This window comes from Rhinoderma darwinii, chromosome 2, assembly GCF_050947455.1.
Source record: "Rhinoderma darwinii isolate aRhiDar2 chromosome 2, aRhiDar2.hap1, whole genome shotgun sequence".
Classification (NCBI taxonomy): Eukaryota; Metazoa; Chordata; class Amphibia; order Anura; family Rhinodermatidae; genus Rhinoderma; species Rhinoderma darwinii.
This window is the reverse complement of record NC_134688.1, coordinates 356,151,361-356,295,539: the sequence shown is the minus strand read 5'-3', so window position 1 is coordinate 356,295,539 and position 144,179 is coordinate 356,151,361. Positions and strand designations below refer to the sequence as shown.

The following is a 144,179-nucleotide window of genomic DNA, read 5'->3' as shown; positions in this document are numbered from 1 at the left end:
AAATTTGGCGAGGGGAATGAAAGAGATCCAATCAAATTGACAGTCAGAGACAAAACACCTTAAGTATTGTTCTAGAGATTGATTAGTCCTCTCCGTTTGGCCATTGGTTTCAGGATGGAAGGCAGAGGAGAAGGACAGATCAATCCCCAACTTCATACAGAAGGCTCTCCAAAACAATGAAACAAATTGTACCCCTCTGTCCGAAACAATATTGACCGGGACCCCATGGAGACGCAGGATGTGTTTGACAAACAAGGTAGCCAATGTTTTGGCGTTGGGTAGTTTCTTGAGGGGCACAAAGTGGCACATCTTACTGAAGCGGTCCACCACCACCCACACCACCGACTTGCCTTGGGATGGAGGCAAATCGGTGATAACGTCCATGGAGATATGTGTCCAAGGTCTCTGGGGAATGGGCAACGAATGCAGTAAGCCCGCTGGTCGGGACCTGGGAGTCATGGACCTAGCACAAACCTCACAAGCGGCGACGTAGGCCTTAACGTCTTTAGGCAACCCAGGCCACCAATAATTTCTGGTAATGAGGTGTTTGGTACCCAGGATGCCTGGATGACCAGATAGTGCGGAGTCATGATTTTCCCTAAGTACCCTTAGCCGGAATTGCAGGGGAACAAACAGCTTGTTCTCAGGAAGGTTCCCGGGAGCTGCACCTTGATCAGCAGCAATATCAGAGACTAAATCAGAATCGATCGAGGAAATGATTATACCTGGAGGCAAAATACAAGCAGGATCTTCCTCCGAAGGAGGGCTGGCCATGAAGCTACGTGACCGTGCATCAGCCTTAATATTTTTAGACCCAGCCCTATAGGTAACCAAAAAATTGAATCTGGTAAAAAATAACGCCCAACGAGCTTGTCTCGGGTTTAGCCTCCGGGCAGATTCTAGGAAAACCAGATTCTTGTGGTCGGTAAGGACCGTTACCTGGTGCCTAGCCCCCTCCAGGAAGTGGCGCCACTCTTCAAATGCCCATTTAATGGCTAAGAGTTCGCGGTTGCCAATATCATAGTTACTTTCAGTTGGCGAAAACTTCCTGGAGAAGTAGGCACAGGGGCGGAGATGGGTGAGGGACCTGGTACCCTGGGACAAGACAGCCCCCACTCCCACCTCAGATGCGTCAACTTCCACGATAAATGGCTCCATTTGGTTGGGCTGAACCAGCACCGGGGCCGAGACAATGCACTTCTTAAGGACCTCAAAAGCCTGGACAGCCTCAGGAGGCCAGTGGAGGAGATCAGCACCTTTGCGAGTGAGGTCCGTAAGGGGCTTAGCGATGACCGAGAAGTTAGCAATAAATCTCCTGTAATAATTAGCGAACCCCAAAAAACACTGTAACGCCTTCAGGGAGGCAGGTTGGACCCATTCCGCCACAGCCTGAACCTTGGCGGGGTCCATGCGGAATTCATGAGGAGTGAGGATTTGACCCAAAACTGGAATCTCCTGTACCCCAAAACACATTTTTCGGTTTTGGCAAACAGTTTATTTTCCCGAAGGACCTGGAGCACCTTCCTGACATGCTCAATGTGGGAGGACCAGTCCTTGGAAAACACCAGTATGTCATCAAGGTACACTACCAGAAAAATCCCCAGGTAATTTCTCAAAATCTCATTTATGAAATTCTGGAAGACCGCAGGGGCATTACACAACCCAAAGGGCATGACGAGGTATTCGAAATGGCCTTCGGGCGTGTTAAACGCAGTCTTCCACTCATCCCCCTCTTTGATGCGAATAAGGTTATACGCCCCCCGTAGATCCAATTTAGAAAACCATTGGGCCCCTGAACCTGATTAAAGAGATCAGGAATCAAAGGAAGGGGATACTGGTTCCTTACCGTGACCTTATTCAGGCTACGGTAGTCAATGCATGGCCTAAGACCACCATCCTTCTTCCCCACGAAGAAGAAGCCAGCACCTACCGGAGAAGAAGAGGGACGAATGTAACCCTTGGCCAGGGATTTCTGGATATACACTCTTATAGCTTCACGTTCGGGACAAGAAAGATTAAATATCCTACCCTTAGGAAGCTTAGCTCCTGGTACCAATTCGATAGCGCAATCGTATTCTCTATGAGGAGGTAACACTTCGGAGGCCTCCCTAGAGAAAACATCAGCGAAGTCCTGAACAAACTCGGGTAGCGTATTCGCCTCCTTAGGGGGAGAAATAGAATTAACAGAAAAACATGACGTACAACATTCATTACCCCATTTGGTTAGCTCCCCAGTATTCCAGTCAAACGTAGGATTATGCAACTGCAACCAGGGAAGACCTAGAACCAAATCGTACGATAATCGCTGCATCAACAGTACAGAGCATTGCTCCAAATGCATGGAGCCAACAAGGAGTTCAAAAACAGGAGTATGCTGTGTAAAATAACCATTAGCAAGAGGAGTCGATACCCACTACCGGGACAGGTTTAGGCAAATCAATCAGAGGCATAGCAAGGGACATAGCAAATTCCACAGACATGATATTAGTAGAGGACCCTGAATCCACGAAGGCACTGCCTGTAGCAGACCTACCACCAAAAGAGACCTGAAAGGGAAGCAAGATCTTAGTACGTTTCATATTTACGGGAAATACCTGTGCGCCCAAGTGACCTCCCCGATGATCACTTAGACGCGGAAGTTCTCTGGCTGCAATCTTACGCTTAGGACAGTTGTTCACTTGATGCTTGTCGTCCCCACAGTAGAAGCAGAGACCATTCTTCCTGCGGAATTCTCTACGTTTTTGGGGGGACACGGAGGCCCCGAGTTGCATAGGTATCTCTGAATCTTTCGGGGAGGAACGAAGCAACGGAGCTTCGGGAGGCATCATGGGGGAGTCGGAGGAGAAAACACATAAACGTTCACGTTGTCGTTCCCTGAGACGTCGGTCAAGTCGTACCGCTAAAGCCATAACCTGGTCTAGGGAGTCAGAAGAGGGATAGCTAACTAGCAGGTCCTTCAGAGCATTCGACAGACCCAACCTAAACTGGCACCTTAAGGCAGGGTCATTCCACCGAGAAGCTACGCACCACTTCCGAAAGTCAGAGCAATACTCCTCAACAGGTCTCTTACCCTGACTTAAGGTCACCAGCTGACTCTCGGCAAAGGCAGTCCTGTCAGTCTCGTCATAAATAAGTCCGAGAGCAGAAAAGAAACAATCAACGGAGGAAAGTTCAGGGGCGTCAGGAGCCAAGGAGAAGGCCCACTCTTGGGGCCCTTCCTGGAGTCGGGACATAATTTTACCCACCCGCTGGCTCTCAGAACCTGAGGAATGAGGCTTTAAACGAAAGTAAAGCCTACAACTCTCCCGAAAGGAGAGAAAAGCCCTCCGGTCCCCTGAGAACCGGTCGGGCAACTTGAGGTGGGGTTCAAGAGGTGCGGTGAGGGGAACTACCGGGGTAGCATCAGGCTGGTTGACCCTCTGAGCCAGGGCCTGGACCTGTAGGGAGAGACCCTGCATTTGCTGAGCCAGGGTCTCACGGGGATCCATAGTGGTGTCAGGGACCAGGGGTAGACTAGGTATGGGCTTGTGATTATGTAATGGCAGGGGGTAGGGAGACGGACAAGTGAGCCCTAATCTACCCGCCACTCTGTCCCTGCCTACTTGCAACGACCCGCCCTAGGCGACGGGGTACAACTGGGCGGCGGTCCCTGCGCTCAGTAAGTGCACGACAAACACGACAAACATACAAAGGAACACAAGCAAGGAAAAGGGGCCGTTGCCCACGGAAACACCGTGAGCAACCAGAGTGGTGAACGAGCCGAGTCAAGCCAGGAGTGTGCGAGGTACAAAACGAAAAGCAGAAGAGTAGTCGGTAAGCCAGGGTCTGTATGGAGCAGGATCAAAAATAGCAGGAGCTGTAGCTGGGCCAGGAAACCACAAGGAAAGAATCACAAGCACCGAGGGACAGGAAGTGCAGGCTTAAATAGACCGAGGGCGGGAGCTAGCTGAGTCTGGCCAGGTTACGATAGGCTCTCCCACTCCTAAGCCTGCCAGCCTGAATGGTGGAAGCAGGAGTCAGTCTCAGGGGTGTATTCTCAGGTGCTGACTGATTAATTCTGGGAGTTAACCCCGAATCTGTGCCTGGCAGATCCTTTACACCAATATAGTATTTAGGTCCCCTATATAGTATTAATGCCTTCATATAGAAGTTAGACCCCATATAGTAGTTAGGCCCCCAATACATTAGTTAGGTGCCCTCATACAGTAGTTAGGCCCCTATACCATAGTTAGGTGCCACCATATAGTAGTTAGGTGCCACCATATAGTAGTTAGGTGCCCCCATATAGTAGTTAGGTGCTCCCATATAGTAGTGAAGTGACCCATATAGTAGTTAGGTGCCCCTTATAGCAGTTAGGAGCCCCCATTTGGTAGTTAGGTCCCAATATAGTATTTAGGCCCCCAGATAGTAGCTAGGCCCCCATATAGTAGTTAAGTTCCCATGGAGTAGTTGAGCCGCACAGATAGTTGTTAGCCCTTCATATAGTAGTTAGGTCCCCTATATAGTATTAAGGCCTTCATATAGAAGTTAGATCCCCATATAGTAGTTAGGCCCCCCCATACATTAGTTAGGTGCCCCATACAGTATTTAGGCCCCTATACCAAAGTTAGGTGCCCCATATAGTAGTTAGGTTCCCATATAGTAGTTAGGTGGCATAATATGGTAGTTAGGCCCACATTTAGTAGTTAGGCTCCCAGATAGAAATTAGGATCTCATATAGAAGTTAGGCCTCCAAAATAGTAGGTTTCCATATAGTAGTTAGGCCCCCATATATTAGTTAGGTGCCACTATATAGTAGTTAGACCCATATAGTAGTTAGGCCCCCTCTATAGTAGGTAAGTGCCGCTATATAGTAGTAGTTTGGCCTCCCAGAGTGTAGTTGGGTTCCCATATAGAAGTTAGGTCCTATACAGTAGTTAGGTTTCCATATAGTAGTTACGCCCCCATATAGTAGTTAGGGCCCCCATATAGTAGTTAAGTTCTCATATAGAAGTTGGGCTCCCATACAGTAGCATGGTCCCCGTACAATGGTAAGGTCCCCCATATAGTAGTTATGTCCCCTATACAGTAGTTAGGTCCCCCATACAGTAGTTAGGTCCCCCATTTCGTTTTTAGCACCCCACCTACTTTGCAGCAATAAAATAAATAATGAAACTCTCTTAACCCCGCTCCTACGATGGGATGCTGGGTCTTCTGCGGGGTTGAGATATAACACTTACTAGAAGCAGCAGCAACATTTCTGTGTCTCTCTGCCTCTCTTTAACTCTGCTTTACCTCTCGTCCTCCCCTCTCCAGTGAGTGAGTGAACCTTTAGGAAGGAGGGGGTGGAGCCTGATAAGTGAAGAAAGAGACATTTTTCTCTAATAAGATATATCACAGAGTTTCTTCTATTCACTATAAAGTTAGAGGCCATTTAAATAATAATCCTGTCAGTGTATAATTGCCTAGAGAGTTGTCAGAAAGATATTAGTTGGTGGCAAACCATTGTTTGTCATCTCAAGTAGAGTACATTGGTTTTAATCATTTCAATTACTGGAGCTTAGTTTAAGAAGGAGACGTACTATTTGTGCAGTCCAACATACACCCAAAATGAAGTGCAAATGAATCCGCTTAACAATTTATGAGTGTTTGTTATATTTTATTCTATTTTATTTCAGGGAATATGTGGAAATGTGAGTGGTTTGAAGTCACTATATCATCTGTCTCACTCAACCCTTGATCACCACACCATAAATCCAAAAAAGGTATTTATTACTTTATATAATAAATTGAAATATTGCTTTTACAATTAAGTCAAATATTCTTGTACAATTTAGTTTGATCACATTTGCTTTTATATTTAATCTGTTGAGAAAGGAGATTCCCGCAGTATAATAATAAAGTTGCCCATAGAATTGAGATGTCAGGAAAACCAATAATTTCTACAAATCTTTGGACATTAAAGGGGTGGATGATCCCTTTAATTGTCCATGTTATTTCATACAGACAACAGATTAAGGCATCATGCACACACACGTATTTTTTCCCTCCCGTAAATACTGGCGTAAATACGGGTCCTTGGTCACACGTATTCGACCCGTATTCCACCAGTATTTACGGACCCGTGCCCGTAAATACGGGTCCGGTGTCACCAGTATTCCACACGTATTTACATGCACGTTTTCGCTGCAAAATTGCACTGCACTAATCGGCAGCCCCTTCTCTCTATCAGTGCAGGATAAAGAGAAGGGGCAGCCCTTTCCGTAGTAAAAGTAAAAGAAATTCATACTTACCCGGCCGTTGTCTTGGTGACGCGTCCCCCTTTCGACATCCAGCCCGACCTCCCTGGATGACGCGGCAGTCCATGTGACCGCTGCAGCCTGTGACTGGCCTGTGATTGGCTGCAGCGGTCACATGGGCTGAAACGTCATCCCGGGAGGCCGGACTGGAGGAAGAAGCAGGGAGTTCTGGGTAAGTATGAACTTATATTTTTTTTACACGTTGATCTATATTGTGATCGGAAGTCACTGTCCAGGGTGCTGAAAGAGTTACTGCCGATCGTTTAACTCTTTCCTTTCAGCACCCTGGACAGTGACTTTCCCCTGACGTCGCCTAGCAACGCTCCCGTAATTACGAGTGCACACACGTAGTCACCCGTAATTACGGGAGCCCCATAGACTTCTACGGGCCTGCCCGTGCCGTAATTACTGCCTGAAATAGGACATGTTCTATATTTTTCAACGGCACGGGCACCTTCCCGTAAGCATACGGGGAGGTACCCGTGGCCAATAGAAGTCTATGGGCCCGTAATTACGGGCCGTAATTACGGCCCGTGATTACGGGCGTTTTTACGTTCGTGTGCATGGGGCCTAACAACAGATTATCTGTCAAAATTGTAATCTGTTGCATTGGATTTTTTTTTTTCATCAATGGTTGTCTATGTAGGTCATTGTGTGAACAGGAGATCTATGGATAATCAGTCATTATATAAAGTTCTTTGGGGTTTTTTATGCATCCAACAGAAGTCCTGGCAGATGACCGATTGGTCGGTCATCTATTGACCACTTAAAATCTCATGTTAATGTTCATCTTAACTGGCGCCTCAGAATTTAATTCAAACAACAAGATGTTGCTAAGAGTAGAAAGCTAGATCCAGGGGGCTGTGTGGTGGGCTGATAGCACCCCTCTCTAAATGTAACTCTCAAAGTGCCCATACACATTAGATGACAGTCGCCGCACCTGCTGATCATCTAATGTGTATGGGGGTGTCCAGATGGGGGAGAGAAGGATTAGGCATAATGGATTTTAACATGCCCAATCATTAGTTTCCACGGCTGAGCCAAGCGTACATGTGTATGGGGGGTTGGGAGGAATAGCTATTGACCAATGAGCATCTAAAATGTATGGCCACCAGTTGAACAATGTCCATTGTTTAAAGTGCACCTGTCTGCTGTGCCTTTACAACCACAATTTGTAGATTACGGAGTTTGGGTAAGTGACAGGGAGCAGATACTTTAATCTGGGACAGCACTTAGTCACTTTGTTCTGATATTGTTATATTATTGGGCTTTGTCCAAGTACATACTGTAGACACCATTTTGTATTTAGTGTTCAACCCTTAGCAACAAAAACATCTTCTTGCAAGTATAGTTCTGTGCACCACCCACTCACATGATCCTGCAAACCATTTAATGCAAGACAAAATCTGGCTAACTTTACATATATGGTTTCATGCACATAATATATGCTTAACCTGCTGTGTTACTATGTTACTAGATTCTTATGGAAGCATCTTTGAAGTCCCCTGTTCCTGCCCTCAAAACTACAACTATAAAAAAGATGCGGGATGCTGGCTGGGCTGCCATTTCCAAAGTAGACAGAAGAAGGAAAATGAAAGCTGCTGAAAAAATATTTAGTTAAATAGTAAATATAGTTTGCATTGGTTTTTGTTACTTGTTTCCTTATATGTTTTTGAAGGTATTGATGAGTTATATCTTACATTTGTATCTTAAAGGCCATGAACACCTTTGAGGGCATTTTTTTTAATAAATAGATCAGTCAGTGTACTGTTGGAGATACAGCTGTTTGTATCCCCTATACAAAGCAGCTGTATCACTAGTTTTACATTGAATCAGTCAGTCCCGCGGATCTGACGGTTTCAGTGTCAGCGGGTCCTGCGTTTCTCTGACACGTAGGATCCACCTGTACTTGATAGTTTACAGGTGGATCCTGCATATCACCGACACGCAGGACCCACCGACACTAAACCTGTCAGGTCCGCGGGACTGACGGATTCAGTGTAAGGCAAGATTCACACGTTTGAGTCTATGGAGGGATCTGTGAAAAGGGAACAAAATAGAACATGTTCTATTTTTCATCGAACCCTTCACACGGTCCATTGAAATAAAGGCCGTGTGAATGGCCCCATTGAAATACATGCTTCCATGTGATAGCCGTTGTTTTAACGGCCGTCACACGGACGTACTCTACGTTCGTCTGAATTCGGCCTAAAGCGAACGATACAACTGTTTTGAATACAGAACAGCTCTATCTCCAAAAGTAAAATTATTTTTTATTACAAAGTTACACTAAACACATTGACTAATATATTTATTAAAAAAATAAAAAAGGTCAAAGATGTACATAGCCACAACTCTCGTTTCAGCAAACTTTTGACATGACAGAAGTTTTGATCGGTGGGTATCTTGAGTGCGGAGACCAACACTGATCGCTAAAATGAGCAGGCTGCGATTGGCAAACCTAGTATGCCTGAAGACCGGTTCACATAGAAAGTCTATTTGAGCCCATCTTCAAGCATACTAGAATTGACGTTCGCAGGCGAGGCGGAAAATCACTCGGTAGAGCGCTTCTGCCTGTTCGTTTTAGCAATTGGTGGGAGTCTCTGTACCCGGACCTCACCGATCAAAACTTTTGACGTGTCACTGTGACATGTCAAATGTTTGCTGTGGCAGTTACTCTTTAAGAAGTTGTATTATAGTATATAGTATAGGATGTTTTGATATTGTCTCTAAGTAACCTCCATTAGAGTGCACTTTCATAAGTTCTTTCTTTAAAGGGTAACTAAACTTTTAAAAAACTTTTGACATGTCATAGTCACATGTCAGAAGTTTTGATCGGTGGTGGTCTGAGTACTGAGACCCTCTGATCGCTAAAACAAAGTGGCAGAAGCGCTCAGGTGAGCGCTGTCCTGTTATGTTTCTGATCGGATTAGGAACTCTTAGGCTGGATTCACACGAGCATGTTACATCCGCAATGGACAGAACGTATTTCAGCCGCAAGTCCCGGACCGAACACACTGCAGGGAGCCGGGCTACTAGCATCATAGTTATGTACGATGCTAGGAGTCCCTGCCTCGCTGCAGGACAACTGTCCCGTACTGTAATCATGTGAACTGTGCTCGTGTGAATCCAGCCTTAGACTTTCTATTGATTCATTTTAGCAATCGATTGGGGTCTCAGTGCTCAGACCCCCACCAATCAAAATTTCTAACATGTCACTATGTCATGTCAAAAGTTTTTCAAAAGTTTAGTTATCCTTTAAAGAGGTTATTTAGGATTAGAAAAATAGTGTATGTTTTTTCCAGAAACAGTGCTAATCTTGTCCATAAGCTGTCTGGTGCGGCCGCTCATCCCTATTAAAGCGAATGAGGCTAAGCTGCAATACCAAACACGGACCATGGACAAGAGTGGCACTGTTTCTGGAAATAAGCATACCCTAGTTTATATTCTTGGATTCTCCTTATTTAAGTATGGATTCCCTATATATTTAATCCGCAATACAATGATTGTATTGAAGGCAAATAATGTAATAGATACTGTATTACAAATAACTTTACAGTATATAAGGCAATCCAAATATACTTAGTCTTGAAATGCCAGGTAAGGATGTTATTTCCTTAGTGCCAGTGATTGACTGCGGTGGTCAAGTGATGTGTTGTCACAACACATGGCATTTTGAGCACAGAATTTATGGTAGGAGAAGCAGTGGGTTGTGGAGGTGGAAGTGTTTTTTAAGACTGCAAGTATATTTGAAAGATTGTTATTTTCTTACAGCAGACACAGTAAAGAGGTTTTATGAATTTAACCTAAATATCAAACACAAACTTTTAATTATTTTTTTGGTTTCAGAAAAAAAGATAAAATTGTCCAACCCAAGCAAACAATGATCCTTATGGCCAACTCACCTTGTTAATTAGTTGTCATAACTGTCTTAGTTTGATTTCTAACATTACATCTAGGTTGCATTCTGTCATTTGTAACCTTTTATTATGATGCTGTTTTAATGATAGACAGACTTGTGCTTGTTGTTTTTGAGCATGAGAAACCGTTTTAGACATGCTAAGTGTATTTAATAGCAGTAAATTGATTTCTGTGTCGTTCAAATGGTTTGATATTTATTGCAAGAGAAGCCCAATATATAACAATTCTGTATGGCATAGAAACATACTCTTAAGGTTGCACATTAAAATAATTAGGCCTCAAATATATGTCAAAACTGGCTTAGAGCAAAACTGGCCTTGATGCCCATAGCAACAATTAAGGTAAGGTCTCCGTCATAATTTCTTAAACTGCTCTGGGAAAATTAAAGCTGCACTGTGATTGGTTGCTATGGGAAACAAGTCAGTCTTACTCTAAGGCCCCTTGCACACGTCAGTATTTTTCATCCGTAATTACGGTCTGTAATTACGGATCGTAATTACGGACTCATTAATTTTTATGGGCTACGGACACCTTTCCGTATTTTTACGAATGGATGTCCGTGCTGTAGAAATTATAGGACATATCCTTTTTTTGTCGGTAATTACGGCACGGACTCAACCAAAGAAGTCTATTGTCGCTTCCGTAATTACGGACGGTTACGGATATGTAGCCGTCCGTAATTACGGAAGCATTTCTATGCGACACCAGGGGATTACCCTACATTTCTCCTTGTTTTTTTGTGGATCCGTAAATACAGATGCACTATGGACCGTATTTACGGACACCCTTCCGTATAAGTGGATGATTTATGGACGACTACGGATCTGTATTTACGGACAGTATTTACGGATGGATGACAAATACGGTCGTGTGCAAGGGGCCTTAGACAGTTTTAATAACCTGTTAGGGCCTGTTCACATCAGCGTGGGGTTTTACGTTGAGGGGTTCCGTCTGAGCTTTTCGTCGGGGGAACCCCTCAACGTAAAGGCAAATGGAAACCATAGCTTCTGTTTGAAACACCATTGATCTCAATGCTGACAGACACTTTGCTAATGGTTTCCGTTTGTCACCGTTGTGAAAGGTTTCCGTTTTTTTGACGGAATCAATAGCACAGTCGACTGGTGTTTCAATGCTATTTTAAACGGAAGCTGTGGTTTCCATTTGCCTTTCCGTTGAGGGGTTCCCCCGACGGAAAGCTCAGACGGAACCCCTCAACGGAAACCAACGCTGATGGGAACACAGCCTAAATTATACCTAATTAATCTATGTGTGATAAATACATTCAGTTGAGAATATATGTTGTTTGTTAGTATTTCACAAGCAGAGCTTACTTTTCAGTATAAAATTATTAAGTTTAATAACCTTTTGCAAAATAAGTGTAGGATGAGCCCTTAGTGTAACAAGGGGTATTATACCCCACTGGGGTAAGAATAAGACATAATTGGCAATATGGGCAGCTCCCAAATTCTGCTTGCAGGCTAAACTATAAATACTGTATACAGCATTTAATTAATCAACCGAAAACATACGGTTTCAAACCATTTAATAAAACATCACTTCTTTATTGCTTACATTTAAAATGGATAAACAACATACAATTTACACATGAGGAATCATCCACAGTGGCACTGACCCCATACAACCACCACTGTGCAACCAATAGAACCCAGGGCCCATTGTATAACATCCAAACAGCTGTTAAGCACTCTATTGAACAGGTCCTAAAGGGAATACCAATCTATCTAGCAAACAACATGTAGGCTACATTCACACGACAGTGAAAAAATATGGCCATTAAAAACTGATCAACTGTCAGTTTTGCATGGCCGTTTTGGATCAGCGTGTCTCCATATATTCATCCATTTCCAGTCCGTATTTCCGCTTTTAATGGCTGTTTGTCATCCTTTTGCCATCTGTTTTTCACGGCCGTTAAAAAAAAAAAAAAAAGGATGAAAGGATTTTTTTTTTCTGTCCCAACCCCATGAAATCACCACAGTGCCCATGTAGATAGTGCTTGCTGCAATGTCCCTGTAGAGAGTGCCATGGTGCTCACTGTAGATAATGCCCACATAGGGCCAGTGCCCACATAGTGCCACGCCCACTGTATATAGTGCCACAGTGCCCATATAAAGTGCCAGTGCCCACATAGTACCACAGTGCCCACTATAGATAGTGCCACAGTGCCCACATAGTACCACATTGCCCACATATAAAGTGACATAGTGCCCACATATAGAGTGCCAGTACCCACATAGTGCCACAGTGCCTATTGTAGCTAGTGCCACAGTGACCATTTAGATAGCGCCACAGTGTCCCCTGTAGATAGTGCCACACCCCCATATAGAACACCCCCTGTAAATAGCACCCCCTGTAGACTGCACACCCCCCTGTAGATAGCACCCCCCCCTCCCCTGTAGATAGCTCCACTCTAGCTTACTGTATCAGCTGAATCACTCTGGCCGGGGATTCCTCATAGACGGAGCCCCTGACGTCTCTGTCCATATATGGACAGTGACGTCAGGAGAGCGGAATCCCCTGCCAGAGCGGGCTGGAGATTCTGCTCTAGGAGTAACACCTTGACGTCACTGTCCATATATTGATAGTGACCGCGGGGGCTTCTCCAGGAGCGAATTCCCTGCCAGAGCGGGGTCTGGCCGTCGGGGATTCCACTCCTACAGGGAGCTACAGTGGCGCTCTATCTACGGGGGATGGGCGTGGGGCTTGCTATCTTCAGGCAGAGATCTTACGATGCTCTGGCCGGGGATTAAATTGTTGAATGCCTGACATCACTGTCCTTCTATGGACAGTAATATCAAGGGCTTCCCCAGGTTCAGCGCTCAAAGTAGCGCTGTGTGCGGGGACTCCTCGGCCAGGGTCAGTTTTTACCGGCCGTTACAAGGATTGTTTCCTAAAAAACGTCCGGTAATAACTTATCCATTGACTTCTGTGGGAGCCGTCTGGCCGTAAAAATTGCCAAAAATAGGACATGTCCTATTTTGTTACGGCCAATATTCACGGGCCGTTAAAAAACGGCCATGTTAATACACCCATAGAACGTCATTGTTCAGAAAACGGGCGTATGAATGTAGCCTTAGCCTGTGTTCACGCGGCTTATTTTCAGGTTTATTTCGGAGCGTAAATCGCTTGTATTATGCTCCAAAATACACTTGAAATATGCCTGCAGTTTAATATTGACTTCAAAAGTAAATACAATGTGTATTTCATATGAGGCATATTTTTACGCTGCTGAATTAAAAAAACGCATCGTAAAAATATACTTCGTAAAAATAAGTGGTATGTCACTTCTTGAGGCTTTCTTGGAGCTGATTTTCTATTGACGCTACATAAAACGCCTAAAAATATACGCTTCAAAATACGCTTGCAAACGCTTTTAAAATCAGCTGCAAAAATGCCTACATTCAGAGGCTCATTTCTCTTGAAATCAGCCTCGTATTTTTCAGCCTCAAAACATATGCCATGTGAACATATCCCAACACAAGCAGTAAATGCACTACAGGTCTTTCTCAATTAATTAGGCTATCATCAAAAAGTTAATTTATTTCAGTAGTTAAATTCAAAAAGTGAAACTTATATTATATAGTTTCATTACACACAGAGTGATCTATTTCCAGCATTTTTTTTCTTTTAATGTTGAAGATTATGGCTAACAGTTAATGAAAACCCCAAATTTAGTCTCTCAGAAAATTATAATATTATATAAGCCCAATTTCAAAAATTATTTTTAACCCCTTCAGGACGCAGCCTGTTTTGGCCTTGTGGCACAGCCGATTTTTTCAAATATGTCATCATTTTATGTAGTAATAACTTGGGAAAGCTTTTACCTATCCAAGCGATTCTGAGGTTTTCTCGTGATATATTGTACTTTATTAGTGGAAAAAATTGGTCGATAAATGCAATATTTATTCGTGAAAAACACCAAAATGTAGAGAAAATTTGCAAAACTTTGCATTTTTCTAAATGTAAATGGATCTGCTTGTAAAACAGATAGTAATACCACACAAAATAGTCACTAGTTAACATTTCCCATATGTCTATTTTATGTTTGCATCTTTTTTGAACTTCCTTTTATTTTACTAGGGCGTTACAGGGTTTAGAACAGGGGTCTCAAACTCGGCCGGGTAAGTGGGCCGCATATAGAAAAAATGGGAAGTTGACGGGCCGCATTACTTTCAAATTTGATACAATACAAAATTATTGTTAATCAATTAGTTATTTGAACTACTATAATACTACATTACTATATTAATAGCGCTAGGTTTAAAATTTGAGATATTTCTCCTCGTGCTTATTTCAACAATCCAGCTTTCCAGTTTAAGTGTCGCTAAATGCAGTCCGGCGGCTCAGTTAGCACACGTCAAGATTGGCAGTGCCCTCTGTGGATAATGCAACACACCCCTAGATAAGGCCACAGTGCCCTCTGTAGATAAGGCCACAGTGCCCTCTGTAGATAAGGCCACAGTGCCCTCTGTAGATAAGGCCACAGTGCCATCTGTAGAGAAGGCCACAGTGCCCTCTGTAGAGAAGGCCACAGTGCCCTCTGTAGAGAAGGCCACAGTGCCCTCTGTAGAGAAGGCCACAGTGCCCTCTGTAGAGAAGGCCACAGTGCCCTCTGTAGAGAAGGCCACAGTGCCCTCTGTAGAGAAGGCCACAGTGCCCTCTGTAGAGAAGGCCACAGTGCCCTCTGTAGAGGCTGCCCCAGTGCCCTCTGTAGAGGCTGCCCCAGTGCCCTCTGTAGAGGCTGCCCCAGTGCCCTCTGTAGAGGCTGCCCCAGTGCCCTCTGTAGGGGCTGCCCCAGTGCCCTCTGTAGAGGCTGCCCCAGTGCCCTCTGTAGAGGCTGCCCCAGTTCCCTCTGTAGAGGCTGCCCCAGTGCCCTCTGTAGAGGCTGCCCCAGTGATGTCAGGGGCTTGCTCAGAGCTGGAGTCCCAGAGCAGAGAGCTAGTAGGCTCTTCCTGGGACTCCAGCTGTGCTCCTGACATCACTGGGACTCCTGCTCTGGGGAAGCCCCTGACATCGCTGTTCATATGTGGACAGCGATGTCAGGGAATTCCACAGAGTCCCGGAGCAGAGCCGACACCAGCGCTCTGCTCCACTCTGGGCAGGAACCTGACACACTGTCCATATATGGGCAGCGATGTCAGGGAATTCCACAGAGTCCCGGAGCAGAGCCGACACCAGCGCTCTGCTCGGGACTCCGGCTCTGGGGAAGCCCCAGACATCGCTGTTCATACGTGGACAGCGATGTCAGGGAATTCCACAGAGTCCCGAAGCAGAGCCGACACCAGCGCTCTGCTCGGGACTCCGGCTCTAGGGAAGCCCCAGACATCGCTGTTCATATGTGGACAGCGATGTCAGGGAATTCCACAGAGTCCAGGAGCAGAGCCGACACCAGCGCTCTGCTCCGCTCTGGGCAGGACCCTGACACACTGTCCATATATGGGCAGCGATGTCAGGGAATTCCACGTAGTCCCGGAGCAGAGCCGACACCAGCGCTCTGCTCGGGACTCCGGCTCTGGGGAAGCCCCAGACATCGCTGTTCATATGTGGACAGCGATGTCAGGGAATTCCACAGAGTCCCGGAGCAGAGCCGACACCAGCGCTCTGCTCCACTCTGGGCAGGAACCTGACACACTGTCCATATATGGGTAGCGATGTCAGGGAATTCCACAGAGTCCCAGAGCAGAGCCGACACCAGCGCTCTGCTCCGCTCTGGGCAGGACCCTGACACACTGTCCATATATGGGCAGCGATGTCAGGGAATTCCACAGAGTCCCGGAGCAGAGCCGACACCAGCGCTCTGCTCGGGACTCCGGCTCTGGGGAAGCCCCAGACATCGCTGTTCATATGTGGACAGCGATGTCAGGGAATTCCACAGAGTCCCGAAGCAGAGCCGACACCAGCGCTCTGCTCGGGACTCCGGCTCTAGGGAAGCCCCAGACATCGCTGTTCATATGTGGACAGCGATGTCAGGGAATTCCACAGAGTCCAGGAGCAGAGCCGACACCAGCGCTCTGCTCCGCTCTGGGCAGGACCCTGACACACTGTCCATATATGGGCAGCGATGTCAGGGAATTCCACGTAGTCCCGGAGCAGAGCCGACACCAGCGCTCTGCTCGGGACTCCGGCTCTGGGGAAGCCTCAGACATCGCTGTTCATATGTGGACAGCGATGTCAGGGAATTCCACAGAGTCCCGGAGCAGAGCCGACACCAGCGCTCTGCTCGGGACTCCGGCTCTGGGGAAGCCCCAGACATCGCTGTTCATATGTGGACAGCGATGTCAGGGAATTCCACAGAGTCCCGGAGCAGAGCCGACACCAGCGCTCTGCTCCACTCTGGGCAGGAACCTGACACACTGTCCATATATGGGTAGCGATGTCAGGGAATTCCACAGAGTCCCGGAGCAGAGCCGACACCAGCGCTCTGCTCCGCTCTGGGCAGGACCCTGACACACTGTCCATATATGGGCAGCGATGTCAGGGAATTCCACAGAGTCCCGGAGCAGAGCCGACACCAGCGCTCTGCTCGGGACTCCGGCTCTGGGGAAGCCCCAGACATCGCTGTTCATATGTGGACAGCGATGTCAGGGAATTCCACAGAGTCCCGAAGCAGAGCCGACACCAGCGCTCTGCTCGGGACTCCGGCTCTAGGGAAGCCCCAGACATCGCTGTTCATATGTGGACAGCGATGTCAGGGAATTCCACAAAGTCCAGGAGCAGAGCCGACACCAGCGCTCTGCTCCGCTCTGGGCAGGACCCTGACACACTGTCCATATATGGGCAGCGATGTCAGGGAATTCCACGTAGTCCCGGAGCAGAGCCGACACCAGCGCTCTGCTCGGGACTCCGGCTCTGGGGAAGCCCCAGACATCGCTGTTCATATGTGGACAGCGATGTCAGGGAATTCCACAGAGTCCCGGAGCAGAGCCGACACCAGCGCTCTGCTCCGCTCTGGGCAGGAACCTGACACACTGTCCATATATGGGTAGCGATGTCAGGGAATTCCACAGAGTCCCGGAGCAGAGCCGACACCAGCGCTCTGCTCCGCTCTGGGCAGGACCCTGACACACTGTCCATATATGGGCAGCGATGTCAGGGAATTCCACAGAGTCCCGAAGCAGAGCCGACACCAGCGCTCTGCTCGGGACTCCGGCTCTGGGGAAGCCCCAGACATCGCTGTTCATATGTGGACAGCGATGACAGGGAATTCCACAGAGTCCAGGAGCAAAGCCGACACCAGCGCTCTGCTCCGCTCTGGGCAAGACCCTGACACACTGTCCATATATTGGCAGCGATGTCAGGGAATTCCAGAGTCTCGGAGCAGAGCCGATACTAGCGGCTCTGTGTCCCGCGGGCCGCAGATGACAGCCCCAGGGGCCGCATGCAGCCCGCGGGCCGCGTGCTTGAGACCCCTGGTTTAGAACTTTAGTAGCAATTTCTCACGTTTTCAAGAAAATTTCAAAAGGCTATTTTCACAGGTATCAGTTTTAGTTCTGAAGTGGTTTTGAGGGCCTTATATATTAGAATCCCCAATAAATCACCCCATTTTAACTTCACCCCTCAAAGTATTCAAAACAGCATTCAGAAAGTTTCTTAAACCTTTAGGCGTTTCACAGGAAATGAAGCAAAGTAGAGGGGAAATTTGCCAATTTCATTTTTTTTGCCGAAATTCATTTGTAATACATTTTTTTTCTGTAACACAGAAGGATTTACCAGAGAAACGCAAATCAATATTTATTTCCCAGATTCTGCAGTTTTTAGAAATATCCCACATGTGGCCCTAGTGTCCTAATGGACTGAAACACTGGCCTCAGAAGCAAAGGTGCACCTAGAGGATTTTGGGGCCTCCTTTTTTTTTAGATTATATTTTAGGCACCATGTCAGGTTTGAAGAGGTCTTGTAGTGCCAAAACAGTGGAAACCCCCCAAAAGTGACCCCATTTTAGAAACGACACCCATCTAGGAATTTATCTAGGGGTATAGTTAGCATTTTGACCCCACAGGTATTTTGCTATATTTATTAGAGTTAGTCTGTGAAAATGAAAAATCTCCTTTTTTCTGAAAAAACATAGAAATTTGTAATATTTACAAGGAATACAGAAGAAAATGCACCCTAACATTTGTAAAGCATCTTCTCTCGGAAATATCCCATATGTGGTAATAAACTGCTGTTTGGACCCACGGCAGCGCTCAGAAGGGAAGGAGTGCCATTTGGATTTTGGAGCGCAGATTTTGCTGGATTGGTTTTCAGTGTCATGTCGCATTTGGAATGCACAGAAGGGACCAAAACAGTGGAAACACCCCAAAAGTACCCCATTTGGGGAACTACACCCCTCAAGGAATTTTTCTAGAGGTATAGTTAGCATTTTGTCCACTAAAATGTTGCATTTTTTAAATTTTTACTACTTTTACAAAGAAAAAACTATCTGTTCCAAAAAAATTTTTTGTATCAACACATTCTGAGAGCCATAACTTTTTTTTTTTTTGGTCGATGGAGCGGTCAGAGGGCTTATTTGTGGCGGTACGAGCTGTAGTTGGGGGTAATGGGTCCACACCCCGCGCCGTGACAGTACGCTCAGGCCATCGACCCCGCTGGTCAATTTAAAGGCCTGTCATCCTCCCATGCCATGCAGGCGGACCTGCAGGATCTGCGAGCACGACAACTTCTTGTGGCAGTAGACTCCATGGCGCAACAGCTAGGGGAGTTAGCTGCTTCCTTCCCTGCTTCAGTTCAAGCTCCTCCGATTGATCCTCCTGCTACACCTCCTGACAGCTCCGGTACTGATCCGCGTTTCTCTTTGCCATTGCCACCTCGTTTTCATGGAGACGCAAGTACGTACAGGGGATTTCTTAACCAGTGTAATATCCACTTTACCCTGCCCTACCCTTCATTATCTCCCTACTTGCCGGCAAGGCTCTGGCATGGGCCAACCCAATCTGGGAACGACAGGGACCCGAGACTTCCAGGAGTTCTTGCGGATATTCCGTACCGTGTTCGAGGAGCCTGTACGAGTCTCGTCTGCAGCCACTGCTATGTTGAACCTTCGCCAGGAGGACGCCCCCGTGTGCGTATACACCATCCATTTCCGGACCCTGGCAGGAGAACTGTCCTGGAACAATGAGGCACTGGCAGCTTCCTTCTGGCATGGTCTATAATCCGTGATCAAGGACGAACTTGCTGCTCTGGATCTACCGTCTTCCTTGGACGACTTGATTCTACTTGCCACTCGAGTGGACATAAGGCTCAGAGAGAGGTCCCAAGAAGTGCGACAAGAGAGACGACTTCCTAGACTGGCGCCTAACTTCCAGCAACCCCTCTTGCCTTCTTCTTCTGCTTCACACGAGGTCCCGATCCAGGTGGATCGGCTCAAGCTGACAGTACAGGAGAAACCGTGCAGGCGCACCTCTGGACTCTGTCTATATTGCGGCCTCCCTGGCCATGTCATGCATCTGTATCCCCAGAAGCCAAAAAACCCCAACTCCTAGGATTGGTTGGAGAGACAACCCTGAGCGATACAGCATTTAATAGAGAACTCTCCTCCAAACTGTTCATTCCTGTGACCATTGTCGCTGGTGAGAGGCCCCAACCGGTCTCTGCCTATCTGGACTCTGGCTCTGCAGCCAATTTCATCTGCCAAGACCTGGTGGACCTTCTTCATCTGCCCACTGTTCTGCTGGATAGGCCGTTGATCATTGCCTCGGTAGATTGACTGCCACGGCCTGACCCAATTTTGTCGTTGACCAAGCCGTTGAGGCTTCAAGTGGGAGCTCTTCACTCTGAGCTCATCTCCCTATTTGTCCTGCCCAAGGCCGTCAACCCCATGCTGCTGGGTTTGTCTTGGCAGGGCCAGCTCCAGGTTTAGGGGGGCCCTTGGGCGACAGAGCCTTAGTGGGCCTCTTTGCGGTGCAACTCGAGTGGCCGCGGTATAATGGCACAAACTAGACAGTGAATATGAAAACATTTGATATCATATACTTAGCTACAGGGCCCCAGCAGTAAGTATTCTTGTACTAACATACGTTCACCCCCCTAAAAAATGTGTGTGTGTGCGTGTGTGTGTGTGTGTGTGTGTGTGTGTGTGTGTGTGTATGCATGTAATTGCTTTGCTTTGTTATGTGTTACAAATTTTTTTGTGTGTTTGTTTTTTTTACAGGTTCGGATGTTGGACTACTTCGGATTCGAGGACTACTTCGATGACGGCTTTTTTTATTCTCAATAAAATGGTTAAGGAGGGATGTTTTTTTTTTTTTATTTCAATAAAATATTTTTTCTATGTCCTTGCATTTTTTCAAACTTTATTACTACCACCTTAGTAATGGCCGCTGGCTGATTGACAACATCCATTACTAAGGTGTGGCTTAGTGTTAGACGGTGCAAAGGCTATCGCTAACCTCCATTATTACACCGGTACCCACCACCACCAAGGGTGCCGGGAAGAGCAAAGTACGATCCAGCACCCGACCATCTGTAGTGATGGTTGGGCACTGGGGCAGCTGCAGGCTGGCATAATTAGGCTGGGAAAGGCAAGAAACAGTGGCCCTTCCCACCCTGGTAATGCTGCCTGCTGTTGCTGTGTTGTATCTGGCTGGTTATGAAAAATGGGGTGTCCTTTTCCATTTAAAGAAAAATAAATGACTTGGGGTCCCCCCCCATTTTTCATAACAAGCTAAACACAGCCGGAGCAGCCTAGCATTACCAGGGTGGGAAGGTCACTATTTCTGGCCTTTCCCAGAGTAATAATACCAGACTGCGGCCGCCCCAGTGCCCGACCTTCGCTACAGATGGTCGTCTACTGGATTGTCCCCGGCTCTTGCCGGCACCCCTGGTGGTGGGGGATACCGGGGTAATAATGGGGGTTAGTGTTAGCCTCTGCACCGGCTAACACTAAGCCCTGCCTCAGTAATGGACGCTGTCAATCAGCCAGTGGCCATTACTGAAGCGGTAATAATAAAAGGTTAAAAGAAAATACAAGGACAGAGAAAAAATATTTTATTGAAATTAAAAAAAAAACACCCAGCCTTCATTAACCATTTTATTGAAAATAAAAAAAGCCATCATCGAAGTAGTCCTCGAATCCAACGTAGTTCAACGACCAAACCTGTAAAAATCACTAAAAAAAACTGAGTAACACATGTGGTAGGCTTAGATACAGGGCCAATGTGTGATACTGTCTGTTAGACCATGTATCTAAGCCTACCATAAGGTAGGCTTAGATACAGGGCCCCAGCAGACAGTAATCTTATACTGTATAAGATTACTGTTTGCTGGGGCCCTGCATCTAAACCTTCTATGTGGTAGGCTTAGATACAGGGCCCATCAGACAGTATCATACATGGACGGACATACATACATACATACATACATACCCCCATATACATACATACCCCCATATATACATACCCCCATATAGAAGTTAGTCCGTTGTTGTTCTGCCATGTAATAGTCAAGTGAGACCCCAGTTTCTGCCCCCATGTGAAAGTTTTAGATCACAGGTTTGTGTCCCCGGCCAGTTTGGTACCTTTGCTCCAATAAAAATAATTAAAACAAACTCACCTAACATGGTCCCGACGCCCGTCACTGTCTTCTCACTGGCACTTGACTTCGCGCCGCTCGCATCCACAATAACAGCGATGCGGCGCAGTCACACAGATGACGTAATTGTGTCAGCGTGACATGAATACGTCTTCTGCGCCGCAACACTAGGTTGTTTTGGATGCGAGAGACAGGGCCTCCGCTCTGCTCCTCTGCAATCTTCCGCCACACACCACGGACAGCTACAGTTAGTTTAAGCAGGTGGGCGGCGTAAAGCACCCGGCGACTGAGTGGGCCCCTACTAGAGCAGTGGACCCCGGCACTTGCCCGGGTTCGCCGGGTGCTGACGCCGGCCCTGTGCCTTGGCTCCGTCTACACGCCCCAATCCTGGATTTGAACTCTGGAGAGGTTCTCCAGTGGGGTCCCAAGTGTCTCAACCGCTGCTTGGGGCATATCGATCCGTCTCAGTCTCATCCGTCTCAGTCATTGGCAGGATTGCCTCCTCCTTACTCTATGTTCTTGGATGTCTTCAATAAGGAGGAAGCAGAAACTCTGCCACCACATCAGGCTTAAGATTGTCCTATCGACTTAATTCCTGACTCGTCTCCTCCCCGTGGTAGAGTATACCCTCTCTCCTTACCAGAGACTCATTCTATGTCGACCTACATTAAGGAGAATCTTGAGAGGGGCTTCATATGGAAATCCTCAACCCTGGCATGAGCCGGGTTTTTCTTTGTCAAGAAAAAAGATGGATCCCTCCGACCCTGTATTGACTACCAGGGTCTCAACCAGATCACGGTAAAGAACAGATACCCATTGCCGTTAATCTCTGAACTCTTTGATCGCATTCGGGGGGCAATTTTTTTTTCTAAACTAGACCTGCGGGGGGCCTACACTTTAATCCGGATTCGTCAGGATGACGAGTGGAAGACTGTGTTTAATACACGTGATGGGCACTACGAATACCTGGTTATGCCCTTCGGTCTGTGTAACGCCCCCGCGGTGTTTCAAGAATTTGTCAATTACATTTTTCGTGATCTCCTCTATGTCTATGTCTGTGTTGTGGTGTGTTTCTATGACATTTAGATTTTTTCCCCAGATCCAGTAACTCATCAGAGTCATGTCCGCCAGGCTCTGCTGCGATTAAGGGAGAATCATCTTTATGCCAAGCTGGAGAAGTGCGTATTTGGAAGAAAGTCTCTACCCTTCCTGGGCTATATCATCTCTGATCAAGGCCTCAGAATGGATCCTGAGAAGGTAAAGGCTGTCCTGGAATGGCCAGGCCCCCAAGGCTTAAGGGCCATACAACACTTCCTAGGATTCACCAACTTCTACCTGCTGTTCATTCCCATCTTCTCTTCATTGACTGCTCTCATCTCTACTCTTACCAAAAAGGGCATGAATGCCAAGGTGTGGACTCCGGAGGCAGAAGCCGCGTACAACCTTAAAAAAGGCCTTCACGTCAGCCTCTATTCTTCATCATCCAGATGTATCCCTACAGTTTTCGTTGGAGGTGGACGCCTCCTCTGTTGGTGCTGACGCACTCTTGTTCCAGAGAGGTTCGAAAGTCAAGACTGTGGTATGTGGCTACTATGCCAAGCTGTTTTCTCCCACAGTGCGCAACTACTCCATTGGGGATCAGGAGTTACTCGCCATCAAGCTTGCCCTGCAGGAGTGGAGACACCTATCCTGATCTTCACAAGAACCTAGACAAATGACAGAAAAAACAGCAAAGCGCACAATAGTGCATGAAACGGTGTATATATGGGTGTGTACTTGGTTCAAGTTATGCTAACCTTGTGCGGTTATGCTGGGAGCATAACATCCAATGGAGCAGAATCCAGGATACCTCAAGGGTATAGTGATGATTTGATTCAGTTGCAGCCTGAGACCCGGTTTGAGAGCTTGGAAGGAAGCCTCAATGCTGAAATGGAGAAGATAGGAAAAAGGACGGGTATTTCTCTGGCGCTGCCGGTCGGATTATCATCCGTGATGAGAGCGATCTATTCGTCTCATAGATGAAGACACGGTGAGTGATTAAAAGGTTTATTTGTAAAAGTACACGGAACAACAGCAGACTGTTTCGAAACCGGACCGAAAAGAATCCCGAGAGAGACTCATCAAACAACTGACTGCAAGTAACCCCTCTATCCGTCTACAAACGGAATCTGACACTGTGGAATTTAATGATGAAGATTCTCAAAAAATGACTGATCTCTTTAATGACCTAGAAGATACTTCTAGAATAGAAATGCAACATCATATTGATGTAATGTTTTTATCTATTTATTTAAAAGAAAAAATTACATCAAGAGGGCTTAGAATGCCTTTCTCATCTACATTTAAAGATGATATTATATTCACAACAGACTGGGAAGAATATATGGAAGAATGCACTAAGGGGATGATCACGAGATTGTTATCCAAAAGGAAAATTTTATGTGTTAAACTTACCAGTAAAATTGAAACAATTATAGAGCAACTGAAATTCTACTCCAAACACCAAGATTCTCACCATATAAATCACAATATTAACAATAGAATTTTTAAATCGAACAGGAACTAATTGAAAAGAAGGCTAACAAACTCACCAGAGATAGAATAGATTACCAAACCAACCAGATTAGATCTTGGAATAAACACCCTTCCCAATATACCCGCCCTTAACGAATACACACAATGACCAAGACCCCCCAATCTATTAGCACTCTCCCTCAAATAGACCCCAAAAAAATAGAACAAGAACAAAGATTTGAAGTTATCAGATCACAAAGAATTTTCCTCAACAGCAAATTTGGCAAAACAAACCAGGGAAATACACTAACAAAAAATCCAAAATGATTAGAACAGAACACCAAAAATGCAAATTTAGTTAACTCAAGCTCCTATAATCCTGAATCTGAGATATCTCCAAATTTATCCTTAGAAAAATCATCATTAGATGATGTTTCATAACTCATCAGACATTTCTCCAACTAGAACCCAACCCAATCCATCCCCTGTCCACCCGCCCAATACACCTATACCCAATCCTTCATCGCATTTTACTAATACTAATATTTGTTCCTTCTCCCCTGGAACCAACATTATCGACAACACTAAAGTTGGCTCGAATATGTCTGTTCCTTTCCTTGCTTCTGCATTTCCCACCCACCTGGAAGAGCCCATACCTTCCAGCTCTCAACCATCACTTTTTTTAGAGCTAACTCCCCCGTCCAACCCCCAAACATTAACAATCACCCATTTCTTTCACCCGAAAAAAAGAAAAAACTTTATAGAGGAACCAGTGGAGGCAAAAAGAAAAAAAGAATAAAAACGACCTCCCCCATACAACAAACATCTATTTTCAATCTTTCAAATCATATCCTAAACGATTCGGAAAAGTCACTCCTGAACAAGGGTTTGTCTTTTTGTCCAACTGCCAGCACCAATGGCTTTGAACTATTCCTAGATCTACATAGATTTACTAGGAAACTAACATTCCATAGACACTTTCAAATCATAGCTACGAAAAATAACTCTTTAAACAGAGACAATTTTAATAAGGAAAATGTAACCCCGAATACAGATACACCCGACCTATTTAGACACACAGATCTTAAACCCACATCCAAGTTTTATCCTGTGGGTAACCAAGGATACTTTATTAACACTTTCCATCACCTAGTTCTCAAAGATCTAGAGAACTTGGACCTATAAAGGAACCTATAAATAAAAACCAGCTTTAAAAACAGACAAGGGAGGGGGAACAGTAGTACAAAATATTATGGATTATCATGCGGACGCAATAAATTTTTTATCAGATACTAATTATTATACTAACCTCACCCATAGCCCACTATCGACCATCATGGATAACCTCAAAATCATGGTCAATCAAGCCTTTTCCAACCATATCCTCAATAAAAATGAAAAAAATTATTTGATTCCGTTAAACACGAATATGCCGTTTTTCTATCACTTACCAAAAATACATAAGAACCCAATTAATCCCCCAGGTAGACCCATTATATCAGGTATGCAATCCCCCACCTGCCATCTCTCCCATTATCTGGATCTAATCTTACAAAGGTATGTGATGGAGTTCCCAAGCTTCCTAGAAAATATGAAAACTAGAGAGAGATACTGAACTACAATCTGCACAAACCGACTTTTTATGCAAAAGTATGGAATACATCCTAAAAAATAACATCTTTACATTTGATCAAAAATTATACCATCAAGTAAAAGGTACAGCTATGGGGACGCGAGTAGCACCCAGTTATGCAAATATTTTCATGGGAATGTTTGAGGAAGAACACATCTGGCAACACCCGTGGGCAACCACTAATATTTTACTATTTAGGAGATTTATAGATCACCTGTTCCTCATCTGGGCAGGTGATATAGCAACAGCTACAAATTTTTGCCAGACACTAAATAACAATACTTGGGGGATAAATTTTACTTTTAATATACAGCCGACTGAAATCGACTTTTTAGATCTCACCATAGCTAAAACAACAAACAAAATCATTACCCGTACACATTTCAAAAAGGTTCACAGCAACAGCTATCTAGATTACTAGAGCAGTCATTATCTAAAAAATATACCATATAGCCAGTATAAGAGGATCCGGAAAAATTGTACTTTAAATTCAGATTTTAACAACCAAAGCCGTATATTGCACAAACGTTTCAAAGAAAAAACTACCCACATACACTCCTTTCAGATGCCTATAAAAAGACAGTAGTTTTAAGCCAACAAGATTGCCTACCTACTAACGATACAGCATCAAATAGAATCAAAGAGAATAGTGCAATTAGTACAAAAGAGGCAAAGGAAAAACATAAGAACTCTTTTTCCTTTAATTTTGTTACAAAATATAACTCGGCACACAAAAATATAAAAGATATTATGAACAGACACTGGCACATTTTACGTGTTGAAACCTTTTTAAAAAACAGTCTACCAACGAAACCGATAATAACAGATAAATAAAGAGCAAAAACTGTTAAAAATATCTTGGCACCCAGCCGGATAAATTTCTCTGGGAAACAAAAACCATTTCAACAAATTACCGCTAATACATATTTACATACAAAAGGGAGCTCAAAATGCAGAAAAAAAGAGATGCTTATGTTGCTCTACCATTATTCACACAGACATTTTTCGATCTAATCAGACGAAAAATGAATATCAAATTGAGACACATCTAAATTGCCAATCAAACGATGTCATATATCTTATTAACTGTATCTGTGGTCTCCAATATGTGGGAAGAACAGTACAACCGCTACACTGCCGCCTAAATAAACATCGATCCAATTGCAGAAACAAATTCCTCTTACATAGTATTTCTAAACACTGCACTTTGTTTCATAATGATGATTTTAAATGTTTTAGTATCATACCCATTGAACAAATAAACGAAAGTCGAGTGGAGAGGTTCGACTCGCTCTGTAAGAGAGAAATATTCTGGATTTATAAGCTTAAGACCCTAAAACCAGAAGGTCTTAATGAAATCACAGAGACAATAATTTAATACAACGAATTTACTTTAGATGGGTCTGATTGGATATAGAGAATTGAAAAATTCGTTATATAAAAATATCCACTAATAACTCACAGAGACCGGGCGAACAAAGAAAGAATTCACCTTTTTATAATAAAAGACACAAACTATGACTATTTCATTTAAATACGCTAAGGGCAAAGCCACACGTGGCGGAATTGCTCTTGAATTCCGCTGCGGACACTCCGCAGCGTTAATCCGCAGCGGAGCTGTTTCTCCATTGACTTCCACTTCTATTTAGTAGGGTTCGTTTAGACGAGGCTGAAAATTCCGCTGCGGAGCATAGGCTGCGGTGCGGAATTTGGTGTCCGCAGCATGCAATGGATGTTGCAGAGTTGTGGCGGACTGGTTGCGGACTCATGGCGGAATTTCTCCATTGACTTCAATGGAGATTCTAAATTCCGCAATGAAGTCCGCAGCTGTCATGAAAATGTTATGTGTGCTGCGGATGCGTCTTGCTTTTTTGACATGACATTTCTTCATTCTGGCTGGACCTATGTATTTCTAGGTCTACAGCCAGACTGAGGAAGTCAATGGGGCTCCCGTAATTACGGGAGCGTTGCTAGGAGTCAGTAAATAGTCACGGTCCAGGGTGCTGAAAGAGTTAAGCGATCGGCAGTAACTGTTTCTGCACCCTGGACAGTGACTACCAATCCCAATATACAGCAACCTGTCAAAAAAATAGAAGTTCATACTTACCGAGAACTCCTTGCTTCTGTCTCCAGTCCGGCTTCCCAGGATGACGTTTCAGTCTAAGTGACGGCTGCAGCCAATCACAGGCTGCAGCGGTCACATGGACTGCCGCGTCATCCAGGGAGGTCGGGCTGGATGCCGAAAGAGGGACGTGTCACCAAGACAACGGCCGGTAAGTATGAAATTTGTTTACTTTCACTAGGGAAAGTGCTGTCCCTTCTCTCTATCCTGCACTGATAGAGAGAAGGGAAGCACTTTTCCCGCAGTCCGCAGCCGCTAGTCCGCATCAATTTACTGCACATTTTGGGCAGATCCGCCACAGAATCTGCAACGCAGATTCTGTGCGGCATTGATGCGGACAGTTGCGGAGGAAATCCGCCACGTGTGGGCATGCCCTAAGACATTCTTGAAGATAAGACTGAGGTTTATTCAGATAAAATCAGCACATTTAATTTGTCAATATTACCTGTTTTGAAATATATATATAAAAAGCATATATTTAATGAAAGCTCACATAGAAACCCCAAAAATCTTTTAACTAGTCTTCTTAGCTTAATATTAACTAATATATGCAGAAAATATAATGACAAAACAAGAGACTCAAGTTAATAAGTTAACTAGAATTCAGTCATAACTCTAACAATAATTGAAAAACAAGAAGATACTATATTTCTATGCAGAGAGTTTTCACTATGGCAAAGTGAGACTTCAAATCACAGCTATTTTTTCCTTTTTAAACTGCTAATATAACATGTTTTTTATTATAGAAGTTTTAATTAATATCTTAGTCAACATACATTTTTTAGGAAAGCATCTTTTATCCAAAATAATAAAATCTTTTTATTAATCATTATTTATTACATCATAATCGCCAACAGAATTTTTAAATAACAATACAACATAACTTAGTTAATTTTTTGTATCTGTATGTATATGCATGTTTGTCATACCTGACCTGTATACCTGACCCAGTAGCTTTTAACCTCAAACCGACCTTTAACTCTGTTATTTAACCCACACCCCACCCACCTATTCACTTGTACGCTACCTGAGGAAGAAACCGGTCCGGTTTCGAAACAGTCTGCTGTTGTTCCGTGTACTTTTACAAATAAACCATTTAATCACTCAACTTGTCTTCATCTATGAGACGAATGGGTCACTCTCATCACGGATGATAATCCGACCGGCAGCGCCAGAGAAATACCCGTCCTTTTTCCTATCTTCTCCACTTCACAAGAACCTGATCTGTCTTCAGATGGCCCAACGGCTGAATCCTCGTCAAGCCAGGTGGTCGCTGTTCTTTGCTCGGTTCCAGTTCGAGCTCCACTACCGACTTTCCGACAAGAATGTGAGGGCCGATGCCTTGTCTAGGTTGTTTTGAAACAGAGAACACTGTAGAGTCTCCACAGAATATTATCGACCCTTCCTGCATCTATTCTGTTAATCCTCTGCAAGTTAGCGTCATTTCTCCGGGAAGGACTTTTGTACGTCTGGCAGACAGAGGAAGAATCCTTCGCTGGGGTCATAGTTATAAGCTGGCAGGCCACGCGGGTGCCCATAAGACCCGAGACCTAATTGCCCGTCAGTTCTGGTGGCCTACGCTTCCCAAAGATGTCACAGACTTTGTCTCCTCCTGTACGGTATGCACAGCAAATAAAGTTGCCCACTCCAGACCAGCTGGTCTGCTCCAACCACTGCCTGTGCCTGATGCCCCATGGTGACATATTGCAATGTACTTTGTTACTGATCTGCCTCTCTCTGCTCGATGCAGTGTGATCTGGGTGGTGGTGGATGGATTTTCTAAAATGGCTCATTTCGTTCCACTGACTGGCCTGCCTTCTGCTGCTTGACTGGCTGATCTCTTCATTCAACACATCTTTCGGCTGCATGGCTTGCCTCTGCATATTGTCTCGGATCGAGGGGTCCAGTTCACCTCTAAGTTCTGGAGAGCACTCTGCGGCCTCCTCAGTGTAAAGTTGGACTTCTCCTCGGCTTATCAGCTCTCATTAAGTCTAAAGGATTAACCAGATTATGGAGAACTATCTGCGGCACATTGTCTCCAGACGGCATGATGACTGGGTGCAGCTGCTCCCGTGGGCTGAGTACTCCTATAATAACCATACTAGTGAGTCCACCACCTCCAGTACGTTCTTCATCGTCTACGGCCAACATCCTCGTATACCTCTTCCTGTCGCTACTATGTCCCAGGTGCCTGCAGCTGACTCTGCCTTCATGGACTTTCTGCAGTTATGGCAACAGACATGATCTTCTATTCTGCTGGCGGTGGACCAAGAACCTTCCCAGTTTCTTCCAGGTATGAATGTCTGGCTGTCTTCCAGGAATATCCGGCTGAGGGTGCCGTCTTGCAAGTTTGCTCCGGAGTTGCTCGGACCCTTCGAGATTCAGCTACAAATCAATCCTGTGTCTTACAAGCTTTGGCTGCCTCCTACCCGCAAGATCCCCAACTCCTTTCATGTCTCCTTGCTGAAGCCCGTGGTCCTGAACCGCTACTCTAGGACTCCTAGTTCCACAGTGGCTCCTGGCGGCTTGTCAGGGACTTTCGAAGTGAGGGAGATCCTGGCCACCAAGAATGTGGGAGGAAGGACGTTTTATTTGGTGGATTGGAGGGGATTTGGTACAGAAGAGAGGTCTTGGGAGCCAGAGGAGAACATCGATGCCCCTGTCCTCGTGAAGAGATTTCTCTCCCGCCCTGGCCCCAAGAAGAGTGGGCGTAAGAGGGGGGGATACTGTAACGTCTATGGCCGCGGACCGTCGTTCAGACTTAACCTCTGACGGCCGCGGCCATGGACATCTGTGTTCTGGGTGGCATCTCCCTCCAGGTAGACTCCGGCACTCACTTTCGGGTTCTGAGACTGTTTCCCGCAGGGCGCGCGCACGGCCTTAAAGGGCCAGTACGCATCCAGTTGTTAAAAATCAGTAATTAGCCCAGAATGCTGCTGGACTATAAAAAGGACTCTGCCCACTTGATCTTTGCCTGAGCGTTGTTGTATACCTAAAGTTTGTCTTGCAAATGGTCTCCTAGTATTTTCCAGTTCCCAGTGTTACCCGTTCCTGTTGCCTGTACCCTGTATCCCGTGCATCTGTGCTATCTACAGTGAAAGTCAAGTCGTGTCTTCCGCTGCATCTACTGTGCCATCTACAGTAAAAGTCAAGTTGTGTCACCGCTACTGTCTACATTGCCTCAGGTACCCTTTCTGGACTATAGACATTGTATTGTACCTAGTTGGCCAGCTGCTATCCCGCTATGCGGTACAGCCCAGTGGGTCCACACCCCATGCCGTGACAAAGCCCATGTCCTGGATACGTCTGTGAGGGGTGGCTCTTGAAGCACTGAATCCAGCCGCAGTCCATTCCTTGTGAATCTCCCCCACATTCTTGAATGGCCTTTTCTTGACAATCCTTTCAAGGCTGCGGTTATCCTTGTTGCTTGTGCACCTTTTTGTACCACACTTTTTCCTTCCTCTCTACTTTCCATTAATATGCTTGGATACAACACTCTGTCAACAGCCAGCTTCTTTAGCAATGTCCTTTTGTGACTTACCCTCCTTGTGGAGAGTCTCAATGACTGTCTTCTGGACAACTGTCAAGTCAGCAGTCTTCCCCATGATTGTGTAGCCTACTGAAGCAGACTATTGGACAATTTAAAGGCTTTGCAGGTGTTTTGTGTTGATTAGCTGATTAGAGTGTGACACCATGAGTTTACAATCTTCAACTTTTACCCAATATTCTAATTTTTTAGAGACTAAATTATGGGTTCTCATTAACTGTTGGCCATAATCTTCAACATTCAAAGAAAAAATGCTGAAAATATATCACTCTGTGTGTAATGAATCTATATAATATATGAGTTTAACTTTTTGAATTTAATTACTGAAATAAATTAACTTGGACTCACCTCTTAATTATTAAATTGATGTGTTTCATTCAGTCCCATTGCCACAGGCGTATAATATCAGGCACCTAGCCATGCAGTCTGCCGTTACAAACATTTGTGAAAGAATGGGTCGTTCTAAAGAGCTCACTAAATTTGAGCGTGGTACTGTAATAGGATGCCACCGTTACAAGTCAGTTCCTGAAATTTCTTCCCTCCCAGATATTCCATCATCAACTGTGAGTGGTATTATTGCAAAGTGGAAGCATTTAGGAACTACAGCAACTCAGCCACAAAGTGGCAGACCACGTAAAGTTACAGAGCGAAGGTCGCCGGGTGCTAATGCGCATAGTGCATAAGAGTTGCCAAAGCTATGCTGAATCAACTGCAGAGTTCTGAACTTCCTCTGGTATTTACATCACTTCAACATGTATCGGGAGTTTCATAGCATGGTTTTCCAAGGCCAAGCATCTGCATGCAAGTCTTACATTACCAAACACAATGCCAAGTGTCGGATGAAGTGGGGTAAAGCACTGGACTCTGGAGCAGTGCAAACGTGTTCTGTGAAGTCACAAATCACGCTTCTCTATCTGACAGTCTGATGGACGAGTCTGTGTTTGGCGAATGCTAGGAGATTGTTACCTACTTGACTGCATTGTGCGAACTGTAAAGTTTGGTGGAGGAGGGATAATGCTATAGAGTTGTTTTTGAGAGGTTGCCCCAGGCCTCTTAGTTCCAGTGAAGGTAAATCTAAATGCTTCAGCATACCAAAACATTTTGGACAATTGTGTGCTTCCAAACTTTGTGGGAACAGTTTGGTAAATGCCCTTTTCTATTTGACTGTGCCCCATTGCACAAAGCAAGGTCCATAAAGGCATGGTTGGGTGAGTTTTGAGTGGAAGGAGCAGTGAAAATCCAGACCCCTTTTAAAATCTTTCAACAAATGAATCATCACTACATCCTGTGGAAGAGAGTTCCATACTCTCACTGCTCTTACAGTTAAGAAATCATTTCTTTGATACCAGTGAAACAGTTTTTTCCTGTAGATGTAGTGTATTCCCTCTTGTTATAGTTACAGTCCTGGGTATAAACAAAATCATAGATTTAGGTCTCTCTTACATACTGCAGCAAACTTTTCCCTGCAATTCCCCTGTATTTTGCTGCATTAATTCTGCTCTCTGCTTTCATGAGCCTTATAGGGCCTGCTACTGAGAAGCATTCTCACTGCAGCAGGCAAAACTGTAAAGAATTGATTAAGGGACAGAAAACAGAGTTACACACTCAAAATGGAATAAAGTCAGAGGTGGGTACCACAAGGATCTGTGTTAGGCCCAATTCTTTTTAGTCCCTTTATTAATGACCTTGTGGTTAGGATTGAAAGTAAAGTGTCAGTTTCCACTGATGATACAAAACTTTGTATGTTATTTAAAACTCAGCTTGATTAGAAAATATAAGGCCCTGTTCACACTGAGTTTTTTGCAGGCAGAAAATTCTGCCTCAAAATTCAGTTTGGAATTTTGAGGCAGATTTTGATCTCCCTGCACGCCGTTTGCCACGCTTTTTGCCGCGTTTTTCTCTCGCGCCCATTGAGCGCCACGAGTAAAAACAATGCGAAATACGCTTTCTCTGCCTCCCATTGATCTCAACGCCTGAACATAGGGCATGTCGCTTCTTTTTCCCACGAGTGTTTTTTTCCGCTTTTGGGAAGAAAAACGCCTCCGCCTTCAATTCAAATCAATGGGAGGCATTTTTGAATGTTTTTTGGCGCGTTTTCCAATGTGGTTTCCACGTCAAAAAACGTGTAAAAAAACTCAGTGTGAACAGGGCCTTACAGAAAGACCTAGATAAACTGAAAAACGTGGCAGATTAAATTCAATATTGATAAATGTAAAGTAATGCACCTAGGCTGCAGTAATTGTATTAATGAATATACATTGAATAGAATAGAACTGGCAATACCAGAACAAGAGACGGTCCTGGGTATTTTGGTTACAAGTAAGCTAAGCAGCCGTACTCAATGCCGTACAGCATCTGCAAAAAAGAATACGATTTTAGGGTGTATTAAAAGGGAGATAAAAACCTGTGCAGGCAATGTAATATTACACCTCTATAAATCTCTTTTAAGACCTAATCTCGAATATGGTCTCCAAATTCTAAAAAAAGGATACAAGAGATGGAGAGGGTTCAAAGGCGGACAAATAGATTATTAAATGCAGTCTTAAGATGAGGCTAGAAAATAATTGGGTGTGTACAGCTTTAAAAAAAGATGTCTGTGGGGTGATCCAGTTAAAGGAGCACTCCACTTTATTTTTTAATTGCAGCCTCTATTTGTACATTTGTTCATTTTGTTTGTGCAAAAATACTTACCGATCCCCGCATCTTGTATTTTTCGGATTCAGCGCTGCTCACGTCATCTTCCCTTCTGACTTGTCCGGAGTCAAGGTGCTTTTGAATAAACCGGAACTCAGGATCTCAATTTATTCCTATGGGGGCCAGAACGAGGCTCCATGGGAATGCATTGAGAGGCTTACGTCCGGTTTTATGAACAGTAGCAATTCCAGACCAGGTCAGAATGAAGATCACGTGAGCGGCGCTGGACCCGAAAAATTACAAAATGCGGGGATCGGTAAGTATTTCTACACACAGCACCCCACTAAAACACCAATGAACAAATGGAGGCTGCAATAAAACAATAAAGTGGATTGCTTCTTTAAGATGTATAAGTATATGTGTGGGCAATACCAAGAACTGACGCATGATTTATTCATTTCAAGTACTGTACAAAGGAGACATTCTTTACGTCTGGAGGATAGTCGATTCAGACATCAATATGGGAAAGGGTTCTTTACAGTTAGAGTAGTCAAACTATGGAATGCCTTACCCCAAGAGGTAGTAATGGCCGATATTCCAAAAAAGGCTAGAAGCTTATCTAATGACAAATTTCATTGAGGGTTATAAATAATTTAGCAATGAATGCTGTATAATTGATCTAAGAAAGGTTGAATTTGGTAGACATTTCGTTTTTCAACAATGTAACAGGGTTTTCAGTTTTGGACAATCCCTTGTTGTTAAATAGGTTCCCCAACAATATACTGATCGTGTGGTGTTTCTGCTGGGATGCCCAGTGATAAGATATAATCTGCAGCACCAGGCAGCATGTGTTTAATTGCCTCTTCAGTGCCACCAGTAGAAGTGAAGCATGATTCAGGTCACATTGAAATCAAGGGGCTGCCCTTGTTTGGATGTGTTATGACCTGCAAAGTGAAAAGGCACTTTGGAGCAGATCTCCACTCTGGCTAAAAGATGAGGATTGTGAACAGGGGACTCCCCTGTATTTACTCAGAATTTACTACTAGGGTGTTTGAAGATTGGGTTACTAAACAAGATAACCACTTTAACCCCTTAATGACCGGGCCATTTTGCACGTTAATAACCAAGGATTATTTTTTGTTTTTTCATGGTCGCATTCCAAGAGTCGTAACTGTTTTTGTATTCCGTCTATATAGCCGTATAAGGGCTTGTTTTTTGCGGGACGAGTTGTATTTTGTAATTGTACCATTTTTAGATGCTTATAATATATCGATTAACTTTTATTAACTTTATTTTAGGAGAGAATTGAAAATAAGCAGCTATTCCAGCATTGATTTTCACGTTACAAATTTACGCCGTTTACTATGCAGCGTAAATAACATGTTCACTTTATTCTATGGGTCGGCACGATTACGGGGATACCAAATATGTAAGGGTTTTATATGTTTTCCTACGTTTGCACAATAAAAAGCCTCTTAGAAAAAAATTACTTGTTTTTGCATCGCCGCATTCCAAGAGCCGTAAGGTTTTTATTTTTCCGTCGATGTGGCCGTACGTGGGCTTGATTTTTGCGGGCCAATGTGTAGTTTTCATTAGTACTATTTTGGGGTACATAGGACTTATAGATTAATTTTTATTTAATTTTTTATGGGGGGAATGGGAGAAAAGAGAGAATTTTGACGTTGTTTTTTGCTGTTTTTTTGGACGCCGTTCATCCGGCGGTTTAATTAATGTGTTAATTTTATTGTTCAAGTCGTTACAATCGTGGGGATACCATATATGTGTATGTGTGATTTGTTTTGACACTTTTACTAAATAAAACCACTTTTTGGGCAAAAAAAGTTGTTTTATTTGATTTTCATTGTAATTATTATTTTATTTTTTTTCACCAACTTTATTTAACTGATTGACATTTTTTTTTTAGTCCCACCAGGGGACTTCACTATGCGATGTGCCGATCGCATATATAATGCTTTGGTATACTTAGTATACCAAAGCATTATTGCCTGTCAGTGTAAAACTGACAGACAATCTATTAGGTCATGCCTCCGGCATCGCCTAACAGGCAGATGCTGAAGGCAGACCTGGGGGTCTTTGTTAGACCCCCGCTGCCATGGAAACCCGACGGCGACCCGCGATTTCTTTGCGGGGGCGCCTATGGGGTGACAGAGGGAGCTCCCTCCCTCTGTCAAACACATTAGATGCCGCTGTCACTATTGACAGCGGCATTTAATGGGTTAAACTGCCGGAATCGGAGCGCGCTTCTATTCCGGCAGTTGCAGCAGGAGCCAGGCTGTGTATAACAGCCGTACTCCTGCCGCTGATCGCGTGGGTACAGTGGCAGTACCCGCGCTATCACAGGACGGATATATCCGTCTTCCTGCGCGAACTAGCAGCTGCAGAGGACGGATATATCCGTCCTTCGGCGTTAAGAGATTAAGATTCTTTCATGCAAAACAACTGAGAGATTACATTTAAAGGAACAGTGTCACGAAAAAAAAAATTTTTACATCAGTTTGATTTTAGTGCTTTATTAAAAACTTTTATATTTATTTGTGTGTTTGTGTTTTACTTATTTTTACACTTTTTCTTCCCTATGGGGGCTGCCATTTTTTTTCCATTTCTGTATGTGTCGATTAACGACAAATACAGACATGGAATACGGCAGCTACAGTCCCATAGTGAATGCGAACGGGGCCCGTTCCATCCACTATGCTGTACGCCGTCTGTGTGGGAACGGCGCATGCGCCACTCCCACACAGTCCAAGTTGAACTGTGCGCCGTCCGGCGCCATTTTCCTGTAGACCGGAAGTCGCGGCCGGACAGTAAGATTACTACTTCCGGTCACGGCTTCCGGACTTGTGCACTTGGAGCGGCGGTAGCAGACGGAGCGGACGGACCGGAGGGAGCGGCGGCAACTGGAGCAGGTAAGTTTTTTCTGTGTATGTAAGTGTTTTACTGTGTGTTTACTAGTGTATGTAAACCTACTACACTGTGTGTTAGCTCAAAAAATGGGCGACACACAGTGTAGGAGGTTTGACCGTTCAATCCCCTCGTTTCTCCCGGGACTAGCCAGGATAAAGGAGGGGGGGATTCTGAGAGCTCACTAGAGCGAGTGAGTTTTCTCAAAATTTGGAGCATAAAGCAATGTGGCTGCTTTACCACATGCAATGCTGCAATTTTGGGAATTGCTCCATCTAGTGACCAGCGCTGGGAAATATTATAAATTAGAATCTAATTTATAATATTTCCTGACTCGTGAAAAAAATTACAAAAAATTAGAACAATGTCAATTACCTATACACTAATTGTTTAACTAAAAAAAAAATACATTTTTTTCTAGCGTCACATTCCCTTTAAATCTGTTGGGGAAAAAAATCTTGAAGACTGAAATGAGTAATAGGCAAAACTGTAAATATAATGTACAGAATTACAATGAATAATGAATCAAAATGTAAATTTATAAACAGAAAAATTGTGAAATTTGGTTTGTTCTCAATGATTGAAAAATGTACAAAACAATTTACAAAAATGGTTAAAGTGGTTTATTTAAAAAAAAATTGTGTTGGCTTTAATCTTGCAGAAAGATTGTTCAAGAGAAAAAAAAGAACATAATTTATCGATTGTTCTATGTTTCCTTAATCTTTATCTTTAAGAAGATAAGAAATTCACTAAAGAATAGAACAACATTTATATTCTAAAGTGCTCAATAAATATTTTTCCTATATGTTTTTTGTGCTAATAAAGGCTATGTTCACACGGGGTATTTTGCCGAGTTTTTTGACGCGGAAACCGCGTCGCAAAACTCGGCAAAAACGGCCCGAGAACGCCTCCCATTGATTTCAATGGGAGGCGTCGGCGTCTTTTTCCCGCGAGCAGTAAAACTGCCTCGCGGGAAAAAGAAGCGACATGCCCTATCTTCGGGCGCTTCCGCCTCTGACCTCCCATTGACTTCAATGGGAGGCAGGAGAAAGCGTATTTCTCGCTGTTTTATGCCTGCGGCGCTCAATGGCCGCGGGCAAAAAACGGCGCGATAATCGCCGCGAAAATCGGCGTGCAGGGAGAGGAATATCTGCCTCAAAGTTCCAAACTGAATTTTGAGGCAGATATTCCTCCCCCAAAATACTCCGTGTGAACATAGCCAAAGAGTGTTGTCTTCAAGGAAGAGTTTTCTGATCGAACAACAATCCCAGGAATGGTATTTCTTTACTGTTGAAATGGTTTGACTTTTTAATTCAAGATAATTTTTGGTCCACAAGGATGTATTATGATATGTCAGTAACACATTTTATAAAACACTGATCGGTATGGTCCGGCCATGCCAGTTATTCCACGAATGAGCCAGGCTAATCATGTGTGGTTGCGCTCTTTTGAAATTAATAACATTATGGAAAGGGGAGCATGTCCTTAATTAAAATGGGTTATCTGGTTAAGACAAGCTCAATGCATATTTTGCTTTAGGGCAAATAGATAACCAAAGAGCATCTCTCCCTCGGGAGGACCAAACCCATCTGTGCATTGCTTTCAATGTGAAGAGTGTAATGGTTTAATTGAGGACTTACGACTACTTTCCCCAAAGTAAATCTGTAACTTTTTGAGAATCTAAATGAAAAGGCAAAACGTGACAACCAATTTGGCTGTCGCAACTCATTGGAATGTCAATATCGTTGTACGTAAAGGGAACATGATTACCAAACTTTGGCTTCTGCTCTAACTGCCGATTTTCTAATATTGTATATGGCTAAATTTTATGTTTTGGCTAGAAGTCCTCTTTAATAACTCTTTTAACAGTAGGGCCAGGCTCACACGTGTCAGTGTTCTGGCCTTTACTGTAAACTATGCTACTAAACGGTGATTGTGGAATGAATCCCGGGAAGAAAACCTGAAGCAATATCATGTGTGTTAACAAGCTGTTTTGCTGCAGTTTTTCAAACATGAAAGTGGTGTCATTCTGTGCATACCACTGCCCAGTCTAAGGATGCAGTGCAGACACTGAATAGATGGTGTGATGAGGGCAGAGTGGCTCATAGATTTAATACATTTGTAAAATTACTTTTTATGTACACAGGTCGCACGGCCAAAGTTCGCTGTGTTGCCCAGCCTGCATCGCCGGTATTGAAAGTAAATGTGTGTGCATTGCGACCTGCAGGTTGCCTCTACCACAAAACGACAGTCCCAAAAAATCCAGCAGGTTCAGATTTCATACGATTGCCATGTTGTGGGCGCTGCAACCTTCGGGTTGTAACGCGGCCACATTGATAATCAAAGTCGCTAAAGTCTAAGGGTATGTTCACACGTAGTCAACAAAAACGTCTGAAAATCCAGAGCTGTTTTCAAGGGAAAACAGACCCTGCTTTTCAGACGTTTTTTTACCAACTCGCATTTTTCGCGGCGTTTTCACGCCGTTTTCGCTGCGTTTTTTACGTCCGTTTTTGGAGCTGTTTTCATTGGAGTCTATGAGAAAACAGCTCCAAAAACGTCCAAAGAAGTGTCCTGCACTTCTTTTTACGAGGCGTAATTTTACGCGTCGTAATTGCCGTACGACGCGTAAAATTACTCGTCGTGTGGACAATACAGCGTTCTACCCATAGAAAGTAATGGGCAGATGTTTGACGACGTATTTGAGACGTATTTCCAGACGTAAAACGAGGCAAAATACGCCTCGTATACGTCTGAAATTTGGCCATGTGAACATACCCTAAAGGTTTAGATGCTAAACAATGATTGCGGAAAATAGATTTAAAGGCATTGTAAAAACAACCAAGTTTATTGTAGAAACAATAAACAGTATAATTGAGTTATCTAACATATTGAATGGTAATTAGGCACTTCAGAGCTTACATTAAAGCACAGATCATTTTGAACACATTATATACAGATGTAGCAATCTTTAACTTGAGTTTTAACGCATTAAATACACAGTGGCAAAAAACTTTAAGTTTACTTTTTTAATGGCTTTTCAATGGCTAAAGTGATAAGTGATCACGCTGCAGCAAGTTATCAGAGTCAAGATAAGGATTGCTACATCTGATGAACACATTATTTTGAGTTTACAATAAACTTTCTTCTAAATGTAATGTTTAGAGAAAGAGAAAAAATATGGTTATAATTAATAAGGCACTTGAAAAGAGAATAGTGAAACGATGCTAGACAGAGCACAGCTGCCTTAACATTAGACAGAAAGAAAACCTGGCAATAGACAAACAGACATACAGTAGTGTTCAAAAAAATAGCAGTCCAACATCATTAACATGATAAATTAATATTTTTGGTAGAAGTGATATTTCTACATAGCAAATAATTTACTTGCAAGTTTAGTAGAATAGTAGAAAAAAAACAGAGCCAACAATTAGGACATGCATGCTGCTCATATTGAGTAATTGAATCATTAATTGACAGGGGCTTGTTCAAAATAATAGCAGTGAGGAGTTAAATTTGTGGTCATTCATTCTGTGGAATAACTGTAACTTTGGCCCTTATTTAAGGTAGGAGGGTGGCAATGTTGCACATGTTGGTTATAGTGCATTTCCTTCTGACCTACTGGGGAAAATGGTAGTCCCAGACATTGTTCTGATGAAAAACGTGCTTTGATTAAAAAGTTGATTGGAGAGTGAAAAACATATAGAGAAGTGGAGCAAGTTATAGGCTGCTCAGTTAAACTGATCTCAAATGCCTTGAAGTGGCAAACAAAACCTAAAAGACACGGAAGGGAACGGGGAACTACTATTTCAATGGATCGAAGAATAGCCAAAATGGCAAAGACTCCGCCAATGATAACCTCCAGAAAAAAGATCTGAAGTTACCAGTGAGTACTGCTACAATCGGAAGACAATTAAGTGAAGCCAAGTTACCAGCAAGAACTCCCCGCAAAGTCCCATTGTTGAAAAAAAGACGTCCTGAAATGGTTAAAATTTGCCAAGGAACACATTGACTTGTCCAAAGAGAAATGGTGCAATATTTTGTGTACTGATAAAAGCCTAGTGGCCGCAGACAGTATATCAGACGACCCCCCGAGCACGGATTTCAAGCCGCAGTACACTGTGAAGACAGTAAAGCATGGTGGTGCAAAAATCATGATATGGGGATGTTTCTCATACCATGGTGTTGGGCATATATATATATATATATGGGATCATGGATCAGTTTTAATATATCAAAATACTTGAGGAGATCATGTTGCCCTATGCCGAAGAAGAAATGCCCTTGAAATGGGTGTTTCAACACGACAATAACACAAAACACACCAGTGAGCGAACAACATCTTGGTTACAGACAAACAGGATTGAGGTCATGGAGTGGCCAGCCAAATCCCCTGACCTCAATTCCATAGAAAACTTGTGGGGTGACAAAAAAAATGTGGTTTATGAGGCAAAACCCAAAAGTGCAAAAGAACTGTGGAATGTCGTCCATTCTTCCTGAACTGGAATATCTGTTCAGAGGTGCCAGAAGTTGGTTGACTCCATGCAACACAGATGTCAAGCAGTTCTCAGAAACAATGGTTATGCCTCTAAATATTAGTTAAGTAAAGTGAAATCTGATTTTTTTTTTCAGTTTATACATTGAATTTTTAAAGAAAAATGCTGGCACTGCAATTTTTTTGAACAGGCTAATATACCCTTTCCTTTACTGTCTGTAAAGGATTAACCCGTTAGTGACCGGCCCATCGTGTTTCTACGTCGGTCACTAACGGGCCTTATTCCGATGCCATAGACTTTTTACGTCGCGGCATCGGAATAAGTAAACAGCTGTCAGATCTCCCTGCTCTGAGCTGCCAGAGGTAGCTGAGGGCTGGGAGCGTCCCTGCTCTGCCAGGTGAGATCGATATTCGTATCGATCTCACCCGTTTAACCCCTCAGATGCGGTGCTCAATAGCGAGCACCGCATCTGAGTGGTTTTGGAGAGAGGGAGGGAGCTCCCTCTCTCCCCCACCGACACCCAGCGATACGATCGCCGAGTGTCTGTGTCTCCAATGGCAGCCGGGGGCCTATTAAAGGCCCCCAGGTCTGCCAGTAATGAATGCCTGCTAGATCATGCCGCAGGCATGACCTAGCAGATGCCTGTCCGTTTTAAACGGACAGGCATAATACACTGCAATACAGAAGTATTGCAGTGTATTATAATAGTGATCGCAGAATCGCATATTAAAGTCCCCTAGTGGGACTAGTAAAAAAGTTAAAAGAAGAGTTTAATAAAGTTAATTAAAAAAAAATGTGAAAAAAAAAATGAAAAACCCACTTTTCCCCTTACAAACTGCTTTACTATTAAAAAACCAAAATAAAGTAAAAAAGTTACACATATTTGGTATCGCCGCGTCCGTAACGACCCCGACTATAAAGCTATTACATTACTTAACTCGCACGGTGAATTTAATAATTTAATAAAAAACGACAGAAAAATTGCTGTTTTCTGTGAATCCTGACTTTAAAAAAATGTGATTAAAAAGTGATCAAAAAGTCGCATCTACTCCAAAATGGTACCAATAAAAACTACAAGTCGTCCCGCAAAAAAAAAAGCCCTCATACAACCGCATCGGCGAAAAAATAAAACCGTTACGGCTCTTCAAATATGGAGACACAAAAACAAATAATTTCGAAAAAAAAGCGTTTTTACTGTGTAAAAGTAGTAAAACATACAAAAACTATACAAATTTGGTATCGTTGCAATCGTAACAACCCGCTGAATAAAGTTATTGTGTTATTTATACCACACGGTAAACGGCGTAGATTTAGGACGCAAAAAAGCGTGGCAAAATGTCAGATTTTTTTATATTCCCCCCCAAAAAAAGTTAATAAAAGTTAATCAATAAATAATATGTACCTCAAAATGGTGCTATTAAAAAATACAACTTGTCCCGCAAAAAACAAGACCTTATACAGCTATGTCGACGCAAAAATAAGAGAGTTATAGCTCTTGTAATGCAACGATGGAAAAAACGTAATAAATAGCTTGGTCATTAACCCCTTGAGTACCCAGCTCATTTTGGCCTTGAGGACCAGACCCATTTTTTCAAATCTGACATGTATCACTTTATGTGGTAATAACTCCGGAATGCTTTTACCTATCCAATTGATTCTGAGATTGTTTTCTCGTGACATATTGTACTTTAGTTTAGTGCAAAAATTTGGTCGATAAATTCATTGCTTATTTGTGAAAAACACCAACATTTAGCGAAAATATGAAGAAATTATGATTTTTCCAATTTTAAATGCATCTGCTTGTAAAACAGATGGTAATACCACACAAAATAGTTACCAATTAACATCTCCTATATGTCTACTTTATGTTTGCATCGTTTTTTGAACATCCTTTTATTTTTCTATGACCTCACAAGGCTTAGAACTTTAGCAGCAATTTCTCATATTTTTAAGAAAATTTCAAAAAGCGATTTTTTCATGGACCAGTTCAGTTCTGAAGTGGTTTTGAGGGCCCTATATATTAGAAACCCCCATAAAACACCCCATTTTGAAAACTGCACCCCTCAAAGTATCCAAAACAGCATTCAGAAAGTGTTTCAACCCTTTAGGCGTTTTACAGGAATTGAAGGAAAGTAGAGCTGAAATTTTCAAATTTCATTTTTTTTTACAAAATTCATATGTAATACATTTTCTTCTGTACCACAGAAGGTTTTACCTGAGAAACGCAAATCAATATTTATTGCCCAGATTTTGCAGTTTTTAGAAATATCCCACACGTGGCCCTAGTGCGCTAATGGACTGAAACACAGGCCTCAGAAGCAAAGGAGCACCTCTTGGATTTTGGGGCCTCCTTTTTTCAGAATATATTTTAGGCACCATGTCAGGTTTGAAGAGGTCTTGTGGTGCCAAAACAGTGGAAACCCCCAAAAGTGACCCCCATTTTTTAAACTACACCCCTCAGGGAATTTATCTAGGGGTATAGTTAGCATTTTGACCCCACAGGTATTTTGCTATATTTTCTGGAGTTAGTCTGTGAAAATGAAAATCTACTTTTTTTCTGGAAAAACGTAAAAATTTCTAATTTTTGCAAGAAATAAAGGAGAGAAAGCACCCCAACATTTGTAAAGCAATTTCTCGCGATTACGGAAATACCCTATATGTGGTAATAAACTGCTGTTTGGACCCACAGCAGGGCTCAGAAGGGAAGGACCCCCATTTGGATTTTGGAGCTCTGATTTTACTGGAATGGTTTTCAGTGCCGTGTCACGTTTGCAACGCCCTGGAGGGACCTAAACAGTGGAATCCCCCCAAAAGTGACGCCATTTTGGAAACTATATCCCTCAAGGAATTTTTCTAGTGGTATAGTTATCATTTTGACCCCACAGGTTTTTTGCTGAATTTATTGGAATTAGTCTGTGAAGATGAAAAGAGACTTTTTTTTGGAAAAAACACAGAATTTTCTAATTTTTATAAGGAATAAAGGAGAAAAAGCACCTCAAAATTTGTAAAGCAATTTCTCCTGATTACGGAAATACCCCATATGTGGTAATAAACTGCTGTTTGGACCCATGGCAGGGCTCAGAAGGGACGGAGCACCATTTGGATTTTGCAGCTCAGATTTTGCTGAATTGGTTTCTGGGGGCCATGTCGCATTTGCAGAGTCCCTGAAGTACCAGTACAGTAGAAATTCCCCAGATGTGATCCCAATTTGGAGACTATACCCCTGAAAGAATTAAATTAGAGGTGTAGTGAGCATTTTGAGCCCTCAGGTGTTTTATAGATTTTATTAGAATTGGTCCGTGAAAATGAAAACATTTTTTTTTTCCAATAACCTGTAGCATTAGCTCAGAATTTTTCATTTCCACAAGGAATACAGGAGAAAAGATACCCCAAAATGTGTTACACAATTTCTCCTGATTACGGAAATACCCCATATGTGGTTGTAAACGGCTATTTGGACATACGGCAAGGGTCTAAACGGAAAAAGTGCAATTTCGTTTTTGGAGTGAAGATTTTACAAAATTTGTTTTTGACGCCATGTTGCATTGCGCTGAGGTACCAGTACAGTGAAAACTCCCGAGAAGTGACCCCATTTAGGAAACGACACCCCTCAAGGAATTCATCTAGAAGTGTAGTGAGCATTTTGACCCCCAAAGGTTTTGCAGAAATTAGTGCACAGTGGATGTTGCAGATATAAAATTGACATTTTCCACATATATGCTATTTCAGTGCCCAATGCGTTGGGCCCAGCTTGTACCACCGGAGACATACGCCCCATAAATTGTTAAGCGGTTCTCCAGAGTACGGTAATACCCCATATGTGGTCATAAACCGCTGTTTGGGCACATTGCCAGGCCCAGAAGAACCGCCATTTGGCTTTTGGAGCGCAGATTTTGCTTGGTAGTAGTTTTGTTTAGTGTTTTACTGGTGTTTCAGTTTATAATGTGGGGGCATATGTAATCTGTGCGGAGTATATACATTTTTTGCGTGACACACTGTCGTTTTTATTGGTACCATGTTTGACTACGCGCGACTTTTTGATCACTTTTTATTCCATTTTTTTGGAAACAACGTGTCCAAAAAAGGAAATTCTGCCATTGTTTTTTATGGTATTTTTTTTACAGTGTTCACCGTGCGGGATAAATAATATGATATTTTTTTAGGTCAGGCCGATACGAACGCGGCGATACCTATTATGTCTAGTTTTTGTCTTTTTTTTTCATTTTTTTTCTAATTATAAAGGGCTTGATCAGGGAAACAAGGTGATTATTGTTTTTATTACGTAAAACTTGTATTTATTTATTTATCTAAAACTTTTTTTTTTACTTTTTTTTCACTTTTTATTTTACACATACTAGGGGACTGGAAGATCTGATCTTCTGATCCCCTGCACAATACACTGCACTACTTCTGTATGTACTGATGTAGTGCAGTGTATTGTAACCGTCACTTTACAACTGACAGTTGAGCCTATTATGTCCTGCCTTGGGCAGGACCTAATAGGCTCCCATACCTGGCAACCAGGAAGCCGTTGCTAGGCTTCCTGGTTGCCATTGCAACCATCAGAACCCCGCGATTTTTCACGGGGGGGGGGCAATGGGGTGCAGAGGGAGCCCCCTCCCTCTGTATCAATCACTTAAATGCCGCTGTCGCTATTGACAGCGGCATTTAAGGGGTTAAACTACAGCGATCGGAGAGGACAGTGATCGCTGTAGTTGCAGTGGGATGTCGGCTGTATATTACAGCCGACATCCGATGAAGATGGAGCGAGCACAGCTCCTGTGCCCGCTTCATCCTCAGGGCGTTACTATACGCCCATTTTCGGGAAGGGGTTAATAAAAATAGTGTTTGTTTTTTTTACACCGCTTTCTCTGATCTCCTCACGTATCTCACAGAAGTGAGGAGATCAGAGAAAGTGACAGGAGCTTTCTCCTGCAGAAAACGTCACAGACGGCTGTGATTGGTCAGTCTTCAGAGACTGACCAATCACAGCAATCGTCAGGCATTGGGGACTGCTAATTGGTCCCCAGGCCGGTAGCAGAGACGGTTAGCTGTCAATGACAGCTGCCGCCGCTGTTCTGTCACTATGTGATTTCACATAGTGACAGTTTATTCCTGCACCGTAATAGTACGTCGAAGGTACGCTGGAATAAGCGGCCAGCGACGTACTATTACGTCGAAGGTACGCAAGGGGTTAAGGTCTAAAATAGGCTGGTCATTAAAGGGTTAACACAAACTGGATACATTTTGTTATTGTTTTGATTTGGAATTGAATGTGTAGTATTTCCAGTGCATTTGCATTTAGGCAAATAAAAGTTATTATAATGATTTTGCGCTTTATTTGCTTTTTTAAACCTCACTCCTTTTTTTTTTAACACTACTGTACATTGCTTGTTTACTATAAACATCAACAAGTTAACATCTATGGAGGGTTCATAAAACCGGTGTTTATAAAACAAACAACTTATAAAGGCAATTCATAGAACCTATAAAATAAGAACTTTTGGTTCCATCAGTTGTAGTACATCGTAAGTCAAACATTTCTTCTTATATTATTTCCTGGATCCATGTCCTTATCACCGGGTAAGAACTCAAGTCTAAATTGGCCTGGTCTGCCGCTGAATGAGACATACTCATGCTGAGTATCATCTTCTTCTAAAACTGTCATGTTAGGATTATAAATCCGAGGTGAATCATATAGTCCTCCAGAAATCACAAGGGTATCATCGGGTGGAGAATATCCCTCTGGAGAAACAGAAAAATGGAGAAGTAAGTAAATCATTGGAAGTTTGGTTTAAAGGAACACGATCACCATTTTATGTGCTATGTATACATGTAGTTATAGACATTGTCAGTGACATGTGAACACAGCCTTACTGTCACTGGCTAATTGTCTTGTACTATTCATACCAACATGTTTATCAATTTCTGTATTATAACTATATGATTTTAACAACTATATTAACTACCGTATATGATTTTAACTTTGATACAATCTTTCTAAGGGGCCTTATTAGTGGTTTGTTTTTTTACATGACGGCTGCATATATATATACCTCCTAACAACTTTCTTCCCTTTATGTCCCTTTGAGCGTCACTTCTTCTGCTGTAACTGTTTCACTAATCTTTTTAGCCTTCATAGGCTGGCGGCCATGCATCATGTTGCTATGACAATGTACCCGCTCGCTTTGTTTAGCTGTCTCTTTTCTCCCTGTATAGTGCTGACTATATCAGCAGCTAACACCCTGAGGCCCCATGCACACGAACGTAAAAACGCCCGTAATCACGGGCCGTAATTACGGCCTGTAATTACGGGCCCATAGACTTCTATTGGCCACGGGTACCTTCCCGTATGCGTACAGGAAGGTGCCTGTGCCGTTGAAAAATATAGAACATGTCCTATTTCAGGCCGTAATAACGGCACGGACAGGCCCTTAGAAGTCTATGGGGCTCCCGTAATTACGGGTGACTATGTGTGTGCACCCGTAATTACGGGAGCGTTGCTAGGCGACGTCAGGGCATAGTCACTGTCCAGGGTGCTAAAAGAGTTAAACGATCGGCAGTAACTCTTTCAGCACCATGGGCAATGAGTACCGATCACAATATAGATCAACGTGTAAAAAAAATAGAAGTTCATACTTACCCAGAACTCCCTGCTTCTTCCTCCAGTCCGGCCTCCCGGGATGACGTTTCAGCCCATGTGACCTCTGCAGCCAATCACAGGCTGCAGCGGTCACATGGACTGCCGCGTCATCCAGGGAGGTCGGGCTGGATGTCGAAAGAGGGACGCATCACCAAGACAACGGCCGGGTAAGTATGAATTTCTTTTACTTTTACTACGGAAAGGGCTGCCCCTTCTCTTTATCCTGCACTGAGAGAGAGAAGGGGCTGCCGATTAGTGCAGAGCCTATTTGCAGCGAAAATGTGCCCGTAAATACGGGTGGAATACTGGTGACACCGGACCCGTATTTACGGGCACGGGTCCGTAAATACTGGTGCAATACGGGCCGAATACATGTGACCAAGGACCCGTATTTACGCCAGTATTTACGGGAGGAAAAAAATATGTTTGTGTGCATGAGGCCTAACCCCTGCAAATATTGATGTCCATACTCTCACAGTTCTCCATACTGCCCTCGAGTCGCGGCTTTCAGCATTTTTTTACCATGATCTTTTATGAATTATGTATTTTTATTTATTCATCACTGATAAATTTTATATTGTTTGTATGCTATCATTACTTACATAGAGCATTACAGTGTTTCTATGTAATTCTCTTCATCCCTTATCACAACTGCCTCTTTTGTCTACATTTTGCTCATCTCATTATCATGAATTCATATAAATTTTATGCTAATTATATGTTTTAGTTCTTTCTTTTAATGTGCATCTATAACTTGCACTTTCCTGAAGGAGATACCATTTCAGTTTTGCAACGTGTAGCCATTATCTTTCAGTAAAGTTACTTTAATTGCTCATCCTATCATTTTGGAAGTCTGATGTCTGCAGAGCCCAGCTCTACATTCTTTAAACTGTGTCTGTTGTACTGGTTTTTGTCTCAGTGGTAGCACACTGTATAGCAGAGGGCATGTCTTCTTTGAATTCTGTATTTACATATATGTAAAAAACAATTATTAATTCAAAGAGTAGACCAGAAAGAAGCATACATATAACATAACATATCATTTATATCTTCCCCTGCACCTTTATCATCAGTCACAGGCCATTTTATGTCAGCCTGTAGTTTGGATGTTATTGGCAGACTACAGACTGCCATTAATGTCACCCTGTAATCTGCTGATGTATTTATAGAAACCTGGAGTTAAAATCTGAAACTGAGACACTTCTAAAATGGAGTGAATCCCATGATACATATTATAAAATTACAAGTCATGCAGTGTTCTGAGGTGTTCTTTATATTAGTTTCAAGTATTGGTCTACTTGTATTATATAGCAAGCTTTACCTGATTCAAACACATTTTCATGGAGAGGGTGGTGAGAGTACTGGGATCTTCTTTTTCTATATTTGTTGAAACAGAAAGCCAGAATGGTCAACAGTACCACAACTAAGATAGTGCTAAAGATGGATGTCAAGACCGTCTCTGAGTATTTCAAACCATTTCTGGTTTCATCTAGAAACAAATGATAAATAAAGTTGAAAATATAGTTCACTATAGTTGTTGAAGCTGAACACAATTTTCTTTTTCTTTGACATTTTTATAAAAATTATTCAATTATTTTTATTACATTGCATATATGCTGCTTTTTTTTTTACCTATGTGAGTTGGTAGCTCTAAGCACACTAGTAAAAGGAAACATTAAAAAAGGACATTGAGCTATGTCAGTATACCAAATTAAAACCTTTCAGCACTGCATGTTATACATGTTCGGCAGAGCTGAGAAGTACTTCCTGCGCAATGTTGTAAATGTAAAGAGCAGTGGTACAGTGGGCACCGGAGCTATGCCCTCGCCATCACTCAGCTGGGCCTCACAGGTGAAAACCTACAGTAACAGATGCTTGATAAATTTGGAGCAACTTGCTAGACATGTTAGATAGCCTTATGGTTGGCGTACTTTACATATGTATTTTGTACACACCGTTAATATATTTGGCACATTTTATGACTTTTTTCTTGGTTACTCCCCTTTTTATATACACTTATTAAAACTGTTGAGAAAGGTGCAAAAAGTATATGAGACAAACAATAAATTCAATTGGACCCTGGGCAGTCTGCCCATATATGGTATGTCCCTCAATCGCGTCACAGGGATTCCTGTTATGCGATCCAAGGGGCATCCCCCCATCTCACTTCCTCTTGAATGCTGCAGTCCGCTTTGATCACAGCATTCAGGAGAATAGCGGCGGAGATGAGAGTTTTCCCTGATTTCCGCCGTTATAGAGCGGGGCTGCAGTTGTGAAAATACGCCAATGCGCCATTGCCCTGCTTCTGACATTAAGTGCGCACGTGGTCAGCATGAGGTGATGCGGCCGGCACTGCACTAATAAGCGGCAGCGCAGGCACTCAAGACAGAACATGGGGGTGTTTTGCAGTGCGCCCGCCATGTTCTGTCTTCCGTGCCGCCCGCTCATTAGTGCAGCGCTGGCCACATCGCATCATCCTGACCGCGCGCACATGTCAGGACTCCGGAGTGGGGCAATAGCTGTATCACACTGCCGCAGCCCCACTCTCATACATTCATGTGTTACTATACTTAGCTGTGCGGCCGCACAGCTTCATATCGAAATGCATGAAATAACGGTATCGAACCGTTTGGGGATGCACAGTATTGAAACCGTATCAAAGTTTCGATGCATCGTGCATCCCTAGTCAGCAGCGGTAGTGCATTGCTAAGGGAATAAGTTGTAAACATGGTGTGAAATGGGCCTGGCTGTATTTTGTTTTTGTTGTCATTTCACGAGTACATACAATCACAAAACATGATGGGTAATGGTTTTCAGCTAAGATTTACAGAATCCTCTAAATAAAAAAAATTATAACAATGTAAAAAATTTGGATTGCCTACCAGATACTAAAGTTGTATTTGGTTTCACTGGGAATGTCACGGTTTTATTGTCTTGAGGCGTTGATGTTTTTGGGGTTGGAAGAACTGTAGTTGTGTTGTTGCTTTTAATAACTGTGCTGCTCACATGTCCTGTCTCTGATGAAGCAACAGATGAAGGCAAAGTTGTGGAAGCAATGAACGTGCTGGTCACAGGTCCTGTCTCTGGCACAGCAACAGTAGTGGAAACAGTAGTAGTGGATCCCGGCTCAGGACTTGAACTGTTCTTCACAGGTGTAGGTTTAGTTACAAGTGACCGCTCCGAGGAGTCCACAGCTGTGGTGCTGTCATTGGTGAATTTTGCATTAGAACTTGCCTTCAATATTGTAGAAACTGTAGTTTTCCCTACTGTGATAGCTGTTGTATCAGGAGGAAAATTCTCTGTGCTTATTGAAGCTGAAGCATCAGAATAGGTTGGAGTTATTCCAGTTGTTGTGGCATTAACATTGCAAAATGCAGAAGGGCAAACAATGATGAAAAGAAGCACAGATGTTGTTCTTGAATACATTGTAACTGCCGTGTGTTGGGTCTCTGAACGACTAGAAGTAAATACAAATAAATTAATACATTTTGTACATGTGCATGTATAATGAATTAGTATAAAGACTAAACATCTTTGCAGTGAAAAAAGACCAGATATCTAAAACCTTAAAGAGGCTCTGTCACCAGATTTTGCAGCCCCTATCTGCTATTGCAGCAGATAGGCGCTGCAATGTAGATTACAGTAACGTTTTTATTTTTTAAAAACGAGCATTTTTGGCCAAGTTATGACCATTTTCGTATTTATGCAAATGAGGCTTGCAAAAGTACAACTGGGCGTGTTGAAAAGTAAAAGTACAACTGGGCGTGTATTATGTGCGTACATCGGGGCGTGTTTACTACTTTTACTAGCTGGGCGTTGTGTATAGAAGTGTCATCCACTTCTCTTCACAACGCCCAGCTTCTGGCAGTGCAGCACTGTGACGTCACTCACAGGTCCTGCATCGTGTCGGCACCAGAGGCTACAGATGATTCTGCAGCAGCATCGGCGTTTGCAGGTAAGTCGATGTAGCTACTTACCTGCAAATGCTGATGCTGCTGCAGAATCAAGTGTAGCCTCTGGTGCCGACACGATGCAGGACCTGTGAGTGACGTCACAGATCTGCACTGCCAGAAGCTGGGCGTTGTGAAGAGAAGTGGATGATACTTCTATACACAACGCCCAGCTACCGTGTTTCCCCGAAAGTAAGACAGTGTCTTACTTTCTTTTTATCCCCAAAAGCCCCACTATGTCTTACTTTCGGGGTATGTCTTATATTGTAAAAAAATTGTCGAATTTATTTATTTTTTTTTTTCACAAACTTTATTTAACTGTTTTACATTTTTTTTTTTAGTCCCACCAGGGGACTTCACTATGCGATGTGCCGATCGCATATATAATGCTTTGGTATACTTAGTATACCGAAGCATTATTGCCTGTCAGTGTAAAACTGACAGGCAACCTATTAGGTCATGCCTCCGGCATCGCCTAACAGGCAGATGCTGAAGGCAGACCTGGGGGTCTTTGTTAGACCCCCTGCTGTCATGGAAACCCGACGGCGACCCGCGATTTGTTTGCGGGGGCGCCGATCGGGTGACAGAGGGAGCTCCCCCCTCTGTCAAACACATTAAATGCCGCTGTCACTATTGACAGCGGCATTTAATGGGTTAAACTGCCGGAATCGGCGAGCGCTTCGATTCCGGCAGTTGCAGCAGGAGCAAGTGCAGGGGACGGCGCGGTGACGTATGGAGAGGGGGGCGGCGCGGAAGTGGGCAGGAGGCCGCAATACCCCCGTGTTTCCCCGAAAGTAAGACATATGTCTTACTTTCGGGGTACGGCTTATATTAGCCGACCCCCCTGAAACCCCCGATACGTCTTACAATCGGGGGTGTCTTACTATCGGGGAAACACGGTAGTAATAGTAGTAAACACACCCCGATGTACGCACATAATACACGCCCAGTTGTACTTTTACTTTTCAACACGCCCAGTTGTACTTTTGCAAGCCTCATTTGCATAAATACGAAAATGGTCATAACTTGGCCAAAAATGCTCGTTTTTTAAAAATAAAAACGTTACTGTAATCTACATTGCAGCACCTATCTGCTGCAATAGCAGATAGGGGCTGCAAAATCTGGTGACAGAGCCTCTTTAAGAGTATCTAGATAGTCTTTTTAAAATACAATACAGTACTCCAACTCTCTCTTCCTCTATATATGTACCCATACATATACACAGTTCAGTCATTACAACCAAAACCTGTATAATATTGTGTATTGTGTAGTTCTGATCCATTGAGGATGGACTTCATAAGACATCTGATGTTGTCCTGTGTTACCTAGCACCAAGACATGAGCAGAAGAACCTTTTAAATCCTGCAAATTGCAAAATGGAGCCTCCATAGATAGGACTTGTTTTTCCAACACATCCCACACATGCTTGATCAGATTGAGATCTTGGGATTTTGGAGGCCAAATCAACACCTTGAACTCTTTGTCATGTTCCTCAAACCATTTAGTGAATAATGTTTTTAGTGTGGCATTGCACATTATCCTTCTGAAAGAGACCCCTGCTATTAGGAAATACCATTGCCATGAAGGAGTGTACATGTCCTTTAATTTTTATGTAGATTGAACTTGTTAAAGTTACAATAACATGAATGTCAGGACCCAAGGTTCACCAGCAGAACATTGGCCAGGGCATCACACTGCCTCTGCCAGCTTGCCTTCTTCCACAGTACATATTGGTGCTTTCTCTTTCCCAGGTAAGCAATGCAAACATACACATGATATAAAAGAAAACTCGATACATCAGACCAGCCCGCCATACATTACTTGATGGTCCAGTTTTGATGCTCACATGCCCATTGTAGGTGCTTCTAACAGGGGAAAAGGGTCAGCATGGGCACTCTGACCAGTCTGCGGCCATGTAGCCCCAGATGCTGCAAGCTGTGATGTAGTGTGTGTTCTGTCACCTTTCTAAACAATATATAAGGCAAGAAAACACATATATTAGACTGCACCCCCATTATGAATGAAATTACTTTACTACAACATAAAAAAAATGACAAAGGACAGACAAAGGTTAAAAGCATTTATTTGTATAATGCATAATTTTTACATACATTTAACCTTGTCATAGAGGGTTTCTTGTTTCTTGCAATATTGCAAGTTCATGGTTTATGATGCATGATTGTTCCTCTCCATGAGTGATCGTCCTGACCAGGGGTCGGGATTTGGGTCTGGCACATATTTGTGCATTTTGAAATGCTTTTAACCTTTGTCGTCTGTTTCTTTCTTTTTTGTAATGTTGTAATAAAGTGATTTCATTCATATTGGAGGTGCAGTCTAATATACGTGTTTACATAGTTCTCTGCACATGTTGACTGCCACTCCTTAATATTTATTTGTGGTGCCCACTAAACTTTTATGTTGTTGTTCTGTCACCTTTCTATCATAGCCAATATTAAAGGGGAACCAAACTTTCAGAAAACTTCTGACATATCATAGTGACGTCAGAAGTTTTGATCGGTGGGGGTCTGAGCACTGAAACCCTGACCGATTGCTAAAACAAAGCGGCAGAAGCACATGGGTTAGCGCAGAGCCGCTTCGTTTCTGATCGACTTTTCTTGGAAAGCCAATGTAACGGTGTACGGGCCCAAAGCCAATCAGAAACCAAGAGGCTCAGCGCTCACCCAAGTGCTTCTGCCACTTTGTTTTAGCAACCGGGGGTTTCAGTGCTCAGACCCCCACTGATCAAAACTTCTGACATTTCACTATGACATGTTAGAATTTTTCTGAAAGTTTAGTTATTTTGTTTAACCCCTTAGTGACCAGCCCATTTTAGGCCCTAATGACCAAGCTATTTTATTCGTTTTTCTATAGTCGCATTCAAAGAGCTATAACCTTTTTATTTTTTCGTCTACATAGCTGTATGAGGACTTGTTTTTTGCGGGATTAGTTGTGCTTTTTAATAGCACCATTTTTGGGTACATATAATTTTTATATTAACTTTTATTAACCTTTTTGGGGGGGATTATAAAAAAAACTGAAATTCCGCCATTGTTCTATGCGTTTTTAAATTGACGCCGTTCACTGTGCGATGTAAATAACATGTTACCTTTATTCTATGGGTCGGTACGATTACGGCGATACCACATATGTAGAGGTTTTTTTATGTTTTACGACTTTTGCACTATAAAAACACTTTTGAACTAAAATTATTTGTTTTTGCATCATCGCTTTCCAAGAGATGTAATTTTTTTATTTTTCCATCAATGTAGTGATTTTTTGGGCTTGTTTTCTGCGGGACAAGACGTAGTTTTGAATGGTACTGTTTTGGGGTGCATGGGACTTATTGATTCATTTTTATTATGACTTTTTTGGGGGGCAATGGAAAAAAATTGCAATTTCGCCATGGTTTTTTGCGTTTTTTTTTTACGGTGTTCACTTTGCGGTTTAAATTACATATTAACTTTAATAATGGAGTCATTACGGTCGCGGCGATACCACATATGTGTACTTTTTTTTTTTACACTTTTACTAAATAAAACCACTTTTTATGGAAAAAAATGGTTTTATTTTTTTTTTTACTGTACTTTTTATTAATAATGTTTATTTCACTTTGATGACTTATTTTATTAGTCCCACTAGGGGACTTTACTGTGCGATCTTCCGATCGCTGCTATAATGCTCTGGTATACTTCGTATACCAGAGCATTATTGCCTGTCAGTGTAAATCTGACAGGCAATCTGTTAGGACGTGCCTCCGGCGCGTCCTAACAGGCATATGTCCAGGGCAGACCTGGGGGCTTTTATCACGCCCCCGGCTGCCATGACACCCCATCGGAGACCCGCGATTGCATTCGCGGGCCGCGGATGGGTGACAGAGGGAGCTCACTCCCTCTGTAAACAAAGTTAAATGCCGCGGTCGCTATTGATGGCGGCATTTAACGGGTTAAACGGCCGCGATCGAAGTAAACTTCGATCGCGGGCGTTGGAGCAGGAGCTCAGCTATCAGACAGCAGAGCCCCGGCTCCTGCCTGCACGGGAGACCCGTGCAGGACTTAGACTAGTCTGACGTGAAAAGGCGTCAGCCTAGCCTAAAACCCATTAGTGACCGACGTAAAAAGGCGTATTAGTGGTCACTAAGGGGTTAATAGATGTCAGTTCCAGCTGTAGGACCACACCTATCTCCAGAACGGGGGTCACCAGATCCTACATCCAGGCGGAGAATAAATGGAGAGGTGGCCACGTAGCTCTCTATTTATTAATATAGGAGTAACCGAAACAGCCAAGCCCACTTGCCTGTGAAACAGTAGCGCTTCTGTTGAATAGGACCAGACAGGTTAGCCTTCGCTACCCACATGCATCAAAGAGCCTTGAGCGCCCATGACCCTATCGTTGTTTCCAGGGCCGGCGTCGGCACCCGGCGAACTCGGGCAACTGCACTTGGGGGGAGGGCCACTCGGCTGCCGGGTGCTGATGCTGCCGTCGTCACGGCATCACTGTCCACATATGGACAGTGATGTAAGGAGGAGAGGAGGAGTCCCAGGCAGAGCACTAGTGGCATTGTTGTCAGGAGCAGTGCAGTGTCCCAGGCAGTGGCGTAGCTATAGAGGTCGCAACGGTCACAACTGCGATCGGGCCCCTAAGCCCCCGTTGCCACACAGCGCTGCCACGCTGGTCCCGCTTCCAACTGAATCTGCATATGCAGGATGCACATTCAGTTGGGTTCAATGCTGGAGCCTTGCTCCAGCATTCACTGTGCCACAAGCGGCTCGGCACAGGGAGGCGCGATGTAGTGATGTCATTGCGCCTGTCTGTGCAGAGTGATTCACTGCACAGTGCAGAGGAGGAGAAGGATACTCCACCCATCGTTGGAATAGGTAAGTAATTATATTATTATTTTTCTATTAGGTACATATATATGAGGGCATTATGCTTGCAATGGGAGGGAGGCTCATATGATAGCTGCTGAGGAGGCATACTGTATGGCACAGTTATGGGGGGCATTATACTGTATGGGGGCATTATACTGTATGGGGCAGCTATGGGGGGCATTATACTGTATGGGGCAGCTATGGGGCATTATACTGTATGAGGACATTATACTGTATGGGGGGCATTATACTGTATTTTGGCAGCTATGGAGGGGATTATACGGTATGGGAGCATTATACTGTATGGGGGGGGCAATATACTGTTTGAGGGGCATTATACTGTATGGGGCAGCTATGAGGGCATTATACTGTATGGGGCAGCTATGGGGGCATTATACTGTATGTGGCAGCTATGGGTGGCAATATACTGTGGGGGCAGCTATGGGGCCATTGTACTGTGGTGGTCAACTATGGGGGGGCATTATACTGTGTGGGGGACATTATACTGTGTGGGGGGGAAGCTATTGGGGCATTATACTGTGTGGTGGCATTATACTGTGGGGCAGCTATGCAGGGCATTATACTGTGGGGGCATTCATGGGGTCTGTCGGGCAAGGCAGCATGGCATGGGTGTCCGCATGGGTCTAGTGGTGTTGGGTAGGGGGTCCCAACCTGAATTCTTGCACCAGGGCCCATGAGCCTTTAGCTATGCCCCTGGTCCCAGGCAGAGTGCTAGTAGTGCTCTTCCTGGGACTATGGCTCTGGGGTTTCCTCTGACAACACAGTCCATATATGGACAGTGATGTCAGGGGCTTCTCCTGAAGCGGACTGCCCAGCCAGAGCGTCGACAATGCTCTGTCTGAGGATTCCGCTCCTAGAGGGAAACCCAAAGGTGCTACCTACAGGGGGGCTGTGTGACACTACCAGGGAGGGTGGCTGTGTGGCACTACCAGGGGGGTGGCTGTGTGGCACTACCAGGGAGGGGGGGTTGTGTGGCACTACCAGGGAGGGGGGCTGTGTGGCACTACCAGGGAGGGGGGCTGTGTGGCACTACCAGGGAGGGGGGCTGTGTGGCACTACCTGGGGGAGGCTGTTTGGCACTACCTGGGAGGGGGGCTATGCGGCACTATCTACAGAGAGCACTAAATTTATGGGGGTACAAACTGGGGGCCTAACCTCTATATGGGGGCATAAACAGGGCCTAACATCTATATGGGGGCACAAAGTGACGTTTCTGCCATTTTACTGCTGCCGTGAGTTCCCCCGCAAAGGGGCCTACTAAGTTTGTGTCGTCCAAGGGCCCACATAAACCTGAGCTGGCCCTGGTTGTTTCACTGGTTGTCCTTCTTTGGGCCACTTTTGATAGGTACTGACCACTACATATCGGGAATACCCCACAAAACCTGTTTATGGAGATGCTCTGACCCAGTTGTCTAGCCATCACAATTTGGCCCTTGTCAAAGATGCTCAGATTAACTTCAAGAACTGACTGTTGACTTGCTTAATATATCCCACCCCTTGACCGGAACCATTGTAATAAGATAATTATATCCACTTTTCACCTGTCAGTGGTTTTAATGTTATGATTGAACAGTGTAGAAGTAAAATGGTTGATTTTGCCACCTTGAATTTCTAATCAGTTATGAGTTATCTATGGTTTTATTGCTCTTAAGCCTACCACATTAACCTAAAGCTTTGCCGTAGACAGTAAAATGTGCCTTCAATCCAATTAGCCTTTCAATATTTCTTACTAGTGTGACACCAGTTGTTAATGTGGCATTCACTGCAGGATGGCGAGGAATTTTATACGGGGAAAATCATTACACTCCTAAAGCTGATTAAAAGCTGTAATTTTAGCATTTAATCAGTTAAAACTATTGACTGCAGGATCTGGCACGGGCAGGTGATGGCAAGGACACAGGCATCTATGTTGTATATGTATGGCACAGAGCGGGAAGGTGTTAATGGTCATATTATAAGACATATGCACCCCTATAATAAGAGAAAAATAAAAAATCAGCAGTGCTACATGTGTATACAGTGTATTACTGTTTTATTCATATATTTTTATTAAATATATTATATATATATATATATATATATATATATATATATATATATATATATATATATATATATATATATATATCGTGGTTATAAAAAGTCTACACACCCCTGTTAAAATGCCAGGTTTTTGTCATGTCAAAAAATCAGTACAAGATTAATAATTTCAGAAATTTTTCTACATTTAATGTGACCCATAATCTGTACAATTCCATTGAAAGGCAAACTGAAATAATTTAGAAGGGAAAAATAAAAATAACAAAACTACAATAATGTGGTTGCATAAGTGTGAAAACCCTCTTATAATTGGGGATGTGGTTGTGTTCAGTATTAGCCAATCACATATAAACTCATGTTAAATAGTAGTCAGTACACAGCTGCCATTATTTAAAGTGATTCTTAGTAACCCCATATAAAGTTCAGCTGTTCTATTAGGGTTTTCCTGCCATTTTCTTTGTTGCATGTGACAGCAAAAGCCATGGTCTGTAAGGAGCTTACAACACATTAAAAGGATCTGATTGTTGAAAGGCATCAGTCAGGTGAAGGGTACCAAAGAATTTCCAAGGCATTAGATATACCATGGAACACAGTGAAGATAGTCATCAAAAAGTGGATTACATTTGGCACAACAGTGACATTACCAAGAATTGGACGTCCTTCAAAACTTGATGAAAAGACAAGACCAAAATTGGTTTGGGAGGCTACCAAGAGCCACATTAAAGGAGCTGCAGGACTTTCTGGCACGTACTGGTTGTGTAGTGCATGTGACAACAATCTCCCGTATTCTTCATATGTCTGGGCTGTGGGGTAGGGTGTCAAGACGGAAGCCTTTCTAACAAAGAAAAACATGCAAGCCTGGCTATGTTTTGCAAAGACCTACATCAAGTCTGCCAAAATCATGTGGGAAAACGTGTTATGGTCTGATGAGACCAAAGTTAAACTTTTTGGCCATAATTCCAAAAGGTATGTTTGGCGCAAAGCCAGCACTGCACATCACCAAAAGAACACCATACCCATTATGCTTTGGGGCTGTTTTTCTGCAGCTGGAACTGGGGCTTTAGTCAAGGTGGAGGGAATTATGAACCGTTACATATATCAGTCAATATTGGCACAAAACTTGCAGGCCTCTGCTAAAAAGCTGAAGATGAAGAGGAATTTCACCTTTCAGTATGACAACGACCCAAAGAATACCTCCAAATCAACAAAATAATGGCTTCACCAGAAGCAGATCAAACTTTGGAAAGGCCCAGCCAGAACCCAGATCTCAATCCCATTGAAAATCTGTGGGGCGACCCTAACTGGGCTGTACACAGCAGATGCCCTCGCAACGTGACAGATTTGGAGCACTTTTGCAAGGAAGCGTGGGCAACATTTGCCAAGTCAAGATGTGCCATGCTGATAGACTTCTACCCAAAAAGACTGAATGCTGTCATAAACTCAAAGGGTAATTCAACAAAGTATTAGTTTAAGGGTGTGCACAGGGGCGTAGCTGGGGGGGCAGGCGGGGCATGTGCCCCGGGCGCAACTAAGACAGAAGGTAGGGGGGGCGCCAGGCCGGGTGCACAGGGCCGCACCTACCATTAGGCAGGATGAGCTGCTGGTCTCTGGCGACAGCCTTCAGCATTGTGTGGGGGCGGCAAAAGAGAGGCCACCCACACTCTGCAAGCATTGGACCAGTGTGCTGGAAACGTCACGTGCTGCGTCACGCAGGACTTCTTTCTCTGCCCTGCATGTCCCTTCTCTGCTCCAGCTGTTCTATCATTAGCTGTCAGCAGTCGGGGACAAGCAGGGGGGAGGGGGAGGAAGTCTGCATAGACAGGACAGGCAGAAAGCAGATCAGGGAAGTTCACATCAGGCTTTCCTCCTGTCATATCGGCTGAAGCAGTGATAACAGAGCCTGGTGTGCACTCTGCCTGACCTCCTCTCGGGGCAGTACTGTATCTGCAGGCTCTCTTCCCCTCCTCCTCCCGACTACTGAACTCCAGGCAACCATCACTGCTGATCTATGAAGAGGCTCCAACTACTGGACCAGACTGTCTGCATGTGAAAAGTCCAGCTACCTACAAAAGGTAAGTGTGTGTGTGTGTGTGTGTGTGTGTGTGTGTGTGTGGCGGGTGTGTGTGTCTGTCTGTAATCTATCTATCTATCTAATATATATCTGTCTATCTCATATATACCTATCTATCTCATATCTCTCTGTCTACATCTGCAACAAATGTCAAGTCCCCCAAAAATATCCCAGTATTTTTTCATAGTTTAAAAAAAAAAAAAGACTATACTCGCCTCCCTGGTGCTCCTGTGGCAACATGTCCCTGGTCCTCTGGATGGTCTCTGTACAGCTGGGATCCTGTAATGATATTTCATCATATTTGACCGCTGCAACCAATCACAGGATACCAGCTGTACCGAGACCATCCAGAGGACCAGGGACATGTTGCCACCGGAGTACCAGGGAGGTGAGTATAGTCTTTTTTTTTCTTTTTTATCTCCACTGGTTTCCACAGCACGATTTGGTGCAGATTTTCTGGCAGATTTCCCTGCGAATTCTGGGTTGGATTTGCTGCAGAATTTTCTGCAGCAAATTTGATCCATGTGTACATACCTTAAATGGACACAAGTTACAAATGCTCCAGTAGTATACAGTTTTATGCCACCCAAAAACAGATGCAAACCCCCGCCCCACAAAAAAAAACAACATATACCTCAGCACAGTGTGAAACCGCACAGTAGTCTTTGCATACGTGTATGTGCACACCAACATTTTCTGAAATTCAACAGAGGCGCCATTTAAGTTTTTACCTCAGGTGGCAAAAAAGCTTGAATTGGCCCCTCAGGTGCAGATCCATATATCGGCAGTGACGCCAGGGACCCCTCCTGCAGGAGAGGAATCATACTTCCCGCTGTCCCTGACGGCCGGGGGTATGTCCCGCAGTCAACTGTATCTGCATCCTCAGGACACAGATACAATTGAACTTAATGCTGAAGCATTAGTTAAGAGTGGAGGAGCAGAGGGAGCTGTGCCCAGGGAAGCCCTTGACGTCACTGTCCATATAAGGACAGTGACTTCAGTGGCACCTCTGAAGCGGAATCCCCATTGCAGACGCTCTGACAGGGGATTCCGCTCCAGGAGTAGCCCCTGACGTCACTGTCCATATATGGACAGTAATATCAGTGACTTCTCTGTACATAAATGAACAGTATCAAGTAGGAGTGGAATCCTCGGCCTATGCTCTCGCTGAGCATTCCGCTCCTAGAAGGAGTCTCAATGGCGCAATCTACAGGGGAGAGGGGGTAGCGCTATCTACAGGGGGGTGTGGCACTATCTCCATGGGCACAGTGGCACTATATAGGGGCACTATCTACAGAGGACACTGGCGCTAGCTACATGGGTACTGTCTGTGGGCACTATCTACATGGGTACTGTGGCACTATCTACATGGGCGCTGACACTAGAGGCATCTAAGGGGGCATTGTATGGCATGGGGGCATCTAAGGCAGCTTTATTATGTATTGGGCAGCTATGGTGGCACTATACTGTATGGGGAAGCTATAGGGGCATTATACTGTATGGGGCAACTGTAGGGGCATTCTACTGTATGGAGGCAGCTAAAGGGCATTATACTGTATGGGGGCATTATGCTGTATGGGAGCAGCTATAGGGGCATTATGCTCTATGGGGGAATTTGATTTGGCATTATACTTTATGGGTGCATCTATGGGGGCATTATGCTGTATGGTGACAGCTATGGGGCTTTATACTTTATGGGGGCATTATACTGTGTGGAGGCAGCTAGAGGGCATTATACTGTGTTGCTATGCGCGCCTCATCGGTTCTCCCTCTTTGTGATACTTGAAAATTGGGAGGTATAGATGAATCCCCGGCCAAAGCGTTGCCGATGCTTTTCCCGGGGATTCCATTCCTGGAGAAGCCCCTGATTTCACTATCCATATATGGACAGTGACATCAGGGGCACCTCTAGGAAGCCCCAATGGAGCTATGTACAGGGAGGAGGGGTGTAGTGCTATCTACAGGAGGGTGTGTGGCACTATCTACAGGGGGGGTGTGGCACTATCTACAAGGGGAGGTGTGGCAGTTTCTGAAGGGGGGTTGTGGGGCACTATCTACAAGTGGAGGTGTGTGACACTATCTACAGGGGGCTGTTCATTATGTCACCATATAGTCTCATTAGCCTCAGATATACAATCTGTTTAGTCCGGCACTGGCCTCTTTATTTATTTTATTTTAATTAATTGTTATGTTAACTACTTTATATAACTATATTGCTTGTAAAATGTACAAGCGGTTTTATGCTCGAAAAAAAGTGGAAAAACAAATTACATCTCATTGATTGGTAGAGAAAGAAAATATGGCGAGGGAGAAGAAGAAGTCGGGAAAGTGGTTTGGGGGAGGGCGCTAAACTGAATCTTTGCCCCGGGTGCTGGAGAACCCAGCTACGCCTCTGGGTGTGCATATTTGCAACCACACTAATATTGTTCTTTATTTTTATTTTTCCACCCTAAAAGACTTCAGGGTTTTTTTTCAATACAATTGTACAGATTATGGGTCACATTAAAGGTGGAAAAAGTTCTGAAATGTTTCATCTTGGACTGAATTCGTAACTTGACAAAAACCTGGCATGTTAACAAGGGTGTGTAGACTTTTTATATTCACTATATATATATATATATATATATATATATATATATATATATATATATATATATATATATATATATAGGTAGAGATAAGCAGCACTCTGCGACAGATTCCAACACGGTAATGGGTGCAAGCAGGTAATCCAGATCCGAGGATTATAAAACATAAACGAAAGAACCGTCCAGATTACTTACCCCCCGGCGGCCGCAGCCATGGATCGGTGAGCACTGGCCCGCATCTCCTCCCCAGGAGACGCCAGCGCTCACCTCTGTTCCGGTCCACTGTGTCCCGAAGGGTGCGCACGCATGCACGTGCCCGGCCTTAAAGGGCCAGTGCGCGCCCATGGTAATCATCATCAATTAGCTCATGATCACCCTGGACTATAAGAAGGGCCCTGCCCCTTAGCTCATTGCCTGAGCGTTGTTTGTATTCCCATGTCAGGCTTGCAAATAATCCCTTAGTGTTATCCTGTTCCCGTTGTTACCCGTGCCCTGCTACCTGTATCCCGTGCTATGTCCTTGTTCCTGAGCCTGTTAGTGTTTGGAGCCGTGTCCTACTGCACCTGCTGTCATCTGCCACGTCTGGCGCAACCTGCTGCACCTGCTGTCATCAGCCACATCTGGCGCAACCTGCTGCACCCACCTCCATCCGTGCTAAAGCCTCGGCCAGTGTCTGGACTATTCAGGTACCCTAGAGCGGGACTTTGTATTGATTGGGTGCTCTGTTGCTTGGCCAGCTGCCTCACCGCTACAGCGGTACGGCCTAGTGGGTCCACATACCCACTGATCGTGACAATATGTATATATAATATTTTATGGCACCATACAACTGGGTGCAAAACAGGGTCGAACATAAAGATACAACAACTGTTAACAAGATAAAACCGTTTCAATGTAAAAATAGTGTGGGAAATAGAATCATTTTTCATAAATTAACTGTAATATATTTATCTGTGCGTGTTGTGCTGCACACTGCTACCAGTAGTAAAAAAAAAAATGGAAATTCACAGGCAAATACATTTTCTGTTACAATATGTTTCACAGTGTTTCCTGCTATGTGCAATGTTCTCCTAACAATAACAGAACCTGAGAGCAAAAGCCTTCAGTCAAACTGCCACCCACATTTATCTGCTCGAATTGAAGACATTATGGCAGTAGAACAGTGGCCAGTCCAGATTTACAAAGTATAAAATGCACAGTTGTTGGTTCATACTTGGGCCTATTTCACACGGCAGTATTTTGGTCAGTATTTTGCATCAGTATTTGGCAGCCCAAACCAGTAGTAGAAGCTTCACTGTGTAAGGAAAAGATTTGTACCTCTTCCAAGTTTTGGATACACTTATGGTTTTGGCACACAAATACTAATCCAAAATACTGACCGGCAGGGGCATAGCTAGGGGGGGGCGCTGGGCCGGGCGCAGGTACAGTTGAACTTAATGCTGAAGCAAGGAACAGTAATCTCCCTGCTTCAGCATTAGTTCAGAGCGGAGGAGCAGAGCGAGCTCCTCCACTCACCGAAGACTCCCGGGCACAGCGCTACTTAGAGCGCTGTACCCGGAGAAGCCCTTGACATCACTGTCCATATATGGACAGTGACGTCAGTGGCTCCTTTGAATCTGAATCTCTGTTGCCGACGCTATGGCAGGGGATTCCGCTGCAGGTGTAGCCCCTGACGTTACTGTCCATAAATCTAACGTATGGGCTACTCCTGGAGCGGAGTCCCCTGCCATAGCGTCTGCAACAGGGATTCCGCTTCTGAAGCGGAATCCCCATTGGAATCTCCTGCCATAGCGTCGGCAACGGGGATTCCGCTTCAGAGGAGCCACTGACGTCACTGTCCATATATGGACAGTGACGATAATGGCTCCTCTGAAGCAGAAACCCCGTTGGAATCCCCTGCCATAGCGTAGGCAACGGGGAATATGCTTCAGAGGATCCGCTGAAGTCACTGTCCATATGTGGACAGTGATGTCAGTGGCTCCTCTGAAGCGGAATCCCTGTTGCCAACGCTATGGCAGGGGATTCCGCTCCAGGAGTAGCCCTGACGTTACTGTCCATAAATGTAACGTCAGGGGCTACTCTTGGCCCTAGCCTCGGCAACTGGGATTCTTAAGCGGAAGTGTGGCACTATCTACAAGGGGGCTGTGTGGTACTACAAGGGGGGATGTGGCACTATCTACAAGGGGGTGTGGCACTATCTACAAAGGGGGTGACTATCTATAGAGGGCACTGTGGCACTATCTACAGGGGCGCTGTTTGGGACTATCTACAGGGTGGCTGCATGGCACTATCTACAGCGGGGGCTGTGTGGCAAACCTGGCGAGGGGGAAGGAGATGTCGGGAAAGAGGTGGGGGGGGGGTCGCCAAACTGAATCATTGCCCTGGGTGCTTGAGAAACTAGCTACGTCTCTGCTGACCAGAATACTGCCATGTTAAAGAGGCCTTATATGTCTGAAGAAGCAAAAACACATCTAACAGGCATTCTGAAGATGCTATATATTTCCAACTTTCTTTTAATGGGTATTAAATGTTACATACAGTGTGTATTGTAAATTTCAAGCAGGGTCCTTTCTGTCTTTTGTTTTGTTATTTTTTTTATTTTTGTTTTAAACTCTATGTTTGGGACTCACTAGAATTAAGATATAAAGGGTATGATGTTAATATAGAGAGAAAAGAAAAGTCTAGATAAATGGGTGGATAATCTTTTAAGAGAAGGTTTAGAGGTCTGAATGGATCCTTATTATGGGGAAAGGGTGTATTTTGATAGTTTAAAAAGTATTGGTTCGGTGACAAGAGTCCCATTCCCATATCCCCTTTATAGATTGAAAATTTATAGGATGGAAATTGGTGTTAACGATTCCTTAAGTAAATAGATACACTACATGTCTTGCAATGTATGCTTACCGATTTGTATCTTTAGTAATATTAGAATAAAGAAAAACTATTATTTAAAAAAAAGAAAGGAAGGTTTCCAATTTCCATGAATTGTGATGCACAGCAGAATATGCTAGCGGTATATAAATAAACAATAAAAAAGTATGACTTTCCATTCCAATGGGAGATTATTTAATGCAGTACCAGATTTAAACACAAGGAGTTCCCAAATAGCGGTACTGAGTAGGTAAGGTTTTACAACTACATTCCTCAAGAACCAGAGTTGCAAAGATAAGAATTCATTCTTTGACATGAAACATGTCAGAAAATATAAATATCATAATTATATAATATAAATATCATAATTATATAATATACATATCAGGACAAACTAAGTAAAGGACATGGCAAAAAGGAGAAAGGGTGGGGCCCTTTTATCAGATAAAAAAATAATACATTTAATCACGTTGAATTGTTAGAATTGTATCGCCTTCTGAGTTTTCCCTCTAGTACTCTATACAATCAAATATGAGTTCTTATAGATTGTTCCTAATATGTACAATAGTTTGTAATGGCCTAATGCTCATAACAATTTCAAAGGCTTGCCAATCATTAACTATTTCATTATAAAATGCTTACGTAAAAATGAAGGTTTAACCCAAATAACATAATATACAAAATGTGAAATCTTTCTCAAAGAAGAAATAATCGAAGAATAATAACACGCATGTGCAGAAAAAAATGTGTGTGTATGTTCCCACAGGCAGGAATCTCAAAAAAATGTAGGTAAATCAGTCACAGAAATTATCCGCAAACAGTCCGTTTTTGTTGCGTATATTGCTGCAGAAAAGCAATGTAGCTACGGAAATCATTGCTGATTTTCCACAGGGGTTTTATCTGCGGATTTACTGTGAAGCATTGATTGTAGCAAACTTTGTGTGTATCTGCAAATTTACAGCGATTGTTCCAGCTTTTCTACTACGTAAATGCTGTACAAACTACAAGAAAACTCAACTTGCATATTTTAGTGCGGAATTTATGCTCCCTATTCAAGTCTATGGCCCAAACATGCAGCATCTCCGCACAGAATACACAGCACAAATTGACATGCTGCAAATTTGAAAGCCGCACTGCTGAACACTTTCTGCACAACTTTTCAGCGTTTTTTCCACCAGTGCAGAAATCTTCTCAAATTTGCTGCTACTGTAATTGCTGCAGAATTTCCACATAGAATTCCGGTGTGAAAATTCTGCAGCGTATCCTGTCTGTGGGAACATACCCTAAGGCTATATGTACATGTTGCAGAGTTTGATGCGGGAAAACCGAATTAGAACCGCATATAAACGTTGGTAACACCGCAGGAAAATGATGCACTTAATATTGATGGGTTAGGTGCAGATATTTTATAATTTGCATCATATGCATGTAGCTGAAAAAGAGAAAAAAAGTTCCACCGACTATGTTATATGTATACGATTAGAAGGGACAAATGGGGATCAAAATCCCTATTACTCCAGATTTTGGTCATCTGTTGGCTATAGAGAACGGTTGTTCATATACTTTTCCCACACCAACCATTGGCTGAATGTTCGAAATTGTCTATTTCATCTGACTTTTATCATATGTGTGCGGCTTGCCTAAAGGGGTTTTCTGGAACTTTTTTTTTTTTTTTTTTTAAATCAATGCTCTGTTTTTACTAATTGAAGTAAATTTTAAATTTACCCACGTTTTGGATTGGATTGGCCCTCCCAACAGGAATTCCCGCAGCAGTCACGAGATCATGGAGCTGCTGTTTACTTGCTGTGACTGTGACATTGGCCATATGTATCTGCTGCGAAATGGCACTGCCCCAATGTACGCAATGTCATCAGTCGCCTGGCGTACTTAGATCAGGGCTAGTTTTCCATGCATGCTCAAGAAGACGTGCTGAAGTACACCACACACGTCAGCATCAGTGTTTCGCTCTGTCCTTCCCTCATGCTTTTCACTGCAGCTCTGTGTGTTCAGATGTTGCTTATAAACACAAGCCCAGTACAAGCTCACCAGGATGTCTGCGCACGTTGAGATGTCCCTTTCAGCAACAACAGAATATTTATAAACTACAAGCCAGCAGTAAGAAAAAAAAGATCCTCCGGTTAATTATCGCATGTTCACTGAGCCAAATAAGCATCAGTAAGGGGGAGTATTGAGATGACTTGGTGGCCAATTATGGTTCTTGGACCTTTTATATATGGATCCCAGGCTGCAGGCATTTGCAACAATTATTGTGAGGTAATGGAAAGCACTGGCTTCCTAGTTCCTTGCCCAGTACAATATTAGGCTCTGTTCACACATCACGGTATGCAGCCTGTGTCTGAGGTATACGTCAGTAAGGACATACAGTGGGATACGTGGGAATGTGTGTAAGTGTGGGAAGTTCCTGAGGGAGAGCAGTAAAGGATTTCCCCTCTGGACTCCGAAACCCACTGCAGCACACTGAACGATATTGGGAGTATTATGACGTACTGTTGCTCCCTGGGGGCCAGAACACTCCCCTAACAGCCGCCACTACTCTTAATTCCTCTGCACTTTAGAATCTATAGTGACAGAGAGATGCACCGCATCCATCCAAATTATGTCTATGACATGACTACTGTAGTATGTATGTAGTATGGATTTATGTATAAAGGAAGCTCCAAACAATTGGCAGCAGCTCTGGTTCCATTGTACAAGCAAGGAGGGGGCTGGCCTGGGTTGACAGAGCAGTCGATGGGACGGAGCTATGGGGTTTGGATGGCGGCACGGTGAGTGAGGGAGAGAGAGTAGCATTCAGATCACAGGGAAGCTCCAGTGATAACTTTCCACATATAGACCGTGACGTCAGTGGAGCTTCCCATTGTTAATATTTAACGGAGGCCAGTGACAAATGCTAAACAGTGGCAACTGCCCTCAGAGACTATTATGGCATCCGTTGAACGTATACTTTTTTTTTTTTACTGGATATCGTGGTATGGAATAGCGTAGTCTATTATGCTCATGGCCGGCCTTTGACACGTTCTACCAGTGCGGTCGCACAGGGCGCCAGCCGCCACACTGCAAGGGCGCCAGCGGGTGTGTGTATCCCCACGCCGTTGCAACTACCAGCGGGGATACACATAATAACTGCAGTCGCCTTTCCGCCCGGGCGCTTCTTAACTTAGTGGCCGTCGCTACCGCTGTAGCAGCCATAGCGCCTAGTAGCGGTGACACCGGGCATGAGGGCGGTGGCGCCACTAGCAGCTGCTGCAGCTGCTATAGCGGTAGTGACTGCACTATAGCAGAGCAGGGAGGAATCTACTAGGGCCACTGTAGCTCCCTTAAGGAGCGGAATCCCCATGTGGCCAGGGATTCCGCTCCTGGAGCGCTGCTTGATGTCTCTGTCCATATATGGACAGTGACATCAGGGGAAACTCCTGAAGCGGAATCCCCGGTCACAGTGTGGCACTCCCTACAGGGAGCTGTGTGGCACACTCTACATGGGGCTGTGTGGCGCTCTTTACAGGGGGCTGTGTGGTGCTATCTACAAGGGGGCTGTGTGGCGCTACCTACAAGGGGGCTGTGTGGCGCTACCTACAAGGGGGCTGTCTGGCGCTACCTACAAGGGGGCTTTGTGGTGCTACCCACAAGGGGGCTGTGTGGCGCTATCCACAAGGGGCTGTGTGGCACTACCCACAAGGGGCTGTGTGGCGCTACCTACAAGGGGCTGTGTTAGGGATCTGCCAGGTACTACGTCTAGGTATACTCCTGGGATTAATCAATCCACACCTGAGGCCAGACCTGTTCGACTCACACCATCTCCCACCAACCAGGGTGGCAGGCTCAGGAGTGGGAGAGCCTATCGCGGCCTGGTCAGTCGGAGTTAGCTCCGCCCCCTGTCCTTTATTACCTGCCGTGCTCTCTTCCTCAGTGCTTGTAATTCTTCTGGATTCCTGGCCTCTCTGCTGCTTGCTCCAGCCTGCTTCTGCCGTGCTTCTGCCTTGCTGCAGTTCCGCTTAACCTGCTTTGCTTTGCCCCTGGCTTGCTTCCTTCTCCGTGCTCACTTTGGTATACTCCACTTCATCCTGGTCCTGACTACTCATTCACCGCTCCGTTTCCTCGCGGCGTTCCGTGGCTACTGCCCCTTCCCTTGCGTGTTCCCTGTTTGTTCTCCCGTGCACTTAGACAGCGTAGGGACCGCCGCCCAGTTGTACCCCGTCGCCTAGGGCGGGTCATTGCAAGTAGGCAGGGACAGGGCGGTGGGTAGATTAGGGCTCACTTTCCCTTCACCTCCTTCCTGCCATTACAGGCTGTGTGGCACTACCTACAAGGGGAATCTGTGAGTGGTGGGCTGATGGTCATTTTACTGTGAGTGGTGGGCTGATGGTCATTTTTACTGTGAGGGGGAGCTGATGGTCATTTTACTGTGAGGGGGGGGCTGATGGTCTTCAAGTGGTTTCCGCCTCTGACCTCCAATTGAAATTTATAGGAGGCAAAAAATACCTGCGGCGCTCGTTTGGAACTTTTTTTCCTGCGTCTTTTGCATTCGATTCAACAGCAAACATTAAACTGTGTAGGGGTACTACAGGTGGCATAACATTGTGGGCACAATTAGAGGACAAAATACTGTGTCCTTTGAAGGGGTTGTAATATATTATTAAATATTATTATTATACTGTATGGGGGAATTAAAGGGGCATTATAATTTTTTTATGGGGCATTTTTTTTTTAATGACGGGGTGGGGCGCCGAAAGATAATTTTGCACAGGGCTCCATCTATCCTAGGGCCGGCCCTGACTATGCTATTCTATACCTTTTTTGCGGTATACCAGACAGAGGACAAAAATACACTCTTTTGTCCTCCATCTGGCAATGGAGTCTTATGGACACGTTTAGCGACATTGGGGGTAATTTATCAACATTTCTACGCCAGTTTTCTGGTGTAGAATAGCCGCAAAAGGGCCTAAATTGCGTCTTTTGGTCTTTTTGCGCCAGCCTCGCCACATTTGTGGAAAGGGACGTGGCCTTGGTAAAAGGAGGTGTGTGGTCACCGCTGACCGACAAATTTATTATATTAGATTTCACTCTATGGGGCATAACAAGGTAGAGGACCGCACTGGGCCAATACCTTGCCACTCCCTAAACCGACTAGCCCCTTTTGTTAAACAGGTAATTAAATGACATGTAAAAGTAATTAAAAAAAAATTATACTCACTACTCCTCTTCTCCACTCCAGCTACCTCATCACTCCAGCACCACTCATACAAGGACCTGACACCGGGCAGCGTCAGGACGTTGTATGTGTCGCAGTACTGATGACATTCAAGTGCCGCGTCACATATAAGGGCCTGACGCTGCTCTGAGTCAGGTCCTTAAATGAGCGGCGCTAGAAGGGTGAAGGAGCCAGAGTGAAAAGGAGCACTGAGGTGAGTATGAAAGTGTTTTTTTGGGGAATGTATGGTGCATGGCCTAGCCTAAAGATGCAACACATTTATTAACCCCTTAAAGATTAGGTCAATTTGAGTTTTTTCATTTTCGTTTTTTTCCTCCCTACATTCCAAAAGCCATAACTTTTCTATTTCTTTGTCAACATAGCCATATGTCGGCTTGTTTTTTGCGGGACAAGTTGTAGTTTTTCATGGCACCATTTATTGTACCGCATAATGTACTGGGAATCTGAAACAAAATTATTTGTGGGGTGAAATTGGCAAAAAAACATTGATTACATCATTTTTTGGGGGGTTCGTTTTTATGGCGTCCATCAAGCGGTAAAAACTATATATTCACCTTATTCTACAGGTTCATACGATTATGCCGATACCAAATTTATATGTTTTGTTTTACGTTTTACCACTTTTAAAAAAATAAAACTATTTGCTAAAAAAGAAAAATGTTTTGTGTCGCCACATGCTGAGAGCAATAACTTTTTTATTTTTGCATCAATTTAAAGGCGTGACGACTTAAATTTTGCGAGGCGAGCTGTAGTTTTCACTGATACTATTTTGGGAGTACATGCATCTTTTTGATCACTTTCTATTCCTTTTTTTTTGGAGAGCTAAGTTAACCAAATAACAGCAATTTATTTTTTTACGTCGTTCACCGAGCGGATTGAGCAATGCTATATTGTGATAGTTTGGACTTTTACGGATGTGGCGCTACCAGTTATGTTAACTTTTATTTTTTTTAACATTGCTTTAGGGGAAAAATGGGAAAAGGTTTTTTTTTTTAAACTTTTTTAAATTTTTTATTTAGTTGGAACATTATAAAAATCTTTAATTTAACTGTATTTTTACTTTTTTTTTTTTTTATTAGTCCCCCTAGGGGACTTGAACCAGCGATCATTGGATCGCTTGCATGATATACTGCAATACTAATGTATTGCAGTATATCATGATTCTGACCGTCTAAGGCTGGGTTCACACAACCTATTTTCAGACGTAAACGAGGCGTATTATGCCTCGTTTTACGTCTGAAAATACGACTGCAATACGTCGGCAAACATCTGCCCATTCATTTGAATGGGTTTGCCGACGTACTGTGCAGACGACCTGTCATTTACGCGTCGTCGTTTGACAGCTGTCAAACGACGACGCGTAAAAATACAGCCTCGTCAAAAGAAGTGCAGGACACTTCTTTCAGACGTAATTTGAGCCGTACTTCATTGAACTCAATGAAGCACAGCTCAAAATTTACGGCTGTCAGAGAAGCCTCGCAAAATGCGAGGAGGAGGAATTACGGCTGAAACGAGGCAGCTGTTTTCTCCTGAAAACAGTCTGTCATTTCAGCCGTAAAAGCTTCTCATCGTGTGCACATACCCTAAAGGAGTACAAAGATAGCAGACCTGGGGGCCTTTACTAGTACGTGGTATGTCATTAAGGGGTTAAGAGACATTTGCCTAAAAGTGACCCCATTTTGGAAACTACAATTCTTAAGGAAATTATCTAGGGGTATAGTGAGCATTTTGACCCTGCAGGTTTTTTGTAGATATTATTGGAATTTGGCCGTGAAAATGAAAATCTACATTCTTTCAAAGAAAATGTAGGTTTAGCTAATTTTTTTCTCATTTCCACAAGGACTAAAGGAAAAAAAGCACCCAAACATTTGTAAAGAAATTTCTCCCGAGTAAAACAATACCCCACATGTGGTCATAAACGGCTGTTTGGACACACAGCAGGGCTTAGAAGGGAAAGAGCGCCATTTGGCTTTTGGAGCTGAAATTTAGCAGGAATGGTTTGCGGAGGCCATGTCGCATTTGCTAAGCCCCTAAGGGACCAAAACAGTGAAAATGCTCAAAAAGTGACACCATTTAGGAAACTACACCCCTTGAGGAATTCATCTACACCCCACAGGTGTTTCATAGAATTTATTAGAATTGGGCAGTGACAATAAAAACAATCCTTTTTCTTCAATAAGACGTAGCTTTAGCGCCAAATTTTTCATTTTATCAACAAATAAAGGAAAAAAAGAAACCCAACATTTGTAAAGCAACTTCTCTGGAGTACGGAAATGCCCCATATGTGGTCACAAACTGCTGTTTGGGCCCACCACAAGGATCAGAAGAGAAGGAGCGCCATTTGGCTTATGTAGCACAGATTTTGCTGGATTGGTTCCTTGACACCATGTCGCTTTTGCAAAGCCCTTAACGAACCAGTACAGTGGAAACTACCCAAAAGGGACTCCATTTGGGATACTACACCCCTTGAGGAATTAATCTAGGAGTATAGTGAGCATTTTGACCCCACAGGTGTTTCATAGATTTTATTTGAATTTGGCAGTGAAAATAAAAACTACATTTTTTTTCAAATAAGACGTAGCTTTAGCGCGAAATGTTTAATGTCCTCAAAAAATAACAGAGTAAAAGTACCACAACATTTGTAAATCAATTTCTCCCGAGTACGGCAATACCCCATCTGTGGTCATAAACTGTTTTTTGGGCACACGGCACGGCTCAGAAGGGAAGGAGCGCCATTTCGCTTTTGGAGTGCAGATTTTGCTGGATTGGTTTCTGGTCGCTATGTCGCATTTGCAAAACCACAGTGGGACCAAAACAGTTTAAACCCCCCAGAAGTGACCCCATTTTGGAAACTACACCCTTCAAGGTATTCACTTAGGGGTGTAGTGAGCATATTAACCCTGCAGGTGTTTTGCAGAAATTAGTGTGCAATCGATGTTGCATAGTGAAAAAGGGATTTTTTTTTCCCATCGATATGCCAATATGTGGTGCCCAGCTTGTGCCACCATAACAAGACAGCTCTCTAATTATTATGCTGTGTTTCCCTGTTTTAGAATCACCGTACATGGGGCACTAATCTTTTGCCTGGACATTCGACAGGGCTCAAGGGTGAAAGAGTACCGTGCGACATTGAGGCCTAATTTGACGACTTACTAAGTATTGGTTCACAATTGCAGGGCTCTGATGTGAAGTAATAAAAGAAACCCATGAGAAGTGACCACATTTTAGAAACTACACCCCTCAAGGCATTTATTAAGGGGTGTAGTGAGCATTTTCACCCCACAGGTCTTTTCCATAAATGAATGCGCTGCGGATGGTGCAGATATGCCAATTCAGTGGCAAATATGTCGTGCCCAGCTTATGCCACTGGAGAGACACCCCAAAAAGGGTTCTCCGGGTATGGCGGTGCCATATATGTGGAAGTAAACTGCTGTTTGGGCACACTGTAGGGCTCAGAAGGGAGGGAGCGCCATTTGGCTTTTGAAGCGTAGATTTTGCTTGGTAGTAATTTTGTTTGAGTATTGCTGGTATTTCAGTTTATAATGTGGGGGCATATGTAAACTGGGCAGATTACATCAGGGGCATAGTCAGGTGGTATAATAATGGGATAAACAATAAAATAATCCATAGATGTGTGTTACACTGGGACATAATCCTTTCTGCACAGGCCGGTGTCGCACTGATAAATGGTGTCCTTCCTTATACCCCTCTTTTGGTCCACACTCCGCACCATTGCAGTTTGGGGAATTTTGCTGGGAAGCGTTGTCCTGGTATAATACGGGCACCCTCGCTTCCAGCAGATATGTTTGGGCCCTTCCCTTCCTGGTTCCCTAATTTTAGGGCCCTGATAAAAATCGCCTCTTGAAACAGACAAAATGTTCCCCTCTGATCTGCACAATTGCATATTTTTATTTCCTGACTTATTGGAGCCTTAACTAATTTTATTTTTTCATAGACGTAGTGGTATGAGGGCTGTTTTGTTGTGGGATGAGCTGTAGCTATTATTGGTACCATTTTGGGGTACATGCGACTTTTTGATCACTTTTTATCCTCTTTTTTGAGAGGCAAGGTGACCGAAAACAGCAATTCTGGCATAGTTTTTTTTATACAGCGTTCACCATGCGTTACAAATTACATGTTAATTTGGCGGGTCAGGTTATTCCGGCGATACCTAATTTATAGCACTTTTTTATGTTTTACAACTTTTTGCACAATCAAATTACTTTTGTAAAAAGAAAGTATTTTTTTTGTCGCCATGTTGTGAGAACCATTAATTATTTTTTTTTCGTTGACGCAGCTGAATGAGGGCTTGTTTTTGCGAGACGAGCTATCATTTTTATAGGTAACATTTTTGGATACATGCAACTTTTTGATCACTGTTTGTTTAAATTTTTGTAGGGCAAAGCGACCAAAAAACAGAAATTCTGGAATTGTTTTTTACGTATTTTTTTACGCCGTTTACCGCGTGGAATAAATAACATAATATTTTTATAGTTTAGCGTGTTTCGGTCGCGGCGATACCAAATATGTATGGTTTCTTTATTTTTTTCAATAACACGGGACTTGATAAGGGAAAAAGGGTGATTATGTTTTATTTTATTACTTGAAACTTTTATTATATTTTTTACAACTTTTTATTCACTTTTGTTTCACTTTTTTTTACACTTTACTTTAGTCCCACTAGGGGACTTGAAGGTCCAACTGTCAAATTTGTTCTCTAATACATTGGACTACCTATGTAGTGCAATGTATTAGATCTGTCAGTCATTCATTGACAGCAAGCCGATTAGGATTTGCGTCCAGGCGGGGCCTAATCGGCTTCCGTAATGGCAGACATGAGGCCATTGTTAGGTCAGAGCTAATGGCAGATCAGAGCTAGCTCTGGTTCCTGCCATTACAGGTGGATGTCAGCTGTAACATACAGCTGACATCCACCGCTGATGACGCCGGCTAATCTCCTGAGCCGGCGCAATCTTTCCGGCAGCTACGGAAGCCTTTCAGGCCCCGCTTCTGGGCGGGGGCTAAAAGTTTTCCATGCTAGGCAGACCAGGAGGCCACTCTTACGCCTCCGGTTGCCATTGCAGCCACCGACACCCCGGCGATTTCATTGCTGGCGTGTCGATGAGCTGCAAATACCTTAAATGCAGCGATCGCTTTTGACCGCTGCATTTAAGGGGTTAATGGCGGGGATCGATGCTAACTATGGTCCCCGCCATTACAGCAGGATGTCAGCAGTAAGATACAGCTGACATACGGGGCTGATGGCACCGACTCAGCTTCTGAGCCGGTGCCATGTATTTGTCGTAAGTATACGACATTTTGCAGAAAGCACTGGCTTTCCATGACATATACTTACGACAAATGTCGAGAAGGGGTTGATAAATGTGTTTGAATTTACACCAACTTTTTAGTCTGTTAAGATTGGCGTATGAAACGCCACTCTTAATAAATTCCCCCCATAGAGGCTATATGTAGGTCCAAAATGTAGTGTATAGTGGTCTTAGTCATTTGTAAGCTGCACAAGAATATCCGGTATAAGAACTGAGGCTGGTAAGCTTTTTCCCCCCAAATTTGGGTTGCTTAAACGGTTATTATTCCCATCATAGAAATGTGTTGCATATCCACAGGACATGCCATAAATATCTGGTAGGTGCGGGTCCCACCCACGCTCGGCTGTTTTCATAATTCCCATTGTAATGAATAAAGGTAGCCACACACCTGTATAGCCACCTCTGCATTCATTCTCCAACTGGAAGGGGTGATCACCTCACTAGGTGGGACAGGGGTTCCATTCTGGAAATAGGTCCATATCCCTTTCTAAAGTGTATGGCATATCCTGTGAATATGTCATAAATGTCTATGATGGAAATACCCTTTTAATAAAAAGCCTATAAAAAAAATAATCTAGAGTTTTGCTTTACGTAAACCTACCTTTAGCAACAATTTTCCAGTTTACATATAATCACATGATGATTTGAGTAAAAATATTGTTTTCATTTGTGGGATTGTAATATGTACACGGAATGCTGGAAGATTGCTACTCTACAGAACTGTGATTAAAGCGCTGGACAGTAAGGGCATGACCACACGTGGCGGATTTCCTCCGCAACTGTCCGCATCAATGCCGCACAGAATCTGCGTTGCAGATTCTGCTGCGGATCTGCACAAAATGTGCAGTACATTGATGCGGACTAGCTGCTGCGGACTGCGGGAAAAGTGCTTCCCTTCTCCCTATTCAGTGCAGGATAGAGAGAAGGGACAGCACTTTCCCTAGTGAAAGTAAACGATTTTCATACTTACCGGCCGTTGTCCTGGTGACGCGTCCCTCTTTCGGCATCCAGCCCGACCTCCCTGGATGACGCGCCAGTCCATGTGACCGCTGCAACCTGTGCTTGGCCTGTGATTGGCTGCAGCCGTCACTTAGACTGAAACGTCATCCTGGGAGGCCGGACTGGAGACAGACGCAGGGAGTTCTCGGTAAGTATGAACTTATATGTTTTTTTACAGATACATGTATATTGAGATCGGTAGTCACTGTCCCGGGTGCAGAAACAGTTACTGCCGATCGCTTAACTCTTTCAGCACCCTGGACAGTGACTATTTACAGACGTCTCCTAGCAACGCTCCCGTCATTACGGGAGCCCCATTGACTTCTTCAGTCTGGCTGTAGACCTAGAAATACATAGGTCCAGCCAGAATGAAGAAATGTCATGGTAGTAAAACCAATACGCTCCGCAGCACACATAAGATCTGCGGACTTCATTGCGGAATTTTGACTCTCCATTGAAGTCAATGGAGAAATTCCGCCATGAGTCCGCCACTGCTCCGCAACAGACAGAGCATGCTGCGGACACCAAATTCCGCTCCGCAGCCTATGCTCCGCAGCGGAATTTTACGCCTCGTCTAAACGAACACTGCTAAATTAAAGTGTAAGTCAATGGACAAACGGCACCGCTGCGGATTAACGCTGCGGAGTGTCCGCAGCGGAATTTTAGTGAAATTCCGCCACGTGTGAACCCAGCCTAAGGCTGGGTTCACACTGAGCTTTTTGCAGGCAGAAAATCTGTCTTAAATTTCGTTTTGGAGTTTTGAGGCAGATTTTGCTCTGCCTGCACGCCGATTTTCGCTGCGTTTTCGCAGCATTTTTTGCATTGAGCGGCACGGGCAAAAAACGCTGCGAAATACGCTTTTTCTGCCTCCCATTGATGTCAATGGGAGGTCAGAGACGTAAACGCCCGAAGATAGGGCATGTCGCTTCTTTTTTCCGCGAGCCGTTTTTTCCGCTCGTGGGAAAAAACGCCTCCGCCTCCCATTGAAATCAATGGGAGGCATTTTGGGAAGTTTTTTGGTGCATTTTTCGATGCGGTTTTCGCGTAAAAAAAACATGTAAAAAAAACTCTGTGTGAACTGACCCTAACACAGGCTGCACTTCAGAAGCAAATCAATATAAGTAATGCAATGTATTTACAAAGTTAATTCAAATTATTTGGATAATAAGTCTATATGTCAAATGGTTATGACCATACGCTTTAATAATAAAAAAGGTTTTCTAGTTTACTCCATATATATTATTAGGGAATGCTGAATTAATAATGTAAAGTCCCCCATTCAGAACTAAAGTAATAGTCAGAGGGGAGAGTGGCTACAAAGAGTGTCTCTCACTCTGAAAGGCCCAACATGTCCATGCATTACACAGGCAGATTATTTTTATTGGGAACTCTAAAATTCCTCATTTCCCTGGCGCTGTAGAGAAATTTCATCATTGTCTGTTGCTCATAAAGAACAGACCTATTCCACAGAAATTGCCACCATTGACATCAGTCGCTGTCCCCAATGGGTCTCACAATCTAATTCCCCTATCACAGACACACATATTAAAGACAATTTCAAAAGAAACCAATAACCCATCACTATGTTTTTAGAGAGTGGAAAGAAACCAGGGTACCTGAAGGAAAGCCATGCAAACACAGGAAAAACATACAAACTCCATGCAGGTATTGTCTTTGGTTGTATTCACACCCAGGACTCCAATACTGCCAGAAAACAGTGCTTAACACAGTCACCATGCTGCCAATCTATACAACCTATAAGTAAATAAAGCTTATATTGAATTCGCTCCCTGCAGGATTAGTCACTGGGGGAGAAACATATTTTGTGATAATGTGCTGCCAAATACCCCCACGGAGTACAGCTCATCTTTGTAAGGCCTTATTTACACGAATGTGTTAAACGTCTGTGGGACGGCCGTTGAAAAAGCGGCTGTCCCACGGACCTATGTAATTCAATGTGGCCGTTCACACAGCCGTTGTTTCAACGGACCGTGTGAAGGGTCCGTATAAAATAGGACATGTCCGTTCTTATAACGCATCCCTCCATAGACTCTCAACTATGGGGGATGCGTGACATCGCGTCCCGCAGTGCTGAGCACGGATGTACCTCGGACGTGAAAAACTGCAGTTTTTCATGTCCGAGATGCGCAGCGCTCGTCTGAATCAGGCCTCAGGCCCATTGAAGTCGCATTTTTTAGCCTACGTTTAGCGTATATGGCGGAAAAAGCTCCCAACGTATATGTTAAATGGAGGCTGCGAAGGATGCATAACAGTGGCATTTGTCACCCATTGACTATTATGGCATCCATTTAACATATACATCATGAACTTCATGACGTATTCGTTAAACAGATGCCATAATAGCATATGGGTGACAGATGCCACTGTTGGGCATCTGTCACAGGCACCCATCACAAATTGGATATTATGGAATCCGTTTAATGTCATGAAAAGGTATCGAAAAGCTCTATACGTATACGTTTAATGGATGCCTATGAAATATGACATACAGTGGTACACGTCACTCATAAACCCGAAGGTTGAAAATCGTATACTGTACATCAGGGGCACTGGCGTAGCTATAGGGGTCGCAGAGGTCGCAATTGCGACCAGGCCCCGAAGCCAGGGGGGCCCACAGCCTCCCGCACCACATCAATAAAAAGTTACTATAGTAACTCGGGCCGCGGGCCCCTGTTACTATAGTAACAGACTGTACTTACCTTCCTGGTTCCGGATCTCAGCGGAGGTCCTGACGTCAAGCGCTGTGCGCAGCGCATGACGTCACAACGCTATGCGCCGCGCACAACATCGAGAGGACAGAACTACTGCCGCGGCTGAAGGGGAAGGTAAGATTAGTAGCCCTGACTGGCGGGGTCCGACTACCGGGACCCGCCAATCAGCTGTTTTGAAGGGGCCGCAGCACTCGTACGAGAGCTGCTTCCCCTTCATTCCGGTCACTCTGAATCGGTGTCGGCGATTCACACTGTGAGCGAGTAGTGAAATGAAGGGGAAGCAGCTCTCATACGAGTGCTGCGGCCCCTTCAAAACAGCTGATTGGCGGGTCCCGGGAGACGGACCCCGACACATCAGCTATTGATGGAAAGGCCATCAATGTTTAGGGACTACACAACCCCTTTAAGCCTACGATGTAGCAGGCTTAGGAGGCCCATAAGACAGGATCACAGATTGTGTGATCCTGTCTGCTGGGCTCTGTATCTAAGCCAATCACATGGTAGGCTTAGATACATGGCCCATGTGTGATCCTGTCTGATGGGCCCTGTATATAAGCCTACCACACTGTAGGTTTAGATACAGGGCCCCAGCACACAGTAATCTTATACTGTATAAGATTACTGTCTGCTGGACTCTGTATCTAAGCCTACCTTGTGGTAGGCTTAGATACAGGATCCCACAGACCGTATCACACATGGGCCATGTATCTAAGCCTAACACATGTGTTACTAATTGTTTTTTTTGTGTGTTTTCTTACAGGTTCGGTCGTTGGACTACGTCGGATTCCAGGACTACTTCGATGACGGCTTTTTTTTTATTATCAATAAAATGGTTAATGAGGGTTGTGGGTTTTTTTTTTATTTCAATAAAATATTTTTTCTATGTCTTTGTGGTTTTTTTTCAATTATATTACTACCGCCTTAGTAATGGCCGCCGGCTGATTGACAGCATCCATTGCTAAGGCGGGGCTTAGTGTTAGTAGGTGCAGAGGCTAACACTAACCCCCTTTATTACCCCGGTACCCACCGCCACCAGGGGTGCTGGGAAGAGCCGGGTACCATCCTGTACTTGACCATCTGTAGTGATGGTCGGCCACTGGGGCAGCCGCAGGCTGGTATTATCAGGCGGGGAAAGGCCAAAAACTGTGGCCCTTCCCACCCTGGTAATGCTAGGCTGCTGCTGCTGTGTTGTATCTGGCTGGTTATGAAAATAGGCGGTGATAATAAAGTTTAAAAAGATACAAGCACATAGAAAAAATATTTTATTGAAATAAAAAAACAATCCCCATTAACCATTTTATTGAGAACGATGTCGGGTCCCCACCCAATTTTCATAACCAGCCAGATACAACACAGCAGCAGCAGGCAGCATTACCAGGGTGGTAGGTGCCACTGTTTTTGGCCGTCCCCAGCCTAATACTACCAGCCTGCGGCCACCCCTGTGCCTGGCCGTTACTACAGATGGTCGGGTACTGGTTCGTACCCGGCTCTTCCCAGTACCTCTGGTGGCGGTGGGTACCGGGGTAATAATGGGGGTTAGTGTTGGCCTTTGCACCGGCTAACATTAAGCCCCGCCTTAGTAATGGAGGTTGTGAATCAGCCAGCGGCCATTACTAAGGCGGTGATAATAAAGTTTAAAAAGATACAAGCACATAGAAAAAATATTTTATTGAAATAAAAAAACACAATCCCCATTAACCATTTTATTGAGAATAAAAAAACGCTGTCATTGAAATATTCGAATCCGAAGTAGTCCAACAACCGAACTTGTAAAAAAACACAAACACACAAAAATAATCAGTAACACATAAAGAAGCAAAATTATTATTCTTACCTTTCCTGGGTCCAGCGCTGGAGCCGCAATGTCAGCGAGCTGAGTCCTATATCTCCTATCATGTGTGATACTGTCTGCTGTGCCACTGTATCTAATCCAATCATGTGTGATACTGTCTGCTGAGCCACTGTATCTAATCCTATAATGTGTGATACTGTCTGCTGAGCCACTGTATCTAATCCTGTCATGTGTGATACTGTCTGCTGAGCTGCTGTATCTTATCCAATCATGTGTGATACTGTCTGCTGAGCCACTGTATCTAATCCGATCATGTGTGATACTGTCTACTGGGCCCTATATCTAATACAATCATGTGTGATACTGTCTGCTGAGCCACTGTATCTAATCCTATCATGTGTGATACTGTCTGCTGAACCACTGTATCTAATCCTATCAGGTGTGATACTGTCTGCTGAGCCACTGTATCTAATCCTATCATGTGTGATACTGTCTGCTGGGCCCTGTCTCTAATCCCATCATGTGTGATACTATCTGCTGGGCCCTATATCTAATCCGATCATGTGTGATACTGTCTGCTTGGCCCTATATCTAATCCAATCATGTGTGATACTGTCTGCTGAGCCACTGTATCTAATCCTATCATGTGTGATACTGTCTGCTGAGTCATTGTATCTAATCCTATCATGTGTGATACTGTCTGCTGGGCCACTGTATCTAATCCTATCATGTGTGATACTGTCTGCTGAGCCAATGTATCTAATCCTATCCATAGTTTATAGGGTCGTAGTGCTATAGATATGCTATGCTGTCTCCTATACACACATTTTTTTTGGGGTGGACACATATGTATTGGGGCTATTTCCCCTGACATATTAAGCCCTGAGGGTATGTTCACACGGCAGCGTCCGTTACGGCTGAAATTACGGTGCTGTTTTCAGGAGAAAACAGCACCGTCATTTCAGCCGTAAAGGCATGTGCAGGCGTCTTTCGCTGCTTCCATTACGGACGTAATTGGAGCTGTTTTTCCATGGAGTCCATGGAAAACGGCTGCATTTACGTCTGAAGAAGTGACATGCACTTCTTTGACGCGGGTGTCTTTTTTACGCGCCGCCTTTTGACAGCAGCGCGTAAAAAAAATGACCGTCGGCACAGAACATCGTAAGACCCATTCTAATGAATGGGCAGATGTTTGCCAACGCTTTTCGCACGTAATTCGTTGCTAAAACGCCCGAATTACATCTGTAAATAGTGCGTGTGAACCCAGCCTTAGTGACGCCCCTGGCTGCTAGTGCTGCATTGTTGGGTCACTTAGGAGACCCAGCGATGCCTCTGAAAGCTGCGGACCGTCGACCATGAGGAGTTTGCGGGGGGGGGGGGCAATAAGAACTTTTGCATCGGGGCCCATGAGCCTTTAGCTACGCCCCTGATCAGGGGCGTAGTTATAGAGGGTCAGATGTATCAGTCGCGCTTGTGCCCTGGAGTCTAAAGGGGCCCAAAAGCCCCTGAGCTGCATAAGAAGACACCAGTATTATAAGTTATATGGTGGGTGGGGACCCTGTTATAGATTTTGCATTGGGGCCACGGAGCTTCAAGTTACGCCTCTGCCGTGAATTACAAGTTTTTTTTATTAGATATTAATGTATGTAATAACGCTATTCCGAACTTTAAAAAAAAGTATACTAATGCATGAAACCCCATGAACACGTTTAGCCTATTTGATAGAAGCTTTCTTGGGGTCCACGCCAAATTAAAGGCAAATATGTGGTGTGAATAGGGAGTAATCTGTATATAGGGGTTTTCCAAAGCGGAAAACCCCTTGAGGCTTCCTTCACACAGACTTTTTGTCGGTTTTTTTTATACTGCATGAAAAATTAAAAACGCATGTAAAAACTGTGGCATTTTTTAACATATGGCATGCGTTCTTGGTGGAGTTTTTTATGTGGTGTCATTTTGTACATGCGCAATGCCATACCTAGAGCGCACTAAAAACACCACTGACACTGTTCATGTAGGCAGGGGCGTAACTAGGAAAGACTGGGCCCCATAGCAAACTTTTGACTGGGCCCCCCCTTGTAGATAGTGCCCCCCTGTAGATTCTGCTAGACAGCATCCCCTTATAGATAGTGCCTCCTGTAGATAGTGCTATGCCACGCCCCCTGTAGATTGTGCTATACACACCTCCCTGTAGACAGTGTCACACCCACTTGTATGTAGCGCCTCACCTCCCCCTTGTAGATAGTGCCATACAGCGTCCCTTTTGTAGATAGTGCCATACAGCCCCCACAGTAGATGGCGCCATACAGCCCTCCTCTAGATAGCGTCATACAGCCCCCCTTCTTGTAGATAGCTCCATGTGGCCCCCCTCCTGTAAATAGTGCCTTACAGCCCCCCTCCTGTAGATAGTGCCATACAGTCCCAACCCCCCAAAAAAGGCCTGTAGCCTAATTAAAGGGGTTGTTCCGCAAAACACATGTACATGTATCCCCTATACACAGGATAGGGGATACATGTATAATCGCTGGGGGTCCGACCGCTGGTACCCCCAGTGATAGGGAGAACGGGGAACCGAAAGTCTCCCGAAGTGCTCCATGAGAAGCATGGACTTCCGAGGTCTGTGTCTGGCTTGTGTGTCCGGAAGCTCCATAGAAATGAATGGAGCACCGGCCACGCATGCGCACAAGCCCCCTGTAGATGATGCAACACAGACCCCCTGTAGATGATGCCACACATACCCCCTGTATATGGTAACACATACTCTCCCTGAATATAGTGCCACATACTCCACCTGTAGATCTCCCCCTCCCTGTCCCTGTAGATACAGCCATTGTGACTCCCTCTATGAGCGGAGGAGTTCCTGACTTCATTGTCCATATATGGACAGTGACGTCGTCAGTGGCTCCCTCTATGAGCGGAATCCCCGCCATGCATCGGCAATGCTCTTGCTGGTGATTCCGCTGCAGGACATGCCCCTGATGTCACTCAACTTATATGGACAGTGAAGTCATGGGCTGTTCCTGGAGCACCGGAATCCCTGGCCAAAGCGTTGCTGATGCCCTGACCGGGAATTCTGCTAATAGAGAGACCTGACTTCACTGTCCATACAAGGACAGTGACATCAGTGGCACCTCCTGTATCGGAATCCCCAGGCCAGGGCATAAGCAACACTTTGGCCATGGGTTTTTCGCTCCAGGAGGAGTGAATGGCAGAGCAGATAGCAGATAGTTTGCTGCTCTGCCATAGTATTCAATTGTATTTGCGTCCTGAGGACAAGTCAAGGGACAGTAATTTGCCAGGACTGTCTCTGTATATTCGGGACAGTCCCGGCAAATTCCGGGACAGTTGGCAAGTATGCACATGTATCCCCTATCGAGTGGATAAGGGATACATGTGTTTTGTGGGACAACCACTTTAATAGCAGAGCGGGGAGATACCTGCTCTGCCGTAGTGTTCAATAGTATCTGCTTCCTAAGAATGCAGATACTATTAAATGTGGTGTCACTAACGCTGATAGCCACCGTTAGCGGAGCCACCGGGCATGGTGGAGACTGTGACGGCGCGCGGCACCGGCCCCTTTATGCTGCAGGGCCCGTAACAGCTTTTTTTGTAGAATGTGCAAAAAAACGGAGTTAAAAACGCCACCGAAAATGCAAGAAAATGCTGTGTGTGAATCCAGCATTAACCCGTTAGTGACCGCCAATAGGCATTTTCACGGCAGCCACTAATGGGCTTTATTCTGATGCATAAGCCTTTTTACGGCGCTGCATCAGAATAAATAAACAGAGCAGGGAGCGTCAAATCTCCCTGCTCTCAGCTGCTAGAGGCAGCTGAGGGCTTGGGGCGTCCCTGCTCTGCCGGGTGAGATCGATATAAGTATCGATCTCACCCGTTTAACCCCTCAAATGCGGCGCTCAATAGCGTGCGCTGCATTTGAGTGGTTTTGGAGAGAGGGAGGGAGGTCCCTCTCATCCCACCGACACCCGGCGTATTGCAGTGTATTATAATAGCGATCGAATGATCGCATATTGAAGTCCCCTAGTGGGACTAGTAAAAAAGTAAAAAAAAAGTTTAATAAAGTTAATTTTAAAAAAATGTGAAAAAAAATAAAAAAAAACTTTTTCCCCTTACAAACTGCTTTACTATTAAAAAAACAAAATGTAGTAAAGAAGTTATGCATATTTGGTATCGCCGCGTCCGTAATGACCCAGACTATAAAGCTATTACATTATTTAAACCGCATGGTGAACGCCTTAAAAAAATTAAATAAAAAGCTATGGAAAAATTGCTGTTTTCTGTGAATCCTTATACCATAGAGAAACAATCAGAGCATTTGACGCCAATATATATATACAATTTTGAATTTTTATTAAACAAATATCACAGACAATTTAAAATACAAAGAAAGATACGACTCTAGCATGAAGTGCGGAGCCAATACCAGTAGTTATTGCTGACTAAAGTATATGGGTAAACACGTAAATACTTAGACAGACGCCTATTACAGAAGGATTGTCATGAGTACACCTTCCCTCACAAGGAGAGATTCTCTCAAATAAAATCAGTGTAATATACAGGTCTAATGAGTAGTTATGAACAAGAGAAAGTGTAGTAAAAGTAACAGTGCTTTAAGTAAGGTCATCTGTCTGATCACAGACTTACCCATAGACAGCAAGAGAAGTCATTAACAGTGTCCGCTCCACTACATGAACCCCGACGCGTGTTTCGCCACGTGTGCTTCCTCAGGGGGATGTCTAATTGATCGTTTTTACTGTGTAAAAGTCGTAAAACATACAAAATCTATACAAATTTGGTATCATTGCATTCATAACAACCCGCTGAATAAAGTTATTGTGTTATTTATACCAAATGGTAAACGGTGTAGATTTAGGACGCGAAAAAGTGTGGCAAAGTTTCAGGTTTTTTTCAATTCCCCCCAAAAAAAAAGTTAATAAAAGTTAATCAATAAATAATATGTACCTCAAAATCGTGCTATTAAAAAATGCAACTTGTCCCACAAAAAACAAGACCTTATACAGCTATGTCGACGCAAAAATAAAAAAGTTATAGCTCTTGGAATGCGATGATGGAAAAACATAAAAAATACCTTGGTCATTAAGGTTTAAAATAGGCTGGTCATTAAGGGGTTAATGTGGTTCAAATTTACTTGTTGAGAATGTGAATAAGGTGTGTTCTGTCTGACTGGAATGCAATTAAACTTGCCGCACCTCACAATGTTCTTTTGTACTAGCTATACATATAAGGCCTCATTTAGACGAGCGTAATATACGCCCGTGCGACGCGCGTGCTTTTCACGAGTGTCGTACGCACCTATATTACTCTATGGGGCAGTGCAGACAATGCGTGAATTTTGCGCAGCGCGAGTGCGTTGCGTAAAACTCACGACATGTTCTATAATCGTGCGTTTTTCGCGCATCACGCACCCATTGAAGTCAATGGGTGCGCAAAAATCACGCAGCCGCGCATCATACACTGATGACACACGGAGCTGTCAAGTGCCTTTTGCGCACGCAAAACGCTGCATTTTTTTGCGTGCGCAAAACGCACACGCTCGTGTAAATAAGGCCTAAAGGTCAGTAGATGATTTTGAAAAATGTACCTGATGTATTAGTGTTTCTAGAGATATTCTACTTCATAAACTACTACTATAAATATTTGCTTAGCAGGAAGAACTTTCTACATGCATCGTTTTAAATGTTAAATGTTTGCATTGAGACTATGGGTGTAACTCTGGGGGCATTTTAGACCGGACTAGGACCAACCATTTTGTTTCTAAAAGTTGGAACAAGAATTCTTTGGGTACTACTCTTCTTTTTCGATGGTAATATTTATCTATTATAACATTAATTCCTGTGATGATTACGAATTTTAACAATTTAAATTGATTATATAATGGATGAATAGATATGCAAAAGAATAGTATGTGCTAATATGTACAGTATATGTCGTATGTGTGTTACGTGTAATATGTATCAGTAGTGAAACTAATTGTGTATTCTCCTCTCTTCCCTGTTCCTAAAGACCATGTCTGGACTGGCAGTGTAGCAAGTCTAGAATTTGCCTGCAGGAATGCTCTGCGTAAGATATGTGGGGTTATCTACATTCTTACACTATGTGAAAATAAGACATACACACAAGGAAATATCTGTGTAAAAGAAAAATACCAACAATAAACATGTCATCACTCTTTAAAGTTTGCCTACTATTACAAAAATAACGTGCCCTATCCCCTACATACAGTGAAGGAAATAAGTATTTGATCCCTTGCTGATTTTGTAAGTTTGCCCACTGTCAAAGACATGAACAGTCTAGAATTTTTAGGCTAGGTTAATTTTACCAGTGAGAGATAGATTATATTTAAAAAAAAAAACAGAAAATCACATTGTCAAAATTATATATATTTATTTTCATTGTGCACAGAGAAATAAGTATTTGATCCCTTTGACAAACAAGACTTAATACTTGGAGGCAAAACCCTTGTTGGCAAGCACAGCAGTCAGACATTTTTTGTAGTTGATGATGAGGTTTGCACACATGTTAGATGGAATTTTGGCCCACTCCTCTTTGCAGATCATCTGTAAATCATTAAGATTTCGAGGCTGTCGCTTGGCAACTCGGATCTTCCGCTCCCTCCATAAGTTTTCGATGGGATTAAGGTCTGGAGACTGGCTAGGCCACTCCATGATCTTAATGTGCTTCTTTTTGAGCCACTCCTTTGTTGCCTTGGCTGTATGTTTCGGGTCATTGTCGTGCTGGAAGACCCAGCCACGAGCCATTTTTAATGTTCTGGTGGAGGGAAGGAGGTTGTCACTCAGGATTTGACGGTACATGGCTCCATCCATTCTCCCATTGATGCAGTGAAGTAGTCCTGTGCCCTTAGCAGAGAAACACCCCCAAAACATAATGTTTCCACCTCCATGCTTGACAGTGGGGACGGTGTTCTTTGGGTCATAGGCAGCATTTCTATTCCTCCAAACACGGCGAGTTGAGTTAATGCCAAAGAGCTCAATTTTAGTCTCATCTGACCACAGCACCTTCTCCCAATCACTCTCAGAATCATCCAGATGTTAATTTGCAAACTTCAGACGGGCCTGTACATGTGCCTTCTTGAGCAGGGGGACCTTGCGGGCACTGCAGGATTTTAATCCATTACGGCGTAATGTGTTACCAATGGTTTTCTTGGTGACTGTGGTCCCAGCTGCCTTGCGATCATTAACAAGTTCCCCCCGTGTAGTTTTCGGCTGAGCTCTCACCTTCCTCAGGATCAAGGATACCCCACGAGGTGAGATTTTGCATGGAGTCCCAGATCGATGTCGATTGACAGTCATTTTGTATGTCTTCCATTTTCTTACTATTGCACCAACAGTTGTCTCCTTCTCACCCAGCGTCTTACTTATGGTTTTGTAGCCCATTCCAGCCTTGTGCAGGTCCATGATCTTGTCCCTGACATCCTTAGAAAGCTCTTTGGTCTTGCCCATGTTGTAGAGGTTAGAGTCAGACTGATTAATTGAGTCTGTGGACAGGAGTCTTTTATACAGGTGACCATTTAAGACAGCTGTCTTTAATGCAGGCACCAAGTTGATTTGGAGCGTGTAACTGGTCTGGAGGAGGCTGAACTCTTAATGGTTGGTAGGGGATCAAATACTTATTTCTCTGTGCACACTCTCCCTCACACTCCTTCTCTTCATGTCCGTCATACACGGATACTGGCTGGTGACCGGCTCATGCAGCTTTATGTTACCACCGCATGTGTATAAAAATGGCCGGACCATTGTACAGAACAAACACTATTACACTTTGTGTCTCCCTTATGTCCTCATAGATTGTAAGCTCTTGCGAGCAGGGTCCTCACTCCCCAGGTTTGAATTGTAAATGAACTTTGTCACTATGTAATGTCTGATATTGTTTGTTTCATGTTCCCTCTAAATTGTAAAGTGCTGCGTAATATGTTGGCGCTATATAAATAAAGATTATTATTATTATTATTATAATGCAAATAAATATATATAATTTTGACTATGTGATTTTCTTTTTTTTTTTTATATATATAATCTATCTCTCACTGGTAAAATTAACCTAGCCTAAAAATTCTAGACTGTTCATGTCTTTGACAGTGGGCAAACTTACAAAATCAGCAAGGGATCAAATACTTTTTTCCTTCACTGTAATCTTATCGGTGCTGTAATGTAGGTAACAACAGTGGTTTCTATTTTGAAAAACAATCATTTTTGAGCAAGTTATGAGAAATTTTCGATTTCTGCTAATTAGTTTCTTAATAGACAACTGGGTGTTTTTTACCTTTTGACCAAATGGGCATTGTTAAGAGAAGTGTATGACGCTGACCAATCAGCGTCATATACTTCTCTCCATTCATGTCCATTTGTACTCAGCACAGCGTGATCTCGAGAGATCATGCTGTGCTGTCACATACACCCACATTAACTTTACTGAAGTGTCTTGAGAGTGAATAGAAATTGCCTCCGGCGAGGACGCGATCTATTCAGAATCCCGACACTTCTGAAAAGTTTTTGTGGGACTTAATCACACAGCACGAGATCACGCTGCGCTGAGTACAAATGGACATGAATGGAGAGAAGTGTATTACGCTGATTGGTCAGCGTCATACACTTCTCTTTACAACGTCCACTTGGTCAAAAGGTAAAAAACGCCCAGTTGTCTATTAACCCTTTCATGCCGACAATCTGTAGATACACGTCCTTTTCGCACATACCCTGTGCTGCCAGGGCGTGAATATACAGATCTCTGTTCCAGCCGGCATAGCACTGTGAAATGCGCTCAGACGCCGGCTGTGTCAGTGTCCCCGGCTCCCCAGCAACCTGTTCTCTGACAGCCGAACTGATTGGTTCGGCTACAGAGAATATGATCACTGTTATTAACCGCTTCCTGACCGCCCACAGTAAATACACGTTGGTGCTTGCTGGGCTCTGTGCAGCGCCGACGTGAATTCACAAGCGCGATCCGGGTGTCTCAGAGTAATGCTGACACCTGGATCGCGCTGTTAACCCCTGCCTCTGGTCCCGGAGACATGACCGGGACCTGATTGGTTCAGGTCCCAATCATGTGATCGCAAGGAAAGTTTGTTATAGCAACAAACTGGAAAGTTTGTTGCTACAACAAACTTTCCCGGGGACCGATTGCGGGTGCTGCCGTCGGTTGCACGGCAAAACCGGAGGCCATACAACGGCCTCCGGGTCTGCCATTCACGGAAGCTTATGTGGATCAGCTGGTCCTCATAGGCTTCCTGTCAGTGTGACTGTCAACGTCACACTGACAGTTTATAACACGCTACACTAAAAAAAAAAAAGTTATAAAAATGTTTTATAAAAGTGTAAAAACAAGTTAGAAGTTAAAAATAAAAAATGCTTTTTTTCCTATAATGTGTCTTTTATTATAGGAAAAAAAATAAAATGTTAAAAAGTACACATATTTGGTATCACCGCGTTCGTAATGACCCCAACTATAAAACTATAATATTATATTTCCTTCACGGTGAACACTTCAAAACAATAATTAAAAAACAATACTAGCATTACTATTTTTTTGGTCATCACCCCTCCCAAAATATTGAATAAAAAAAAGATCAAAAATTTGCATGTACCCCAAAATAATACCAATAAAAACTACAACCCGTCCCGCAAAAAGCAAGCCCTTACACAGCTTTTTTTACTTAAAAATAAAAAAATTATGGCTCTCAGAATATGGTGACACAAAAAATAAATTATTTTATAGTAAAGTGATTTTATTGCGGAAACGCAGCAAAACATAAAAAAACTATATACATATGGTATCGCCGTAATCGTACCGACCTGAAGAATAAAGTAAAATGTCATTTATAGCGCACAGTGATTACTGTAAAAAAAAGGACAAAAAACATTGTCAAAATGTATGTTTTTTTCATCACTTTGCTTGCCAAAAAATCAAATAAAAAGTGATCAAAAAATCACATGTACCCTAAAATTCTACCAATGAAAACTACAGATTGTAACGTAACAAATAAGCCCTCGCATGGCTCCAGTGGAGAAAAAATAAAAAAGAGTTCTGGCGCTCAGAATATAGCGATAGAAAATGTGCAGAGTGTCCAAAAGCGGATAACATTGGGCACCATTTATCAGTACGACACCGGCCACACATCTGTGAATTATTTATTTACCCCATTATTATACCCTCTTATTATGCCCTTATGTACTCTGCCCAGCTTACATATGCCACCACATTATAAACTGAAATACCAGCAAAACCCCAAACAGAACTATTACCACGCAAAATCTGCATCCAAAAGCCAAATGGCGCTCCTTCCCTTCTGAGCTCTGCCGTGGGTCCAAACAGCAGTTTATTACCACATATGGGGTAGTGCCGTAATCGTGAGAAATAGATTTATACGTTTTGGGAAGCTTTTTATTCCTTATTTCTTGTAAAAATTACATTTTTAGATTTTCATTTTCACAGACATATTCCAATAAATATAGCAAAAATCCTGTCGGGTCAAGATGCTCACTATACCCCTAGATAAATTCCTTGAGGTGTGCAGTTTCCAAAACCACTTTTGGGGTCATTCCACTGTTTTGGCACCACAAGACCTCTTCAAACCTGAGATGGTGCCTAAAATATATTCTAAAAAAAAGGAGACCCCAAAATCCTCTAGGTGCTCCTTTGCTTCTGAGGCCGGTGCTTCAGTCCATTATCACACTAGAGCCACATCTGGGCAATAAATATTGAGTTGCATTTCTCTGGTAAAACCTTCTGTGTTACAGAAGAAAATGTATTACAAATGAATTTCGGCAAAAAAAAAATGAAATTTGTACATTTCACCTCTTTGCTTTAATTCCTGTGAAATGCCTAAGGGTTAATAAACTTTCTGAATGCTGTTTTGAATACTTTGAGGGGTGCAGTTTTTAAAATGTGATTTATGGGGTCTATCTAGTACATAAGGCCCTCAAAGCCACTTCAGAACTGAACTGGTCCTTGACAAAATAGCCTTCTGAAATGTTCTTGAAAATGTGAGAAATTGCTGCTAAAATTCTAAGCCTTGTAACGTCCTAGAAAAATAAAATAATGTTCAAAAAACAATGCAAATATAAAGTAGACATACGGGGAATGTTAATTAGCAACAATTTTGTGTGGTATTACTATCTGTTTTAAAGGTAGATTACATTTAAAATTAGAAAAATTATAATTTTTGCAAATTTTCTCTAAATTTTGGTGTTTTTCACAAATAAGCTATGAATTTATTGACCAAATTTTTCCACTAACATAAAGTACAATATGTCACGAGAAAACAATCTCTGAATCGCTATTACCACATAAAACGACACATGTGAGATTTGAGAAAATGGGGCTGTCATTGAGGCATCGATGACCCTTGGTCCTGAAAGGGTTAAGAAACTAATTAACATAAATCTAAAATTGCTCATAACTTGCTAAAAAATTATCGTTTTTCAAAATAAAAATCACTGTTGTTACCAACATTACAGCGCCGATCAGATTATGTATAATTTACTTATAATCTGGGGACAGAGCCTCCTTAAGTAGTTGTAGCAGTTCACTAGATATAGTGCAGTCAGAAATGTTGTATCTTTCCTGCATATTTGGGGTCTCTTCCTTCCTTCTGCTGGTTTCTGTATGTACATTTTCTCTCTCCATGATTGCTGAGGGAGAGAGGGGGCTCTTACTGGTGTGATGTAAGAGCTGAAATGTCTCCCCTCTACTGCTCCTCTCCCGTCTCACAGAATGCAGTCGGAAGCTCTCCTCCTCCCTGTCTTCTATTTACTGTTTTATATTAGATGGTTTCTTTTGGTGACTGAGGAGGTTTCTGAATATTTAAACACTCAGACAGGGAAATGAAAAGAGAAGCAAAAGGCACGGCGCCACATGGTGCAGGTCAATACGATAACGGGAGAGCTATAACCCTTTTCAGTTTATGCTCACCTGGTGAATGTGTAATATAGGCAGAAAGTAATCGAACCACTTCGTGCTGCTGCCAGGATCCAAAGCCGGAAAACCAGACCGGTTACCGCTAGTAATGCATGTGGGCAGAAGAAGAAAAAAGGGAGGATCCTATAGGGCGCTGCTGCGTGGTTGTTTGGAAGGTATTCACAGATAATGGAAGCGAAGGTGTATGAATAGAAATTTATTAAGTCATATAGGCCAATATCAGCCTATATAAGTCAGCCTATATGACTTAATAAATTTCTATTCATACACCTTCGCTTCCATTATCTGTGAATACCTTCCAAACAACCACGCAGCAGCGCCCTATAGGATCCTCCCTTTTTTCTTCTTCTGCCCACATGCAGACAGGGAAATGGGAACTACAGGCTGCTGGAAGTTACATTACAAAGTTTAATATAATGACATGTATTACTTATATGTCATTATATATAATGAGAAAAAGAGTAAATCAGCACAGCAACAGCAGTGGGTGCAGGCCTCCTAGGTTGAGGCTAGGAACCCTTGTTAATGAAATCCAAAAAAATGAAGAGGCAGCACTCCAAGGAAATTGGTCAAAAAAAGTGGTGTGTTTATTCACCCCAGGCAGGCAACGTTTCGATCCGTCTCTATGGGATCTTTGTCAAGCCTTTTTTTCATTTTTTTGGGATTTTATATATATATATATATATATATATATATATTCATTTATTTAATTTTTTTATTTGAATTATTATATTATTCTTAATGGGTTTTTTTTTCAAAAGTTACCAGCATGTTCACTTTTACGTTTCACTGGTTAGACCTTACAAATCTGAATGCCTATGTTGACAAGAAAAAGCTGTTTATACATTGTTTAACCCCTTAATGACAGCCGATTTGCATGTTTTCATTTGCATTTTGTCCTCCCTGTCTTCCAAAAGCCATAACTTTTTCATTTTTTTGTCAGCATGAGGGCTTGATTTTTCCGGGACAAGTTTTAGTTTTCATGGCACCATTTACTGTACTAGAACAGTGAAAAAAAAATATTTGTGAGGTGAAATGGACAAAAAACAGGGGATTCGGTTTTACTGCGTTCATCGTGTGGTAAAAATGACATGTTCACTTTATTCTACTGGTTGATACGATTACAGCGATACCAAATCTATATTTTTTTATGTTTTGCCATGTTTATTAATAAAAACTATTTGTTAAAAACAAACAATTTTTGTGTTACTATGTTCTGAAAGTATAACTTTTTTTATTTTTCAGTCGAGTGATGTTAGAGCTTATTTTTTGCAGGACGAGCTGTAGTTTTTATTGGTACTATTTTGGGGTACATGTGGCTTTCTGATCACAGAAGGTGACCAAAAAACAGAAATTTGGCCGTTTTTCTTTACAGTGTTTACCGAGCAGGTTAAATAACGTTATATTGTAACAGTTTGGACTTTGACGGATGCGTTGATACCAGTTGTGTTAACTTTTTTTTTTAACATTACTATAGGGAAAAAGTTTTTTAACTGGTTTTTATTTTTTTGTTGGATCGTTTGCACTTTAGACTGTAATACTAATGTATAGCAGTATATAGCGATTTTGACAGTCTCCTATTAAGCCCTGCCAATAGGTGTACAAAGATGGCAGACCTGGAGGCCTTCATTAGGCCCTCAGGCTGCCATGACGACCATCGGCAACCCGCGATCATGTCGCATGGGGGCCGATGGCACGTCGGGGGGGCTGCCCCCTCATTCAAACGCAGTTGTGATTGACCACGACATCTAAGGGGTTAAAAGGGCGAAATTAAAATGATCTTTGATTCCGCCCATTGCATGGGAGGTGTCGGCTGTGTAAATATGGAGCGAGCTTAGCATGTGAGCCCACTCTATACAGCCCCTTAATAGCTGCCATGTACAGTTACGTGGCATGTCGTTTAGGGGTTAAGAGAGAAGACCCATTGTTCACTTTGCTGTTTTGGTGTAAAGAGCAGCAATCAACGATATAAATAGTTGATCGGTCCTCGTTTACTTTTATTTTCATTGATCGAGAGAGCAGAACGAATGATCGTTTGTCTGAACCGTCCCTCTTACACTTTGCATTATTGTTGGCAGCACAATCCCTTTTTTTCAAAAAAGGATGTGATGCGGACAAACGATAATTTTTATGCCTACATAAAAGATGCGTTCAACAAACAAGCGTTTTGCCATTTGTGGTTTGAACGGAATGTTTACAATGAGCAATGATCAGGAGTGAACTTTATACGAAAAATCGTTTAGGCCATCATCGCCCCATGTGAAAGGGCCTTAATGAGTACAGACCAGAGACCAGAGAAAAAAGTATTCATATTTTTTCATCCAATCCAGGTTTTGGTTAAAAAGAAAAAATCTCAATGACTAGCTAGCTTAATTGGTGTAAATGTACGCAACGTTTCCCAGAGGTTGGGAGAACAACAACGAACTGGAATGATAGCAAGAGGTGTGCAGACGCAAACCTCTGCACGGTCTGTTTGGAAGAATGGCGGGTAGTGATCCACTTTGTACTGCATGTGAAGTTGGACGTCACATCCCAAGCCTAGGACCGCAACCAATGTCGACACAAATCATCAGAAGGCCTTTGCACGACATTGGGCTACGAGCCAGACCTCCAGCTACAAGTGTTCCATAGACCACACGCTACCACTCTCAAGGGCTATCATGATGCACAGCAAGATGGCAATGAAGGCTGGAATGGAGGTCTTCAGTAATGAGCCCCGCTTTTGTCTTGGACGCAATGATAGCTGGAGATTGGTCTGGGGACCACCGGGGCAATGCCATGAAGAGGCCTTCACAAGGGAACGACACACCGGTCCTATTTCTGGGATTATGCTGTGGGGTGACATAATGTACGGTAGCCGTACTCCTCTAGACTTCTTTTCAGGTACACTAACAGCTCAGCGATACACTGATTTGGTTATGAAACCTGTGGTACTGCCATTTCTCCAAACTGTCCCAAAAGCCGTTTTTCAACAGAACGACACCAGGTCGCATGTTGCTTGTGCTACTGTGAGCAGCCTGCATGGCCTAACCGGGCTATCATGGCCTGCAGCGTCTCTGGACTTGTTTCCCATGGGGCACATTTAGGATGTCATTGGTCAGCAATTGCAAAGGAGGCTGACAGCAGCCAATCTTGATGATTTGCACGCAAAAGCGCATTCAGCGAGACATACATTGTCGGACTGTAGTACCATGGGCCCACCAGAGGAAATAATTATTGGGGCCCACCCGTCAGCTATATTGAAATAATGTCACCACTTTTAATTGTGTAGTAAAACGTGTGTAGTAAACCAAAGACCAATAGTACCACCACATAGAGACCATATAATGGTAGACACCAGTCCTACACAAGCACCCTGCAGCCCATATAACTAGGAGGAGTTTTCTCATCTTAGGCATTTATGGCATATCCAAAGGAAATGCCAAAAATGTCTGATAGATGCGGGCCCCAGCTCTGGTACCTGCAGCTATATCTAGAACTGGCTGATGAATCCAGGCAGAGACCAGAGGAGGGAGGGTCACACTTGTGCGCAGCTCTCTCCATTCTGTTCAGTGGGAGTTATGGAAACAGCTGAACAACAGCTGCTCGGCTGTTTCCATAACAACCATACAACAGAATGGAGAGAGCTGCGCGTACGTGTGTTTCCTCGGTCAGCCCCCCTCTTGTAGACAGTGCCACAGCCCCCTCATATAGTGCCACACAGCCCCCCTAGTAGATAGTGCAACACTACCCCTCTAGTAGAAAGTACCACACAGCTCCCACTAGTAGATAGTGCCACACAGCCCTCTCCCTGTATAGTGCCACACAGCCCCCGATAGTAGATAGTGGAACACAGCACCCCTAGTAGATAGTGCCGCATAGCCCTCCCCCTGTATAGTGCCACATAGCTCCCCTAGTAGATAGAGGCACACAGTCCCCCCAGTAGATAGCGCCACATAGCGCTCCCCAGGGGCATTGCTAGGGTCTTAAAAGTTAAGGGGCTTGTGAGACATATATTTCCCCCCCTTTCAAACTTTTTTTTTTACCATATATATCAAAGATGGCATATCTGTAAGACTAAGGCTACTATAGCTACACTGCTGGACAGAATTGGATACATTACCTCAGCAGACAGTATCATACATGATAGACTTAGATACAGTGCCCCAGCAGACAGTATCACACATGATAGGCTTAGATACATGGCCCCAGCAGACATTATCACACATGATAGACTTAGGGCTCATTCAGACTAGCGTGATTCTTGTCCGTGTGCCGTGGTTTGAAACAATGCACAGCACACAGACCCGTTGATTTCAATGAGGCTATTCACACGTGTGAGTTTTCACACAGCGTGTGTCCGTTGTGTGAAACTCACTGCATGTCCTATATTAGTACGTTTTCACGCACCAAGTTGCCCATTCGGTGCGTGAAAACCACGGACAGCACATAGACGACATCCGTGTGCTGTCCGTGTTTCGCGCATCAATTACATTGAAAAAAAAAAAGTGCTTGCAATTGCGTGAAAAATATGTGCCACACGCAAAGCACACTAATGCAAAATGCAACACACATGATTAGATTTACTTGTGTTTTTTTACACGCGTAAATCTCTCACGCTCGTGTGAATGTAGCCTTAGATACAGGGCCCCAGCAGTAAGTATCCTTGTACTAACCCTCAGGGGCAAATTTGGCATTTCTGGGGCACCAAACAAATTTATGTCTCGGGGCTCTAATCAAAGACACCTGTAAAGCGTTCCCCACACAATGCTCGCTGCATATAGTGTCACAAACCCCCTGTATGGTTCCACACACAGTCCCCCTGCCATACATCCCCCTTGTAGACAGTGCCATGTAGTCCCCTGTAGGTAGTCCCACATACCCTTCTTGTCTCAGCAGACCGTATCATACATGATGGGCTTAGATACATGGCCCCAGCAGAGAGTATCACACATGATAGGCTTATATACATGGCCCAGCAGACAGTATCACACATAATAGACTTAGATACAGGGCCCCAGCAGTAAGTATCCTTGTACTAACATACGTTCCCCCCCCCCCATAAAAAAAAGTATATTTATGAATCAATTCCCCTTCTTTTAAGATAGATACCAGCATAGAACGTAGTAACGGCATCAGGACTTCAAGGCGGATGAAAAACAGGGTGGTGCTGTTATTTCTTGAGGTGAATAAATCCACCCTGCTTTTCATCCGCCTTGAAGTCCTTGTGCCGTTACTACGTTCTATGCTGGTATCTATATATATATATATATATATATATATATATAGGAGACAGCATATCTGTAGCACTCTGACTCTACAGCCATGGATAGGATTAGATTCAGTGTCTCAGCAGTCAGTATCACACATAATAGATTTAGATACAGGGCCCCAGCAGTAAGTATCCTTGTACTAACATATGTCAACTCCCCCCACAAAAAAATGTGTGTATATGTATGTGTGTGTGTGTATATATATATATATATATATATATATATATATATATATATATATACCAATTCCTATATACGCCTCATATTATTGTATACACAAGAGAAAAAGTCCTCTAGACATATGTTAGTTCAAAAATACACATTTTTATTGTTCCACAATGGGAATACCCCCCTAAAGATACCCATACAAGTACATACAAATTAAAACATACTTAAAAGCTAACAAAGACCACGATAATCAATTCACCACCATGTCCCATATGTTATAATGATACATAGTATACAACAAGTATATGGTAACATAAGTAACGGGAAGAGTATAGAATCTCCAAGCTGATATCAAATCCTATGGTATCAGTCTCTCCACTATCTGGGTAAAAATCTATCAAAATAGTTGTATAAACCAGCATACATAATACTTAGCATAGTTGCATATCAATTAGCTGTGGCTGACATGATGGCTATTGATGGTCTCAGATAAAACAGCTCGACGCGCCTTTCGCACCCTTCGTGACGAATCATAGATTATGTCTTATGGTTAGTAAGTTGCCCTAGGGGTATTATAGGTGCTAATATATATATATATATACCAGCTCGCTGACATTGCGGCTCCAGCGCTGGACCCAGGAAAGGTAAGATAATAATTATTTTGCTTTTTTATTTGTTACTAATTTTTTGGTGACTTTTTGCAGGTTCGGTTGTTGGGCTACGTCGGTTTCGAGTACTACTTCGATGACAGCTTTTTTTATTCTCAATAAAATGGTTAATGAGAGTTGTGTGGTGGGATTTTTATTTCAATAAAATATATTTTTGATGTCCTTGTATTCTTTTAAACTTTATTACTACTGCCTTATTAATAGCTGCCGGCTGATTGGCAGCGTCCATTACTAAGGCGGGGCTTAGTGTTAGCCGGTGCAGAGGCTAACACTAACCCCCATTATTACCCCAGTACCCACCGCCACCAGTGCTGCCAGAAAGAGCCGGGTGTGATCCAGTACCTTACCATCTGTAATGAGGGTCAGGCACTGGGGCGGCCCCAGGCTGGTGTTATTAGGATGGGAAAGGACAAAAACAGTGGCCCTTCCCACCCTGGTAATGCTAGCCTGCTGCTGATGTGTTGTATCTGGCTGGTTCTAAAAAATGGGGGGGGGGGGGCATGTCGTTTTTTCCAATTATTTAGATAATAAATAATTATTTTTTTTTAAATGGCGTGGGGTCCCCCCCAATTTTCATGAACAGCCAGATACAACACAGCAGCAGCCTAGCATTACCAGGGTGGGAGGGGCCACTATTTTTGTCCTTTCCCAGCCTAATAATACCAGCCTGCGGTCACCCAGTGCCCGACCATCACTGCAGCAGGTCGGGTACTGGATCGTACCCGGCCCTTCCAGGTACCCCTGGTGGCGGGTGGGTACCAGGTTAATAATGGGGGTTAGTGTTAGCCTCTGCTCTGCCTAAACTAAGCCCCGCCTTAGTAATAGATGCTGTCAATCACCCAGCAGCCATTACTAAGGCAGTAGTAATAATGTTTAAAAGAAAATACAAATACATAGAAAAAATATTTTATTGAACCCCCACACAACCCTCATTAACCATAATATTGAAAATAAAAAAAGCCGTCATCGCAGTAGTCCTCGAATCTGACGTTGTCCAACGACCAAACCTGTAAAGAAACACAAACACAAAAAAAAACATTAGTAACACATGTGGTAGGCTTAGATACAGGGCCCATGTGTGATACTGTCTTAGACCATGTATCTAAGCCTACCACAAGGTAGGCTTAGATACAGGGCCCCAGCAGACAATAATCTTATACTGTACAAGATTACAGTCTGCTGGGGCCCTGTATGTGGTAAGCATAGATACAGGGCCCATCAGACAGGATCAGACATGGACCATGTATCTAAGAATACCATGTGGTAGGCTTAGATACAGGGTCCATGTGTGATACTCTCTGTTAGACCCTGTATCTAAGCTTACCACAAGGCAGGCTTAGCTACAGGACCACAGCAGACCGTAATCTTATCAGCATGTGGCAGTCGCTGGGCACTGGGGCTTGGGCCCCGAAGGCCCGGTGCTAGCGACGCCCCTGGTAAGCAGCGGGGCAGGGAGACAATGTCTCTCTGCTCTGCTGCTAGATAAAAGCAGCTCGCTTCCTGGACCCGCCAGAGGATCGTCTGGTGGGCCAGTTTGACGCTGGTGGCATAACATTCCTCAGACAACCATTAATAACCTCATTAATAGCATTCCCGCATGTAAGTGCGTGTTTTTCTGTGCGTGGCGCTCATACACGATACTGAATAAATCAAGATGTTTGGCATATTTTGTTTCCATTGTTTTAAATAATTTGCATATCATTAACATGTCTATCAATCCTTTGGCTTCCACAATTCCAAAACTTTTCCCTCTTGGTGTTGCAATTTCAATGTTGAGGCAGGTATAAGTAAAGTGTGAGAATGCGCCATAACCACACTACGGCCACACCATGTTGTTATGGCATAGCAAAGAACTAGCTAAGATGGCGCCCAAGCCGTTTATCCCTAGCGCCAGAGAATTTAGAAATGAATCAGCTAACCAAACCATTACTGCCTGTACTTGCCAAAAATACAATAACGTTATAGTGTAATAATACAATCCAAAAATATACACATATCATCCTGGATAACACCTGCTTCGTGAGAAAAGTAGTTAAAGCAGCACTGACTCAAAGACACGGTATTACATCAACCCCTTCCCGACATTCGCCGTATATATATATAGGGCATCCCGCAAAGCGCAGTACCATTACCTCACGGTGATAGTGCGGGCTCAGAACCGGAGCCAGTATCCGATCCGGCCGATTAACGCCTCAGATGCTGCGTTCAATAGAGATCGCAGCATGTGAGGGTTTTTTAGCCACCGGCACCCTAGCAACGTGAAAACTGGTTTGCCGGTGGCTGCAATAGCAACCGGAGGCCTAATACTGGCCTCCCGGTCAGCCAGCAACGGAAGCCTTCTAAGCCCCGCTCGCCGGCAGGGCCTAAAAGGCTTACGGTACCATCGGCAAGATGGCGCCGGCTCAGCTTCGGCTCAGAAGATGAGCCCGCATCATTAGCAGTGGTTGTCCGCTGTATGTTACACCGGACTCCCAGCTGTAAAGGCAGGAACCGGAGCTAGCTCCGATTCCTGCCATTAACCCCTTAGATGCAGCTGCATCTTAGTGGTTTGTAGCAACTCGGCAGCCTGCCATGAAATGGCAAGGCTGCCAACTGCAACTATGGCAACAGGAGGCCTAACAATGACCTCCTGCCTGCCATTACGGAAGCCGATTAGGACCCGACCGGAGACGGAGCCTGATCACCTTGCTGTCAGTGAACAACTATCCGTTCTAATACATTGCACTACATAGGAAGTGCAATGTATTAGAACATCAATCAAACAGTTGGACCTTCAAGTCCTCTAGTGGGACTAAAGAAAAGTGTAAAAAAGTAAAAATAAAAGTTGTAAAAAATAAAATAAAAGTTTCAAGTAATAAAATAAAACATATCGCCCTTTTTCCCTTATCAAGTCATTTATTATTGAAAAAATAAATACAACCATACATATTTGATATCGCCGCGTCCATAACGACCTGAACTATAAAAATATTATGTTATTTGTCCCGCACAGTGAACGCCATAAAAAAAACACATAAATTTGGTATCGCCGGAATCTTACTTAACTGCAAAATAAAGTTAACATGTAATTTATGACGCGTGGTGAACGATGTATAAAAAAAAACTAAACAAAAACTATGCTAGAATTGCTGTTTTTTTGATCACCTTGCCTCCCAAAAAAAGGATAACAAGTGATCAAAAAGTCACATGTACCCCAAAATGGTACCAATAATAACTACAGCTTGTCCCGCAAAAAAACAGCCCTCATACCACTACATCTATGAAAAAATAAAATTAGTTAAGGCTCCAGTAAGTCAAGAAAGAAAAATATGCAGTTGTGCAGGCCCGAGGGGAACACTTCTTCTGTTACAAGTGGCAATTTATCAAGGCCCTAAAATTAGGGAACTAGGAAGGGTAGGGCCCAAACATATTTGCTGGAAGCGAAGGTGCCCGTATTATACCAGGACAACACTTCCCAGCTAAATTTCCCTAACTGCAAAGGTGCAGAGTGTGGACCAAACGGGGGATAAGGACATTTATCAGTGCGACACTGGCCTGTGCAGAAAGGATTGTTTCACAGCGTAACAAATATTTATGGATTATTTTATTGTTTACACCATTATTATACCACCTGACTATGCCTCTGATGTAATCTGCCCAGATCACAAATGCCCCACATTACAAACTGAAATACGAGTAAAACTCCAAACAAAACTACTACCAAGCAAAATCAACGCTCCAAAAGCTAAATGGTGCTCCTTCCCTTCTGAGCCCTACAGTGTGCCCAAACAGCAGTTTACTTCCACATATATGGCATCGCCATACCCGGGAGAACCATTTTAACAATTTTTGCGGTGTGTGTCTCCAGTGGCACAAGCTGAGCACGACAAATTTCCCACTGAAATGTCACAACTAGGAAACATTTTTTAATTTTGACTTGGCACCATCTACAGCACAATCATTTATGGAAAAGACCTGTGGGTGAAAATGCCCACTACACCCGTTACTAAATGCTTTGAGGGGTGTAGTTTGCAAAATAGGGTTTCTTTTATAATTTCACATCAGAGCCCTGCAATTGTCAACCAATAATTTGTAAGTCGCCAAATTAGGCCTCAATTTCGCATGGTACTCTTTCCCTCCTGAGCCCTGTCGACAGTACAGGCAAAAGATTAGTGCCCCATTTAGGGTGATTCTAAAACCGGGAAACACAGCATAATAATTAGAGAGCTGTCTTGTTATGGTGGCACAAGCTAGGCACCACATATTGGCATATCTATGAAAAAAAAAAAAAATTCACTCTGCAACATCGAGTGCACACTAATTTCTGCAAAACACCTGCAGGGTTAACATGCTCGCTACACCCCTAGTTAAATACCTTCAGGGGTGTAGTTTCCAAAATGGGGTCACTTGTGGGGGGTTTCCACTGTTATGGTCCCATAGGGGCTTTGCAAATGCGACATAGCGACCAGAAACCAATCCAGCAAAATCTGTACTCCAAAAGCCAAATGGCGCTCCTTCCCTTCTGAGCCCTGCCGTGTGCCCAAACAGCACTTTATGACCACATATGGGGTATTGCCGTCCTCCAGGGAAGTTGCTTTACAAATGTTGGGGTTCTTTTTTTCCTTTATTTGTTGAGAAAATGAAACATTTTGAGCTAAAACTACGGATTGTTTTTATTTTCACTGCCCAATTCTAATAAAATCTTTAAAGGGAAGGTGTCATGATTTTTTTTTTATTATTATATTGCTTTTAATATAATGTAAACAAAAATGTTATTTATTTGTGTTGTCACTTTCTACTTTTTAATGTATTCATACTTTTACTTCTCTATGGGAGCTGCCATTTTTTTTTCATCTCTGTATGTGTCGATTAACGACACATACAGAGATGGAATACAGCAGCTACAATGCATAGGGCACAATGAACGTGAGCCGTCCATTGCCTCTGCTATCTGGCTCTGTACTGCGCAGATTCAGGTCAGAGTCACACAGCAGAGAAGCTGTTTGTAGGGAGATAGCAGGCACCATTATGAAGACCAGCTGCACTGCAGGTAAGGTGTGTGTCTCTGTCTGTCCCTCTCTCTCACAGACCCCCACTCTCGTGACCCCCGATGGGCCTGCCCCCCATCGCCCACTCCAGACGAGCCCCCCGCAGACGGCCCCCCCGTCACTAGATGTATTGTCAGAGTGGACGGTGTGTGGCTCTAAGCTTGTCAGATGTAGCAAAGTGGAGTGTGTGTGTGTGTCTGTGTAGCAAAGCTGAGTGTGTGTCTGTGTAGCAGAACTGAGTGTGTGTGTGTAGCAGAGCTGAGTGTGTGTGTGTGTCTGTGTAGCAGAGCTGAGTGTGTGTGTGTGTGTGTGTGTGTGTGTGTGTGTGTGTGTGCCTGTGTAGCAGAGGGGAGTGTGTGTCTGTGTAGCAGAGCGGAGTGTGTCTGTGTAGCAGAGCTGAGTGTGTGTGTGTGTGTGTGTGTGTGTGTGTGTGTCTGTGTAGCTGAGTGTGTGTGTGTGTGTGTGTGTGTGTGTGTCTGTGTAGCAGAGCTGAGTGTGTGTCTGTGTAGCAGAGCTGTGTGTGTGTGTGTGTGTGTGTGTCTGTGTAGCAGAGCTGAGTGTGTGTTCATGTGTGTGTGTGTGTCTGTGTAGCAAAGCTGAGTGTGTGTGTCTGTGTAGCAGAGCTGAGTGTGTGTGTGTCTGTGTAGCACATGTGGCGTATGCACGGGCGCCGCTGATCCTTCATAGCCGCTTATCAGCTGTTTTGAAGAATCAGCGGCGAGCACCCCCCCATACACACGCACACAATTCCCCCTAAACACGCCACACAAAACCCCACCCACTGTCCTTTTTTACGCAACACGTTTTTAAAAACGCTTGCGTAAAAAACGGACGGCTCGCTTTCGCATTGACTCAACATTTCTTTATTTACACAACGCATTTTTTCAAAACACGTGTGTAAAAAGCGTGTTGCATGTACTAGCAGCGCACTTTACCAATTATGCAAAAAAAAAGCGTAATCAAGCGTTTTTTTGATGTGGTTTTTGGCACTTAAAATGCGCTAAAAAAACGTGTCAAATACGCGCCGTTTGAACCTGTCAACTGAAAAGTCATTCACTTCACTTTCATCATTCTAAGGGTATGTTCACACGCAATGTTTTCGGACGTAAACGTCCCGAAAAATGTCTGAAAATCGGAAGCAGAACACCTACAAACATCTCCCCTCTGGTTTCAATGGGAAATACGGTGTTCTGTTCTGACAAGGCTTTTTTACGCGGCCGTTTTCCAAAAATGGCACGTAAAAAGACTCCCACCAAAAAGAAGTGCATATCGCTTCTTGGGACGTTTTTGGAGCTGCTTTTTATTGACTCTATAGAAAAACAGCTCCAAAAACGGCCATTAAAAAACACCGCCAAAAGAGTGTGTTTGATTAAAAAATGGCTGAAAATCAGGAGCTGTTTTCCCTTTGTTTAGTAAGCGTGTGAACATACCCTTAGCCTTTTGGTGTATCCTATAGCTTCTGCCAGCTGCAGAATCACACCCAAAATGACAGCCGGACACTGCTTAGCAATTTGAAGACACCTTTTCCTGGCTTGTACGAGGGGGGGGGGTGAGATTCCCTCCCACATTTACGGCAGCTGTGAGTCAGGTTGCTTTGCCTTATTCACCTTGCTGTAATTCTGGGAAGTGCTCCCTCTGGTGGCCAACATAGGAAAACAAGTCAAATTATGATTTAATGTTTAATACTTTCCACCATGAGGAAGAAAAAAAAAATACAGCAAAAAATTGTAAAAATATAATAGAAATAAGTAACTTACTTAAAAAAAAGGTTTAATTCGCGACACATTCCCTTTAAAACCCCTGTGGGGTCAAAATGCTCACTACACCCGTAGATGAATTCAAGGGGTGTAGTTTTCGAAATGGGGTCACTTGTGGGAGGTTTCCACTGTTTTGACCCTTCGGTGGCTTTGCAAATGTGACATGGCCTCCGCAAACCATTCCTGCTAAATTTGGGCTCCAAAAGCCAAATGGCGCTCTTTCCCTTCTAAGCCCTGCCGTGTGTCCAAACAGCCATTTAGGACTACATGTGGGGTGTTGTTTTAATCGGGAGAAATTGCTTTACAAATGTGGCAGTTGTTTTTCTCCTTTAGTCCTTGAGGAAATGAGAAAAAAGTAGCTAAACCTACATTTTCTTTGAATGTAGATTTTAATTTTCACGGCCTACTTCCAATAATTTCTGCAATAAACCTGTGGGGTCAAAATGCTCACTATACCCCTAGATAATTTCCTTGAGGGGTCTAGTTTCCAAAATGGGGTCACTTTTGGGGGATTTCCACTGTTTTGGCACTGCAAGGGCCCTTCAAACCTGACATGGTGCCTAAAATATTTTCTAATCAAAAGGAGGCCCCAAAATCCACTAGGTGCTCCTTTGTTTCTGAGACTGGTGTTTCAGTACATCACCACACTAGGGCCACATGTGGGATATTTCTAAAAACTGCAGAATCTGGGCAATAAATGTTGAGTTGCATTTTTCTGGTAAAACCTTCTGTGTTACAAAAAAAATTGTTTTAATTACTGTGAAACGTCTAAAGGGTTAAGAAACTTCCTAAATGCTGTTTTGAATACTTTGAGGGGTGAAGTTTTTAAAATGGGGTGACTTAATGGGGGTTTGTAATATATAAAGCCCTCAAAGCCACATCACAACTGAACTGGCCCCTGTAAAAAGAGCCTTTTGAAATTTTCTTGAAAATGTTAGAAATTGCAGCTAAAGTTCTAAGCCTTGTAACATCCTAGAAAAATAAAACGATGTTCAAAAAAATGATGCCAATCTAAAGTATACATATGGGGGATGTTAATTAGCAACGATTTTGTGTGGTATAACTGCCTGTCTTACAAGCAGATAGATTTAAATTTAGAGAAATGCTAATTTTTCACTAAATTTTGGTGTTTTTCACAATTAAATACTGATTGTATCGAGCAAATTTTGGCAGTAACATAAAGTCCACTGTGTCACGAGAAAACAATCTCAGAATCGCTTTAACCCCTTCCCGCCCAATCACGTACATTTACGTGATTAAGGCTGATGGCTTACCGCCTTTTCACGTAACTGTACGTCATGGAGATGAAGCTGACTCAGGAGCTGAGCCAGCGACATCACCGCCGGGTGACAGCTGTATGTTACAGCTGTCACCCTGAGGTATCGGCCAGGACCGGAACTAGCATCCGATCCGGCTGATTAATCCCTCACATGCTGCGTTCAATAGAGATCGCAGCATGTGAGGAGTTTATAGCCACCGGCACCCCAGCAACGTGATCGCTGGGTTGCCGGTGGCTGCAGAGGCGATCGGAGGGCTAATACTTACCTCCCGATCAGCCTGTAACGGAATCCTCCTATGTCCCGTCGTCGGCGGGGCCCAGGAGGCTTCCGGTATCATCGGCAAGATGGCGCCGGCTCAGCTTCCGGCTCAGAAGCTGAGCCGGCGTCATCAGCAGTGGGTGTCCGCTGTATGTTACAGCGGACACCCCGATCTATCGCCAGGAACCGGAGCTAGCTCCGATTCCTGGCATTAACCCCTTCGATGCAGCGATCCATTGTGATCGCTGCATCCTAGAGGTTTGTAGCAAATTGGCAGCCTTGCCACGCGATGGCAAGGCTGGCGACTGCTACTATGGCAACAGGAGCCCTAACAATGGACTCCTGTCTGCCATTACGTAAGCTGATTAGGCCCCGCCCAGAGGCGGAGCCTGATCGGCTTGCTGTCAGTGAACAACTGACAGTTCCAATACATTGCACTACATAGGTAGTGCAATGTATTAGAACATCAAACAAACAGTTGGACATTCAAGTCCCCTAGTGGGACTAAAAAAAAGTGTACAAAAAAAGTGTCAAAAAAGTAAAAATAAAAGTTGTAAAACATACAATAAAAGTTTCAAATAATAACACAAAACACAATCGCCCTTTTTCCCCTATCAAGTCATTTATTATTGAAAAATAATAATAAAGCCATACATATTTGGTATCGCTGCGACCGTAACGACCTAAACTATAAAAATATGATGTTATTTATACAGCGCAGTGAACGCCGTAAAAAACCCCCCTCAAAAACACTGCCATAATTACAGTTTTTTTGGTCACCGTCTTCCAAAAATTGAAATAAAAAGTGATCAAAAAGTCGCATGTATCCAAAAGCGGTACCTATAAAATCTATACCTCGTCTCGCAAAAAACAAACCCTCACACCGCTCCATCGACGAAAAAATGTAAAAGTTATGGCTCTCACAACATCGCGACAGAAGAAATACATTCTCTTTCCAAAAGTTATTTTATTGTGCAAAAAGTTATAAAAAAGTTCTATAAATTAGGTATCGCCGGAATCGTACTGACCCGCAGAATAAAGGTAACATGTAGTTTATAACGTACGGTAAACGCTGTATATAAAAAAAAACAAGCTATGGCAGAATTGCTGTTTTTTTGTCACCTTGCCTTCCAAAAAAAGGATAACAAGTGATCAAAAAGTTGCATATACCCCAATATGGTACCAATAAAAGCTACAGCTCATCCCGTAAAAAAAGAGCCCTCATACCACTACGTCTATGAAAAAATAAAATAAGTTAAGGCTCCAATAATTCAGGAAAGAAAAATATGCAGTTGTGCCGGCCCGAGGGGAACATTTCTTCTGTTTCAAAAAGCGATGTATCAAGGCACTAAAATTAGGGAACCAGGAAGGGGAGAGCCCAAACATATCCACTGGAAGCGAGGGCGCCCGTATTATACCAGGACAACACTTTCCCGGCAAAATTCCCCAAACTGCAAAGGTGCCGAGTGTGGACCAAAAGAGGGATAAGGAAGGACGCCAGTTATCAGTGCGACACCGGCCTGTGCAGAAAGGATCGATCACAGCGTAACACACATCTATGGATCATTTTATTATATTTTTTACCTTATTATTATACCACCTGACTATGCCCCGATGTACTCTGCCCAGCTCACATATGCCCCACATTATAAACGGAAACAAGAGTGATACTCCAAACAAAACTATTACCAAGAAAATTCCACGCTCCAAAAGCCAAATGGCGCTCCCACCCATCTGAGCCCTACAGTGTGCCCAAACAGCTGTTTATGTCCACATATATGGCATCACCATACCCGGGAGAACCCTTTTAACAATTTTTGAGGTGTGTGTCCCCAGTGGCACAAGCTGGGCACGAAATATTTGACAATGAATTGGCATATCTAGGGCAAAATTTTAATTTGTACCTTCGGCAGCGCAATCATTTATAGAAAAGACACGTAGGGTGAAAATGCTCACTACACCCCTTAATAAATGCCTTGAGGGGTGTAGTTTCCAAAATGGGGTCACTTCTCAGGGGTTTCTTTTATTTCACATCTGAGCCTCTGCAATTGTGAACCAATACTTTATATGTTGCCAAATTAGGCCTTAATTTTAAATGGTACTCTTTCACTCCTGAGCCCTGTCGAATGTCCAGGCAAAAGATTAGGGCCACACGTAGGGTGCTTCTAAAACCGGGAAACACCGCATAAAAATTGAGAGCTGTCTTGTTATGGTGGCACAAGCCGGGCACCACATATTGGCGTATCTAAGGAAAAATTCCCATTTTCACTCTACCACATCGTGTGCAAAACACCTGTGGGGTTAACATGCTCACTACACCCCTAGGTGAATACCTTGAGGGTGTTGTTTCCAAAATGGGGTCACTTCTGGGGGGGGACTGTTTTGGTTCCACAGGGACTTTGCAAATGCAACATAGCGACCAGAAACCAAATGCAGCAAAATCTGCACACCAAAAGCAAATGGCGCTCCTTCCCTTCTGAGCCCTGCCGTGTGTCTAAACAGCAGTTTATGACCACGTGTGGGGTATTGCCGTACTCCAGAGAAGTTGCTTTACAAATGTTGGGGTTCTTTTTTTCCTTTATTTGTTGAGAAAATTTAAAATTTAGAGCTAAAGCTACGTCTTATTGAAGAAAAAGGATTTTTTTTATTTTCACTGCCCAATTCTAATAAAATCAATGAAACACCTGTGGGGTCAAAATGCTCATTACACCCCTAGATGGATTCCTCAAGGGTGTCGTTTTCTCAATGGAGTCATTTTTTTGGCGTTTTCACTGTTTTGGTCCCTTAGGGGCTTTGCAAATGCGACATGGCCTCCGCAAACCATTCCTGCTAAATTTGAGCTCCAAAAGCCAAATGGCGCTCTTTTCCTTTTAAGCCCTGCCGTGTGTCCAAACAGCTGTTTATTACCACATGTGGGGTATTGTTTTACTCGGGAGAAATTGCTTTACAAATGTTGTGGTGCTTTTTCTCCTTTAGTCCTTGTGGAAATTAGAAAAAATTAGCTAAACCTACATTTTCTTTGAAAGAATGTAGATTTTCATTTTCATGGCCCATTTTCAATAATTTCTGCAAAAAACCTGCGGGGTCAAAATGCTCACTACACCCCTAGATGGATTCCTCAAGGGGTGTAGTTTTCTCAATGGAGTCACTTTTTTGGTGTTTTCACTGTTTTGGTCCCTCAGGGGCTTTGCAAATGCGACATGGCCAACGCAAACCATTCCTGCTAAATTTGAGCTCCAAAAGCCAAATGGCACTCTTTCCCTTCTAAGCCCTGCCGTGGGTCCAAACAGCCATTTATTACCACATGTGGGGTATTGTTTTACTCGGGAGAAATTGCTTTACAAATGTTGTGGTGCTTTTTCTCCTTTAGTCCTTGTGGAAATTAGAAAAAATTAGCTAAACCTACATTTTCTTTGAAAGAATGTAGATTTTAATTTTCATGGCCTACTTCCAATAATTTCTGCAAAAAACCTGCAGGGTCAAAATGCTCACTAGACCCCTAGATAATTTCCTCAAGGGGTGTAGTTTCCCAAATGGGGTCAATTTTGGTGGATTTCCACTGTTTTAGCACCGAAAGAGCCCTTCAAACCTGACATGGTGCCTAAAATATTTTCTAATAAAAAGGAGGCCCAAAATCCACTGGGTGCTCCTTTGCTTCTGAGGCCGGTGCTTCAGTCCATTACCACACTAGGGCCACATGTGGGGTATTTCTAAAAACGGCAAAATCTGGGCAATAGATATTGAGTTGCGTTTCTCAGGTAAAAACTTCTGTGTTACAAAAAAATAGATTAAAAATGAATTTCTGCAAAAAAAAAATTACATTTGAAAATTTCACCTCCACGTTGATTTAATTTCTGTGAAACATTTAAAGGGTTAAGAAATTTTCTAAATGCTGTTTTGAATACTTTGAGGGGTGAAGATTTTAAAATGGGGTGACTTTTTGGCGGTTTCTAATATATAAGGCCCTAAAAGCCGCTTCACAACTGAACTGGCCCCTGTAAAAATAGCCTTTTGAAATTTTCTTGAAAATGTGAGAAATTGCTGCTAAAGTTTTAAGCCTTGTGATGTCATAGAAAAATAAAAGGACGTTCAAAAAACGATGCAAATATAAAGTAGACATATGGGGGATGTTAATTAGCAACAATTTTGTGTGGTATAACTGCCTGTCTTACAAGCAGATACATTTACATTTAGAAAAATGCTAATTTTTGCAATTTTTCACAAAATTTTGGTGTTTTTCACTGATAAATATTGAATTTATCGACCAAATTTTTCCACTATCATAAAGTCCAATGTCTCACGAGAAAACAATCTCAGAATCGCTTTGATAGGTAAAAGCATTCCGGAGTTATTACCACATAAAGTGAAATATGTCAGATTTGATAAAATGCGTCTGGTCCTGAAGGCCAAAATGAGCTTGGTCCTGAAGGGGTTAATAGGTGTAGCATTACCACATAAAGTGAAACATGTCAGATTTGAAAAATGAGGCTCTGTCAGGAAGGTCAAAAGTGGCCAAAGCGGGAAGGTGTTAAAAGAACTCCATCTTTGGCCAACATAAATATAGCCCCTTTAAGATATGGGGATCCTCCCCACATTATTACTTATTAAGCAGAGATTATGATAGAGATAATTTGTTGTTTGTTATGTTTTTTTTTTCGTTTTAGCTTTTACACCACATGACATTAAAGTAAATAGGAGGTATTTACGAAGACTGCCATTTCATACACCAGTCTAAAACTCAAGTGTGCTGGAGTACAATCTTACGGCAATTTATGGCACAAGACTGACCCCGCTGTACTTCATTTACTCGCTATACTACTGCTCCTGCTTGTACATGAAGTACAGCGGGGTCGGTCACATGACGAAGAGCTGTATCGTCATAAAATAAAGCTGTGCAACCAGACTTCCGGTCCCTCGGCAGCGCTATAAAAATCAATGAAAATCTCAGAATCAGCAAGATGGTGGACCGGAATGTATATTAGCGAGTGTACTTACATACCGCAGTGAGTACAGTGCTATTCATTTTTGGTCCCCGCATAAGCCCTTTAAGCAAGCACTGGGTTTTGCCTATGTTCTGCTCAGGTGTCTGCAAGCAGCACCACAGAGCACAGACCACAGTCTGACAGCCATTCGCAGCAAAGAGGGGAGACGTGATCTTAGGCTGTGTTTGGTATACGAGTGAATGAGGCTGAGCTGCAGTAGTAGACACAGCCGATGGGTAAGAATGGTGCTGTTTGTGGAAGAGAGAAGCCATGTTGTTATTATTTTCTGCAACCCTTTTAAAATGAGGAACAATAGCCCATATTATATAAAAAATGTCCAGAGGAAAATATCACGGGAGTAAAGCATATATATCCTCTTGGATTTCTTTATTCTTGCGGACTAGCTGCCTGAGTAGGTGAACTGCTCCACGAAGCTCCAATTGTTATGTATGCTCCCATTTCTTATTTGTTTTGTGTATTGTTTAGTTATGTTAGGTAGGCAGACATGCAAAGTTATGTAACAATGTTTACAGGCATACCCGACATGTGGGGTTAAAGGATGGGAAGGATAGAGGAGATGAAGGAGGGCTGATAGCCTATGGGGAATACCTTCCAAGGTTAAACCTAGCTTGCAAGGAAGCATTCACTTTCACATGTTCATTTATACATTTTTTGTAATGTTTATTATTATGGCAATGCATTACTGTATGATTTGCGTTTTTTTTTGTGTTGAAAAAATTCAATAAAAATATGTTTTAAAAAAAAAAAAAAAAATGTCCAGAGACATAACTCAAAGTTCCTGGGCCATAAAGTCCAGGAAGTGTAACTACTCGCCGCTTTCCTGCAATGTCACTCTATGGCTTTGTTAACATGGGTCTTATTTGCCACAGGCAAATCCGACACGTATTTACTGTCGGATCCGTGGGAGAAATTTGAGGCTTATTTTGGATTTTGGGGTGCCTAACTACCGTGTGGATCACTTCATCTCCAACTCCATGGGTAAGACTGACTACACGGCTCCCCTAGTGTTACCAGGTGGACATAGTCTTTTTCACTTCTGACCATTTCAGGTTACTCCCTTTTATCTGACTTGTGTCCAGTATCATGCAGAGAATACCTTTTTGTATAGTTCCTTAAATAAGACCGAATATGTGCTTGATACCTTAAAGAGGCTCTGTCACCAGATTTTGCAACCCCTATCTGCTATTGCAGCAGATAGGCGCTGCAATGTAGATTACAGTAACGTTTTTATTTTTTAAAAACGAGCATTTTTGGCCAAGTTATGACCATTTTTGTATTTATGCAAATGAGGTTTGCAAAAGTACAACTGGGCGTGTTTACAGTAAAAGTACAACTGGGCGTTTATTATGTGTGTACATCGGGGCGTTTTTACTTCTTTTACTAGCTGGGCGTTAGGAATGGGAGTGTATGATGCTGACGAATCAGCATCATCCACTTCTGTTCGTTAACACCCAGCTTCTGGCAGTGCAGACACACAGCATGTTCTCGAGAGATCAAGCTGTGACGTCACTCACTTCCTGCCCCAGGTCCTGCATCGTGTCGGCCACATCGGCACCAGAGGCTACAGTTGATTCTGCAGCAGCATCAGCGTTTGCAGGTAAGTAGCTACATCGACTTACCTGCAAACGCCGATACTGCTGCAGAATCAACTGTAGCCTCTGGTGCCGATGTGTCCTCGCTCGTCCGACACGATGCAGGACCTGGGGCAGGAAGTGAGTGACGACACAGCGTGATCTCTCGAGAACACGCTGTGTCTGCACTGCCAGAAGCTGGGCGTTGTGAAGAGAAGTGCATGATACTTCTCGTCAGAACGCCCAGCTAGTAAAAGTAGTAAACACGCCCAGATGTAACACACATAATACACGCCCAGTTGGACTTTTACTTTAAACACGCCCAGTTGGACTTTAGCAAGCCTCATTTGCATAAATACAAAAATGGTCATAACTTGGCCAAAAATGCTCGTTTTTTAAAAATAAAAACGTTACTCTTATCTACATTGCAGCGCCGATCTGCTGCAATAGCAGATAGGGGTTGCAAAATCTGGTTACAGAGCCTCTTTAAGGCTACGGATGGCGACAGTTGAATTAAATAATAGTCAATTTACCTAGTACCAGCAGTATGAGACTGTATTTGCTAAATGATCCTTGCTATTAACTATTATTGAGATTTGCATTGTACAGCAACTTTACCTTACCTGTGCTTGTATGTTTTTTGTGATTTATCCACAAACAGACCTCAATTTTTTAGAACCTCGTTGTGTTTTTTTTTATATATTTTGTGCGTATATATGTAATAAAGAATGTATGTAATATGTATGTAATAAAGAATAAAACTTATATTTTTCTATGACTTGTGGCGCAATGACTCCTTGTTCTCAAGTGTTCGTTATTTTGGATCTCTGATGCAGATGTGCAGTTTGATGTTCCGCAGATCTGCGCGTGAATTACATGGGGCTAATCCGCATGTGGAAATCTGTCGTTTTTCTGTGCAGAATAAACAGGAATAAGTAGCATGCCTGTGCTTCAGGGCAGAAAATTGTGTTTATAATTTTCTGGAGCTTGTGTATGGGGTTGTGGAAACCCCTTTAACACGCATTGGATATGGACTGTTGTTGGATTCGACATGAATTTCAGCAGGGAATCTGCCCCTGAAGACGTGGCGAATCCACCACATGTGAACAGGGCCTTAAATTCCTTGAGGATGTAATTGTTTTTAGGAACTACTATAGCCATGTGACATTATCAATAGAGATGAGCGAACTTATGAAAAGTTCGGTTCGGCAGGTTCGCCGAATTTCATGAAAAAGTTCGATTCGGACCGAACTAGTTCTGACCGAACCTGTAATACAAGAAAGCCCCTAAAAATCGTGTATAACACTGTTTAAAAGCCCTAGAAGCCCTGTATAACTTTCTTAGGTCACCCATGAGTGTATCCAAGTACTTTTGAGCTGTCTTTAAGGCAAAGTTAGTGTCAAAGTTACACCAACATGTATGGCTATAGGAAAACGGATGGGACACGGTGATAACTAAAGGAAACCACTGCACTTGTGCATGTTGTATGCTTAATGCATTGTTAAAAAAGGTACAAAAATTAACCATTTTTGGCGACAGATGCCTGCCAGGGTTCATACATATAAGGTGGTAAAAGAAGAAGCAATGGATTTTGACAAGCCCTCAAAAAATTTACCTTTTTTATTGGCAAATGCCTGCCGGGGTTCTTCCATACATGGATGTAAAAGCAACAAGCAATGGCTTTTCACAAGCCCTCCAAAAATTGACCCTTTTTATTGGCAGATGCCTGCCGGGGTTCTTCCATACATGGATGTAAAAGCAACAAGCAATGGCTTTTCACAAGCCCTCCAAAAATTGACCCTTTTTATTGACAAGGGTGAGTAGTAGCAGCACATTAAAAGACAATGGACGACAGTCACAGGACAAAGCCCTGTGGTGGGGCAGGCCTGCTTGTAGCAGACGGGCGGCAGTGGAGGTGTATTGGTGGTAGTAGAGGTAGCCAACACAGACAGCAAGGGTGGTAGACTGGTAGTAGCAGCAGAACATTAAAAAAAGAGACTGGACGACAGTCACAGGACAAAGCCCTGTGGTGGGGCAGGCCTCAGGCCTGCTTGTAGCAGACGGGTGGCAGTGGAGGTGTATTGGTGGTAGTAGAGGTAGCCAACGGACAGCAAGGGTGGTAGTAGTAGTAGCAGTAGCAGCGCATTAAAAAAAGAGACTGGACAGTCACAGGACAAAGCCCTGTGGTGGGGCAGGCCTCAGGCCTGCTTGTAGCAGACAGCAGTGGAGGTGTATTGGTGGTAGAGGTAGCCAACACAGACAGCAAGGGTGGTAGTAGTAGTAGCAGCACATTAAAAAAAGAGACTGGACAACAGTCACAGGACAAAGCCCTGTGGTGGGGCAGGCCTGCTTGTAGCAGACGGGTGGCAGTGGAGGTGTATTGGTGGTAGTAGAGGTAGCCAACGGACAGCAAGGGTGGTAGTAGTAGTTGCAGTAGCAGCACATTAAAAAAAGAGACTGGACAGTCACAGGACAAAGCCCTGTGGTGGGGCAGGCCTCAGGCCTGCTTGTAGCAGACGGCAGTGGAGGTGTATTGGTGGTAGAGGTAGCCAACACAGACAGCAAGGGTGGTAGTAGTAGTAGCAGCACATTAAAAAAAGAGACTGGACGACAGTCACAGGACAAAGCCCTGTGGTGGGGCAGGCCTGCCTGTAGCAGACGGGTGGCAGTGGAGGTGTATTGGTGGTAGTAGAGGTAGCCAACGGACAGCAAGGGTGGTAGTAGTAGTAGCAGTAGCAGCACATTAAAAAAAAGAGACTGGACAATCACAGGACAAAGCCTTGTGGTGGGGCAGGCCTGCTTGTAGCAGACGGCACTGGGGTGGATTGGTGGTAGAAGTAGTAGCAGCACCAACAGCGACACATTAAAAAAAGAGTGGACAGGACAGAATCCGGTAGTAGCAGGCGGCAGTAGCAGGCGGCAGTAGCAGGCGGCAGCGGCAGCAGCAGCAATGTCAGATCTAATCAGTGGCATCAGGCACAGGGGTTTTAAAATCCTCACCCATCCACGCTTGATTCATTTTCAGAAACGTGAGATTTTCCAAGCTGTTGGCGGACAATCTTGTTCGCTTAGGGGTGACGAAGCCCCCTGCCGCGCTGAATACCCTCTCTGACGCTACACTGGAGGGTGGACAAGACAGTACACACATGGCAAACTGGGCCAGTTCTTGCCAATGATCCAATCTGCTGACCCAGAAGTCCATGGGGTCTGGGATCAGCATTTCTGACGGAGAAAGGGCACAGTCCAGGTACGAGTGAACCTGGTTGTTTAGGTGCTGCACCTGGTGATGGTGAACATCCCTTTGGTGACTACGATGTCTGTCAGGTCGGGGTATTGGATGTAAAAATGTTGTCATCATATTTTCCAAACTGAATTGGCCGCTGCTGCTGCCGCTGCTGCCGCGGCTGCCGCCTATTGCAGAGGTAGCTCTGCCAGAGACGGTGGAACGATGAGACAGTAGGGAGCGGAGAGTGGCCCCCCGGTCAGACATGCTTGCAGCAGGTGTTTGCCGCTTGAAAGCCGTGACAAGCTGGCTGCATAGCTTCTCTCGATAATAAGCCAATTTTGCCTCCCTCTCGGAAGGCGCAAAAAACTCCCCCATTCTGGCTTTATACCGAGGGTCTAAAAGTGTGGCTATCCAGTACTCATCTCTTTGCTTCATGCTAACAATACGACAGTCAGCGCGCAAGTAACGAAGCATACAGCTCGCCATCCTGGCCAGCGTTTCAGAGGGCCCGGTTGGTTCCATCTCCGCCCCATACTGCCATGGTTGTCCATCATCAAGGTCGTCGTCAGACTCGTCATCACCACCATCACTGTCATGTTGTGCGGCTGCCTCGTCCCCTATCCCTTCCTGTGATTCCATCTCCAAATCCAGCTCCTCTTCAGGTCCTGTTTCCTCATCCTCATCCTCCTCCTCCTCCTCAACATCCATAGCCAGATGTGATCCTTCCTCCATCCTTTGCTGAATCATCGCTGTGAGCGTTTGCTCCATAATGAATATCAGCGGCATAACATCGTTCATTCCGCTAGCGTCACGGTTCACAAATCGTGTGGCCTCTTCAAAGGGCCTCAAAACGCGACATGCGTCTCTAACCAGCTGCCAGTGCCTGAGCTCGAAATTACACTGGCTCCAAACGCTGCCCGTCTGCTGCATCAGGAAATCATTCACGGCTTTCCGCTGTTCGTACAGACGGTCCAACATGTGCAGGGTGGAATTCCAGCGTGTTGGAACGTCGCAAATCAGGCTGTGTTCTGGGAGATTGTTTTGACGCTGCAAGTCCAGGAGGGCGTGCTTAAATGCATACGAACGTCTAAAGCGAACGCAAACCCTCCTGGACATGGCCAGCACACCCTTCAAACCAACATATGACTTTAAGAAGCGTGTTATGACCAGATTGATCACATGTGCCATGCAAGGAGCGTGTGTCAGGTGACCTAGACGCAGTGCAGCCACAACGTTCTTGCCGTTATCAGAGACAACATTGCCCAGTGTGAGTTTCAGAGGAGACAGCCAGCGTGCGATTTCCTCCTTGATGCACAGCAGCAGCTCCTGCCCTGTGTGGCTTTTCTCGCCCAGGCTCAGCAGGTGTAAGACAGCTTTGTGGCACTTCACCTTGCACCTATGAAAAGAGGAGGGAGGAGGAGTGGAAGATACGCTGTGTCCTGTCGGGGACGGGAAGACCTCCAAGGAGGAAGGCGAGGAGGAGGAGGAGGAGGAGTAGGAGGAGGAGGATGGTAGGCGCCTGGTGTCCGGAGTTGAACCAGAAAGATACAAGCGTGGAGGTGGTAATGCCTGGCATTGCTGCGGTTGTGCATCGGACTGCAAAATATTGACCCAGTGGGCCGTGAAAGACATGTACTGTCCCTGCCCATAGTTGCTGCTCCACGTGTCGACGGTGGCATGTACCCTGCCGCACACGGATAATTGCAAGGACTGGTACACCTTTTCCTCCACATGCTTGTGCAAGGCAGGGACAGCTGTTTTGGAGAAGTAATGTCGGCTAGGTATTCGCCACCTAGGCTGAGCGCACGCCATCAATTGCTTGAAGCCGGCGGAGTCGACCAGGTGGTACGACAGCGACTGCACCACCAACAACTTAGCCAGGTGTGAATTAAGCCGCACGACAAGTGGATGACTGGGTATATATTGTTGCTTATTGGACAACGATTCCGTAATGGATAACTGACGGGACGTAGGAGGAGCACTAGATGACAGTGATGATGATGATGACAACGACATGGTGGATAAGGCCTGGCTACTACTTAGATGACAGGAACTCGGAGCAGAAGCAGCGGAAGAGGGGTCTTCATTAGATGTACATGATGGTGGGGCATGTTGATTGTCCCACATGGCCTTGTGATGTCGTTCCATGTGTTTACGTAGAGCAGTAGTTCCTACATTGCTGCCCTGCCCACGCCTTACTTTCTGCTTGCAGATACGGCACTGTGCCATGTTTTCGTCCTCCGGGAAGGTACAGAAAAATTGCCACACGGCAGAGTACTGTAAAGAGGTAGTACCACGCCCACCACCACCACCACCACCACCACAACCACCCGAGCTTGCCCCTTGTCTGGCAGGCTTTTTTCGGGAGCCTACACCAGCATCTGTGTCGCCGTCACTGGCTCCTGAGCTGACCCTACCGATGCAACGTTTTGCAGATTGACTTCTGCCCCTACCTCGGCTTGGCTGTTTATCACGTCCAGTGCCGCCACTACAACCCTCCTCCTCTGACGTCGTCATCACCTCGTCACCTGGTTCCCACGTCCTGTCTAAAATAACATCATCATCAAAGCCTTCCTCATCATCCCCGCCACTTCTGTCACTGTGTTGTGAATGTGATGTGACATCATGGCGGGCCCCATGCCCCCCCTCATTACTGCGTCTGCCACCACGGCTACCACCACCAACACCCCCACTACCGCAGCTATGCGTCTCGGTCACCGCTTCCACCTCCACCACCGCCACAACACACTCCGTTGGCTGACTCGCGGAAAACAAATCATCATCATCATCATCATCATCACTATGTTGTTCAGTATCTTCCTTCGCACCCGAGGAGATGTCTCTTAGGACTCTCAGGAAAGATGGCTTCCCGCTAGGAAGGGGGAGCGAAGACATAGATGATGGAATGGAAACGCTAGAAATACCTATATTACTACTGTCACCGTGCCAAGGAACTGTAGAGGATCTGGAATCCAACGAAACCTGGCTTGAAGCTAGATCGTCAGAGTCTTCCTGCTGAGATGACTGCGAGCCAGCCAACCAGTCCACAATGGCCGTATTGTCTAAAGTAACCCGCCCACCGGAGGAGATGGACAAGTCTGGCTTGCTGATACTACTACCAGCAGGCACATGGCAGCTGCTACTAGTGGAACTGGGCACATGTCTTGTGCCACAAATGCTGGTACTGGGTGTGGCACCAACAGATCCAACATTTGGACTGGAAGAGGAGACGGCATGGGTGTTTTTTCCTCTACCCCGTCCTTTCACAACCTTTTTTTTCCCAGACATTTCAGAGCCCCTTCTAAAAGCGTATTCACACACTGACACTGGCTTGGCAAATGGCAATGAATGAGAATTTCAATCAGCCTTGCTGCAGTGCACTCAGGGAATGCTGGGCCTTGTAGTACTACTAGGCTGCCTGTATCGCAAGTTGGATTGTTATTCCTGTTAACGGCCAGGGATGAGCCCCTTCTAAAAGCGTATTCACACACTGACACTGGCTTGGCAAATGGCAATGAATGAGAATTTCAATCAGCCTCGCTGCAGTGCACTAAGGGAATGCTGGGCCTTGTAGTACTACTAGGCTGCCTGTATCCCAAGTTGGATTGTTTGTTATGTTAACGGCCGGGGATGAGCCCCTTCTAAAAGCGTATTCACACACTGACACTGGTTTGGCAAATGGCAATGAATGAGAATTTCAATCAGCCTCGCTGCGGTGCACTCAGGGAATGCTGGGCCTTGTAGTACTACTAGGCTGCCTGTATCGCAAGTAGGATTGTTATTCCTGTTAACGGCCACGGATGAGCCCCTTCTAAAAGCGTATTCACACACTGACACTGGCTTGGCAAATGGCAATGAATGAGAATTTCAATCAGCCTCGCTGCAGTGCACTCAGGGAATGCTGGGCCTTGTAGTACTACTAGGCTGCCTGTATCGCAAGTTGGATTGTTATTCCTGTTAACGGCCAGGGATGAGCACCTTCTAAAAGCGTATTCACACACTGACACTGCCTTGGCAAATGGCAATGAATGAGAATTTCAATCAGCCTCGCTGCAGTGCACTCAGGGAATGCTGGGCCTTGTAGTACTACTAGGCTGCCTGTATCGCAAGTTGGATTGTTATTCCTGTTAACGGCCAGGGATGAGCCCCTTCTAAAAGCGTAATCACACACTGACATTGGCTTGGCAAATGGCAATGAATGAGAATTTCAATCAGCCTCGCTGCAGTGCACTCAGGGAATGCTGGGCCTTGTAGTACTACTACTACCACTACGACAAAGGCTGCCTGTATTGCAAGTTGGATGCAACGGGGATGAGCCCCTTATAAAAGCGTATTCACACACTGGCTGAGTAGTGAGTAGTGGATGAGCCCCTTCGATTTCTGGATTCCTGCCTTTTAGATTCCTAAAGCTTTCCCTTACTGCACAGAGATGCTATCCCTACAGCTCCTGTCTGTAAAATGGCCGCTGAGCTCCGTGCATAGACTTTTATTGCAGGCTTGAGCTCGCCCCTATGCTGCCTCCCGATTGGCTGGGAGAGCCGTTTGCAAGGCATTATGGGGTAGCCTGATGTCAGGTGACCTTGTGAAATCCTCCATTTTAGATGTAACATGTGGCAGGCGCCAAAAATGTAGCCGGTTCGGTCAAAACGGGTTCGGCCGAACTCGGTGAAGTTCGGATTCGCTGCGAACCGAACTTTTCCTGAAGTTCGGACCGAAACCGGGTTCGGTTGTCCCGGTTCGCTCATCTCTAATTATCAACAATGTTGCATAATGTATGTGGCATATGCTGCACTGTTTGGTGGGGTTCCATCTCTTTGCTGTTACCAAGAACTGGTTTGAAGTTGTTTTGTTCAGAAAATGTTGATGGTAGAACATTTAATTCATGCATGTGTCCTGCTCTGTTATGTAAGCATTACTGCTTCCTGTCTTCTTGCAGGAGATCCTGACCTTTGTCTTGTATAAAAGCTGCATTTTATTACACCTTACCTGACTCTTGGCTTTACTTTCATTGTATAATAAATTTTGCTCTTGTGTCTGCTTTTGTTACCAGCTGCATAACATAACATGTTTGGTGGTAGCATTCTATGTGAAGTCTATTTGCATTGCTACTGTGAGGCCTTGTTCCCATAGTGCAGATTTGCATTTAAAAAATGCATGCAAAATCTGCAGCAAATCTGCGCTGTGGAAACATATCCTAATAATTAACCCCTTAATTACACAGCCAATTTTTTCAAATCTGACATGTCACTATATGTGGTAACAACTTTGGAATGCTTTAACCCAGGGGTCTCAAACTCGGCCGGGTAAGTGGGCCGCATATAGAAAAAATGGGAAGTTGACGGGCCGCATTACTTTCAAATTTGATGCAATACAAAATTATTGTTAATCAATTAGTTATTTGAACTACTATAACACTATATTACTAGAATAACAATACTACATTACTATAATAATAGCGCTAGGTTTAAAATTTGAGATATTTCTCCACGTGCTTATTTCAACAATCCAGCTTTCCAGTTTAAGTGTCGCTAAATGCAGTCCGGCGGCTCAGTTAGCACACATGTCAAGATTGGGCAGCCCCTTTTTAGATAGTGCCGCAGTGTCCTCTGTGGATGCTGCCGCAGTGCCCTCTGTGGATGCTGCCGCAGTGCCCTAAGTGGATGCTGCCGCAGTGCCCTCTGTGGATAATGCAACACACCCCTAGATAAGGCCACAGTGCCCTCTGTAGATAAGGCCACAGTGCCCTCTGTAGATAAGGCCACAGTGCCCTCTGTAGATAAGGCCACAGTGCCCTCTGTAGATAAGGCCACAGTGCCCTCTGTAGATAAGGCCACAGTGCCCTCTGTAGATAAGGCCACAGTGCCCTCTGTAGATAAGGCCACAGTGGCCTCTGTAGATAAGGCCATAGTGCCCTCTGTAGATAAGGCCACAGTGCCCTCTGTAGATAAGGCCACAGTGCCCTCTGTAGATAAGGCCACAGTGCCCTCTGTAGATAATGCAACACACCCCTAGATAATGCCAGTGTCCTCTTCAGATACTGCCACACACCCACTTGTAGATAATGCTACAGTGCCCTCTGTAGAGGCTGCCACAGTACCCTCTGTAGAGGCTGCCACAGTGCCCTCTGTAGAGGCTGCCACAGTGCCCTCTGTAGAGGCTGCCACAGTGCCCTCTGTAGAGGCTGCCACAGTGCCCTCTGAAGAGGCTGCCCCAGTGCCCTCTGTAGAGGCTGCCCCAGTGATGTCAGGGGCTTGCCCAGAGCTGGAGTCCCGGAGCAGAGCCGCTTCTGGCACTCTGCCTGGGATTCCAGCTCTGCTCCTGACATCACTGTCCATATATGGACAGAGATGTCAGGGGCAACCCCAGAGCTGGAGTCCCAGGCAGAGCGCTGGTAGGCTCTTCCTGGGACTCCAGCTGTGCTCCTGACATCACTGGGACTCCTGCTCTGGGGAAGCCCCTGACATCATTGTCGATGTATGGACAGCGATGTCAGAGGCTTCCCCAGAGTCCCGGAGCAGAGCCGATAATAGTGCTCTGCCCGGGACTCCGCTCTGGGGAAGACTCTGACACACTGTCCATATATGGGCAGCGATGTCAGGGAATTCCACAGAGTCCCGGAGCAGAGCCTGTACTAGCGCTCTGCCCGGGACTCCGGCTCTGGGGAAGCCCCAGACATCGCTGTTCATATGTGGACAGCGATGTCAGGGAATTCCACAGAGTCCCTGAGCAGAGCCGACACCAGCGCTCTGCTCGGGACTCCGGCTCTGGGGAAGCCCCAGACATCGCTGTTCATATGTGGACAGCGATGTCAGGGAATTCCACAGAGTCCAGGAGCAGAGCCGACACCAGCGCTCTGCTCCGCTCTGGGCAAGACCCTGACACACTGTCCATATATGGGCAGCGATGTCAGGGAATTCCACAGAGTCCCGGAGCAGAGCCGACACCAGCGCTCTACCAGGGACTCCTGCTCTGGGGAAGCCCCAGACATCGCTGTTCATATGTGGACAGCGGTGTCAGGGAATTCCACAGAGTCCCGGAGCAGAGCCGACACCAGCGTCTGCTCGGGACTCCGGCTCTGGGGAAGCCCCAGACATCGCTGTTCATATGTGGACAGCGATGCCAGGGAATCCTCCACAGAGTCCCGGAGCAGAGCCGACACTAGCGCTCTACTCGGGACTCCGGCTCTGGGGAAGCCCCAGACATCGCTGTTCATATGTGGACAGCGATGTCAGGGAATTCCACAGAGTCCAGGAGCAGAGCCGACACCAGCGTCTGCTCGGGACTCCGGCTCTGGGGAAGCCCTAGACATCGCTGTTCATATGTGGACAGCGATGTCAGGGAATCCTCCACAGAGTCCCGGAGCAGAGCCGACACTAGCGCTCTACTCGGGACTCCGGCTCTGGGGAAGCCCCAGACATCGCTGTTCATATGTGGACAGCGATGTCAGGGAATTCCACAGAGTCCAGGAGCAGAGCCGACACCAGCGCTCTGCTCCGCTCTGGGCAAGACCCTGACACACTGTCCATATATGGGCAGCGATGTCAGGGAATTCCACAGAGTCCCGGAGCAGAGCCGACACCAGCGCTCTGCCCGGGACTCCGGCTCTGGGGAAGCCCCAGACATCGCTGTTCATATGTGGATAGCGATGTCAGGGAATTCCAGAGTCTCGGAGCAGAGCCGATACTAGCGGCTCTGTGTCCCGCGTGCTTGAGACCCTTGCTTTAACCCCTTTAGGATGCAGCCTATTTTGGCCTTGTGGCACAGCCGATTTTTTCAAATCTGACGTGTCACTTTATGTGGTAATAACTTGGGAATGCTTTTACCTATCCAAGCGATTCTGAGATTGTTTTCTCGTGACATATTGTACTTTATGATAATGGAAAAATTTGGTCAATAAATTCAATATTTATTTGTGGAAAAACACCAAAATGTAGAGAAAATTTGCAAAAATGTGCATTTTTCTAAATTTAAATGTATCTGCTTGTAAAACAAATAGTAATACCACACAAAATAGTCACTAGTTATCATTTCCCATATGTGTACTTTATATTTGCATAGTTTTTTTGAACATCCTTTTTATTTTTCTAGGACGTTACAAGGCTTAGAACTTAAGCAGCAATTTCTCACATTTTCAAGAAAATGTCAAAAGGCTATTTTTACGGGTACCAGTTTAGTTCTGAAGTGGTTTTGATGGCCTTATATATTAGAATCCCCCCAAAAAATAACCCCATTTTAAAAACTGCACCCTCAAAGTATTCAAAACAGCATTCATAAAGTTTCTTAAACCTTTAGGCGTTTCACAGGAAATAAAGCAAAGTAAAGGGGAAATTTAAAAATTTCTTTTTTTTTGCCGAAATTCATTTGTAATAAAAAAAATTGTGTAACACAGAAGGTTTTACCAGAGAAACACAACTCAATATTTATTGCCCAGGTCTTGCAGTTTTTAGGAATATCCCACATGTGACCCTAGTGCCCTAATGGACTGAAACACCGGCCTCAGAAGCAAAGGAGCACCAACAGGGTTTTGGGGCCTGCTTATTTTTAGATTATATTTTAGGCACCATGTCGGGTTTGAAGAGGTTTTCTGGTACCAAAACAGTGGAAACTCCCCAAAAGTGACCCCATTTTGGAAACTAGACCCCTCAAAGAATTTATCTAGGGGTATAGTTAGCACTGTGACCCCACAGGTATTTTGCTATATTTATTGGAGTTAGTCTGTGAAAATGAAATTCTACTTTTTTTCTGAAAAAACATAGAAATGTGTAATATTTACAAGGAATAAAGAAGAAAATGCACCCCAATATTTGTAAAGCATCTTCTCCCGAATACCGACAATACCCCACATGTGGTAATAAATTATTTTTTTTAATAGAAATTAATTAACCTTTGCAGGACTGATCCTTTTTTGCTTTTCCATTTTAGTTTTTTACTCCACGCCTTCCAAACGCCATAACTTTTTTATTTTTCCATCAATAGAGCGGTGTGAGGGCTTATTTTTGGCAGGATGAGCTGTAGTTTTCATTCGTACCATTTTTTTGTACATACAACTTTTTGATCACTTTTTATTACATTTTATTTAGAACTTTGGTTACAAAAAAACAGTGATTTGGGCATTTTCAATTCCTTATTTCTTACGGCATTCATAATGCGCTATAAATGTCAATTTTACTTCATTCTGCGGGTCAGTACGATTACGGTGATACCATATGTATATAGTTTTTTTATGTTTTGCAGAATAAAATCACTTCTTTATTATTTTTAATTTATTTTCTGTCACCGTATTCTGAGAGACGTAACTTTTTTATTTTTCAGTCAAAAAAGCTGTGGGAGGTCTTGTTTTTTATGGGATGGGTTGTAGTTTTTATTGGTACTATTTTCGGGTACATGCGACTTTTTGATCACTTTTTATTCTATATTTTGGGAGGTGCGGTGACCAAAAAATAGTGATTTTGGCATTGTTTTTAGTTTGTTTTTTTTGCTGCGTTCACTGTGCGGTAAAAATAACATTATAGTTTTATAGATTGGGTCGTTACGAATGCAGTGATACCAAATATGTGTACTGTTTTTTAACGTTTTCATTTTTTCCCTATAATAAGAGACTTATTATAGGAAAAAAAAATCTTTTATTTTTACACTTTTGTAAAACATTTTTATTAACTTTTTTAACTTTTTTCTTTACTTTTTACACTTTCTTTTTTTACCTGCAGCTCTGATCGCTGCTAGAATACATTACACTACCTAGGTAGTGTAACGTATTCCAACTGTCAGTGTGACGTCACAGTCACTCTGACAGTTAGTATACGAGGACCGGCCAGAGTCTGGTCCTCATAGGCTTGCATACATGCCAGACCCGGAAGCCGTTGTCTGGCCCCCGGGTGCCATCAGAAGCATCAGCAGCCCCCACAATTGCATGGGGGCTGCTGATGTGCTACAAAACCCCTACATGCGGAGATCGAATCGAGTGCCACATTTAACAGGTTAATTGCCAAAATCAGCGTCAATGAGCCGCTGATCGGCAACAGTGGAGTGTCAGCTGTCAGGGACAGCTAACCTCCCGGTTCCCGATGCACACTGTCATCGACAGTGTGCATCGCGAACGGCAGTGACGTCCTGTGACTCTGACAGGAAGTCTATCAGGAGGCTGGTCTTGAAATGCTTCCGTACATGGCAGACACAGAGGCCATTACTTGGCCTCCGGTCGCCATGCTAGCCTTATGCAAACCTCACGATAGAAATCCCTAAAAGGCGGTGATTGCAATCAATCACCGCAATTAAGGGGTTAATTGACGAAATCTGCGGAAATAAGCCGCTAATCGGCATACAGTGGAGTGTCAGCTGTCAGGGAAAGCTAGCCTCCCGGTTCTCAGTGCACACTGTCGCCGACAGTGTGCACTGGGAACTACGCAGTAACTGTACGTCCCTGTGCGCTAAGACACTGGCCACATGGACGTACAGTTGCGTCGTGGTGTGCCTAGGGGTTAATGTATTCAAGTGATTCTGAGATTGTTTTCTCGTGACACAATGTACTTTCCGTTAGTGGTCAAATTTCGTCTATATATTCAGTGCTTATTTGAGGAAAAATAATTAAATTAAGAGAAAATTTGCAAAAATTAGCATTTTTAAAAATTTAAATGTATTTGCTTGTAAGACAGATAGTAATACCACACAAAATAGTAACTAGTTAACATTTAGCATATGTCTACTATATGTTGGCAGCATTTTTTTAAAAGTCCTTTTATTTTTCTAAGACGTTAGAAGGCTTCTAACTTTATTTCAGTTCTAAAGTGACTTTGAGGGCCTTATATATTAGAAAGTCCCCATAAATCACCCCATTTTAAAAACTAGACCCCTCAAAGTATTCAAAACAGCATTCAGAAAGTTTCTTTTAAACCCTTTAGACGTTTCACTGTAATTAAAGCAAAGTAGAGGTGATATTTACAATTGTAATTTTTTTGGCCAAAATTCATTGGTATTAAATTTTTTATTTTAATACAGAAAGTTTTACTAGAGAAACACAACTCAATATTTATTGCCCAGATTCTGCAGTTTTTATAAATATACCACATGTGGCCCTAGTGTGCTAATGGACTGAAGCACCGGCCTTAGAAGCAAAGGAGCACCTAGTGGATTTTGGGGCCTCCTTTTTATTAGAATATATTTTAGGCACCATGTCAGGTTTGAAAAGGTCTTGTGGTGCCAAAACTGTGGAAACCCCCAAAAAGTGACCCCATTTTGGAAATTACACCCCTCATGAAACTTATCTAGTGGTATAGTTAGCATTTTGACCCCAAAGGTTTTTTTCTAAACTTTTTGGAATTAGTCTGTAAAAATGAAAATCTACTTTTTCTTCTGAAAAAATTTGAAATTGTTATTTTTTACACTGAATAAATGAGAAAAAGCACCCCAACATTTGTAAAGCATCTTCTCCCGATTAGGCAATTCCCCATATGTGGTAATAAAGTGCTATTTGGACCAACGGCAGGGCTCACAAGGTGTGGAAACCTCCCAAAAGTGACCTCATTTTGGAAACGACACCCATCAAGGAATATTTCTAGGGGTATAGTGAGCAGTTTGACCCCACACGGTTTTTGCAGTATTTATTGGAATTATGCAATGAAATTGAAAAATTGAAAATCTAAAGTTTTTCTAATAAAATGTAGTTTTAGCTCATATTTTTTCATTTTCACAATAGATAAAAGAGAAAACGCACCACATCATTTGTAAAGCAAACTCTTCTAAGCACACCAATACTCCATATGTGGTGGTAAACTGCTAGTTGGACACATGGCATGTCTTTGGACACATGGCACCATTTGACTTTTGGAGCTCAAGTTTTGCTGAAATGGTTTTCGGCGCCATGACACATTTGCAAAAGTGACCCCATTTGGGAAAGTACATCCCTCATGGAATTTATCTAGTGGTATAGTGAGCATTTTGACCCCACAGTTTTTTTGCTGAATTTATTAGACTCAGGCAGTGAAAATTAAAATCTACATTCTTTTCACTAAAATGTTGATTTTTTTTAATTTTCACAAGGAATAAAGGAGAAAAAGCACCCCAACAATTGTAAAGCAATTTCTCCCGAGTACAGCAATACCCCATATGTGGTAATAAACTGCTGTTTGGACACATGGCAGGGCTCAGAATGGCAGGAGTGCTACTTGGCATGCAGATTTTGCTTGATTGTTTTTTGGGTGCCATGTCGCATTTGCAGAGCCCCTGAGGTACCATTACAGTAGAAACCCCTGAGAAGTGACTCCATTTGGAAACGATACCCCTCAGAGCGTTCACCTAGGGGTGTAGTGAGCATTTTGATCCCACAGGTGTTTCATAGATTGTCCCACGGAAGTGCTTCCATGAGGTGCGTGTGATTTTTACGCACCCATTGACTTCAATGGGTGCGTGATGCGCAAAATATGCACGAAGAACGGACATGTCGTGAGTTTTACACAGCAGACTCACGCTGCGCAAAAATCACGGACTGTCTGACGGCCCCATAGACTAATAGGTCCGTGCGAGACGCCTGAAAATCACGCGCATTGCACGGACGTATATCACGTTAGTCTGAATAAGCGCTTAGGGTATGTTCACACGCTTAACAAAAAACATCTGAAAAATATGGAGCTGATTTCAGAGAAAACAGCCTCTGATTTTCAGGCGTTTTTGAAGCTGAGGCTGGGTTCACACGACCTATTTTCAGACGTAAACGAGGCGTATTATGCCTCGTTTTACATCTGAAAATAGGGCTACAATAGGTCGTCAAACATCTGCCCATTCATTTGAATGGGTTTGCCGACGTACTGTGCAGACGACCTGTAATTTGCGCGTCGTCGTTTGACAGCTGTCAAACGACGACGCGTAAATGGACTGCCTCGGGAAAGAAGTGCAGGGCACTTCTTTGCCACGTAATTTGAGCTGTTCTTCATTGAACTCAATGAAGCACAGCTCAAGATTTACGAGCGTCTCAGAGCGTCTCAGACGCCTCGTAAATTACGAGGAGGAGCATTTACGTGTGAAACGAGGCAGCTGTAAACAGTCTGTCTTTTCACACGTAAATGCCTCTCATCGTGTGAACATACCCTTAGAATGAAATTTGGAGCTTCTTTTGAGGCTTCTTTTCAGACGTTTTTTGAGGCGTTTTTTGAGGCGTTTTTCATAGTGTTCAATGGAAAATCAGCTCCAAAAAACGACAGCGAAGCGTAAAATAAAGGCTCGTCGGAACAGAACATCGTAATTCCCATTGAAAGCAATGGGCAGATGCTTGTAGGCATATTAGGGGCGTAATTCGAGGCGTAAAACTGCCGAATTACGTCTGAAACCGCTGCGTGTGAATATACCCTTAGAATTAGGCAGTGAAAATGAAAAATATATTTTGTTCCAAAAAAAATTAGTTATGCTCCCAATTTTTTATTTTTACAGGGCGTAATAGGAGAAAGAACAACACACAATTTGTTACCCAATTTCTCTCGAGTACGGCAATACCCCATGTGTGGCCCTAAAGTGCTGTTTGGGCACATGGCAGAGCTCAAAATGGAAGAAGCGCCATTTGGCTTTTAGAGCGCAGATTTTACTGGACTGGTGTACAGGCGCCATGTTGCATTTGCAGAGCTCCGTTAGGTACCAGAGTAGAGTGGACAACCTTGAGAAGTGACCCCATTTTGTTAACTACACCCCTCAAGGCATTTATCATTTGCCTGGACATATGACAGGGCTTAGGAGTGAAAGGGCATATGCGCATGTAAGGCCTATTTTGGTGGTTTTCGCAGCATTGGCCCACAATTGCAGGGCTCTGGGGTGAAATAGTAAAATAAGCCCCCAAGTAGTGACCACCATTTTGGAAACTGCATCCCTCAAGACATTTTTTAAGGAGTGTAGTAGGCATGTTGACCCCACACGTTTTTTTGTTTTTTTTCTAGAAATGAACGCTCAGTGGATGGTGCAAAGTGAAAATTGACATTTTCCACGGGTATATGCCATTTTAGTGCACAATATATTGTGCCCAGTTCGTGCAACTGAAGACAAATACCTCAAACTGTTAAGAGCGTCCTCCCGGGTATGCACGTAAACTGCTGTTTGGGCACGCCATAGGGTTCAGAAGGGAGGGAGCACCACTTGGCTTTTGGATCGCAGATTTTGCTTGGTAGTTGTTCTTCTTGAGGTTTTGTTAGTATTTCAGTTTATAATGCGGGGGCATATATAAGCTGTGCGGAGTACATCAGGGCATAATAAGCCATATTCTGAGAGCCAGAACTTTGTTATTTTTACTCCACCAGAGCTGTGTGAGAGCTTATTTGTTGCAGGACAATCTGTAGTTTTCATTGGTACCATTTTGGTACATGTGGTTTTTTGATCACTTCTAATTTAATTTTTTGGCAAGCAAAGGGACCAAAAACCAGCAATTCTGATGTTTTTTATTCTTTATTTACAACGTTCACCGTGCGCTATAAATGACATATTTACTTAATTCTGCGGGTTGATACGATTACGGAGATACCATATGTATATCATTTTTTATGCTTTGCAGCTGTATGCACCATAAAATCACTTTTGTTTCAAATAATTTATTTTTGTGTTGCCATATTCTGAGAGCCATAACTTTTTTATTTTTCCGTCAAAAAAGCTGTTGCAGGGCTTGTTTTTTGCGGGGCGGGCTGTAGTTTTTAATGGTATAATTTTGGGGTACATGCAACATTTTGATCACTTTTTTAATACTGTTTTGGGAGGGGTAGTGACTAAAAAAACAGCGATTCTGGAAATGTTTCTTATTTTATTTTTTATGGTGTTCACCGTGCGGGTAAAATAGCATAATATTTTTATAGTTCAGATCGTTACAGACGCGGTGATACCACATATGTGTACGTTTTTTTTAATGTTTTCCATTTTTCCCTATAATAAAGATTTATTATTGGAAAAAAGGTGGTTATTGTTTTCTTTTTTTACTTTTTTTACATTTTTATAAACTTTTTATTTTTTGTCTCACTAGGGGACTTGAAGGCATAAAGCCCTGATTGCTATTCATATACACTGCACTACTTACATAGTGCAGTGTATTAGAGCTGTCAGCTATTCACTGACAGCAAGCCTATTAGGCTTCGCCTCCCAGCGGGACCTAATAGGCTTCCGCACTAGGAGGCCATTGTTAGGCCTCTGGTTTCCATAACAACCATCAGCACCCACGCTGTAGCCGATGGTTTCCATTAGCAACCATCGGGTGCGATCTAACCACCTAGATGCAGCGATCGCTTTTGATCGCTGCATCTAAGGGGTTAATCGCCCAGATCAGCGCCTAGCTCCGATCCTGGCCATTAGAGCAGGATGTTAGCTGTGACAAACAGCTGACACCCACGGCCATGGCAACCATCAGGGGTGCCCACAGGCTTGATACCATCTAGATGCAGCGATCACTGCATCTATGGGGTTAATTGGCCGGATCAGAGACTAGCGCCGGTCCTGGCCGTTACAGCTAGGTGTCGGCTGTAATATACAGCCATCACCCGGCGGTGATGGTGCTGGCTCAGCTTCTGAGCCAGCACCATCACATACACGTTCTCAAGGAGCTGTGATTGGTCAGTCTGCTGTAACTGACCAATCACCGCGATCGCTGGCAGGGGACTGCTGTGATTGGTCCTCTGCCGTCTTACTGTCATAAACAGTTGATGGCACAGTTCTGTCATCCTGTACTTTGACAGTTGTTAGCCAGGAAGCACCGGTACATCCTGGTGCCTTAAAGCACTGCAATACAGGGCGTACTGGTGCATCCTGGGGCAATAAGGGGTTAATTTTACAGCCTTTTCTCCAATTCTCTTCAATGGGAGAAGAAGGCTGCAATACCTGTGAATCGCCACAATGCGTGTTGAAAATTCACAGTGAGCAATTAGAAATAGAGGGGGAGCAGTGCTCGTACGAGCGCTGCACCAGCTTCAAAACCGCTGATCAGCAGGGGTCCCGTGAGTTGGACCCCAACCCATCAGCTATTGCTAGTCTATCCTGAGAATAGGCGATCAATTTTTACTGCCTGGAAAACCCCAAGGGACACAAGTAGCAGCTACTGTGCATTGTTAAACCGAGCCGAAATAATTTTTTTAATGGTTGTTAATGTCTGCGTGTTTTTTGCAGGTTAAACTGCTTTTTAACTGTGAAAACATGTGAACATTAAAAATCGTTTAAAAAAACACACCGATCTGCATTAAGACCCCATGTCGGCTCAGTGCCTGTCTGCATCATGGCCACATTTTGGCATTGCAGTGGCCGCTATGTGTGTCCCTAGTCTAATAGTAATTAGGGTCATAACACTGGTTTTGAAAATGAAATATTGGTGTAAGATAAATTAAGAATTAATGGGGTTTTCCCACTATTACAAGTGATGTTATATCACTAGAATATGCCATCACTTGTTGATTGGTGGGGAACCCCTATATCACAGGATCCATCAGCCCTTATTACAGCCACATGAAAGCGGCCTAAATAGGAGAGGGCTGTAAAAAAAAGCACACTGTAGAAGTATACAACATTTTGAGTATTGTTATACTTTGCGCATCTCACATATATACTGGAAGCACATTTTGTCGTACAGAATAAAACAGGATATTTTTCATAGCACATTTGTTGTAAGAACCCCCAAAGAGCGTACAGTCAAAAATAATTAAACAACTTGACTTTTACAGTTTCATTAAGTAAGGTATGACAGGGTTCTAATCGCTTAATATACACGATGACTAGTGATCCTCATTGTGCACCGCCATATAACTACCACATATTATCAATCATACATTAACACTGGTCTTGAGCAGATTAATGGGCCTGGTGCATCGCACCCACTAAAATCTGTGCATTGTAAGACAGGTATGAAAAGCACAAATAATGTTGATTTCACCATTTGAATATGATAATATTCTAATTCGATGTATAGTCACTACTCGTGTTACAGACAAAACTTGGAGGTGGGCTTGTAAGGGCATGTTTACCACGGCACTTTATGTTACATAACTGGGTCATAACAGTTGGATGTGTGGTAATATCTATAGTCAGGATATGTTCTGATGTGAAATCATGTGCATAGTTACTACTTACATAGAGCTTATATTATAGTTATAACGTATATGTATTTCAAAGACTCATCATAGGTGGTGACATTGGAGAGACTGCTGAGAGATCTCTTCCTATGAAGCCAGAGACTAAGGGGTTAAATACATTTAGGTATAGTAAATAGGTGGGTTAGACATGCCTTACCTGGGCGATCTTGGAACGGGTTCACATTAGAATTTATTTATTCTGTCAGTAGCTCAGTCTGGAGGTGAAACAAGGAAGAATGTTACTTTGTAACGCAGTTAAAATACTTGTCACTTCCGGGTGTGATACCTGGACACTCAGGTGTGTCCTTGTCTGTGGACCTGAAGTTTCTAGCTATGTCGTCCCCTCTATATCAGTTTAAAAGTTTGAAGACGACTGGTGAAGAAAGCTGATGACATATTGTACCTGGAGGCAGCTGTTCCGGGTCATAACAGGTTTTCTGTTTGTCGAAAGCCTTTGTAATAATCTCCCTGGAGGGCTGAATTAGCTGTAGTAATATCTCTATGGAAACGACTGAAAGTTTAACCAGTGTTTAGAGATTACAGAGGGTGCATTTACAATAGGCCTTGGACGCACCTGTCTGCCAAAGTGACCTGGCAAGATAAAGAAAATACTTTTTCTCATGACAATAATATAAAGGCAGGGCGGAAGTCTTATATGCCGGAGGGAAGTCGTGTTTTTCTTAAAAGGTTACTGTATGTAAAAGAAGCAAGATGAAAAGTTTTCATATATACTGTATATCATTATGATCATTTAAATACAAAGCGGGGACTGGGTTAAAAAAACAACCCTGGCACAAATCCCACCAGCTGAGAATTGTAAAAATAAATGCTTAGTATTTCATAAAAAACTACAGCAGAAAGAATTGTAAGGGTATGTGCACACACAAAATCAAAAACATCTGAAAATACGGAGCTGTTTTCAGGGGAAAACAGCTCCTGATTTTCAGACGTTTTTTAAGCCACTCGCGATTTCCGCGTCATTTTTTATGAGAAAACGGCCGCGTAAAAAATGCCCCATCGGAACAGAACGCAGTTTTTCCCATTGAAATCAATGGGCAGATGTTTGGAGGCGTTCTGCTTCCGATTTTTCAGCCGTTTTTTGGGACGTTTACGGGCCAAAAACCGTCTGAAAACACTCCGTGTGAACATACCCTTATACAGAGATGTTACGTAAAACTCCTGAGCTACATCTATCCTGGTATATGGGTCAGGGGGACTACTTGTGCTCCCTCCGGTTCCAGGGCCCTTGTGCGACTGCTACTTTTGCATCCTCTATAGGTATTCGACTTATTTAATATGCACATTACAGTAAAACAAATAGTGTGTACATTGTCATCCATAGTGGAAATTAATTTAGGGTCACCTAAAGTGGCGGTGGAAGCTCTTTTAATGCCCAAGCTGGTAAACTTTGAGATATTTTTCCCCCTTTGTGTTTAGTGATTTAGTGCTCAATCTCTATAGTCCAGTAGTTGGTGCCCAGGTGACCAATTACCTCACTGCTTACTCCAGCAGGGCTCTGTTCCCTCCTAATCTAACATATTTCCTCCTGAATAAATTGTCCCATGACGTTAAAGAGAACCTTTCACCTGCCCATACATGTGCAGCTGAGTGCAGCATGTAATGGGCAGGGCTGCATAAACCCTGGGGCATTTGACATTTTTTTCTACCCTCCTCCGTTATTTAGATATCGGTGCCGTTATATTTGGCGCCCGATATTTAAATAACCCCCTGAACTGTCAATGGGGCGTGTAATGGCAAGGGGGCGTGTTACTATGGCTGTGACAGTGTCCAATCAGCTACGGACAGTGTTACAGCAAGAGCGAGGAGAGAGTGTGCGCGCGAGTGTCACACCATCGGGTGTCTCATCGCTACCACTGTAGCAGCAATAGCGGCTGCTAGCGGCGCCACCTCTTGCCGCGCGGGCACCGTAGAAGCCGTTATGGCTGCTACAGCGGTAGTTACGCCACTGGCAGCAGAAACAATAATCCGGAGCACAATATCATCAGTGAAAATATTTTAGGGCAGCAGATTCAGTTTATAGTATAAACTGTAAACATAGGAGTCGCATGAGTAAAGTTACACAACTTTGCATATGAAGAAGTTGAGTTGGTGTTTACATAAAATATTTTTATTTAAATGTAATAATGTTAGTATGTTAATGTTTGTTTTAAACAGGTGTGAGACTGTGAAGCGACCTAGGGAACCTCAGGTCACCACGAGGCAGACAATAGGGGGGAATTATTAATACTGGAGGATAAGACAGGATAAAACGACACTAGACCGACAGAAACTGCACCAAATTTATCACAGAGGTGCACAATGTAAGACAAATTTGGCGCATCTTGCTAGACATGTTAGACACTTTTCTCTTTCTTATGCTAGTGCTTGGGTGGCATACTTTACTGCAATATTCTGCCGCAAAACAATGGCGCATTCCAATAGCAAATCTGACAGATTTTATGACTCCTCTTTGTAACGTCTTTGTGACTTACCCATCGACGGCCGTGGCCATGGACCTGTGTGTTCTCTCCTGCATCATCCCCCACTGAGGCGCCAGCACTCACTTCCTGGTATCGAGACAGTCTCCCGGAGGGCAAGCGCGCACCCGTGCTTGCACGGTCTTAAAGGGCCAGTGCGCGCATAATAGCAGGAAATCTGCAATCAAGCCCAGAATGTTACAGGACTATAAAAGGGGCTCTGCCCTCTTGTTCTTTGCCTGAGCGTTGTTCGTTACCCAAAGTTTGTCGTGCTAATGGTCTCCTAGTGTCTTCCAGTTTCCAAGTGTTCCCTGTTCCTGTATCCTGTATCCTGTTTCCCGTGCTATCCTGATCTAGTTCGTGCTGAGCTTTTGTCGTGTTGTGCTGCATTCCATGCCTGTTCCGCTACTCCACACCTGACATCTACCTGGTCCCAGCCTAGCCTGCCTTGCTACTGTCCGAGTTGCCACAGGTACTGTAAAGGATCTGCCAGACACAGCTTCTGTGTCGACGCCCGTGGGTTATCAGTCTGCACCTGCTCCTAAGTCTGAGAGAGTGACACGATCTTCTACCAGTCAGGCTGGGAGGCTGAGGATTGGGAGATCCTATCACAGCCTGGCCAGACGGAGCTAGCTCCCGCCCTCTGTCTATTTATACCTGCATTTCCTGCTCCTCCTTTGCCTGTTATTCTTTTCTGTTTCCTGGCTCTGCTGCTCCTGCTATGATTATTGAGCGTAGGGACCGTCACCCAGTTGTACGCCGTCGCCTAGGACGGGCCGTTGCAAGTAGGCAGGGACTGAGTGGCAGGTAGATTAGGGTTCACCTGTCTGTCTCCCTACCACGTCATTACATAATCACAGGCAGCAGGTGCAGACTGATTACCCACGGGCGTCGACACAGAAGCTGTGTCTGGCAGATCCTTTACAGTACCCCCCCTTTTACTGTAAAGGATCTGCCAGACACAGCTTCTGTGTCGACGCCCGTGGGTAATCAGTCTGCACCTGCTCCTAAGTCTGAGAGAGTGACACGATCTTCTACCAGTCAGGCTGGGAGGCTGAGGAGTGGGAGAGCCTATCACAGCCTGGCCAGACGGGCTGTGGCTGAATGGGTCCAACCTGCCTCCCTGAAGGCGTTACAGTGCTTCCTGGGGTTCGCTAATTATTACAGGAGATTTATTTCTAACTTCTCAGTCATCGCTAAGCCTCTTACGGATCTTACTCGCAAAGGTGCTGACCTCCTCCACTGGCCTCCAGAGGCGGTCCAGGCTTTTGAGGTCCTTAAGAAGTGCTTTATCTCGGCCCCTGTGCTGATTCAGCCTAACCAAATGGAGCCATTCATCGTGGAGGCTGACGCCTCCGAGGTGGGAGTGGGTGCTGTCTTGTCCCAGGGAACCAGGTCCCTCACCCATCTCCGTCCCTGTGCCTACTTCTCCAGGAAGTTCTCGCCCACTGAGAGTAACTATGATATTGGCAACCGCGAACTCTTAGCCATTAAATGGGCATTTGAAGAGTGGCGCCACTTCCTGGAAGGGGCTAGGCACCAGGTAACGGTCCTTACCGACCACAAGAATCTGGTTTTCTTAGAATCGGGCCCGGAGGCTAAACCCGAGACAAGCTCGATGGGCGTTATTTTTTACTAGATTCAACTTTTTGGTCACCTATAGGGCTGGGTCTAAAAATATTAAGGCTGATGCACTGTCGCGTAGCTTCATGGCCAGCCCTCCTTCGGAGGAAGATCCTGCATGTGTTTTGCCTCCAGGTATAATCATTTCCTCTGTTGATTCTGACTTAGTCTCCGAAATTGCGGCTGATCAAGGTTCAGCTCCCGGGAACCTTCCTGAGAACAAGCTGTTTGTTCCCCTGCAATTCCGGCTAAGGGTACTCAGGGAAAATCATGACTCTGCACTATCTGGCCATCTAGGCATCCTGGGTACCAAGCATCTCATTGCCAGAAACTATTGGTGGCCTGGGTTGCTTAAAGACGTTAAGGCCTACGTCGCCGCTTGTGAAATCTGTGCTAGGTCCAAGACTCCCAGGTCCCGACCAGCGGGCTTACTATGTTCTTTGCCCATTCCCCAGAGACCTTGAACCCATATCTCCATGGATTTTATCACCGATTTGCCTCCATCTCAAGGCAAGTCGGTGGTGTGGGTTGTAGTAGACCGTTTCAGTAAGATGTGCCACTTTGTGCCCCTCAAGAAACTACCCAATGCTAAGACGTTAGCTACCTTGTTTGTCAAACACATCCTGCGTTTCCATGGTGTTCCTGTCAATATTGTTTCTGACAGAGGGGTACAATTTGTTTCATTGTTTTGGAGAGCCTTCTGTAAAAAGTTGGAGATTGATCTGTCCTTCTCCTCGGCCTTCCATCCTGAAACTAATGGCCAAACTGAGAGGACTAATCAGTCTCTAGAACAATATTTAAGGGGTTTTATCTCTGACTGTCAATATGATTGGGTCTCCTTCATTCCCCTCGCCGAATTTTCCCTTAATAACCGGGTCAGTAACTCGTCAGGGGTCTCCCCTTTTTCTGTAATTTTGGGTTTAATCCACGGTTCTCCTCCGTTTCACCTGGTAGTTCCAACAATCCCGAGGTAGATGTCGTTCATCAGGAACTGTGCACAGTCTGGGCCCAGGTTCCGAAGAACCTAGAGGCGTCCCAGAGCATACAAAAGACTCAGGCAGATAGAAGACGTTCTGCTAACCCCTGGTTTGTGGTCGGGGATCTGGTGTGGCTATCTTCTAAAAATTTGCGCCTTAAAGTCCCGTCCAAAAAAATTTGCTCCCAGATATATAGGGCCGTACAAGGTCATTGAAGTCCTTAACCCTGTCTCCTTCCGACTGGAGTTACCCCCGTCTTTTCGAGTACACGACGTGTTTCATGCCTCCTTTCTTAAACGCTGCTCCCCGTCCTTGGCTCCCTCGAGGAAACCTCCGGTCCCTGTTCTCACCCCTGAAGGGGTAGAATTCTAGGTGGCCAAGATTGTGGACAGCAGGATGGTCCAAGGCTCCCTCCAGTACCTGGTCCATTGGAGAGGATACGGGCCTGAGGAGAGGACTTGGGTACCCGCGCTTGATGTTCACGCTGGGGTATTGCTCAGGAGGTTCTATCTTCGCTTCCCCAATAAGCCAGTTCCACCTAGAAAGGGTCCAGTGGCCCCTCTTAAAAGGGGGGGGGGGGTACTGTAAAGGATCTGCCAGACACATCTTCTGTGTCGACGCCCGTGGGTCTAGCTCTGTGTCCCGCAGGCCGCAGATGACAGCCCCAGGGGCCGCATGCGGGCCGCGGCCCGCGTGCTTGAGACCCCTGCATTAGAACAATGTATCTTGTTTCCCTGAACAAATAATCTCTACGTCACAGTATAAGGGTCCGAGTGTCGGCCGATAAAAACGTCAGTTTTGGGACTTTTTCCCGGCCGTTTTTGCATTCGTTCCGATTCCGTTCCGGGCCGTGTTGCAGTTTTAAACGGACGATTTTGACCCATTTTGCATCTGTTTTTTCCCCTGTCCGTTTTAAAATCGGATGAATTTAATTTGTACATTTTTTGCCACACACTTCCCTCTGTAGATAATGCCACACACTGCCCTCTCTAGATACTGCCACAGCCCCCCTGTAGGTAGTGCCACACAGCCCCCTGTAGGTAATGCCACACAGCCCCCTGTAATGCCACACAGCTCCCTGTAGGTAGTGCCACACAGCCAGGGCCGATTCTAGCTTTTCTGCTCCCTGAGGCGAAAATTGAAATGGCACCCCCTCCCCCTAGGCTGTTCCACATAACTAGCATCCTCCTCAAACTCATTCGGATGCACCATTGACTTATACTTCCCTGGCATGTGTGGTGCAGCAATGAAGTCGGGCAAAAAACGCTTCGCTGCACAGTGCATGCCCATGCAATGGCGCATCCGGGAAAGTTGGAGGAGATTGGTAGCGATGTAGAACAGCCAGGCGGTGTCAATCAAGCATGGAAAGGTCGGTTTGGAGTCAGGACTGTGTGACTCTTCAGGATAGCGGCACCGACCCATGACCCTTTATGTAGTAATTAGCAAATGGCATGCGCCGTTTTAATCAGTTGATTTGATATATTTTGCTGCATCTGAAAAATTAACCATACAGGGGAATGTTTGGAAATATTGTCAGGTCATGTATTAACGCATGGTGGCAGTTCAAGGGGTTAAACCTATCTGACAGGTTCCCATTAAATATACAATAAATTGAAAACAATTACATCTGCCCTGCCATTTTGATATTACTGATAAATATTATTGATAAATATATCCTATATAATTACAGCTCCAGAACCAAGCTCTGACATATACTGCACCAGAGCCAGGCTCAATACATATATACAGCACCAGAACAAAGCCAAATATATATATATATATATATATATATATATATACAGCACCAGAACAAAGCTCAATACATATATACATCACTAGAACAAAGCTCAGTACATATATACAGCACAAGAACCAAGCTCATACATATATACAGCTCCAGGACCAAGCTCATCACATATATACAGCATCAGAACTGAGCTTAGTACATATATACAGCACTGGAACTGAGCTCAGTGTGTGTATGTATATATATATATATATATATATATATATAGTATCAGCATAAATACAGCTAAGTACAGAGATCATATGCAAATTCCGTTTAATCCCTGCCATATAGGTTTGTACAGCATAAAATTACAGCTCCCAGCATGGTTCGAACAATGGTATGGATATGCTGGGAGATGCTGTTTCACACAAAAAAATCGTACCACCCATCATCTCGCTGCAGATTTAACAGTGACTACAGTACTGATTAGAGGAAGAATAAACATTTACATTGAGTGACTCACAAGTGACTACGTCTCAGATGATTCTAGCCGTTCTTTTTCTCTTATCTTCTCCATCTGGTGCAGACTGGGCCCCATAGCAAACTTTTGACTGGGACCCACCCTCCCCTGAGTGTCACACAACCCCCCCCCCCCTTGTAGATAGTGGCTTTTTTACAGCCCCCCTGTAGATAGCGCCATACATCCCCCTGTAGATAACGCCATACAGCCCCCCTGTAGATAACGCCATACAGCCCCCCCTGTAGATAACGCCATACAGCCCCCCCCCCGTAGATAACGCCATACAGCCCCCCTGTAGATAACACCATACAGCCCCCCTGTAGATAACGCCATACACCCCCCACTGTAGATAACGCCATACAGCCCCCCTGTAGATAACGCCATACAGCCCCCCTGTAGATAATGCCGTACAGCCCCCCTGTAGATAACGCCATACAGCCCCCCTGTAGATAACGCCATACAGCCCCCCCTGTAGATAACGCCATACAGCCCCCCCTGTAGATAACGCCATACAGCCCCCACTGTAGATAACGCCATACAGCCCCCACTGTAGATAACGCCATACAGCCCCCCCTGTAGATAACGCCATACAGCCCCCACTGTAGATAACGCCATACAGCCCCCTGTAGGGAACGCCATACAGCCCCCCTGTAGATAACGCCATACAGCCCCCCTGTAGATAACGCTATACAGCCCCCCTGTAGATAACGCCATACAGCCCCCTGTAGATAGCGCCATACAGCCCCCCTGTAGATAACGCCATACAGCCCCCCTGTAGGTAACACTATACAGCCCCCCCTGTAGGTAATGCTATACAGCCCCCCCTGTAGGTAACGCTATACAGCCCCCCTGTAG

General features: G+C 44.0%; 2 protein-coding genes across 3 annotated transcripts in view; one reads left to right on the top strand and one right to left on the bottom strand.

Moving 5' to 3' along the window:
* The window catches only part of SYCP1 (synaptonemal complex protein 1), a 433,751-nt gene extending 425,613 nt beyond the window's left edge, over positions 1 to 8,138 (top strand). For both annotated transcript variants that reach the window (XM_075850715.1, XM_075850716.1), the window contains exons 31-32: positions 5,658 to 5,744; positions 7,756 to 8,138. In XM_075850715.1, the coding sequence (XP_075706830.1) occupies positions 5,658 to 5,744; positions 7,756 to 7,899 (231 nt within the window). In that variant the 3' untranslated portion in view covers positions 7,900 to 8,138. The remainder of the gene's footprint in view (positions 1 to 5,657; positions 5,745 to 7,755) is intronic.
* Positions 8,139 to 46,898: 38,760 nt separating this feature from the next.
* LOC142741342 (uncharacterized) lies at positions 46,899 to 136,404 on the bottom strand. The gene is made up of 4 exons (XM_075850714.1): positions 136,156 to 136,404; positions 51,137 to 51,711; positions 49,576 to 49,743; positions 46,899 to 47,356 (listed from the first exon to the last, which is right to left on the bottom strand). The coding sequence occupies exons 2-4, from the start codon at positions 51,678 to 51,680 to the stop codon at positions 47,145 to 47,147; spliced, it is 924 nt and encodes a 307-aa protein (XP_075706829.1). The 5' UTR covers positions 51,681 to 51,711; positions 136,156 to 136,404; the 3' UTR covers positions 46,899 to 47,144.
* Between the last annotated feature and the right edge of the window lie 7,775 nt (positions 136,405 to 144,179).

Excerpts from the sequence above, each read along its gene's own strand:
- LOC142741342 (XM_075850714.1), bottom strand. The coding sequence starts at position 51,680 with ATGTATTCAAGAACAACATCTGTGCTTCTTTTCATCATTGTTTGCCCT. Across the intron at positions 49,744-51,136 it reads AAATACAACTTTAGTATCTG|ATGAAACCAGAAATGGTTTG; the intron begins GTAGGCAATCCA and ends ATTTGTTTCTAG. Across the intron at positions 47,357-49,575 it reads TGAAAATGTGTTTGAATCAG|AGGGATATTCTCCACCCGAT; the intron begins GTAAAGCTTGCT and ends CTGTTTCTCCAG.